The following is a 144,179-nucleotide window of genomic DNA, read 5'->3' on the forward strand; positions in this document are numbered from 1 at the left end:
TCAGGAACTCATCTAAGATTAAAACCCACCAAAATAGAACTACCATATGACCCAGCAATCCCACTACTGGGCATATACCCTGAGAAAACCAAAATTCAAAAAGAGTCATGTACCAAAATGTTCATTGCAGCTCTATTTACAATAGCCCGGAGATGGAAACAACCTAAGTGCCCATCATCGGATGAATGGATAAAGAAGATGTGGCACATATATACAATGGAATATTACTCAGCCATAAAAAGAAACGAAATTGGGTCATTTGCAGAGACGTGGATGGACCTAGAGTCTGTCATACAGAGTGAAATATGTCAGAAAGAGAAAAACAATTATCGTATACTAATGCATATATGTGGAATCTAGAAAAATGGTACAGATGAACCTATTTGCAGGGCAGGAATAGAAAAACAGGCATAGAGAACGGATGTGTGGACACAGGAGGGGAAGGGGAGGGTGGGATGAATTGGAAGATTAGGTTTGACATAAATACACCACCATGTGTAAAATAGATAGGTAGTGGGAACCTGCGGTATAGCACAGGGAGTACAGCTTGGTGCTCTGTGATGACCTACATGGGTGGGATGAGGGGGCAGAAGGAGGTCCAAGAAGGAGGGACTCGTATATGTGTACATATAGCTGATTCACTTCATTGTACAGCAGAAACTAACACAACATTGTAAAGCAATTATACTCCAGTAAAAAAAAAGACACCAACAATTTATAGGAAGAAGAGGAAATCCCACCAGTTTATAATGATCAATTTTCAATATCTATTTCAATTTTCCATGTCAATTCATAAATGTCAATGTTCTCCATCAAATAGCATGTCTCAAATATGGTTAGTGTAGGAAAGTGTTGGTTTTCTACTGTATTCTTCTGGCAGGTCAAACTCCCGTTAACTGAGAGGTTAGTGAAGATTCTTACTAACATTCTTACTGGTTTTCTTCTCATAGACATTTTTCCTGCTTTAGTATGAGTCCTCCCATTGCTTCCTTGATGAGGAAAGCCTTTCCACCTTGACCCTTCTTTTAAACCTGTTATTTCAGGGAGCCGTGGGACTTCACTTGATTTTCTACCCCTCTTCAAAAGGGAGTGCTGTGCTCTTTATAATCAGAAGTCTGGGTTCAAGAGGGTAATGCTGGAAGACTCTCTCAGCTTTTTGAGACTCAGCTCTCTCCAGTGTTCAGTGATGGTGTCTCTCACCCCTTTCTCATGTGGCAATTGGGAGAATAATACCAGTGGTGGATCTTAAAGTGTTTTGTAAACTCTTAGGCAGGGTTTCTCAATCTTATCACTATTGGCTGGATAATTCTTGTGCATTATAGGATGTTTAGCAGTGAAAGGGAGCAGAACATGCCACCCCAAAATGACTGTCAGAGTTTGGGACATGCCACCCCAAAACATGCCACTTGGGTATCATGATCATTTTGAGCTGTAGGCCCTTGCAAAACAGCAAATACAGGGAGACGCTTTCTTGGAACTCCCTCTACTGCCTAAAGACAGATTCTCCAGAAGAAACTCAATTATCATAAATTCCCTTCCAGGGAGTTTCATGGACCAGGGAATATTGGCTCATCACAGTAGCGGAGATTAGAAGTTGATACCACACCCAGACGCACTTTGCCATAAACTAGCATAACTCCCATCTTTTCTTGAAAGGGCTCATTTATCCATCCTAAGAATCACTTACTCTCCCCTAAGAGGCCAAAACCCACCTCCCCTTTCCCCGTTAAGATTGTGTTTGTTCCTGAATTCAAAAACTTCTTTTTGTGTTACTCGTTTCTCTAGGTATTTCCCATGTATATATGTTAATCAGCTTCTGGTGGTTTTTCTCTTGTTAGTCCATCTTTTATTACAGAGCTCAGAGGAGCTCAGAGGGGGTGGGGCCCATTACTCCCCCTCCTCCACAGCAGCATCCCCAGTCTCTACCCACTGGATGTCATTAGCAGTACCCACCTCCTTCACGTGTGAAAAACAAAAATGTCTCTAGACATTGCCAGATGTTCCCTTGGGGCAAAATTATCCCTGTTGAGAACCATTGCTCTAAGAGGATCCATTCTTACCACCCTCCTAGTACCCCTGCCTGGCTTTAAAGTATAGAACATTTGCCCTCCTGGTTTTTTGGTGAGATAACACTTACCTTCCTTCAGCCCTCCTCAGAGATTGAGCAGGGGAACAGAGCATGCTCAAACCCAGTCCCTTCTGAGCATTTTATTCTTGGGTTACTGAAAACTGAGCAGAATGTTCCATTCAAGGCCCCTGCTCCAAGAGACTTGACCAAACTCTAATAGGGCCTCTAATAGCTTACGGTTGCATCCCTAGGGCAACCCAGCCAAGCCCCCTTTTGAGTTTTTGTCTGGACAAGTGCAGGGCTGTCAGAAGAATTGACTGTTCTAGCTAACACCTGAGCTACACCCCTGTTCTCCTTTCCTTAGAGCATTTATGAAAAGGGCTTACAACTGTGAATCCTTTTTCTGTATATGCAGCTCTTACAACTCAGGAGTGTCTTTTTCAAGAACCCAAAAGCCATTTCTTTGAAATGCAATCATCCAGAAGCACAGAGCCTCTGTCTCCCAGGGTCCTGGGGAGGATAGTCTAACTTCCATTAGTCATCAGCTGAAAGACACAGCTGGCTCAGTTGGCATTTACACTGACCGACCCTCAGTAATTTTTCAGTTCCCTGACTCTGCTCAAGCTTGTGCCATTCCCCCTCTCTTACTCCTTCACTCTTCTTTAAAATGCCAGTCATCTCTAAACAAATCCAAGTTGAGTTTAGTTCAAGCTGGACCCTCTTCCCGACTGCAACAGTATATTACTGATTGCTATCTGTCCTTAACATTTCAGTGTCTGGCTTTGTTTCTCTTGGGTACCACACTGTCCAAGAGAACAGGACATCCCCTCCACTCTTACTTGTTTGAACTCCAGAGCAGTTCGGGAGTGGGTAAGTAGAATCCTGGGGTAAAGTACTCGGAAGTACATTTGGCTGCTGGTCAAAGCTGCATCCTCAACCCAATTTTGTAGAATTAGTTCTTCATCAGTGTGAATCTATTTCTTATTTGGTCTCAAATTCAGGAAAGAAGTGCGATTTAATTATCCCTCCCCAGCCCCAACAAAAACTATAAAACCTTACACACATGTCTATTTATGTCATCACTGACTTACTCTACCTAATCTTTTTTGGTGCTAACGGTGTGTATGCCTCAGTGCATTACAAATGTCTCAAGGATGTTTAACTTTTAAAGAGATTATGCTGAGTTCTTAATATTTTTAACTCAAAGAATGACCTTCTCTGGTAGGAAATTTAAGCCATGTAACAGTCTAAAGGGAAAGAGGATCGAAGAGGGTGTGGGGCATTTAAGAAGTTGTTAATAAGTCTCCTCAACCCTTCCCACTGTTGTATCTACTTTATTGACTCTGATTTTTTATCTGGGTAAGAAATGCTATTTCCAAGGGACTCCTGATTTGCTTTTAAGAGAAGTAAAATTTTTATCAGGCTAAAACTTTTGCCAAAATATTTGGCTAATAAGTACTATTGTTTCGGGACACGGTTGCTGTTATTTTTTTTCTTTCATAGTATATAATCAACAGAAGTTATATTAAAATAGGATTATCTGAACATCAGAAAATATGTCTAAACCAGTGTAATTCTGAAGACTTTGTATTTTAATTTAATTGTCTAAGAATTTGCAGGCAACATATATACGGTCAAAAACAAAAAACAAAGGTGCCACCAACTGTTTTGATTGTAAATTACAATTTAGGGACTTTATCATGTATTAGCATAGGCCATTAAATGTTACCATATTCTTCACTGCTCTCAAGTACGGGTGTTCTAGGAAACCAATTTCAACCATTTGCTCCTGGTTTCTAGTAAATTTCCAGGCTTAGTAGAATGAAATCCATGTTTCATTTTGGTTATTGTAAGTTTCTTCCTCAGTGATGGCCAACAAGTAACATGATACTCATTTAAGAGTTACATGTTTTGGGCTTCTCTGGTGGCGCAGTGGTTGAGAGTCTGCCTGCCAATGCAGGGGACACAGGTTCGTACCCCGCTCCGGGAGGATCCCATATGCCGCGTGAGTGGCTGGGCCCATGAGCCATGGCTGCTGAGCCCGCGCGTCCGGAGCCTGTGCTCCGCAACGGGAGAGGCCACAACAGTGAGAGGCCCAAGTACCGCAAAAAAAAAAAAAAATTACATGTTTTGGAATATATATTTAAGGAATACTTGACACCATTTCTTAAGGAATTTATTAACAAGGAAGAAAAGAAACAGATATATGAGTCACAAAACTATATATATTGAGTTAAGTGGAATAGCACAGATTATACCTGTAGCTTAAAAATAACTAAAATTCATCAATAAAATGCTTCTGCAAAGTGTGAATTTTGGCCTGAAATTCAGAGGCAAGAAAAGATGCATACATGTGCTTTATCCTGGGCCAGCCAGTGGGTGAGTTTGAGGACAGCATTCAGAAGTATACATTTACGCTGAGGGCAACAAGGAGGGTAGGAATTGCAGAAATGAAAACAATGAATGTCTAGCTAAAATGGCATTAGCTAGAGGAAATAATTCTATCAGTTTAGAATGCTATGTCTGAGAAGAAAGGAACAAAGAAGACTGGACATGAACCATTTTCATGTCCACAAAGAACTTTCTATTGGATGTCAGGAACCTTTCTGATGGATCCAAGATTATCAGCTAAGGGTAAGAAAAAAAAATCATTATTTCTTTCAAACAGTGTTGCAAAAACAATTCTCTGCTGTGTTAACTACTGTACTTAGCTGATAAAAATCAATTAATTTTTAAAACTAATCCCTTTAGGAGCAAAAACATATTTCATAATAAAAAATAATTGGTCTCTGTGACACCACAGCCCTGTTTAAATGTTTAACTTGTTAACCAAGTTCATAGATAGACTGGGAATCTTATCTAAAGTGAGATATGTTTTGAGTCATTTGTTTGATTCAGTAAATCATTGCCATGAAGCAAGTGCATTTTCATTTTAACAACAGCTTTTTATTTCCCCAGACATATTAGTATCTTGATAAGCTTGTTCTGTACCAAATATTTAATATATATAGTAGCACAGCTGCTTTAGAGCTAACCTCTGTAAATAATAAATCCAAAACTATTAAATTTTGCTTACTCTGGTTGTATGAAACACATCAACTGTTGAATGTATCAATTTAAGTTCAAAGAATTCTAGGATTAATTCTTAATTACTTTGTAATTATTTATTATTTTGTACAGCTGAAACTAATGTTATATGTGAATTATGCCACAATGAAAAAAAAAGAATCAAACAATAAAAAAGCTTCGTCTTAAATGATAGAAAAGTAATACACAATATTCAAAATAAAATGCTGTTTCCAAGCCTGTTAACTGCATACTTCCTGACCTTTTAATAAAAAAGTGGATTGAAAGCACATCTGATGTAAATAAATTAAAATTTCATTTGCCCAGAACTTTGTATATTACATTAATAGGATTTACCCAAAACACTATGGTTAGTTTAATACATATTAAAGAGAAAAACAAACAACAAACACACAACGATTTAGACATTTACAAGATCATTTTATTGGAACCCTTGCATAATTCTTTACTTAATTTTGTTTATGGCCGTATATTTTTCTCATTTTGACAGTGAGGTATTTCACAATATTTTTAAAATAATAGTTTCTTTGGATCCCTGAATATTAAAATTTGCTGGTGGACTAAGGAGATACTAAGTTAGATGTAACTCAAAATCCCATTGAAGACAAATTATCTTGTAGAATTACTTTTGAAGCTTTTATGTTTGAGGAAAAAGATATAGTTCAATCTGAAACATTTGTGTAGAAGAGTAAAAAGATGATTGGAGACTATGGAAGGATTCTTTTTTTTTAATTAATTAATTTATTTATTTTTGGCTGTGTTGGGTCTTCATTGCTGCACGCAGGCTTTCTCTAGTTGCAGGGAGAGGGGGCTACTCTTCGTTGCAGTGCTCAGGCTTCTCATTGCGATGGTTTCTCTTGTTGTAGAGCACAGGCTCTAGGCGGGCGGGCTTTAGTTGTGGTGCTTGGGCTTAGTAGTTGTGGCTCGCGGGCTCTAGAGTGCAGGCTCAGTAGTTGTGGCACACGGGCTTAGTTGCTCTGCGGGATCTTCCCGGACCAGGGCTCGAACCCGTGTCCTCTGTATTGACAGGCGGATTCTTAACCATTGCGCCCCCAGGGAAGTCCCCTATGGAAGGATTCTATGTTGTGTTTTGTAGAGAAGAATGATATAATATGTGGTACAAAGAAGGCAGACTTAGTTGGCTAGATTTTGAGATAAAACAATTTTTTAAAGATTTAACACCAATAAAAAGTAGCTTGGAAGTGCAGATAAACTCATTTGTTAGCAGCAGTAGGAAAAAGCCCCCAAGAAGGAGAGAACACATGATATAGAAGAATACAAATAGTATTAATATAAAAAGTCATTATCTAGTGATTTTTCAGGAGTAGGGAAGGATATACTGGGTTGTAGTTTTATATACAAAGAACCAGATATAAATTTGGAGTTAGGTTGATATTTCTGATTTTTATCAGAAAACAACAGTTATAATTTTAGTAATTCTGTGTTAGATATATAGTATATAATACAATATATAATATTATTTACTGTATATAATGTTATATCTATAATTCATGATTGTCTATAAAAAACTGATTTTACAAAATAATTTTGACATCTTCAAAGATTTTGGAGATATTGCCTTCAGGTATTAGGAAACTTAAAATAGTATACTCTGAAAATGATGCATATTTTTTCTTGATTTTGTGAAGTATATCAAAACCCCTAATAGTTGTCAGTTTGCGTACTTTATTGATGTGTCTTGAAATGTACCAGATGAAGACGTTAGCTTAAGAAAAGGGAACAAAATCTTTTATAGGACTATAATTATGCTAGTAAGCTTTTTGCTAAATGTAACAGTTTAGCATAGAGGAGCATGAGAAAAAGTGCAATTAAATAGGTGTAACTACAGTCTAGATTTAAGAAGTCCTTGTTTTCAGTGTTTTTCACTTAAATTGCCAATTCCTGGGAACCATAACAACTGGGAGCTTTCCATTTTTAAACTAAATTCGAAGGAAGGTTAAATATTAGATCTAGCAGAGCCTCTCCTACCCAAGTCTCAAATATTCAATCTGTACATAAAAAAGGAAATAAAAAACAAATCATGAGAGTGACTTGCATCACAGTTACTGATTCTTCTTTCTGATTAGAAGACTTGTTATCTTCTTTAGTTAGAATTATTTTGTGCATCATCCTTTATACCAAATCTTAGTTCATCCAAAGAATTGATTAAAGCTTACTTTTTTTTTTCTTTCTTTTTTTTTTGCGATACGCGGGCCTCTCCCTGTTGTGGCCTCTCCCGTTGTGGAGCACAGGCTCCGGACACGCAGGCTTAGCAGCCACGGCTCACGAGCCCGGCCGCTCCGCGGCATGTGGGATCCTGCTGGACCGGGGCGCGAACCCGTGTCCCCTGCATCGGCAGGCGGACTCTCAACCACTGCGCCACCAGGGAAGCCCCAGCTTACTTCTGAATATCTAAAATTCCCATTACCTACAATACTCTTAGTCCTTTTACTTTAGATACAAAGACCCTCCTCTCTTCCACAGATGAAGAGGAGCTGTAATATATTTACGTGGTAGATACAAAATCCTAGCTACATGAGTACACACTTGTGAAAGTTACACTGGCTTTACATTCTGAGTAGCTCATTTGGGGACCGCCAAGGGCAAGGGTTTGGTGTTGCAGGTCTGGGTGTGGTCCACCTCTTTCCTCAGGTACCTGATAGGTGTCTCTGCTCTGTTTGGAAGTCAACATTTTGAATAATTAAATACGGAGATGTGTCCAAAGATATATCTGTTGCCTGTAAGAGAAAAGAGTAAATTTGGTTGGCATCAAAATAAAAATATATATATTTATAGTCATGACATTTATCTTTGCCTTTAACAGTCTGTTGGTATTAAAAGAAGTTAAATTTGCTCCAGCCTACTCCTAATTGAGCCCCTAATAATTGATTCAAGTTAATTTCTATTTCAATAGGGCTGGATTTTTGCTGGTTTTGATTTGTAATTGAGTCACAAATACCATTGTTGTCATTCTTGCCTTGAGCAGTTTCTCTCAGTTAAAACACTCTCCATTCTTTTTGCACTTAAGTTTTCAAAGCACTCACTTCTGTGAGGCCCCGCTGAATACATGAGCCGCCATTGACTTCTCTTCCCTCCCAGGTTTTACGGTGCACACCATGACATTTGGCTTTGGGTCACATTTACGTATCTTCTTTTAGCTTCTGGTTGTCACTGACCATGCTTTCTCCCCTATGATTCTTGGCAACCCCTCAAAAATGCTCTATAAATACAACTGGTTAAGTGATAGAAGTGCAAGGACAGATGGCTTCCCCTCATTTATGAGCACAATAACACGGGGAATCATTATCACCTCAATGTTCCATGAAGATCAAAGAATTAAGAGGAGAACATCCTCAGATTCACTACACAAAGAACCTACCCTTATAGCTCTAGAAAATAGAGGCACAGTATTCCACAGGTTTAATTAATTTTAGGTATAATTAATGTAAATATTTAAACCTTTGAAATAAATCAACATAAATATATTTTTAAATGACATCCAGTGCTAAAGCCATTGTTTCTTCTTTGATTCTTCTTTTCATGGCTTTAGCTCCCATTTTAAAATTATGTTTAAGACTTCCCTGGTGGCGCAGTGGTTAAGAATCCACCTGCCAATGCAGGGGACACAGATTCGAGCCCTGGTCCGGGAAGATCCCACGTGGCGCAGAGCAACTAAGCCCATGTGCCACAACCTGAATTCTAGACCTGTGAGCCACAACTACTGAACCCGTGTGCCACAACTACTGAAGTCCGCGTACCTAAAGCCCGTGCTCCTCAACAAGAAAAGCCACTGCAATGAGAAGCCCGTGCACTGCAACAAAGAGTAGACCACGCTCGCTGCAGCCTGCACACAGCAATGCAGACCCAATGCAGCCAAAAAACAAATTTATTTAAGGGGCTTCCCTGGTGGCGCAGTGGTTGAGAGTCCGCCTGCCAATGCGGGGGACACGGGTTCGTGCCCTGGTCCGGGAGGATCCCACATGCCGCGGAGCAGCTGGGCCTGTGGGCCACGGCCGCTGGGCCTGTGCGTCCGGAGCCTGTGCTCTGCAATGGGAGAGGCCACAACAGTGAGAGGGCCCGCGTACCGCAAAAAAAAAAATTGTATTTAAAAAAAACCAAAACTATGTTTAGCATGTCGTTTTTATTAAACCTGAAGTTATTGCTTTTTCCGTTTTGTTCAATGAATAGTCAAAAGAAAACATCGGAAAATTATAAAAATCTCACTATTTATGCAACACTTTTTTTTAGGTCTTGTTGTTTGATTAATTATTAGATAACTATTACCTCCTTCCTAAGAGTCCATACTTCCTACTGTATCAGAAATTCTGAGACTTGACACAAATTTATTTGCAGAGAAAAAAGTTGTGTTTATTTTGGGAACGTGTGTGCATATATTTTTTTAGGATAGAATTTGATAGATGAATTGAACTTTGGACTTGGGGAGCAGAGACTTAAAACCTATTACCTACTACTTATAATTGAACAAACTTCCTTTTTTTTTTTTTTAATCCTTAGTACATTTTTTGACTCTTTTGGGTTTTGTTTCCCCTGTTTTATTTAATAGAGCCGATTAGAATCACACTTTATTTTTATAGTAGGGATATCAATTTTGAACCTTTAACTTGGGAATCCTGGTGACCCAGAATAGGCTACAGACCTTGTCACTGCACAAAGACATAAGGTAGGCTATGATGCTCACTGTCAAAAACCCCGGGATTAAAAATCTCAAACCATGAGACAAAAGAAAACGAACACTCTCATTAGCGCAGAGGTGAGGAATCTGGGTGGGTAGACAGCTTACCCTGAAGTTAGAGATGTTGATATTTCTATTGATATGTTCTGTGATGGACCACTGGCTGATGTTTCATACAGAGGAAGACATTTGGTCTTATTTTTATGTGAATCAGCCCAAAGGAAACTTGTGTAATGTAAATGAGTTGGGGCTCAGTTCTGCACTATTTCCCCATTGTAGACTCTTCCTCCCAACACTCTCACTCTCACTTATACCCATAGTTTCATATAGAATCCACAAGCAGAGGTCTCATTCATTTATATTTCTAGCTCAGATTTCTTCCCTTAGCATCCATCCATTACACTGGCCCAGCTACTTAATACATATCTTCTTGAATATCTCAAAGGCATTTCAAACTCAACATGTCAAAATCAACTTAGGATCTTACAGTCTTCCTGTAGCATCCTCTCACTCAGTAAATGCCACTATCCAGTTGCATAAGTTGCATAAGAAACCCAAGGGCTACCTCTCCTTCAACCCAATATCCAAATTTTTCATCAAACTCAGTAATTTTTATCTTATAAATATCCTGTGAAGCCATATCCTTATCTCTATCTCATCCTCACCACCCTATCCCAAACTACTATCATCCACAAACCTAAAATTATTTGTAATGTTCTATGTGGCCTTCTGGCCTCCACTTTGTATCTCTCCAACCCTTCCACTACAGAGCACACAGAGTGGTTTATTTTGTTAGGAAAAATCTGATCATAGTACCACCCACATTTAAAAATCATTTGTAACAGGATAATATTTTCATATTCTGCATTCTGCCCCTTGGTCCTTGACCTTTTGGATCATTTGGGACATTATAACTTGATGTCTCTAGGCTGGGTACACAGGTGATGATGGCACGTGTGGGTTAATGATGAAGAAAAATAGAGCAAGACTCATTTCCCTGGATGCAGTTGATGAGAGAGGACCCCTAAGAAATAGATGCAACTCTCAGGATGGGTTGTAAGAAAGTGTTATATTGACTGAGAAACCTTAAATTGATACAATTTACCGTGAATTGATAGTGATTAAGTATTTTCCATCTGGGGGATCAAGAACAAGATGGTGGAGTAGGAGGGTGCGGAACTCACCCCTGCCCCAAACACATAAAAATGCATCTACATATGGAACAATCCTCACTAACTGGAAACTGGCAGAAAGACTCTAGTACAACCAACAGAGATCCCCAGGGAATCAAGTAGGAAGGGGAGAGGAGTATGTATTTACTATCCAGTGGAATGGGCTTGAAATAGAAATTAAGGTGAAATGTTGAAAACTATGGTAATAACATGTTTCTTTACAACTCGGTTTTGCACCTGAATTCCTGTTTGCTCTACCTTTTGGTGGTTCCCCATTGTTAGGGGAAAAAGAGGAAATTCCTAAGCAGGGCCAATGAAGAGCCCTTTCTCGATCTGGCTTCCCTCCAGCTTCATCTTCCCCCAACATCCCCGTTACTTCTCTGCTCCAAACACATTGGACTTCTTTTAATCACCCGGGTCCAGCTTTCACCACCGAAGGACACATGCATTTGTCTTCTCTGCCCTAAATTAATCCTTATCCTTTCGGCACGTCTTTGCTAAAGCAACCATTCCCCAGGGCTGCCTCCCCTGTCTTCTTTAACAAGATCAAATCCCCTTATGATATTATATTATAACAGAGAATGGCTCTTATGTTATGATATACCTCTCGTTGGCAGCAGTGGTTCCAGTGGTTGCATTTTACATTTTTGTTCACTTGAATTTTTAAATAATATCTGTCTCCCACAAAGATTCAAAGCTCCATGGCTGCGTGGATCGTGTCTGTTTCCCTTCCACTTTTGCCTTCAGCTCAAGCATTGGCCTGGCACATAGGGGCTCCTCACCGAATGTCTGTTGACTGGATTAGTGAAAGGGGTCATAGGAACTTATGAAAAGAAAACCATAGTCTTAAGGGCATAATGAAAGCTCTTCCACTAGTGGGGAGAGTCAGATGCTGGACTGCAATGGATCAAGCATGTAAAGGGAGGATGAACGCAACCCTGGTATGTGAGTATGCGAGATACCTTTATTCTTCAAAGGTAGCCCAGTCATTTATACCAGTTTTCCAGAAGATTCCAACTCTGTCCTCACCTTCATGATACCTTGGCTCTTGGATTTTGCTTTCAAACTGCTCTCAGACTCTTAGCCTGCTCAGATCTGGGTGACAGACATTGCGCCTGGGCTCGGGCTCTGGCTCTGTGGGCTTCCCAGGTTAAGCTTCGAAGGCCCCCTGTACTCTGGCTCTCCCTGGCTCTGGTGTCACCTTCCCACTTCCATCCCAGTGCTGCTGCCACTTCTTTCCTGAGAGAAGTTGGGACCACAGATGTCTGTGAAGTCTTACGGCAATTTTTCTAGGGAGAAAGTAAGAATGGGTTTGAGTTCCATTGTAACACTTGTGGGACAAGTGGCGGTCAGCACTGTGTTTTCACATGGAGACTTTCCAGCTGACGTTCATGCAAATTTCAAGTCAGACTGACAAGTGCAGAGGGCCTTGAAGTTTGTCCAAACTCCTCAACAGAAATAACCACACTAAAGAAACTGTCCATATCAGGTAGAATAAAATGGCTTATTATTGTAATATTCAACGGTTAATGTTGTTTCTGATGCCTTTGTTATGAAATATTTTGAAATATTAAGCATAAACTGGAAATAAAGCGTAAGTAAGAAGTCGATGACGGATGTCATTGGAGAGAAGAAGGGAAACGATTATGGGAAAAATGGACAAGGGCGATGATGTGAACACATGACTAACTAGTACATGGCCTCTAATTAGCAGGATTGTGACAATTAAGACTTTCTAAATTTGATTTAAGCTCAAATTTCTAAAAATACTCTGGTAATTTGGAGAGAGACCTCTGAAGAGAACCCAAGTGGAGCAGGAAGTACGACACTTCTGTTATCTAATTTCTTCTGATAAGGATCCTCTGAATGACAACTGAAGTGTCATGGAATTCCCCAGCCCCCCTCCCCCAATACAACCTGAAGTTTCAGGGGTTTTTTGTTTTGTTTTGGTTTGGGTTTTTTTGTGGTTTTTTTGCAGTACACGAGCCTCTCACTGCTGTGGCCTCTCCCGTTGCGGAGCACAGGCTCCAGACACGCAGGCTCAGTGGCCATGGCTCACGGGCCCAGCCGCTCCGCGGCATGTGGGATCTTCCCGGACCGGGGTACGAACCCGTGTCCCCTGCGTCGGCAGGCGGACTCTCAACCACTGCGCCACCAGGGAAGCCCTCAGGTTTTTTTAAAAGGCAAATGAAGAGATCAAGATCATCTTCGGTCAGAAACAATAGATGAGGGAAATACAGCCTCAAACAGGGAAGCAAATGAGACCAGCAGAGGCTCAATTGGATCTCATTTATCATTCACTGATGAGGTTCCAGAGGAAGGCGGAACCACTTGCTGCCACTTCTTTTCTGAGGGTACATTGCGCTTCTTTGCAAGGGTGGCTGTCACAAGAGCCCGCAACTGGGCCAACACAAACCCTCTGTCAAAATTTTATCTTCACTCTTCTTCAGCCAGTCCCTCATTTCAGAAGTCCTATTGTTTAGGAAGTAAGTGAGGTCTTGGGCATCAACAAAACCAATCTTGCAGTTACTGATGTCGTTAAAGTACTCTCCTATATATAAAATAGATAACTAATGAGGACCTACTGTATAGCACAGGGAACTCTACTCAGTACTCTGTAATGGCCTATATGGGAAAAGAATCTAAGAAAGAGTGGATATATGTATAGGTATAATTGATTCACTTTGCTGTACACCTGAAACTAACACAACATTGTAAACCAACTGTACTCCAATAAAAATTTTTTTAAAAAGGTACTCCCCTGATAGTTCTAAGTACTTGAATTAAAAGCCCTATGCCTTTTAACACATGCTCAGTATTGCAAATAATATAGTTTAGCTTGTTTTAGGCCAGTTTCTTGGCCTGGGAACCACCTAGGACTCTTCCTGCCTCCATTCTCTTTTACTGCCCAAAATTTCATTCTCTGTGTAGAGGCCGGTATCTCAGCACGCTGTCAGTGGACATCTCGTTGAATCTGGGCCTGATGGAGAGAAAGGCAGCCTCTACCAGTGTTATCTAAGAAAATTTCAAAGACTTTCTTACCTATTTGGGGCCTTCAGAGTCATTGACTTTCTCCTCTTGGTCAGAGGAGAGGAGCTTTGTGGACAGGCGGCTAAAGAATGTGTGTGGGAAGTCACAGCCCTGCATAGAGCTTTTCATACCACTATGAAAAGCTCTTTCTGCTAAACGGCCTCATACCCACATTTCTGCATCTCACTGTTATCGTTGATTTCCCTTTCTTAACTTCCCTATTTCTTACACCCTCATTTCTCCATTTAACTTATACCAGATCTGTGATAGCAAAGAAAAGTTAGAAATAAAACATGCGAATTATAAGAGAAATGTTGAAGGCAGTATCAAGGACATGGGATTAAGAGAAATATGCTATTGTCGCCACTGCCATGACCTTGTGTTTGCAGGGTTTCTTTGCTTTTAAAAAGCACTTAATAGATCTCATCACTTTAAACTTCCAGATCAGCTCTAAAAGCCTATAGCCCACTAAGAATTGTATTTTACTTAACACTTTGCACTTTCTCTCTTAGTGGTCTTACTACTTTATTCCTTACATATATGCAAACACATCATAGTATAGCAAATTGCATCGTAGTTTAAAAATTATGTGAATGAATGGGTCGTTTTTAAAAGAAGATTATAATCTCACGATTGTCTCCCCAGAGGCTGTGGTCCAGAGCTGGGCACTAAGTTACTACCCATACATATATGGTGACCTTCACCAGAGCACAAAGCTAGTTAATGTGCATTAACTAACACTCGTTATGACATAATGGGAACCAAATTCTCCACTGAGCGCAAACTACAGAAGATATTTTGAGACATTTCATGGTGAGGTTGATGAGTCCAAAAAGCCGTCTGTGAGAAAGCTATACACTTTTCAACATTTTCAGCCTCTAGGCACCCAGCAGTAGGTTGAATCTGCTCACTGAGATGGTCAAAGGCTTTATTAACTCTCTGTCTCCCATCCACCTTGATTGATCACAAGCTCTTGTTCTTCTCATCCCCAAGGCACATTGTATTTCTCTTTTGTTTTATGAAGTTGTCCAAGCACAGGTGTGGTGTGGTGACTAAAGCCTCCTGGAGATGTTTCCTCTATGGAAGATGCTGAAAAACATCTCCATGCACTGAGTTTTCTTGGCCTGCTTTATAGAACTGGGCAGACCAGGTACCTTTGAAAGGACAATACTTTAGCTATTCCTCTTCTGCACACAGGATTACTTATTTTTCTTTATTTAAGCCATGATTTACATCATTTTTGTTGGAATAGTCATTTGTTAATCCCCCCAAATCACGTGCCTTGTTGTGGGTTTGTATATTTAATGCTTAGAATAGTTCCTGCACAATCAGTACCCAAGAACTATTTGTACACTTCCGGACTGAATCGGACTAAGCTGGAGGATTGATGGTGGTATCGACAGGGAAAAGCAGATTGCGCTGGTGGTGAAAGAGAGAGCGTGTGGTGTAGTGGATTGGGACGTGATCATTCTAATGCTCGTATAGGACATCCTTGTGGAAAGATTTAGTAGGCAGTTTGTGATGTGAGCCTAGAGCTTGAAAGGTCCATGTCACTGACACAGGGACCATCGTCTGAGAGCCACACGGAAGTGTGTAAAACCACTCCGGGGTGGGGAAGGATGTGGACCGCTGGCTCTTTTCAGGAGCTTGCAGGGAGACCTGGCTCTAGTAACAGTTTCCAGAGTCTACAGTTAGCACTGCAATCAAACAGGTGTGGAAGTACGGAGAATTTTCCAGTGACGTGTGGGGTTTGAGCTGTTTTCCTGGTTAAAGCAATAATTAATTCTATCTGTAGTAGCTGTAAGCTCATTTCCTGGTTCAAAGCACAGATGAAAGGGCTTGAGGAAACCAGCAAGAAAAATATTGAGGAGGGAGAGGGACATTAAGTTCAGTGTCAAGAGTTTGGCAGGAAAATTCTGCGTCAGAATCTTAGCAATGTTGTTGACAAGATCTCTCCTGACGACCAAAAAAAAAAAAAAATACAAATTATAATATTACAACTTCTTTGATTCATAATAGAATGACTGCACCGAAAAGACTGATGTCAAAGAGTGGTTCTTAGTAGCGTACCACAGAGCTCTATTTTCAGCTATCCTGCTCAATGATTTCTATCCGGAATTCAAATGAAGAAGTTGCACACTTAACCCACTCACTGGTGACATCAGCCTTAGTAGCAGAGATAGTACAGTGAATGACAAAATTAAAACTCAAAATTTTCTTTTTTGTTTTTTTTAGAAACCAACATTATGTGTTGCATATTGAAAGCACTTAAGAAGTGGGTTGTTTTTTGTTTTTTTTTTGAAGTATAGTTGATGTACAATGTTGTGTTAGTTTCTGGTGTACAGCAAAGTGTCTCAGTTATTAGAATTCTCCTCCATTATAGGTTATTACAAGGTACTGTGCAATACAACAGGACCTTTTTGTTTATCTATTTTATATATAGTAGTGTGCATCTGTTAATTCCAAACTCCTAATTTGTCCTTCCGCCCACCCTTTCCCCTTTGGAAACCATACGTTCGTTTTCTATGTCTGTGAGTCTGTTTCTGTTGTGTAAATAAGTTCATTTGTATCATTTTTTTTAGATTCCACATATAAGTGATATCATATGATATTTGTCTTTCTCTGTCTGACTTACTTCACTTAGTACGATAATCTCTAGGTCCATGCATGTTGCTGCAAATGGCATTATTTCATTATTTTTAATGGCTGAGTAATATTCCACTGTGTGTGTGTGTGCACACACACACCCCACAACTTCTTTATCCATTCATCTGTTGATGGACAGTTAGGTTACTTCCATGTCTTGGCTATAGTAAATAGTGCTACTGTGAATATTCGGGTGCATGTATCTTTTTGAATTAGGCTTTTCGTCTTTTCTAGATATATGCCTAGAAGTGGGATTGCTGGATCATTTGGTAACTTTATTTTTAGTTTTCTAAGGATCCTCCACACTGCACCAATTTACATTCCCACCAACGGTGTAAGATGGTTCCCTTTTCTCCATACTCTCTCCAGCATTTGTTATTTGTAGACTTTTTGATTTTGGTCATTTTGACTGGTATGAGGTGATACCTCATAGTAGTTTTGATTGGCGTTTCTCTAATTAATAGTTACCAAGGAAGAGTCAAATTAAGAAGAAAACCAAACACTCCCTCTCCACATTAACTGAAATCTTTTTTGTTTCCCAAGGAGCACAAATATTGCTTTTTATTCAATAATCACATCGATAATTACTCATGATCATTATTAAATAGACATACTAGATAAACACTTGAAGAGACACTGCTGAAATCTTTTTTAAATTTTTTTATTTTTTGCCATTTGTATATAAGCAGACCTGTGTTTTGGTTTGTTTTATGTTTTACTTTAATGCAAGTCTTTGGGTCCATATTAAGTTTTGGTTCCTCAAGCAACTTTACCAGTCCTAGAAAGCTTATCCCCTAACCCCCTTTTTTTTTTTTTTTTTTTTTTTTTTTTGCGCTACACGGGCCTCTCACTGTTGTGGCCTCTCCCGTTGCGGAGCACAGGCTCCGGACGCGCAGGCTCAGTGGCCATGGCTCACGGGCCCAGCCGCTCCGCGGCACGTGGGATCTTCCTGGACCGGGGCACGAACCCGTGTCCCCTGCATTGGCAGGCGGACTCTCAACCACTGCACCACCAGGGAAGCCCTCAAACCCCTTTTTAAAAGAAAAATAAACTCTTTTTTTCAAACTCCTGTGATTGGATTTTATGTCATATGTGCCGATTCCTAATTGAGAGATAAGATCTAGGTCATTTAATGTTTATAGCAACCCAAAGAGGTAGGTTTTATTACAAATCTCATTTTTAAGCCAGGAAAATTAAATTTTAGAGGTTAAGTATGTAACATGCCTTAAGTCATATAGAAAGTAAATGGAAAAAAACCGCATTTGGACTCAGCTCTGCCTGTTTCCAGAGCTCGTGCCTGCCCTTCACTGCCAGGGAGTGATGTCCGCAGGAGTTGCGGAGTCAGGACATAGCCAGCTCCACCACCGACTAGTTGTGTGACCTGTTCCCTCCATTCTACGGTGCAGCTCCTGATAACGCAGCTGCTAAACATGCATGGATCCGTCATTTAATGAGTGTCCACTGTGTATTCGGAACCAAGCTAGGCAAAGGGGAGACAGGAGCAAACAAAATGTTAGAGTTCTGCTTTCATAGAACTTCATAGAACATATATTCACTGGAAAGTGATGAGTAAGCAGTATATTAGATAATGAGAAGCATCATGGAGAATTAAAGCTGGGAAAGGTAGGAGAGTGCTGAGCAGTGCAGGTGTGATCTCCACTTTAAAATATTGTTGTCAGGAAATTCCTCTCCAAGAAAGAGACATTTGAGCAAAGACCAGGTAGGGATGGGAGAGTGAGCCTGGCAGATATTTGAAGGAAGGGGTGTCTACGGCAGAGACCTTAGAAAGGACAAAGCCTTAAGGCAGGCATGTCCCAAGAACAAGTAGGGTGATAGGGCTGCAGTGCTGTAGGCAGGAGAGAGAGAAGTAGGGGATGAGGCAGAGAGAGGGCATGAGAGATCTTGTCAGTCTTGTAGACCATTTCCCAAACTTAGTTTGACTGTGAGTGAGGACCCTGGAGTGTTCTGAGCAGAGGAGCTAGGTGATCTTTCCTATCTAAGAGAAAAACAGGCTACTCCGTTGGGATAAACTGTAGGGTTAGCAAAGATAGAAAAAGGTACAAGGCTAAGAGGTCGTTGTAATCATCTATTTGAGAGAAGGTAGTGGCATGGCCCAGCGTGGTGGCAACAGAGGTGGAAAGTGATAAATTCTGCATGTATTTCCAAGGTAGCATCAACAGGATACACTGGTATATTGGATGAGAGGTATGAGAGAAAGAAAGGAGTCAGTGATGGCTCCAAGTTTCCTGGGCTTAAGCGTTTAAAAGGATGAGTTGCTATCAACTGAGTTGGGGGAGGCTAACGTTTGCGGGGGCGTCATGGGCTCGGTTTTGGACAAGCTGAGATTGAGATGCTCATTAGGCATTTAGGAGAAAACATTAAGTGAGGGTTGGATATAGGAATCTGGAGGTCACGGTTGAAGTCTGTGCTGCAGGTATGAAAAATTGGGAGTCCTCAGTGTATGGATGGTGTTTACAGATAGGAGACTAGCTGAAATCACCAAGAGAGTGAGTGCAGACAGGAAAGAGAGAATGCTCTGGAACCAAGTGAGCTGAGTGTTGCAAGGAGGGAGGGATCATCAGTATGAAGTGTTGGTAGGACGAGTGAGATGATCATTGAGAATCGGCTAAAGGGTTTTGGCGACTAGGAGGCACTGGTGACTTGACAAGAGCGGTTTGGGTGGAGTTGTAGAGGTGAAAGACTTTGTCAGATGTGTTACCCCTCCCCCCACCCCTCAGAGAAAAAGAGAGGGAACCAAAGCACTGGAATCAACAAGTAGCTATAAATAATTTTCTAGAAATTTGATATCAGGGAAAGCTGAGACATAAAGCAGTAGCTAGAGGAATCTATGGTCAAAAGAGGTTCTTTTGTTTGCTTTTAAATGAGAGAAATTAAAGAATATTAGTATGCTGCTGAGAATAATTTAGAAGGGGGAAACAGGCTTCCCTGGTGACGCTGTGGTTAAGAATCTGCCTGCCGGTCTTCCCTGGTGGCGCAGTGGTTGAGAGTCCGCCTGCCGATGCAGGGGACACGGGTTCGTGCCCCGGTCCGAGAAGATCCCACATGCCGCGGAGCGGCTGGGCCTGTGAGCCATGGCCGCTGAGCCTGCGCGTCCGGAGCCTGTTGCTTCTGCCTGCCAATGCTAGGGACAAAGGTTCAATCCCTGGTCCGGGAAGATCCCACATGCCGCGGAGCAGCTAAGCCCGTGCTTCACAACTACTGAGCCTGCCCTCTAGAGCCTGTGAGCCACAACTACTGAGCCCGTGTGCTACAACTACTGAAGCCTGCGTGCCTAGAGCCTGTGCTCTGCAACAAGAGAAGCTACTGCAGTGAGAAGCCTGCACACCGCAACTAGAGAAAGCCCGCACGCAGCAATGAAGACCCAACGCAGCCAAAAATTAATAAATTTATATATAAAAAAAAGAAGTGGGGTGAAAGTTTAAGATTTAGTTCTGAGAGTTCACTCTGTTAATATATATAAATCACTTAACACATAAAATACTCCATAGATACTAGGTATTAGTGTTATTCTCTATTATTATCTTCCCTAAACCGTTATAGCATAGTTGTTTATGGTGTTGTGTTGAAACTATCTTTATGGATTCCTTTGTTTCTTATTTATTATAGCCTATTTATTTTTTATTCAGTATACTTAAGATTGCTTATTAAAAATGCTTTATCTGTTGCTTAACTTACTTTGCATTTTTTCGTTTAGATCCATCCCTTCCACAAAATATAATAATTCCCCATCCCCAGCCCAGTCATTTCATGGTATATACTATAGCTATACATCTGCAGGTGAATTCTTTCAGATTGTTAAATCTCATCATTTTTTTTTTTTCCGATATGCGGGCCTCTCACTCTTGTGGCCTCTCCGGTTGCGGAGCACAGGCTCCGGACGCGCAGGCTCCGGACGCGCAGGCTCCGGACGCGCAGGCTCAGCGGCCATGGCTCACGGGCCCAGCCGCTCCACGGCATGTGGGATCTTCCCAGACCGGGGGCACGAACCCGTGTCCCCTGCATCGTCAGGCGGACTCTCAACCACTGCGCCACCAGGGAAGCCCTAAATCTCATCATTTTGATTAGCTGATGGTCACCTTGAAACTGTGTCAGCTGCAAGCCTGGGACCCACAGATTCTGATTGAAATGCTCTATATGAGCTGGGGTGACATGGGGAGCAAAGGAAATATAGATCATCGGAACACTGTGCTAACACTATTTGTTGTAGGGTAGAACTTTCTACATTGGGGCTTGTATAAAGCAGATTCATTTTGTACTACAGGAAAGGTGTGTCAATTATTATAGTATCTAATGTACTTTCTTATGAGGAAGCTTCATCTGAAAGAATTTCACAATATGTACCTTAGAAAATGGAATGTATTATGAATCTAATTCTGTTTGTCAGATCTAAGAATGCAGCACAGTTGAGTGTTCTCAAAGTAATAAAAACCAGTGAAGAACTAGTATTTCCAGATTCTTCCCTGATTTAGTTATTCATTGTTGCATTACAGATTTCCTCAAAACTTAGCAGTGTAAAAGAATAACAAGTATTGATTATCCCACACAGTTTCTGTGGGTCAGAATCCAGGAGTGGCTTTGCTCGGTGCTTTTGGTTTTGATCCCTCATGAATTTACAGTGGTCTGAAGGCTTGACTGGGCCTGGAGGCCTTTGTTTCCAAGCTGGCTCACTCATATTCCTGTCAAGTGAGTACTAGTTATTGGCCAGAGGCCTCAGTTCCTTGCCATGAGAATTTATCTATAGGGTTGCATGAACGTCCTCATCACATGGCATGTGACAGGCTATAGAGTGAGTAGTCTAAGAGAACGAGCAATGACTCAGCCTCTGATGTCACCCTCTGCCATTTCTATCTGTTAAACAGATCAGCCTGCTTAGTTAGGGAGGGGAGCATTAAATACCAGGACACAAAAATCTTGGAGGCTGGCTACCAAGTTGCTCCTCAGAGGGCTGTAAGGACCATGGCGATTCAAATCAGTTGAAGTTTAGTCATGGTTGAAGTTTCTATGCTCATGAATATTTTATCTGCCTCTATTTTTATTATTACAGTTAATGCCCAGAAATTGACATAGACTTACAATCATCAGTTTTCTTGAGTATGCGGACGGCATGCATATAGATGTTGGAAGTATCAAGCAAGGGTGGATGTATCATGATTATATGTCTTCCTTTGAAAGAAGAAATAACAAATAATGTAAGAGAGAACACTGCACACGGGTTTGAGTCTTTGCTCTGCAGACTGTTAGTTGTGTTGATTTAGGGCAAGCAGTCCTAATGTCTAAAACAGGAATGATGATAATGATAATAATAAAAATACCAATGCCATAGTAGTATTGTGAGAATTACATGTATGTGTTGGGCTGGCCAAAAAGTTCATTCCAGTTTTCCAGAAGATGTTACGGAAAAACTGAATGCACTTTTTGGCCAACCCAATATATGTAAGAAAGCACTATAAAACCATAAGGCATGGGCTTCCCTGGTGGCGCAGTGGTTGAGAGTCCGCCTGCCGATGCAGGGGATGCGGGTTCGTGCCCCGGTCCGGGAAGATCCCACGTGCCGTGGAGCGGCTGGGCCCGTGATCCATGGCCGCTGAGCCTGCATGTCCGGAGCCTGTTGCTCCGCAACGGGAGAGGCCACAACAGTGAGAGGCCCGTGTAGCGCAAAAAAAAAAAAAAAAAAAAAAAAACCCATAAGGCATGGTGAATATTGCCAAATCAGAGTCCTTTTTGATAAGTGGTGCTTTATATCACATCTCCTTAGCCCAAGTCTGGTTTTAGCTGCACGGGCAACAATGGCAGCTATTAACTATTACTACTACTACAAATAATACATTTTTTTTTTTTACAAGTGAATGATACAGTCCTTTATTACCATAAAAATGGTAGCATTTCCCAAAGTTGACCATGATTAAAAGTAGTTCCATGGTTGAAAACACTACTCCACCATACAGATATTAGAACAGAGAGACAGCAAGGGGAAAACAAAGACACATACCGAAAGGGAGGTCAGGGGAAAAGTTAGTAAAAACAGGATGCTACAGATTGGTGGGAGATAACAATGGAATTGCTTTTAGAAGCGGCTGATGTGAGTAAATGAAGGGGTGCAGTAACCTGGCAGCCTCATATTCTACAAATAATACATTTTAAAAAAAGAAGAAGAAAAAAAAAGGAATGCATCAGATGAAGCAGAGGGTAGGAGTGAAACAATGAGAGGAGTCTACCCAGGACACAGGCAATAATGGGCTGCAGGATCTGCAGAGACTACAGAAACAGTAATAAGTCAGACAAAAAGTCAAAGTGTTTTTCAAGACTACTACGCACCAGCAGTTCTCAGTAACGTCGATGGTAAAATGCTCTTCCCTACAGAGCAGGTTGATCCTACCACCCCCTTCCGATTGCCGATGCTACTTTTCAAATCCAGTCACAGTCTGTAAGCTGGATGTGTCGTGTTGGTAGTTTGAGCATTTAGATGTGGGTGGGTGTGGGGTAGGCAGCTGTGTCAGGTCTCAGTTTCAATAAACAGGACGTAAGAGACGTAAGTGACTTGGAGAAATAAATGATCACTCTTTACATCAAGCACGCTAGAGGTTCTCTGTGTACTCCCAAACAGAGCAGCTTTGAGAGAGAGAGAAGCAAATTCTTGGGGTCCACTAAGATTCTAAATATTCCTTTAAAGTTTTTAGGTATTTCAGAATCCTTGTGGTAAATAATGTACGAGTCAGTGCATTTATATCCAAGAGTGTAATTGACTTGCCCAAAAAGCAGAGCTGTAGTTGATACGAGGGAATCTCAGAGCAATTGTCTGAGGTATGGAGTTTCACTGGGCATTATCAATTTCTCATCTGAGTAAAATTAGCTGTAGCATTATATACATTCTATTGTCTTCTCTATTTTAGCCTAATTCATTGCGGTTTTGAGAGGAATCAATAGCTCTACTCACCTCTTTCACATAGCATTCTTTCCTGGATATCTAGGAGTTTGAAAATGGACATTGATTCACAGTCTTTTCAATATTCACTCTTTGATACAAATGAAAGCATTGAAGTGTTTGGCCATTTGTTCTCAAATGTAATTAATCACTGACTGCAGCATAAGTCTCCCAGGAAAGTATGGTAGTACTAATTAGTGTTTTTCTCCTCTGTGCCAAGGAAAAAAGAAAGAACGTATATGAACTGATCATATAAAATGTGTTTTCACAACTCTTCCTGTCAAAGAAGGCATGACTAAGTCTGGTGGATTTTTCCCCCACTCTAGTCTATGTTGAAAATGTCATTGCCAATAAATTTAGGTGTATTTATTATAATGTATTTCAAGCTCACAAAGCAGTTAATGTGCTGGATCTTTTTCCAAACATTAGTGATTTTTTTTTTTGCTTTGTTACATATATATATATATATATATATATACACACACACACATACATATATATTTTTTTGTATGGGCTAGGCCTAATCTTATAATAATTTATTTGCTGTTGTTGAAGTCCCTTATTTTCTTTAAGATACTTTTTTTTGTATTACTATACCAAATAGGTAATTGACTTATTAAATTTGTGGTTATATATGCCATCTAAGAGAATCAGCCTCATTACCAATCGAGATAACCTTTTGCTTAATAAAATATTTGAAAATAAAGAGACTATAAAATTCATTTTAATAGAAGAATAATTTCTTCACAATAGTAATTTTCGTAGTTGTGTGTGTTGGGTTTGGATGGGTGGGTGAGAAGGATAAGGCCTAAAGAGGTCCACAGAGTGAGAAGAGTTATAGGTTATCAGAAAACAATTTAGAGGTATAAACTTTGGGAGTATATCAGAATACATGCTAGGATGACAACTTATAACCTCAAAATTAAAGTAGAATTGGAATCTGTCCTTGGGATGCAGAGACAACTATGAAAAAACATTTCACCTGAGAATCTGAGACGTGAATGTTTTTTGAGATTATCAAGTCCTTTCATACTTGTTGAATGTTTGCTGTAGGGTCGCATTTGAAGGCCATCCCCCATACAGTGTAAACAGTTCTCCACTGTAGGCCACACTTTCTAGTGACAGGCTTAGGCATGAACTCATAGACTCAGTTTAGAGTGGCATTCTTTTAGGTCCGTTTAAAGGGAAAAACTTTTCTGTGTTTCTCCTTTCCTCTCACACTATGCTAACAGCGTTATTTCACTTCTGGTCACTGAATGTGTGGGTTTTTTCCTACACCAAGCATTTCTGTGACACCAGCTCAGTGTCCCACAAGTTCATCTCAGTTCGGACACTATCCACCTGGAGAGAGCGTGGGATCCCCCAGGGGAAGGGCTCAGTGCTACAAGACTACCTCCCTCCACTCAGATGCCAATCACAGGTTTGGGTTGTTACCCGTGCTTCTGAATGAAAAGCTACGGAGGTTCCCACGACTCCCTCCTTGGATTTAATTTGCTAGAGCAGCTCATAAAGCTCAGAAAAATATTTTACTTACTAGATAACTTGTAAAATTATCATTAAAATTTTCTTACTTTATCAAGGAAATGTAATGTGCCTGAATCATCCTGAAACCATCCGCAACCCTCTGGTCCATGGAAAAATTGTCTTCCACGAAACCCATCCCTGGTGCCAAAAAGGTTGGGGACCACTGCTCTAAAGCCTCCAGAAGGAATACAATCCTGCCCACACCTGGATTTTACTCCATGAGATCCATTTTGGACTTCTGACCTCCAACATCACAAAAGTATAAATTTGTAATGTTTAAAGCCACTAAGTGGCAGGAATTTAGCAGAGCAGTAATAAGAAACTAACATAAGTGCCCATTTTATAGGAAATACTCACCATGAGCAAAACTCTATCTTTCTTCTTACTAATCAGTTTAATTTCTGATTCAAAGCTCCTAATCAGTCTGATAAAGAAAAGATAATCTAGTTATTTTTGTAAAGATAAATGAGAAATGTTAAATTTTAGAACACCTTCATAAACATCTCCATACTAGCAATTATAAACTTCATGCCCCTGGCTCCGTTTTGGAATAGCTATTACTGTTTCATGATACAAATATTTACTGAATTTCCTACTGCGATCCCAGCATCCTACTTGGTTCTGAATCCATGTGGGCATTCACGACCCCTATCCTTACACAGCCACAGAGCATTAGAATTTCTGCTCTATTTTGTTAGTAAATATTAACATTTGACTATTAATGAAGTTTTGCTGATGTTTAAACTACTTTATAAAAACAGTAAATTGTCAAGAACCTCTTAACTGCTCCCTGGAGGAAAAGGCTTTCTATAAAAACGATCCAAGACTGGACAGATATAAAATATTTTTATTGAGATATGGCATTCAAATACAGATAAAATGTTGTTATGATTTTGAAGACAGTATTTAGAAAATTAGAAATTCATGATAAGCTGACATCTTATTCTTGAGACTCATTCACCTTTAATGTGAGATGTAAAACGTTTTTCTCAAATTTGTAGTCAATATGAACATGAAATTACAGTGAAATTTTGTAATGTTTAAATCAGTCCATTCTTTCTGGAAACATTCTAGGCCGCAAATTTTCTAGGTTGTAATATATCGGTGATAAGTTACAATTACTAAATATAATTTTTAAAAGTATCACAAAGCAATAGATGCACATATGTTTACAAATCAGGTACTTGCACATAATCTATACATAAGCTCTCTTTATTTTAAAAGGGTTTTAGTTATGTTTCACATGCAGATTTTACCTTGGGTAAATTTTATTTTTAAGAGATAGCGTGTAATTTCAATACCTGTTAAAATTGAACTAATTTGTTTCACTTGTGCATAATATGCATAATATTAAATAAATTCTGAGGGTTAGGATGGTGTAGCAATATAATTTCTACATTGCTATAAGGTGCTTAATGAATATCTTCTAAAAATAAAATTAGTTTTAGTTTTGGAAATAATAGCAATTCGAACTTAATTTCAAATGCAAATAACAATTCAAAAGAGAATAAGGAAGTGAAAATCATTTCTAATCCTTCTACCCAAAGAATATCAATGGTTAACATTTTGGTACATAACATTCCAAAGTTTTCAGTTAAGTATAGCTTTGATTTTTTTTAAGTATATAATTTCTTGCATATCTAAGTCTGTCTTCATGTTCCTTTTTTTTTATTATTATTGGAGTATAATTGCTTTACAATGTTGTGTTAGTTGCTGCTGTACAACAAAATGAATCAGCTGTTCGTATACATATATCCCCTTCCCTCTTGCACCTCCCTCTGCCCCTCCCATCCCTCCCATCTAGGTCATCACAGAGCACTGAGCTGAACTCCCTGTGCTATACCACAGTTCCCACTAGCTATCTATTTCACACATGGTAGTGTATTTATGTCAAGCTTAATCTCCCAATTCATCCCACCCTCCCCTCCCCCTCTGTGTCCACACATCCATTCTCTATGTCTGCATCTGTATTCCTGCCCTGCAAATAGGTTCCTCTGTACCATTTTTCTAGATCCCACATATATGTGTTAATATATGATATTTGTTTTTCTCTTTCTGACTTAACTTCACTCTGTGTGAGACTCTAGGTCCATCCACATCTCTACAAATGACCCAATTTCATTCCTTTTTATGGCTGAGTAATATTTCATTGTATATATGTACCACATCTTCTTTATCCATTCATCTGTCAGTATAGCAATATTGAAAAGCAATTTGGCTGGATATAGAAATCTGTTTTTGCAAAATTTATTCTCTCAGAACTCTACAGACATTTCATCATCACCGGAAGGTGATGAAGTACTGATGAAAGAAACATCCCCTACTGATCCCCTTGTTGAAGGTAATCTGTTTTATTTTTCTCTGCATCAGTTCTTTCAGGATGTAAAAAAATAGTATATCCTGGAAATCAAACAAATAAACATGATGGGCTATATTTATATGTATGTCTTTTCTCATTATTTGGCCTACAATTTCTAAGTGCTTTCAATAAGTAGACTTTTCAGTGAGTAAACATTTTCTTCAGTGCAGTAAAGTTTTCTTCATTTGTATCATTGATTGTTGCACGTCTTCTGGTTTCTTTCTCCAGAATCCCCATAGATCTCTCTCATCTTTCTTTCCTTTTCATCTCTTGCTTCTCTTTCTCTATATTCTAAGATATTCTTAATTCTGTGCTTTCTATTACTGATTCAGTATTCTGTGGCATTACTGCTTTTTCTTAATTCTAGAATGGACTTGTGTATTGATATTTTAAGGCTTTCTTGCATTCTTGTCTCATTTAAAAGTCTCTTGGAACTCTGGCTTCACATTAAACAGTCACTTCCGTCAATCTCCCTCAGTTTCATGCTCTTACACATCTTTTTGGATGTATCTAGCAATTCTCAAATTTCCTTTTCCTTTTAAAAACTCCTTCTCTGTGCTATTTTGTTAGTTTTTAGATGGACAGTATTTTTTTCTCATCATAGTTTTAAAAATTGTATTCAATTTGGATTTTTCCCAGTTTACTCATGAAAGTTTAGATTACCAAAGTTAGACTCACAACGTTAATTCAAAAATTATACCTAACTTCTCTTGATTAGTAATATTCATTCTAGCTCTTGGCAGATAAACAATGAAATTTTTAATTTTTGTCAGACTTCTGAGTTGGACATAATATCACTTATAGGTTTTAAATATTTATAATTAGAAGATGTGCTATTAATACTTGAGAAGTATTTTGATTTTCTCACACAAAACAGACTATGTAAATACCAATTGTAATGAATATATAGGAAAGGCTGATAATCATCAGACCAGTATAGTCATGCAAGCTGTTAAACATATTGAATTTACTGTATTTTATCAAGTCTAAGAAGAACATTTTTTTCCATATTTGAGCATCTCTGAAATAGGTTGTATTGTATAATTACTGGGGAGAGTCGTGATGTGGTTGTCACTCACTACTTGTTTTTACACATCTTGAAAAAGAGCTAGCAGAATATTGCGTTGGAGAAAAATAGCAGAGATAACAGTGCGATACTCTCATAGAAATGTTGTATTACTTATGCTCTGGGTGACACAGATGATGATGTGTGAGAAAATATGAAAATTGATGGCATGTTGAAAGTGATTCAGAAGACTGACATTCTTAATACAAATTCATGAGTATGCCTCAACCAATTAATTTCATTTTTTTATGTATGCAAAAAAGTGACATATAAGTTAAACATCTAAATTTCCACATGTCTAGAGATCTCTTTCAATGGGGTAACATAAAATTCTAAATAATAAGGAAGCCCTGTGAATTTAATTGGTGGCATTTTTCTTTTTTTTAGTGATACATAAAATAATGGTTCTTTTTACCATTGATGACTTCTTAGATTGGATGAAATGTAGTATACTTCCACATTGGTTGGTAGTTCTCATCTAAGCCCACTCAGCGAGGTCTTCTTTCCTACCACAGCTACTCAGACCTCTCAGCTCAGATCTTTCCACAGTGCAGCAGTGGGCCCCCAAAACCCTGCTCTAGCATGATTGCCTTTTCTGACTAGTTGAAGCCATTTGCTCCTGTGAATGAACCTGAGACTTTTGACAAGGAACATTGAAATGTCTAACATCTGTGATGTTTGAAAAGTAACTACTGGATGGGGATACAAAAGCAGAGCTTTCCAAAAAGCGTGCTGGGAAAGGGTTTTAGCTGTATGAAGGAGTGATTCTTCAGCCTTCAGATCTGTGTGGCAGCAGAGACCCTGAAACTTATTCAGCACTGAAACTAGGTACAAAAATAATAACACATTGTTCTCCCCCAAATATTTCAAATGAAATGAAAATTCATTTAGGTATTCTGTTTTAAACTCAATAGCTTAAACTTAACATAAGCTCAATGAAACATCCCTTCAAAAAGAAGTTTGCATAAGGGATTTGAGGTACTAGGGAATTCTTAATCTGTAAGTCCTTATTCAGTGAAACCAAAAATTTAATACACACATTTGCACACACAGGCAAATACTACAACAACAATAACAAAAACACCACGCAAAAACATCCAGGAAAAAAATGTCCTTCCACTGGGACACAAAGAGACCGAGACGTGATGAAAGTATAGTCTAATGAGAATAGGAAATTGAGTATAGAGCACAAATTTGATAGGAAAGTAAAATTTTCCAGCAAGAGAAATCAACACTTTAATCTAGAATTTCCCATTCAAAATTGAGAAAAAGAACATTTCAGAGGGACTGATCCAATCAAATAATGTTTACTATGTAGGAAGCACTGATAAAAACAAATTGTTTAGCTGTTTCCATAACCCTGGTGTCAGAAATCAGCCTTTATAAATCCACAGAAGGAATCTGGAAAAGTTGTATGAAAAGCTGATAAAACCCAGCTTTATCCTCAGACTTGATGAGGAGAGCAAAGTTAATTTGGGCATTGGCAAATCCATGAAGCAAATCACGGCTGTAAGTTACCTGGCATTAAAGAAAATATGACCTAGCTTTTCTCATGACTATTGTGTTTTCCCTAAGCACATGGAGTAACTGCATAACAAAGGAATATGTGTCCCAGTTCATTATTTGGCAGCCAAATTGATTTTAAATTCATGTAAATTGAGATATGAAGAATAATAACAAAAAATATAATATAAAGAAACCATTGCCTGATGGATGGCATGCCATAGAGCAGCTGCCTCTTATCACAGAAGAGATACCAGGAGCACAATCACGTTAGTATCTCTGTCAACAGCTAAACCTCACTAGCAAATATGGTCAAATTTAAAAATCTGACCTTTAGGTACACAGTAGTGTGCAATTGGCATGCAATGGCACATGCAAGTAAGAGAAAATATTTAATTATTCTGTACAATTAAATAATTGCAAATCTGCAGACCCAAACCCTGTACTTACAATTGGATTCTCAGTTAAACATGGAAATACAATTTTAGGGAAAAAACACATGAAAAGGTTTTTATTATCATTATGCCCCTCTAATCAGTTTCTTTCTGTTCATTACTTCATGTACTCGAAGTATATTTCAGTCTACGGAGAGGCTGCCATAAAACCATGCTCCATCCTATTTCCTTTCTGCTGACAAAGGCCATCTGAAGTCTGTAGAGGAGAGGTAGAGAAAGGCAACACTGACTCATTCATTGAACATTTACTAGGAGTCTGATTAAGGCAAAGCATTTACATTTTCTCTAAATTATTGTTGGCAAAGCTGGTGATGTAATTTTGTACTTTATAAGCAGTAGTAATGGAAACTTCACTTTGATATTAAATTAGAATATGAGATCCTAAGGACTGAATACTTTCTGCAATAAACTCTACATAAATCCTTTTAATTTATTTTACTTTATTAATGATATCTGTCTACCTCTTCCTTCTAATAGTGTATATTATTGCATCATATGTCACGTGAACAGCCGTGTATATACATCTTCAGACAAAATCTAAAGAGTAGCTAAGAATAAATTCCTTAAAAAAATCTTTCCTCTTATTTATATTTATTTTAAAATATTAAATTTATTTCTTAATGGTTCATACTTACACATGGTTCAAAAATCATAATTACACAAAACGTATTCATTAAGAAGTCTCGTGCTTACCCCTGATCCATTATCCTAAATCTTTCAGCCCTCTCGTAGGTAAAAACTTTAAAAAATTTTGGAAATAATTTCAGAATTTTAAAAGAGTTGTAAAAATATTACATTGAATACCTACATCCCCTCACCCAGTTTCCCTTATGTTAACATCTAACATAATCATGGAACATTTACCAAAACTGAGAAATTATGTGACATGTCTCCTTTGTCTCCTACACTTTATGACACTTATTTTATTTTATTTTTAAGTTATTTATTGAAGTATCGTTGATTTACAATGTGTTAATTTCTGCTGAACAGAAAAGTAATTCAGTTATACATATATGTATATACTTTTTCATATTCTTTTCCACTATGGTTTATCACAGGATATTAACTATAGTTCCCTGTGCTATACAGTAGGACCTTGTTGTTTATCCATTCTATATATAATAGTTTGCATCTGCTAATCCCAAACTCCCAGTCCATCCCTCCCCCCCCCCTTCCCCCCTGGCAACCACAAGTCTGTTCTCTATGTCTGTATGTCTATTTCTGTTCCATAGATAAGTTCGTTTGTGTCATGTTTTAGATTCCACATATAAGTGATATCACATGGTTTTTTTCTTTCTCTTTCTGACTTTCTTCACTTAGTATGATAATCTCTAAGTCCATCCATGTTGCTGCAAATGGCATTATTTCGTTCTTTTTTGTGACTGAGTAGTGGTACATTGCATATATGTACATCTTTTTTATCCATTCATCTGTCGGTGGACATTCAAGTTGTTTCCATGTCTTGGCTATTGTAAATAGTGCTGCTATGAACATTGGGGTGCATGTGTCTTTTCGAATTGTAGTTTCGTCTGGATATATGCCCAGGAGTGGGATTGCTGGATCATACGGCAACTCTATTTTTAGTTTTTTGAGGAACCTTCATACTGTTTTCATAGTGGTTGCGCCAATTTACATTCCCACCAACAACGTAAGGGGGTTTCCTTTTCTCCACACCCTCTTATGACAGTTTAAAAAAGTCCTTTCCTGCTAACTCTAATATCTGGATTGTGTATGGATTTACTTCTGCTGTCTTGATTTTCTAGTTATTATTACTTGTCACATTTTTATTACCTCTGTGCATGTATCATTTTTAAATTGCAATCAGATATTGTATATAAATGGACTCTAGAGGCCCCAAATGGTATGATTTTGTCCAGAGAGCATTCACCCTTTCCTACGTTAGGCAGAATGCATGTAGAACTGACTACATTGACCGGTTAGACATCAAGCTGTGTCCAGGCTGATTTACAACTAGACTCAGGCCGTCTGTGATGTATCCTCTTCTCTGGGCTTTGCCATCCTGGCCTTTTGATTGAGAGCCTGGAAGGTCTCTGTCTCTCTGCATCTTCAGTCTATGTTTAATGTAGGCCTCCTTCTCCCTAGAGAGAGTTTTTCTTCTAAGCACTCCAAAACTGGGGGATTTCAATTTGCCTGTTAGAATTTTCCTACCCACTTCCTTGGTCTCCTGTTTTGCTGCAACACATAGCAAATGTCCACAAAGAAAACTGGCCATGCATTTGGGGCACTTCTAGATTCAAAATTGTCACACTGGTCCTAATGACTATCAGAAGCTTTGCTTCTCTTTTCCCAGTAGAATCCCTCTGCCGGGACCAAGTTTAATCCACAGACTGTGTCCAGAACTAGCAAATGCCTCAAGGAAATAAAACAGGCAGCAATCATCAGCTCCTCAAGGAAATACATTTCCTTCTCTGGGATTTTAGTTTGTCTAATTCTTCTTGCTTCCACAGTTTTTCAGCCTTTCTAGTTGTTACTTTCAGAATGTTGACCTGTCATGGTCTACATTTTATTCAGAAGCAGAACCCATTTCTCGGAAGTTCTGAACTTGGAACGGATTCAAATTAGTTTCTACAAGATGATTGAAGCTTTAAAATGTAATCCTCAAAAGGTATTAATGATTGTGTTTTCAACAATGTGGAGAAAGCCTGTCTACAGTGAAATAGATGAAAAAAGTCAACACACAGACAAGAACCAACAGAAAAAGGAGAGTCGTGATGGTGTCCGTAGTGAGGATGGTTCCTAAGGCTTGGCTGCATTCCTTCCTGGTCCAAGGTGGCTGGTGGCTCAATTCCTCTCTTGATTTTTTTGTTTTGTTTTGGTTTGGTTTTTTTGCAGTATGTGGGCCTCTCACTGTTGTGGCCTCTGCCATTGTGGAGCACAGGCTCCGGACGCGCAGGCCCAGCGGCCATGGCCCATGGGCCCAGCCGCTCCACGGCATGTGGGATCCTCCCGTACCGGGGCACAAACCCGCGTCCCCTGCATCGGCAGGCGGACCCCCAACCACTGTGCCACCAGGGGAGCCCTCCTCTTTTGATTTTGAGGGGTCCAGCTCTCCTTGAAGCAAATTCTCTTTTGTTTTTAGGTATGATTAAATTGGTTTTCCATCACTTGTAATAAATGTCTGAGTTAATACTATACTTCATGCTATTAAATGTGTTAAGGACTTCCCTGGTGGTCCAGCGGATAAGACTTTGCCTTCGAATGCCGGGGGAGTGGGTTTTGATCCGCTGGTTGGGGAGCTAAGATCCCACATGCCTTGGGGACAAAAAAACCAAACATAAAACAGAAACAATATTGTAACAAGTTCAATAAAGACTTTAAAAAAACAAATGTGTTAATACAAGTAATAATATTATTGTCATTATTTTAGGTTTTTATTTTTTAAAGTTTACCCTGGATTCTCCCAACTATTTTGCAATAATGATAACAGCTGTGACATTGTCATGCATTCAATATGTTTACCTGACATAATTTCTCATCCGTTTCTAAGGTGATGCTTCTGATCTTCAGGGGCCTTGGAAATCACATAGCCAAACATGTTAGAGGTGTATGTAAAGCAAGAAGAAGTAAGATCTGATGTAGAAAACAAACTTATGGTTACCAGGGGGGAAGGTAGAGAGGGATAATTTGGGAGATTGGGATTGACATATACACACACTTCTATATATAAAATAGATAACTAATGAGGACCTACTGTAGAGCACAGGGAACTCTACTCAATACTCTGTAATAACCTATATGGGAAGAGAATCTGGAAAAGAATGGATATATGTATAACGGATTCATTTTGCTGTACACATTGTACATTACTAGCACAACATTGTAAATCAACTATATTCCAATAAAAATTTTAAAAATAAAAAAATTTAAAAAATACAAATAAGATCTGAGTGGGGCTGGGAGGAACTCTTTCATGCATAAAGGGCAAAAATTTTAGTACATAGGAATCTAGATTCATTTTGTTTATATTCCTGGTTTTGGCAAGTTGTTAGTAGATGAACTTGCCAAACTGCTGATATCTGGTTGATAAGATGTCCTTTAAAGAACTTTGATCTGAATAATTTCCTTTCAAGGAAAAGCCCTCTTTTTTTTTTTTTTTTTTTTTTTTTTTGGTTAAGTCACTGACTGACCCACTGGTGGGAAAAAAGTTAATTACATTCAACAGACTTAGCAGTTCAATTTTTTTAGTTTTTTTTTTAACTGATATTTACATTAACATAGTTAAAAATGGAGAACAGGGAGTGTCACTGTATTTAACGTATTCCAAACAAACTGTAAAAGGTTTAATTTATTGTTTTGTTTTTTATTTAATGCATATGTGTGTCAGGCTTAGGGGGAAGTGATTAAGGATGAGAAGACAGAGAAGGATAATGAAGAGGAGAAAAAAAAAACGGTAGATGAGATAGAAAAGAAAAAAAAGTGAACCCTGAAGGTAACTGAATGGGACCAGGAAAGGAAGTCAAACTGTTTGGGCTGTGGACTTCAGAATATGTGGTATGTGGTATGTGATCACCCAACCGTGCTACTTAGGAAGTGATGATTAACTGGCTAAACATAATCATGGTGCACAATTCTCTACCTGAATTTTACCGTTACCACCGCCCCCCCCCCCCCCCCCCCCGCCCCAGAAAAAGATGTATAGGCACCTAACCAAAGACTACTCTGGAGATTTAAATAGCTATCAGCATTGATGCCACTTCACAAGTGAGATGAAATAAAGCCACCGGCAGGATGGTTAAAAGGGCTGCCAGTGCTGAGTTGCCTGGCTGACTGGGTGTAGACTGTTGGTAAAGAGAAGGACCTTGACATTAGAGAGGCTAGTTCTATCATTCTCCAGCTGTCGGCAGACTTACTTAAATTCTCTAATCTTCAGCTTCCTCATCCAGAAAATGAAGATGATCATGACACTGCTAGTGCTGTTATAGGAATTAAGTGGGAGAATGTACGTGGAACATGCAGGTATAGCTAGCACACAGCCCTCAATAAAAGACGGTGCTTATTACTCGTTATTTACAGATGAAGAAGCAGTAAAATAGCTTGGCTTGGTTTTTTGCAAAACTGGAAAGAATCACACAGTGATGCAATTTTTCCTAGTCTGAAAATAAGGCAAAACCCAATTTCTGTTGCTTCTTTCCTTAAGCCAGTGGACAGTTTCACTATTAAATTCTTGGATTTCATTCTTTAGGAGAGACTTCATCCTGCACAGAACTGCCTGCTGGTGGCAGCAAGCTGTTCTCAACTTTGGTGGATTTGCTGGCATTGTTTTCCTATTCAGTGATTTCTTATTATTGCCAAAACCTGCTCTTTGTAAAAAAAAAAAAAATCAGTGCTCTTCTCCCCCACGCAACCTTGCTTATGTTACTATAAGCTTTAGGTTAGATATTATCTTCTAAAACCTAGGTCTTCAGTGAGGTAATACATGACTGAGATCTGAGTTGGGAGCTGACTCTTTTTCTAGTTGGAACTGGGCTAGCTTTGAACCAGCGGTAACCTACCTGTTGTGGGTATCTGTTGGAAGTAGCAAAGTGGCTGTTACTACAGACACAGGCATTAGAACATGTCTAAGTTATATATACGTGCTCTAATTTTTGTCTGCATTCTTCTTTAAATGCAGATATAGCTTATACAATATTTGTATTCATACACAGTCATGTAGCAGAGTTACTAATTCTCAGGCATTAATTTATGCCAGCCTGGCACTTAGAGAATAAAGCACCCATTTTTATTATTTGGCTTAAAGACCCCTTGAGGAGCACAGAACACATAAGTACAGTGACACGGATACCAAGTCAAAAGCCCAGTGTTGGGTCAATAATATGGAGAGGGATCTGAGCCTCAGAAGGTCTGGTAAACCCCAGAGGTTGTCTGCAAAAATTGTATGTATACATCTGTATGTATGTAAACGTTCATTTATCGGAACATCTCCATAGTTTCAAGCAAGACATAAGTAAGAGGTAACTTTCATTACTACCAGTATTCTTCTTAAGGAATCGTTACTGGAAGAAATATAAGAGAAACCTAAAAACAGGCTACCACCGTGCATGAGGATGTACAGAGCTCACGGTCACCTCCTGCTGCCCATTTCCTGGGTGGAGGTTAAAAAAAAAAAAAAAAAGCAAGCAAACAAAAAAGAACATGGCCATAGATAGAGGAAGCAGAATCTGCAAGAAGTAGCTTGCCAGGTCCTCACACTTTGTGGTTAGGGACTGCTTGTGGATTTTTCAACTGGTGGGGATGCAGAGTGTGAAGTTGCACTTTGCTTTATCAAAAGAGCAAAGCGACGAGAGCGTGAGTGTTCCAGGTTTGTTTTTTTTTTTCTTCTTCTTCTTTCTGCAAAGCAAAGATAAAATTCACAAGGAAGTTCTTTGCTCCTGTGCCCTGGAGTTAAAGTCTCTTTCTGGGAGATGCAGGAAAGAGTCTAGGGATGTTGCAAGCGCACAGACCAGAGGGCTGGCTGGCTTCCAGCCAAGCCAGAGCTGAGCTGCAGCACGTTCTACCGGGTGTCTGTTGGGGCTGCGTGGAGGTGGAAGGGGCTTGTCTTCACTGCGTCGGGTCTCGTTAGCGCTGCGCTGCAACCCCGGAGGACCGCGCCTCGTGTTTCGCGGCAGCAGCGGTAGCGTTTCCTTCTAGCATAGGCTCGGTCTCTTGGAGGGGCGATTCTTCTGTGGTCCCTCTGCAGAGCACCTTCTCAGGTTTCGTGTCTAATCACAGGCGTCGCTGCAGTTGCAGCGTTATCCCCCACCTCCCCAGTTTCTGCTGCAAGGCCACCCCGCTTGCTTGGAGCTGATGAGGGGAGCACATTAATTCGCAGTTTCAGTGCCCGGTAGTCAAGCAGAAGCTCAGTACCCCACCTCGGTTCCCTCTTTGCCCCTCCAGCTGAGTCTGTGTCGGCTGAATTTCCTGCAGACTTGAAGGGACGTTGCCCAGCGCGGCTGCGGACTGCAGAGCGGCCAAGGGACCCTCCTCCGCAGGGGCGACCCTGGCAGAGGCGACTTTAAAGATTTCCTGGTCTCTGGAGTGTTTCACAAACATGCACTCATGTGCAAATATCTATATTTTATATGTTTTTAAGTGCAAAAAAAAAGTGAGTGAAACAAGGGAGCCAAGTTAATGAAGGACGGTTCTCCACTAAATTCTGCCAAAATCCCATCCGTGTGATGGCTGGGTGTGTTCACGCAAATTCTTAACCAAAGGAGGAAAAATCAAACTCCTCCCAGTGGTGGTAGATTGCACTCAGGGTCCGGGACTCGCGAAGCAGCGAAGGCGTGGCTGGAGAAATCCACAGGTTCCCCACTTCGCTAAAGCCAAGCCCGAGGAGGAGCAATTAAATTGCAAAAGGAAAGGCTGCTTGCAGCCTCTAGCATTCCTCTTTGCCTTCCTCTTCCCCGCATCCCTTCAGCAGTTCTCTCTAACCTTGCCCCGCTCCCCTAAGGTAGCGGGAAAACAGTTTCCTGCCCGTTCCCCTCACGCCGCCTGCCCCCAGCGCCCACACCCACTTTTGCTCCGTCCTGACTAACGCCTCCGCCTAGTGGTTTAGGCTCGCCTGCTTCGCTTTCCTTTGCTGCGGTTTCTAAGAGAGCTCTGCAGTTTGCAAAATAAGTTAACTCGCCAGCGGCCTGATGTAGGTGGGTGGGGTGGAAGGATGGGCAGGACCCCTTAAGATGCGGTGCAAATGACGCTTAAATTTACCGGAGCGATGCTGGGCACTAGGGAAGGCAGGAGAGGCCAGAGAGGGTGGTGCCTTTATACCCAGCTTGGCTGCTGCAGCCCAGACTGCAGCCAGAGGACGATTTTGGAGAATTTCCACCTAAAGAAGGACCCTCACTCTCAAGACATGAATGTGTTTTATTTTCTTCATAACACTTAACGCTATATGAAAGTATGCTAATTATTTACCTGTTCATGTTATTATTGCATGCCTGCCTCTTCTAGAATGTAAACTGCTTGAAAACTGGGTCTGGGTCTACCCCATTGGCCTTTACAACCCAGGTGCCTAGAAGAATTCCCAGCATAGAGCAGGCACTAGATTTTTTGCCCGTCTGGTTGGCTTAGAGACGCGGGAATCAAGGGAACTGGGGTTAGGGTTGTGTCACCTTGGGTAAAAAGCTCTTCTTTCGAAGGATCTCAATGACTCTTCTAAACTGAACGGGCAAGATAATCTCCGGCCCCAAACTGAATAATTCTCTTTAAAATGTGCTTACACTTATCCTGATAAGTGCAATTATAAGGTCGTTTTTATTGAATGCACTCTAGCTGCCAAACACGGAGCTAGACGCTTGGAACTCGCAGTTGGGATCACTTAGCTCTCACGGTTGAAAATACGGTGTCCTTTCCTGGTACTTTTCTTTAAATGTTCTCTGACTTGTACTTCTACTCTACATGTGTTTCTGTTAGGGATGGAGGAGGAACGGGTACAGAGCACCTGCTCCGGGGTCATGGGACCGAGGTACTGGTATTGCTTGGAGCCGCGTATGGGTGATACCCCGATGTATTTGTTGAAGCCGAAGGAGGCGCACGGATGGTGCTGGTGGTCGTGGTCCCAGAGCCCGTTTGTTTCTTGAATTCTGATGACCTCTCTAGACGGGCTGTAGGAGCGAGCGCGCTCACTGCAAACTGTTTTCCTGAGACACTGAACTGCTGAGAGGCTGAAGTGGGAGGGTGGAGCGGACGGTTTAATTTCACAGTGTGCTTGTGTTTGTGATACTTGTACATTTTTGCAGTTTTTTTTTCTCTCTCTCTTCTTTCCTGTCGACTCACAGTTAAAGGGGAGGGATTAAATGGAAAGCACAGATTCCTAAAATCAGATATGAAAAATTAGTTTGTATTGTACCGAGAGTTTATGACTTGAATCCCGAAGTATAAAATGCAGTATTGGCCATTTCCTTCTAAGGCGATATTACTGGCGCCTCCTTCTAACTTGGGTGTGGCCCGCAGGGCTGGATAAAATTCCAGAGTGGAGAGGTCAGAGACTGCGGCTGGCTCCACCTAGCGCTGGCCGGGCCTACTGGGGTCGGGGTGGGGTGGGGTGGGGGGGACGGTACTTAGGAGCCTAGTAAGGGACCTAGTAAGGAGCCTAGTGAGGCTGTGCACGTGCCCGCGGCTGAGGGTGCGAGTGTAACTGGAGGGGCGTGCAGCAAGCTCGGAAGAAGATAGAAGCATGGACAGGACGCCCTCAACCCCATTCCGGCCAGAACCGCGGCTCCTGGGTGTTCGGATTGGGAGAGGGGCCAGGGGATGGGACCTGGAGAAGACGGCGATAGGACCCGGCGGGAGCTTCCTTGGCGGGGAGGAGAACCGGGCGGGAGGATAGGAGGGAGGGAGAGAGGAAAAGGGAAGGTGTTGGGGAGCCGGCGTTGGCACTCGCCGCACGGCAAGAGTTGCACGGCTCCGGCGGACCGGACCTGGACTCTATAAAAGGAGCCCGACCGCTCCGCCACTCACACGCTCCTCCCGGACCGGCGTATGCCGCGTCCCTGCAGCTCCCCCAGACACCTGCCCCTTCCCCGCCCGCTGCGCCAGGTCCCCCAGACCCGTGCGCCCAGCGGCATGGCTCCGAGCGGCGCCCGTGGGACCGAGGTGGCGGCGGCGACGCGGCGCGAGCAGCCGCAGCCCCAGCCCCCGAGTCCCACCTCTTGCGGCCCCTTCTCCGCGGGGCAGCTCGCCGGAGTGGCCAGCGCGTGAAAAGAAGGGCGGTCAGAGCTCCGGCGCGAGGCGCGGCGCAGCGCGGCTCCCAGATTTCACCCCGCCCAGCTCTGGCGACCGCGGCCGCCGCAGGAAAACTGCCCCAGCCTGGGGAGGAGGGCGGGAATGCAAGATCAGGACCTCTCGCTGGCCTGCAAGATTTGGTCTCGACAGCTAGGAAACTCGTGCGGGCCGAGTCTGCAGATCCCGGAGCGCCCGGTTTAGGAGACGCTTAGCCCCGAGCAACTGGGGTAAGACCTCCCACCTGGCCGATGCTCCCTCCTCAAACAAAACCACAGCCTCCTCCTCTAGACGCCCCGGTGGGAGCCGGAGCGCAGCGGGGCTCTGTGGACCAGCCCTTAGCAACCCGGGGCTAAGACGGGGCGTAGAGAGGAACAGCCAGAAACGCGGCGGCAGCGACGGGCGCCCCGAAGTGCAGGGGACGCGCCCGCCGGCCTCGTCTGCCTCGCCCTTGACCTCTAGGTTCACCTGGGAACCTGGGTGGAGGAGTAATTGAGGAACCCACGGATCCGACTAGCCACCAGGGGACAAGACTCTGGTCCCTTCAGCGGTCCTTTCCTCGTCCTCGTCCTCTCCATGCCCGAGAGCTGCGCTTGGAGAGACATGGAGGAAGCGGGCGCTCAGTGTGCCCCGCCGCTGTCCGTGAGCTCCCAGACGGGGCTTTCGCAAGCCAACGTCTCTGCTGCTCCCTCCCACAACTGCAGCGCCGAGAGCTACATTTACCAGGACTCCATAGCCCTGCCCTGGAAAGTAGTACTGGTCGTGCTGCTGGCGCTCTTCACCTTGGCCACCACGCTCTCCAATGCGTTTGTGATCGCCACTGTGTACCGGACGCGGAAGCTGCATACCCCCGCCAACTACCTGATCGCCTCCCTGGCGGTCACCGACCTGCTGGTATCCATCCTGGTCATGCCCGTCAGCACCATGTACACGGTCACGGGACGCTGGACGCTGGGCCAGGTGGTGTGCGACTTCTGGCTGTCATCGGACATCACCTGTTGCACTGCTTCCATTTTGCACCTCTGTGTCATCGCCCTGGACCGCTACTGGGCGATCACGGACGCCGTGGAGTACTCGGCTAAAAGGACTCCCAAGAGGGCGGCGGTCATGATCGCGCTCGTGTGGGTCTTCTCCATCTCCATCTCGCTGCCGCCCTTCCTCTGGCGTCAGGCCAAAGCCGAGGAGGAGGTGTCGAACTGCGTGGTGAACACAGATCACATCCTCTACACTGTCTACTCCACGGTGGGCGCTTTCTACTTCCCCACCCTGCTGCTCATCGCCCTCTATGGCCGCATCTACGTGGAAGCCCGCTCCCGGATTTTGAAACAGACGCCCAACAGAACCGGCAAGCGTCTGACCCGAGCCCAGCTGGTTACTGACTCGCCCGGGTCCACGTCTTCCGTCACCTCCATTAATTCGCGGGCTGCAGACTTACCCAGCGAATCGGGGTCTCCTGTGCACGTGAACCAAGTCAAAGTGCGAGTCTCCGACGCCCTGCTGGAGAAGAAGAAACTCATGGCCGCTAGGGAGCGCAAAGCCACCAAGACCCTGGGAATCATTTTGGGAGCGTTCATCGTGTGTTGGCTGCCCTTCTTCATCATCTCCCTGGTGATGCCTATCTGCAAGGATGCCTGCTGGTTCCACCAGGCCATCTTTGACTTCTTCACGTGGCTGGGCTATGTCAACTCCCTCATCAACCCCATCATCTATACCATGTCCAACGAGGACTTCAAACAAGCGCTCCATAAACTGATACGCTTTAAGTGCACAAGCTGACTTGTCCATTGCAGTGGGGTCGCCTAAGCGGCCTTTGGGGGACCATGCTGTGTCTGGTTCCACAGGTAGGTCGACTCTTTGACTGTTACTGGGTCGGAGTGAGGCTCTCTTCTGAGCAAGGGCAATGGATCCTGAGAAGCCAGGACAGCCCTGCGAGAGCTCTAAAGGAGAACTGTTCAAACAGCTGAGGAGGGGGCTCACTTTCTCCCCTCCAACCCCAGTTTCAGCACCGACCCTGCCACAGCCCATCGCAAGGGGGGTTGCAACTTTCAGAAAATCGATGATAGAAAAGGGATCCCTGCCCTGCTTTGGTATCACAGATGATGCCCCCTAGAACCAGAAGTACTTGTCGTTCTTGTCTGGAGCCTGTCTGAGACATGATCTACATACAGCCTGGCAGTACTTGAACTAGACACTAATACCCTGTGTTTGGGGGAGAACTTTGTGTTACAGCTTCGCTTAAGAACAGTTACTTTGGCACCCTTCAGTCTTCATTCAGTTTTTGTTCATTTAAACTTGATTGGAGAAACTTGTGGATTTGGTGCTTCAAACCCTACGTGTGGCTTGAAGAGTTAACAGCAAAATTCTGATGTTAAGATCTCTATTTTTATTATAATTGAAACTATATGGGGTGGGGGGTGGATGGGGGCATTAAGCTGAAAACCAATGCCTATGATTGTTTGTTGTCTGCAGATCTCTAATTTTGTAATTCCTGTGTAGTGATTGTCAAACCTCATTCCTTAACAACTCAAACAAAATGTTACGTGTGCTAGTGCCAAAGTCTGCAGATTGCTTTTTCCTCCTAATTTCATGTACCTGTCATTTTACACCATGAAATCCCCAGAAATGGGGGCTATGATGGGTGACTCAACCCAAGCTGCTGCTATATTTCTTATTAACGCCACTGATGAAACTGATGGGTACAAGATATATAAGTTCCTTTGCAAGAAAAGTATTTTTAATCCCAATTGAGTGAGCAATGAAGGAGACAGATGAGATGGAAATGGTTCTTATACAACTAAGGAATGGGTGGCAACAGGAGGATGTATATTTCGACTTGTAAAAAATCTTAAATGCATGAGACTTTTTTCTGACAGTCATTTGCACTCTCCTTCCCATCTGTAATTCCTTTGTGTGCTAACATGTAAAGTAACCAATAGAACTAGCTCCTTTCTCCAAAAATCTTCAAAATAGTAAAACCTCTAAAAACCATGTTAAAGATAAAAACCTGTTTCTTTTCCCTTGCTATTGAAGTTTGAGTAGGAACAAAGATTATTAGAAAAGGACATGCAAGGACTTTCAAAAAGCTTAGAGAAGCTAACGTTGAGCCTGTTTTCCTGTAACTCACGGAACCAAACCTCAGACTTACTGGGCAACCAGGGAACTAACAAGCTTTTGAACCTTGGAAATTTGTCATTGACCTGACACTTCAATGAAAATACATACTATCAGTAATACTTTACATTTATCTCTTTTTTTTTTCAAATTCTAAAAATACTTAGTTGTTATCTCAAATTCACTCTGAGGACTCCCCGACACAGGGCAAGATCACACACTAATAGATGAAATACGCATGATCTGAATAAAATGGAGTAGCCCCCAAGGATTACCTGCATGAAAAATGAATGTCTGTGGAACATTTATTATGCCAAAGAAGATTCACACTCCGTTCTTTAGAGAGCTTTCTGCAGGTGATACCTTTTGTCTGCAGAAACAAGTTGTCTTTGTAAAATGGATTCACTCCCTGCTTGAAGCTCCCCAGTCCAGACTGTCAGACAATAGATGTATTGAGCTGAAGTACACTGCTTCCCTGCTGTGCAGCCCTTTACTCTGGCGTAATGACTCTTGAAAATATCCTGTTCCAAGATTCACACGTAAACTAAGTACAAAAGAAAATTTTGATCAACATTGACACCTGTCACTGGAGTAAGAGAAAATTGTAGGCATTAGGTAATCCTAAATTTCTGCTGTATCCCCACGTCTGTCTGTTCATTTTTTGTGACATTTCTCCCATGGAGAAATCTAGCTTACTACCGAGAAGACTGTGCACAGAGCGTGATATTTATTTTTATGTTATTAATATGTTTGTCTTTTTGTTAAGGCTTTTTCTTGGGCCTAAGAAGCAATTAAGCCAACTTCTAGGAGCCTAAGAGGGCAAAATTAATTGAAACCAATAGCCATTTACAAGTAATTTCTGTATAGGGCACCTGCAATGATTGTGTCCTCCTATTAACAAAACATGGTCAATTTAGTCAAACGGGTTGTTTGCCACTTATAGATGACCTACCTAAATTTTTGCTTGACTATTTGGCTGGATTGGGGTCATACTGTATGAAGTAGAAGCTTGTAAACCCTTGTAGTTATAAGAGATCCAGACTTCTCATCCACCATCGCACATGATTATGCAAAGTGTATTTTTCATCCTAGGGGTATGTAGTTAAGACTGTTAAGCGCCTTTTCAGTTACTGCTGCCTATAGCATAGTATGGCTTTTTTGCAGAACATTATATGGGAGATGGAAATATTTAACCGTCATAGAAATGAAAGTATATTTTCATTGGCTGTGGTAACAAATAACATTTTCCATACTGTTGAACTGCACAAAATTTCACACAAATATATGAATGTGTGTTCATCCCCAAATACCAATATTGTCTTGTGTTTCTAGGAATTTTAGAGTTTCCTTTCTAAGAATGGACACTGCACCTATGAATGAACAGTTATTGACTTCAACACATTTTCTACAGACCAATCTTCTTCATTCTTCCTCTCTATTATCTTAGTATTATCTTCTTGCGTCAGGAAACCCTGAGTGGACTGTAATTCACTGAAGCAGCAAAAACTCAGATTATGTGTATTTGATGGAGTTAATGTGACTGCAGATTGCCTTTTCCACCTTTCAAAACATGTGTAATTCAAAATGAAGTTTAGGAAAATAATGAAATAAAAGTCCTTTTTTGTGTCCTAAAAAGCATTGGGTGGTAATTCTATTATTATGGAAAGACTGGTTCACTGGATTCTGGGTTGCAATTAGGAGTTTGAACCTTCAAGAGAGAAAAGCTGATGACAAATGATACTCTGGTACAAGTACTGCCACAATTTGAGGGATTTAGTTTATATCCGGAGGAAGATTTTAAAAGGAATTAGACACAGTCTGCAAAGAGGGCAAGTCAGTTCCACTATCCCAGGGGTTTTCCAGATCAGCATTCTTAGAAGGAATGTTTAGTCTCTAGGCTGGGGAATTAGATTCCAAGGTACTACATGGTGCTTGAAATACAGAAAAAGGAAAGGGAGGACCTGAGTTAGAAGCAGGCCTGGGGGAGACCTAAGAGGAGGAGACCAACCTATCTGAGCACTGGAGAAGTAGACAGAAAACATAGCTTTTGGAATCGGGAAGTTCTAGGTTTGAGCTGCACATAGAGCTTGTTATCGCTGTGTGGTTTGCGCTTTGTTGCAAAGGCTTAGAGCCTGTACACGTAAAGCGCTTATCAAGATTTCTAAGCTCTCAGCAGAGGATGCTTCCTCTTTAGCCATGATTTTGTCACGGCCTTCTTTGTGGGTGCAGGGCACCTGTAGCTGAGAAAACCTTAAGGGCTATTTGAGAAAGCTTGCACTGGGGAAGACCAAACTAGCCCAAATGGGAGAAACATGGCTAAGCTAGAAGCAACTGAGGCTTGGAGCCTTTCAGACTTACCCCCTGGGCTGGCGACACACAGCCAAGAGGCCGAAAGGGAGCAGAAGAGACGGTTTGCTGTGGTTCTGCTGGCCCAGAGGGAACTGCCGAACATTTCATTTCCTGGAGCACCTCATTTCCTGGAGCACCCTCTCTGTCATTTTTTTTTTTTTTTTAAAGGGCTTCAAATGCTTGACTTTTTAATTTATTTATTTATTTTTGGCTGTGTTGGGTCTTCGTTTCTGTGTGAGGACTTTCTCTAGTTGCGGCGAGCGGGGGCCACTCTTCATCGCGGTGCGCGGCCCTCTCACTATCGCGGCCTCTGTTGTTGCGGAGCACAGGCTCCAGACGCGCAGGCTCAGTAGTTGTGGCGCATGGGCCTAGTTGCTCCGTGGCATGTGGGATCTTCCCAGACCAGAGCTCGAACCCGTGTCCCTTGCATTAGCAGGCGGATTCTCAACTACTGCGCCGCCAGGGAAGCCCCTCTCAGTCATTTTAAAACTCTCTTTTCTCTTTATTGTCCAGAGATTTCCAGTTGTTTCCCAGACTCCAAAGGCCCTCACCGCTTCCACGTCTCTCCTCAGTGTCTCATTTTCCACTTCTCTGCTTTTTTCTTACCTATGGAAAGCCATGATAACCAACGATAACACGTTGATCTCATATAGTTCTTATTTTAGCCGTGCAGGGCTGATTAGGTAGCCGAGGGTTTTTATTATTATATCAAAGGAAATTTTTAACCGAAACGAATGGGCAAAAGCTTTCAACTTGGGGCTTCTACTGGAGTTTTCAGATGAGAAGAGGCCAGTAGGAGAAGGGGGCGGGAAATGAGGCTTCCAAACCCTTTCTCAAAGCCTATGCTTGAACAGTCCACCAGGGGGCAGAGCGCCTCTGAATTGCGCAGAGGACGCAGGTGCTCACTGCTCATAATCTGATTCCCTCTTCCTGGACCCTGCAAATGGTATCAACTTCTCTAGACTCAGTGAACATGAAGCTCCATGAGCCAAGATATAAGGGGTTTATCATTTATTTAAAATAGCAGCTTTTTCAGAACTGCACATTCAGGCAGAGGATCCCTAAAATAAAACTAAAGTTTTTCTTCATATTTGCAAACTTAGTTATTTTCTTATTCTTCTCTTATCCTGAAGTAATGCTAAAATCTTAGTGCTTTAAAACATTGTGACCTTTGATTAATGTGACATTGAGTGAAGTCAGACATTAGCATACACAGAATTTATATGCAAAATAGAACAAATTATTAAACTCTTTCAGCATTATGATTTTTCTCATCACTGTGTTTTCTTTTCAGAATTTCATTGGCTTGAAGTTAATATATCCATAGTTCAAAGGTAGAACACTGCCATCTCCCATTTAAAGAGAGGGTTGCTTCCCCCCCCCCCCCCCGCCGCCCCACAGAAGTAATGTGTGTTATATGTCAGTTTTTCCCAGAAGGCAGACTTTCCAGTCTGTGTAATTTTGACATTTACTTTAAAAACAGGTGTTTATAAATGTGAGTACAATCTTACGTATCACAAAAATAAATTTCTGTGTTAGAAAAGGATCATATATAATGAGAAAATAAGTGAGGTTATATCATTGTCATTCTCCTTAACTGTTACTCCCCAGCATTTTTACTGTCCCCAATGGGGAGTTTTCTATGTGCCATTTCACACACCTGTCAGTTAAATTAGACTTTCAAAGTCAACATCCACATTTTAGGATTACACTAGGATTTTCAAGGCTCCCTGAGAGAGACTCAGTCCCTGGAGTTGGGCCAGCTGACAGAGAGATTGTCTTAACACCATTGCAAGTATAGTTTGTAAAAGAAAATGCCCATTTCTTCTTACTTATTTGCACATTTCTCAAAAGATAGGAGAAATGCTTTTCAAAACTGCAAACTGGAAATCTATGTAACAAGAATGATCTTATAATATTTCTTGTACCTAAAGTGAACAGATGGTGATATAAGGAGCCATTTATGGCAAATGCTTAAAAGAATCTACACATGCCTTGTTTAAATGATGCGTGAAGTCATGACTCACATCCTCCCTGACTCTGTAGGAACATTCCACACATTAGCCTCTGACTGGTCATCCCATGTTGGTATAATCAGTTGAAATTTCAGGCTATCTTTTGCTCGCACGTGTGTTGATGGGACTGCAGTGATAGAGCAGCCCACAAAGGGTAGGTTACTTGGTCCAGAGGCTGTGCCCAGGGTACTTTTTTTTTTTAAACATCTTTATTGGAGTAAAATTGCTTTACAATGGTGTGTTAGTTTCTGCTTTATAACAAAGTGAATCAGCTATACATATATCCCCATATCTCCTCCCTCTTGCGCCTCCCTCCCTCCCACCCTCCCTATCCCACCCCTCTAGGTGGTCACAAAGCACCGAGCTGATCTCCCTGTGCTATGTGGCTTCTTCCTACTAGCTATCTGTTTTACATTTGATAGTGTATATATGTCCATGCCACTCTCTCACTTTGTCCCAGCTTATCCTTCCCCCTCCACGTGTCCTCAAGTCCATTCTCTAGTAGGTCTGCGTCTTTATTCCTTTATAAAATAAGGTTCTTCATGACCTTTTTTTTTTTTTAGATTCCATATATATGTGTTAGTATACTGTATTTGTTTTTCTCTTTCTGACTTACTTCACTCTTTATGACAGACTCTAGGTCCACCCACCTCACTACAAATAACTCAATTTTGTTTCTTTTTACGGCTGAGTAATATTCCATTGTATGTATGTGCCACATCTTCTTTATCCATTCATCTGTTGATGGACACTTAGGTTGCTTCCATGTCCTGGCTATTGTAAATAGAGCTGCAATGAACATTGTGGTACGTGACTCTTTTCAAATTATGGTTTTCTCAGGGTATATACCCAGTAGTGGGATTGCTGGGTCATATGGTAATTCTATTTTTAGTTTTTTAAGGAACCTCCATACTGCTCTCCACAGTGGCTGTATCAATTTACATTCCCACCAACAGTGCAAGAGGGTTCCCTTTTCCCCACACCCTCTCCAGCGTTTATGTTTGTAGATTTTTTGCTGATGGCCATTCTGACTGGTGTGAGATGATATCTCATTGTAGTTTTGATTTGCATTTCTCTAATGATTAGTGATGTTGAGCATCCTTTCATGTGTTTGCCAGGGTACTTTTGTAAACACACCTGGTTGTCTCTTGTAAACTCATGTGCTAATCGAATTTGGGATCGTGTGTGTAGATCCACACCTCCCCCCTGTGACTCACCAGCCCATTCTTGGTCTGTTGAATACTCTCAATGGGTTCAGCACCGGGCCGGGCTGTTTTTGTGGAGAAGCAGTTGTATGGTTCTTCATCTTTCTATCCTAGCCTTGCCCAACCTTAAGGTCCCAGAGTCCACTCTCTTTTCTCCTCTCTCTCAGAGACTTTCCAACAGAGTATAGCAAGTTGGGATAATCACACATGGGGAGCTTGCAATCGGATGGCATGAAGGTCCCCAACACTTTGGTAGATTTAAACGGCAAGCGTGAGCGTTCGAAATCAGAAAGACGAGTTTAAATGCATGTTTTGCAACCATGAGCAAGCTCCTCTGCAAATGTAATCATACGCACCTTTATGTTTGCAGGTAAAAATTAAATGGGATAATGCAATTGGTTCCAACCTTGACTGCATATTTGATCTATCAGGAGAGCTTAAAAAGACCTTTGCTCAGACCCTGTCTCAGACTAATTAAATTATGTTATCTGGAGTAGGGCCTGATAATCTTGTTTAAAAAATTCTCTCTGGGCAATTCTAATATGTGACCAGGGTGAGATACACTGAGAATAATTATATGAAACTCTAAGAACAATGCTTGGCACGTGCAGGATCCTTGGGTGTGAAAGGGGTCCCTGAATGCTATAGAAAGTCAAGTGCAATTGTTTTTTCACAGTTGTGCTTCTTGAAATTTAATGAGCCTGAGTCACCTGGGTTAAAATGCAGATTCTGATTCAGTAGGTCTAGGGTGGGGCCTGAGATTATGCATTTCTGACAGGCTCTCAGGAAACACCAATGATGCTCACCCATGGACCACACTCTGAGTATAACAGCTTAGTTATAGAGCATCTGTCATTTCCTAAGGAGATGTATATATCTATACCTCCAAAACAAAAGCAACATAAAACTTGCAGATGAGAAAATGTGCTTTTTAATGTACAATACATTGTTTTCCTGACTTGTTTACATGGTATTCATGGCTCAGCTTCAGAAGATATTGAATGCTTCCCCTTACATGCTTTTACCCAGATGCTTCAAATCCTGTCTACCCTAAAACAAACAGCTTACTTCTGGATCTTGGTCAGCAAAGCGTGACTCTCCGATTCAGTCCTTTGTTTTTACATCACTTCCAAATAAGGGCTTTGTCTTCTGTTTAAAAAAAAAAAAAGAATTAATTAAAAATACAAAACAAATGATAAAACAACAAATAAAAGAAATAACAATTGTGAGCATACGGCAAATGGCATGCTTTCCTTGTAATCTATTTCACTTAGTAAGCCCGGTTGGATTCCGTCTGTTAACAGACACGTACACACTTACATATTATGTAGAGTTCATCTTTTGTAAACACAAGTAACTATATAATCAAAGGTGAAAGCTCTGCGCTTTCCATCTATTATATTTTATTCTTATTACAGTTTAGAGACTTAATATCCTAGAGCAGTGATCTAGCAGCCTTTTGATTCCAGAGAAAACCTTTCCCCATGTTTTATTCCCAAAATACTTTGTGATTTTTTTTTGTTTTCAGTGGCAGTAATTTAAACTATTTGTGAGAAATGTTTGTCAATTTCTTGGTACCCACCCATTCAGCTGGAGACACTGTTGAGTTTCCTAAGCCTAGGTTGGGAACAAGAATCAAAGGATGCTCCACAAAGGATCCTGTCTTTTGTTTATTTATTTATTTATTTATTTATTTCTTGAGTGTTTAAAATGAAACGAATAGTGTCAGTATCCAACTAGGTTTTCATTCTACATTACAGAACATAGTTCACAGTCTTTCATCTCTTCCATGTGTAATCCTGATGCTTAGAGTTGGATTCCAGACATGTTGCTGGGAATTTAACTGCTTCACTTTAAAAGAGATTGGGGAGGAAGTAGCATTATTGAGGACTTACTCTGTGCCACATACTTTAAATAACCGCCCTCCCCCATTAGACCTTATGACACTATCGTGAATTGGGTATTATTTTTTTATGTTATCATCATCACAGTCATTATCATGAACAAGGTATTACAACAATTTCATCCAGTTCTGTGATTTAGAGAATTACGGCAGCAGCCCCAGTTGAATAATTTGTATCATTATACTTGGAAAGGAGATGTATTATCAGGTCTGTTTCGGTTAGTCTTTGAGAAGAGCATTTTCTAAATGCTAATCTGAAACAGTAAAGTAGAATAGAACTTTAAGGGTTTATCTATAAGTTCAGTGTTGTGTCTAGGGAACACAGGTTTCCTTATTGGTCTCCTCCCAAACTCTTGTCCCTCTCTGTCTGACTACAACCTTGACCATCCAGGGAACACATCATGGCCCCTGACCTCTTCCAAGGGAGTTGGTATGGATAAAAAGGTACATTTAAACTGCTGGATTTGGCAGTATTAAATATAAATGCTTTGGCTGTGATGAGTAATGCATGGCAGGAGGTATTTCCCTTTTATGGAAAGTTACTGAGCGATATACATATGTCAAAAACTTGGGTACTTGAGACATATGCCTATTTTTACATGGAGTCAAATTTCTGAGTGAAAAGTAAATTCAGGCAAGTAACAGGATATTTTCAGGTATTAGGGTTGTTTTCTCATTATATAGATAAAAACTTTTAAATTAATGCTCTTTTTTCTCTGTTTTTAAATTGTGTGTATTATTATCATAGCCCCTCTTTGCCAAGAGCTTTCCCTTTCGTTATTTTCCTCTCCCCTCTGTATCTTTCCCCAGAATTCTAAAACACTACCACTAACAACAAAAGCAGTAAATCTTGGAGACAAAAACTTATCAGTATTCACTAAACTGACATAAAACCAAAACACTTAGACTAGACATAAAAGAAAAAATTTGCTTCCATCAAGGAGCAAACATTACAATAGTGGGTATGGGCTGTGGAATCTCCTCTGTTTTGGATAAAAGAGATATATAAATTGGAGACAATTCTGCCCCCAATACTTTTTGCCCTGTGTCTTTGAGTATCATCACCCATTTTTAGTTGAAACAAAAAATACACAGCATAGAAACTTTGGTAAATTTGGAATTAGAATCTAGACCTAGGCTGACCTTGGCTCCAATTCCAGATTTACCACTTGCCAGTTCTGTGACCTTTACCACACTGAGCATCCGTTTCTTCAGGTGTTAATGTGGACCAAATAGTGTCTTATCCACAGATTTGTGATGAGGATTAAGCAAGCTGCCATGTGGCAGTGCTCAGTCCAGAGAGTGCTTAAAACATGGTAGCTGTTGATTGGATTCCCTCTGTTCAGACAGAATAAGCCAGGTGTCTATCCAGAGACCATGGAATTTTGAGTCAGAAAAACTGTTTAAACTTCTGTTTTTTCTCCTTATTAGTATGCAATTTGGAACATGCTATTTAATCCCTGTAAATGTCAGTTTTCCTATACCTAAAATAGGGCTACTATGTCCCTCTTGAAAAGACTTTAAGATTGCATTATATAATAAGTGCAGACACCTGAGACAGTTCTTGGAGCAATGTGATTGCTCAGTAGAACTTAGTATTCTATTCTGTCAGCTTCCTTTCCTGTCTTTAGGAGCAAGGGTCTGATATTATATGCTATGCTTCCATGTTAGTAACATCCCTTTTATTGTTTTTCTTTTTCCTAAAGAGGAAAAAATATTTTATTACAAGTTCTTCAAATGGAAGACTCTTTAAGCCTGATGCAATCAATCTCATAGACACTAGACGTACAACAGCATATATAAGTTACATGTAAGATCTCGGGTCACTCAGACATCCAAGGAAGGAAGTTGCCAACATCTGTAGTTCTGCTGGAAACAGTGAATGTTTTGGACCATTCATCACTGTGATCCCTTTTATTGTTGAGAGTGAGAACTGTACAGACATATGATTTGGAACCAGTTTTATTGATGCTATTGCAAATCAATTATATGCTGGGATTTAAGAGATTCTAGAAAACTTACCCTGTTTCCTGCCTGATGTTTATTAATTAAGGATTCATTTCCTTTGTTTTAAAATATAAATACTTCTTGAAGTTTTATTACATCCCATTAGCCATCAGTCCTTTACACCTTAATGTAAATGAGTTTCTGAGTGCTGTAGATTGTCGGAGCCCAGAACATTAAAATAATCTGATTTTTTTTTTTGCAGTAAAGTAAAACTTACAGGATAACATGGCAACAGAGTAGCAGAAAATAATATCGGTAAAAATACACTGCAACTTATTAAGCTTTTATGTTGCATTATGCACAGTGCTTAGTGTCTATATATTATATCATTTAATCCTCAAAACAATCCTAGGAGGAGGTGTAATCTCAATCTAAATAATAGGAATTCGGTTGAGAGAGAGTAATCTGTTCAAAGGTAGATCAAATACACATTAGAATCAGAATTCTCTTGTGCTCTTAACCATTGCATACCTAAAGCTATCATATCCCAAGAGCATTCATGGAGAACGTTCAACCACTTGCCATATATATATATATATATATATATATATATATATATATATATATATATATATATTTTTTTTTTTTTTTTTGGTACGCGTGTCTCTCACTGTTGTGGCCTCTCCCGTTGCAGAGCACAGGCTCCGGATGCGCAGGCTCAGCGGCCATGGCTCACGGGCCCAGCCGCTCCGCGGCATGTGGGATCTTCCCAGACCGGGGCACGAACCCGTGTCCCCTGCATCGGCAGGTGGACTCTCAACCACTGCGCCACCAGGGGAGCCCTAATATAATCTGATTTTTGAATATTAGGGGATAAGAAAGGACTGGTTTTGAGCTATAACTCAAATACTTCTAGATAGACGAGAAAGAGTAGCAGCATGTCACAAGCAGTCATGTGAGGGCCCCAGGGGAAGAGTGAAATTTAAGAGATTATTGAAAACAAAACTTACCTTCTTTATAGTTTTAGTTAACAGTATGGTTGCATTTTGTACTGTATATTTCTGTAAGATTTTTGATTATTTTAGATACCATGAGCATTCAAGTTTGCCAGAAGAAAACATAATTTGGGATGGTAAATATATCACTGTATTCAGCTAGAAAAACAGAACTGAGCACATATAAGCTGTCTTGCTGTGCTTCTTAATGTTCACTGTGGGTTTCTCCATATTAAAGGTGGCTGGCTGGTGTGTATTTCTAAGGGGAAAGACTCTGGCAGACACATGGAGGGGGCTTTCCTGGCCTCATGTAGATGCAGCCCCAAGTACCACAAGTATCTACTGAGTAGCTATTTGTCCACAATAACCCAAACCACTGTCCAGAAGCAATGAAATAATTTTAAAGGTCACTTAGTCTGCATTTAATCAAGTCTGTTTTCATCTTTGACTCCTAGTGTTACTTGGTGATGTTCATAAAACACAGATATTTGCTATAGCAACTGCCGCAGTCTAACACAGCAGGGCGGATGGACTGGCCAGATTATTTTCATTCACGAAGGAGTTCCCTCCCCTACCTTTAAGAAATGATACCTATGACCTATTTTAGATCAAAAGAAGGAACCGAAACAAGACAGGTAGGAGGGGCAAAGACAAGGTATAACCAAGATTCACACTTCCACAAACAACAGGATAATCACAATTACAGAAATTCTCCCCAAAGAGTGAGGGGTATGAGCCCCACATCAGGGTCCCCAGCCCAGGGGTCCTGTACCAGGAGGACAAAACCCCAGAATGTCTGGCTTTGAAAGCCAGCAGGGCTTGCATATGGGAGATCCAGAAGTCTGTAGGACACAGAGACTCCACTTTAAAGGGCAAACACAAAATCTCACATGTTCTGAGTTCCAGTGCAGAGGCAGCAATTTGAAAGAAGCCTGGGTCAGATACATCTGTTGATCTTGGACCGGAAGGAAGCCACTGGGATACCCCTTGGAGACATAGATGCCGACAGCAGCAATTTTTAGGGTACTCATTCTACCACAAGGACACTCCATTTCAGTGTCCTTTCTCTAGCTGGTTAGCACCAGGGGGTTACCTTCCTACCAGCAAGCCAACAAGAGTCCTGGGAAACCTGGGCCAAGCAGCCAATCATGCCAGAACCTGGACCCATCCTCCGGCAGGCTGGCATCAGCTCCAGGACCCACCAGTCCCCCAGGAAGCTGCCTCAGGACACAATCCTGCCTGCCAGTGGGCTGACAGCAGCCCCAGCCCTCGCCCTCCACCCCCAGGCCCTTTACCAGCCATGCCAGGACACAGGCCCACCTACTAGTGGGTCAGCAGCCATTGAATGAGGCGGGGCCTGGCAGCCAACTAGCCAAGGGCCAGCCCCACCTACCAGCACATGCATAGTGGTTGGCTCTGCCACTATAGAAAGGTGCATACAGTCCACATAGGGGGAACCCCTAGAGCATATAACTCTAGTGGCCAGAGGGAAGTGAGCTGCTGGGCCCATAGGACATCTCCTACATAAGGTCACTTCTCCAAGATTAGGAAATGTAACCTATCTACCAAATACACAGAAATAGACACAGAGAATTACAGAAAATGAGGTGGGAGAAGAATATGTTCCAAGCAAAAGAACAAGACAGAACTTCAGAAGAACTAAGCAAAGTGGAGATAAGCAATCCATCCAATAAAGAGTTCAAGGTAGTGATCATAAAGATGCACAGTGAACTCAGGGGAGAATCGATGAACACAGTGAAAAGTTTAACAGAGATTTAGAAACTATGGAGAAGAACCATACAGAGCTGAGGAATACCTTAACTGAAATAAAAAATACACTAGAAGGCATCAACAGGAAATTAGATGATGCAGAGGAATGGGTCAGTAAGCTAGAAGACAGAGTAGTGGAAACCACCCAAGCAGAAAAGAAAAAAGACTTTTTAAAAAATGAAGATAATTTTAGGGCTTCCCTGGTGGCGCAGTGGTTGAGAGTTCGCCTGCTGATGCAGGGGATACGGGTTCGTGCCCCAGTCCGGGAAGATCCCACATGCTGCGGAGCGGCTGGGCCCGTGAGCCATGGCTGCTGAGCCTGTGCATCCGGAGCCTGTGCTCCGCAACGGGAGAGGCCACAACAGTGAGAGGCCCGCATACCGCAAAAAAAAAAAAAAAAAAATGAAGATAATTTTAGAGACTTTGGGGACAATATCAAGTGTACTAACATTCACATTCTAGATGTCCCAGTAGAAGAGAGAGAGAAAGAGGTGGAGAACTTATTGGAAGAAATAATAGTTGAAAACATCCATAATCTGAGAAAAGAAACAGACATCCAGGCCTGAGAAGAACAGAGAGTCCCAAGCAAGATGAACCCAAAGAGTCCACACCAAGATACATTATAAATAAAATGGCAAAAATTAAAGATAAAGGGAGAATTCTCAAAGGATTGAGAGAAAAGCAGCTAATTAAGTACAAGGGAATTCCCATAAGACAGTCAGCAAACTCTTAAGGAGAAATTCTGCATGCCAGAATAGTGTGGCACAAAATATTGAAAGTGGTAAAAGACAAAAACCCCTACAAACAAGAATATTCTATCCAGCAAGGCTGTCATTCAGATTGGAAATACAGATAAATAATTTTACACACAAGCAAAATATACAAGAGTTCAGCACCACTAAGCTGGCATTATAAGAAATGTTCAAAGAATTTCTCTAAGCTGAAAAGAAAAGACCATAACTAGAAATACAAAAATTACAAAAAAAAGATCTCATAGGTAAAGGCAAAGATACAGTAAATGTAGTAGATCAACAACTCATAAAACTAATACGGAGGTTATAAGACAAAAATAGTAAAATCATCTATATATCCACAATAAGTAAAGGGATACACCAAACAAAAAATGTAAAATATGATGTTGAAAACATTGAACATGGGGAGAGTAAGTATGAAGGGTAGTTAGAATGTTTTTGAACTTAAGGGACCATTAACTTAAAATAATTATATATATACACAGGTTATTATATACGAACCTCATGGTAACCACCAACCAAAGCTATATAACAAAACTGTGTAACAACAACACAACAAAAAGAAAGGAATCCAAACGTAAGACTAACTATAGTCATCAAATCACAAGGGGAGTGAGCAGGGGAGAGAGCAGCAGAAGAAGAAAAGAACAAAGAATAACTCCAAAATCAAGCAGAAAACAATGAACAAAATGGCAATAAGTACATACCTATCAATAATTACCTTAAATGTAAATGAACTAATGCTCCAAGCAAAAGACATGGAGTGGCTGAGTGGATAAAAAATCAAGACATATATATGCTGCCTACAAGAGGCTCACTGCAGATCTAAAGACACACACAGACTGAAAGTGAGAATATGGAAAAGGTATTCCATGCAAATAGAAATGAAAAGAAATCTGGGGTAGTGATACTTATATCAGATAAAATAGACTTTATTTATTTTCAAGATTAGAACACTTGTTTTATTGGGAAAAGTTCATATTGAAAACTACAATTGCTCACTCTTACAACTTATAAAATAATAATTTGATATATAAAATGAATTGTTTTCACTATGTAAGTACAAAGGGTAAAAAAAATCCATATGGTGTATCATATATTTGCCATTCAGATAAATCTCACATCCCTGAATTCTCCTGTTGTATGTTTTGCATCAGATTTTAAAAATCTCTTTGTCAAGGAAAACCAGGTTTTTAACTAGATTAAGTTTTTGCTTATAGTTGCAATCTATTAGAAGCTGTGTCTATATGATTAGAGCCCAGTCAAAACTAAGATAAAAAACTCAAGCCATTTCTTGTCTTTAGCCTTTTTTAATGTTACTTTTGTTATAGGAACCAACTGCTGATGCTTTACTGAACAGCCTAATCCTATCCATCAGTCATGACCAGTCCATCTTTCAGTCTCATCTATTCTGGTACTAAATACACACATACACACACACACACACACACACACACACACACACACACACACACAAAACAGTACAGATTTATTAGTATAGCATTTTCCCACACTCCAACCCTATAAACCACTTTAAATGAGAAAATTTTATCTTAAAATTTTACTACTTAAGGAGGCCTTGCTACTGCAACAGGCTATGGCCATGAAAAAATACTTTCCTCAATGCCATATCAAGTTAACATGAAGCTTAGAAAGAAGTCACTTGTTAAGGTTATTAATTAGAAATTCTCACAAATAATACATATTTAAGAAATATTTTTGCTTTAAATAGCTGGAGGCTTGAAAAATATTTATTTATTGTACTTCTTTTAGAATATTGGGTCAGTAACAATTTTTACTAATATCTCCCTCTTTTCCTTAGTGCTTAATAGACCTAGTCCATTCCATCCGGGAAAAACAAAAACTTGATTAGGTTACTCAAATTGCTGAAGCCTTCTTATTTTTACCTTATAAAGTGGTATGTTTAATATTCACATTCTTTTACAAATGCAGTATAAATGGTATAGATAGTTATAAGAAAATATTGGCATCTTATAGATAATTAGTTGAAAGAGTAAGTCTTGTTTAACTCTACAAGACACATGTAAAATATGAATATAAAACTATAACACCATTTAAGAAACATTTTCTCCCAAATTATTTTAGCACTTTGCCTAGTTTAACTCTATGAACATTGCCATAAAAATAAGTTCAAATTATTCTGAGGAAAACAGTTTCTTTGTAGTCCATCTCAGTAGCAGTGATTTTCTTCTGCTCATTTCCCAACTTAGGTGGATGTGTACAAATACCTGGGCTTGGCATTTCCCTGAAGGCCATCTTCATAGTTGGGAAGGAAACAGAAGAAAGCACAGCCATCAGGATGATTGTGGCTGCCCATCTGAAGACTTAGGCCCAGTTATAGATGTAGTGACAGGAGGGTTGGTATGAGGTTGAAAGTCTAGGTGTACTTCACATGGTAAATTACAAGGGAGATGATCTGGAACACAGCAGCCAGGGCCAGGAAGCCACCATTCAGTCTCAGAAGGACAAGCATTTGGGATCCACAGAGGGCAAAGGAGAGGATGAAACAGATCACCAGGATGATAAAGCTGCAGAAGGGGTTGGTGGCAGCTCCCCTTCCCCACACGTACATCATGACGATCTGGCAGCCATCCTTGTAAGTCCTGCTGTAGCCACCCTTGTGAAAATATCACCATCACAGTGAGAATGTGTGGATATTGTCACTCGACTTAAGCCAGCTGTGGCTGGCCATCACGATGATGTCAAAGGCGATGGTGCTTAGCAGAAGCAGGTGCTGGCTAGGCTGCAGGACAGCATCATGTCAGTGCCAGTGTGAAGGAAAGGAGTACATGGGGATCAGACACCACTGGAGAGTGGCCCATGAGTGTGGGCAGCACAACAAAAATGCCAGAATAGACTTTAAAACAAAGTCTGTAACAAGAGACAAAGAAGGACATCACATAATGATAAAGGGATCAATCCAACAAGAAAATATAACAATTGTAAATATATATGTACCCAACATAGAAGCACATAAATACATAAAGCAAATATTAACAAACATAAAGGGAGAAATTGAAAGTAACAGAATAATTGTAAGAGACTTTAACTCTCACATACATCAATGGACAGACCATCCAGATAAAAATGCAATAAGGATATATTGGCCTTAAATGACACATTAGATCAGATGGAATATATATAGAGCATATATATATATATATATATAAAACATTGCATTCCAAAGCAGTAGAGTATATATATATATATATATATATATATATATATATATATATATATATATATATATATGAAACATTCCATTCCAAAGCAGCAGAATACACATTCTTTTCAAATGCACATAGGGCATTCTCTGGGATAGATCACATGATAGGCCACAAAACATATCTCAGTAAATTTAAGAAGACTGAAATCATAGCAAGCATCCTTTCTGACTGCAAGTGCATAAGACCAGATATCAACTACAAAAAAAAGTGGAAAAAACAAACGTGGAATCAAAACAATCTGCTACTAAGCAACCAGTGGGGTCATTGAAAAGTCAAAGAGAAAATAAAGAAATACCTTGAGTTAAATAAAAATGGAAACACAACATTCCAAAATGTATGGGATTTAGCAAAAGCAGTTCAAAGAGGAAAATTAGAGTGAAACAAGCCTACCTCAGGAAATAAGAAAAATCTTAAATAAGTGACTTAACCTTACACCTAAAAAAACAAGAAAAGGAAGAACAAAATATCCCCAAAGTTAGTAGAAGGAAGAAAATTATATTGATCAGAGTAGAAATAAAGAGACTAAATAAACAAGAGAAAGGATCAATGAAACTAAGAGGTGGTTCTTTGAAAAGATGAACAAAGTTAATAAAGCTTTAGACCAACTAATTAAAAAAAGAGGACCCAAATAAATAAAGTCAGAAATGAGAGAGAAGTTACAACTGACACCACAGAAATGCAAAGGATCAAAGATACTACTACGAACAATTCTATGCCTACAAATTGGAGCAACTAGAAAAATGGATGAATTCCTGGAAACATACAATCTCCCAAGACTGAATTAAGAAGAAATAAAGAATATGAATAGAATGATTACCAGTAGTGACATTGAATCAGTAATCAAAAAACTCCTAACAAACAAAAGTCCAGGAACAGAGGGCTTCACAGGTAAATTCTGTCAAACATTTAAAGAAGAGTTAACACTTATCCTTATCAAACTTTTCAAGAAAATTGAAGAGGAAGAATCACCTCCAAACTCATTCTATAAGGCCAGCATCACCCTGATAATGAAACCAGATAAAGACACCACACACACACACAAAAATACAGGCCAATATCACTGATGAATATAAATGCAAAAATCCTCAACAAAATATTAGCAAACCAAATTTAACAACACATGAAAAAGCTCATACACCATGATCAAGTGGGATTTATCTCAGAGATCCAAGGATAATTCAATATCCACAAATCAATCAATTCAGTACACCACATTAACAAAAGGAAGGATAAAAATTTCATGATCATCTCAATAGATGCAGAAAAAGCTTTTGGCAGAATTCAACATCCATTTATAATAAAAATCTCAAAAAACTGGGTAGTAAGGGAACATACCTCAATATAGTAAAGGCCACATATGACTAACCCACAGCCAACATCATGCTCAATGGTGAAAAGCTGAAAGCATTTTCTCTAAGATCAGGAATAAGAAAAGGCTGCCCATTCTCACCACTTGTTTTCAACATAGTACTGGATATTCTAGCCACAGTAATCAAACAAGAAAAAAAAATGTAAGAAATCCAAATTGGAAAGGAATACATAAAATGTCACTGTTTGCAGATGACGTGATACTATATATAGAAATCTTAAAGGCACCAACAAAAAACTATTAGAAACAATATTTCAGTAAAGTTTCAGGATACAAAATTAATATACAGAAATTGATTTTATATATATATATTTTTGGTTATATTTCTTTACAGTAACAATGAATTAGCAGAAAGAGAAATTAAGAAAACAATCCCACTTATAATTGCATCAAAAGAATAAAATACCTAAGAGTAAATTTAACCAAGGAGGTGAGAGACCTGTGCTTTGAAAACCATAAGATGTCAAAACAAGTTGAAATTGACACAAACATATGGAAACATATACCATGCTCATGAATTAGAAGAATTAATATTATTAAAAAGGGGCATTGGCAATCTACAGATTCAATACAATCCCTATCATAATACCAATGACTTTTTTCAAAGAACTAGAACAAATAATTCTAAAATTTGTATGGGAACACAAAAGATCCTGAATGGTCAAACAATCTTGTGAAAGAAGAACAAAACTAGAGGTACCCTGATCCCTGATTTCAAACTATACTCCAAAGCTACAGTAATTAAAACAGTATGGTGCTGGCACAAAACAAACACATAAATTAATGGAACATATTAAAGAGACCAGAAATAAACCCACACATATATGGGCAATTAATCTATGGCAAAGAATGCAAGAATACACAATGGGGAAAAGACAGGCTCTTATATAAATGATGTTGGGAAAACTAGGCAGCTACATGCAAATGAATCAAACTGGACTACTTTCTCACACTATATGCAAAAATAAACTATAAATGGACTAACAACTAAAATGTAAGACCTAAATCCATAAAACTCCTAGAAGAAAACATTGGCAGTATGCTCTTTGATATTTATCTTAGCAATAGTTTTTTGGATATGTCTCTTCTGGTAAGGGAAACAAAAACAAAAATACATAAATAGTTTTCACCTAACTAAAAAACATTTGCACAGCAAAGGAAATTATCAACAAAACAACAAGGCCACTGACTGAATGGAAGAAGATATTAACAAGTGATATATCTGATAAGGGATTAATATCCAAAATATACAAAGAACACTTACAACTCAATATCAAAAAATCAGGGGCTTCCCTGGTGGCACAGTGGTTGAGAGTCCACCTGCCGATGCAGGGGACACAGGTTTGTGCCCCAGTACGGGAAGATCGCACATGCCGCGGAGTGGCTGGGCCCGTGAGCCGTGGCCTCTGAGCCTGCGCGTCTGGAGCCTGTGCTCCACAAACGGGAGAGGCCACAACAGTGAGGCCCGCGTACCGGAAAAAAAAAAAAAATCAAACAACCCCATTAAAAAACAGGCTGAGATGCAAGAGGGAAGAGATAGGGGAACATATGTATAACTGATTCACTTTGTTATAAAGCAAAAACTAACACACCACTGTAAAGCAATTGTACTCCAATAAAGATGAAAAAAAAAAAAAAAAAAAGGCTGAGGACCCGAAGAGACATTCTTACTAAGAAGACATACAGATGGCCAACAGGCACATGAAAAGATGCTCAACATTACTTATCATCAGGGAAATGCAAATCAAAGTCACAATGAACTACAACCTCACAAAAAGACATCAGATGATTAACAACAAAAAGATAAGAAATAACAAGTATTGGTAAAGGTGTGGAGAAAAGAGTACCCTTGTGCACCGTTAATCGAAATGTAAATTGGTACAGACACAATGGAAAACAGTATGGAGGTTACTGAAAAAAGTAAAACTACCATACAATCCAGCAATTCCACTTTTGGGTATCTTTCTGAAGAAAACAAAAACACTAATTTGAGAAGATATATTCACCATTATGTTCATTGCAGCCTTATTTACAACAGTCAAGATATGGAAGCAACCTGTGTCCATTGATAAAGAAGAGGTTGTGTGTGTGCGTGTGTGTGTGCGTGTACAGGTATATGGATATACAAATATATTAACATTTTTTATTAGATTCTTTACGGGGATCCCCAGAAAGTTAAGAATAATTGTTAACAGAGAGCAAGAAAATGTAGGGTTATTGAAAAATGTGGTTGAAATGCTAAACCCCTCCTCTTCCTCATTCTTTAAGTCCCGGTCACCTTTGAGAATCTTTTCGGATTCTTCCAGATGGAGGTATTTGTCTTGCATTTATGCTGTGTTTGCAGTCTTTCTACCACATGCTGCGTGGATGGTAATGCTGCAGGTGTACAGATGGGTTTTCGGGAGTGTTCAACAGTATCTTAAGAGAATATAAGGTGCACTTGGCCCGCACATTCTTCCTTTCTTAGAGGTTTTAATGTTCTTCACCATTGCATTCCAGAGCCTGGCACAGTGCTTTGCACTTTGTAGGAACTACTTAAGTGCTCAGTAAATGAATGCATGAAGAATGAATGAATGAATGTTTCACCTTGCAAGATAATGCTTAGTAAAATATTTTTCAACCACATAGTTTTGTAAAAGTCTTTTAGTTAAAAGCGTACAAGTGAAAGAAAAATGTGTTACCTTAAAAGAGAAACTGCCTATCTGTTCTTAACAAACTACTGCAAGATGCTGAATCGTCAAAAAAGGCTAAGTGATATTACTTACTCAGGATGAAAAGTGCACTAATACATTCTAAGAAGATTTTCAACAGGAAAGTTCACAATTTAAGGTCATGGTACTTTAAGAGCCAAATACCTCTCAGCACCAGAAAGCAAAGTTAAATGGGCAACCTCATTTTCTATGCTTTCTGCACAATTGTACTTCCATTGTCATTAATGTTTTAAATACAAATTTCCATACACTGGTCCTTCATGGGATCACATTTTCCTTCTAGAAATGCCTACTGTACTTTTGCACAGGATGGTGAAGGAAGATTTTTCTGAAGGGATGAGGTTATGATGAACTAAATGAGTCGTATGGAGGGAAGCCTAAAGCAGGAGGGAAGCTTGGCAGGAGCTAGGGTGGGAAGGCCATGCCCCCCAGAAGGAAGGCATTGTTCTGGCTCTTGTGTCCTTCCCACTGAGTCCCTGCTATTCAATGGGAATTGTGGTGAGGAAGAGCCTGGTGCAGCCATGTGGGTTGGCAGTTCATAGGTCCAGAGGTAGAGACAGTAGACTTTTATGGGCATAAGACCTCAGTCTGGCCCAAAAGATAAAGGTTTCTGATCCCTGTTCTATGTAATAAAGCCCTTACATCCTTTCAGACAAACATAACTAGCCCAAGTATCTCCCTTTACTCATTTGCAAAATAAACAATTCTTCAATTAGAATACAAAATCATTCTTTTTTTTGTTAGGCACATTTATGTCCACAAAGGCCAAGCTTTCATGTAAGGTTAGGATAATTTTTTTCAAATAATTTAGGCATTAATACAATAACAATAACAACAACAGATTTTGATAGCCCGAATAACTAAATTTGCAGTTTGCATTGATTGAATTCACTGGATAAGTGCACATTTCTCTTCTTTCTCCTCTCGTGGACCCGCAGCAGAGTCTTTGAACAAATGTTAAATGATGGAAAACTTTTGTTTATTGTGTAATTCAATAGCCCAGCATTAGAGCTGCTCATTAGGAGGTTGTAAGATGCAGTGACAAGGAAAATTACAACTTTCTTGTGCTGACTGGCACAAACAGTGAAATTAATTCCTGTTGTCCCTCAGTCATACAGAAGTATGAAGTTGCCATGCAAGGATCAAACTGAAGATTTTTTTAGGGGGAAACAATAGAAAAGGGGAAAAAGATTGTGACAGAAGATTACGTTTATTGTGACAAGCTTTATCGCTCCAATATCAAGTTCGCTCCTTGGGGCTGAGTGAAGAGAAGAAAGAAGTACGGAGGCGAGAACCAATAAGAAAAGCCGTGTGATGGGAGCAGCAATATTTCCAATCATTTATCATTGACACTCCCAAATGAGTGTTTGGGAATTAAATTATCTTGTCATTTCCCTAAGGATTGAAGTCATGAGTAATGAAAAAAGAAATCAAACTCACACCCTCTTCTCTGTAAAATCAGCCTGTTATTCAAGCAAGTGAAGTCCATATCACGGCTGGTTCTAAATACAGGATTGCTTCATTACTTCTTAAACTCCCTGTCACGTATATCGGTTCTTGCTGAAAACATCAGATAAGATGGCTATCTGGATTCCCTGGTTTTGAATACTGCTCTGTGTAAATAATATGCTTGCCATTTCTAAACACATGGGGACCCCAATAAAGAATTTTATTTGATAAACAGTGGATTTATTTTTATACCAAGAGACATTTTTTCTTTTGGAATTGTGGATATATAAAAATCTCGATTCCATTCCAAGTGCCAGCAATTATTCAGTGCATAGTGAGGCACTATGCTGATGGTTTTACATGCATCATCTCACTGAATCTTCTTAAGGATATTTAGGTGGTATTGCTATGCTCTTTGACAGTCCCATCTCCAGCTGTACCTTCTCAATGTACCTGACGCCCAGACATATTAAATGTCCTAGTCCTTGAAATACACATATCATTTCCCAGCTTCATATATTTGCTACTCCCTCTTGCTATTGGACCTGGGAATGTCTACTTATCTTCCAAGATGCAGCTCAAACTGCAGTTCTTCTGTTTGATGCTCCTAGGCAGAACTGGTTACTGATTCCCTTTGCTCTCCTAACAACTTACAAAAGCCTCTGATTCCATTATATTGTATTTTTACTTATATGTCTATATCTTGAAGTGGATTTAACACTTTTAAGGACGTGGATTATTATTTATTTATCTTTATAACTCCATGGCCTTAGCAGAGGTTCTGACCTATAAAAGATACTCTATAAATGTTTAGTAAATTGTTAAATAGTTGCAGTTAGTTTCATTGATTTATTAATGTCCTTGCATTAGCATCTAAATTTATCCTGAAAGGTGACACTTTTTTTTTGTTTCCATATTATTCTTAATTATAAGTATACTTGAATATTTTTCTGTGTTTCTGGAAAAAGGTTTTTGCTTGTGCACATGAAGGAGGAATTATATAACAAACTAATTAAAAAAGTACGTGCTCTTTTTAGGTGGACACTTACTCTTCACAATGCTCCATTTCCACAAAGACTTGATGAGAATTTCCAGATTTAAAGTAATTCATAGTATCAAAATGAGAAGCTGCGTGATATGCTGGAAAAAACATAGAATTTAGAACTCAGAGATATGACTTTGAGTCATAAAATTTCCCCCTGATCAAATGGGTAACTTTGGGGAACCCAGTTATTTTTAGCATCCGTTTACTTACAGAATCATTGTGAGGTTTAAGTAGAAGGACTTACTGAGTTATTGCTTTTCCAGATACTGGGTACATAGAATTGAATCAAACTGTCCAATCCCTGTCCTTATGGAGCTGACGTTCCTGAGGGGGACTGAGACAATAACCAAGTAAATATAAAATAGGCAGTGGTGATAATGCTGGGAAGAAAACTGTGAGTGATACACAGTGGTGTGCTCTTTTAGTGAGGAGTACCAAGGGAGGCCTCTTTAATAAGGGGACATTTGAGCAGAAAGGGTAGAGGAGTGAGAGCGTGGGCCAAACTGGTATGGGTGAAAGTTGACCAGGCCAGAGGAGTCAGCTGTTATCATTCTTTGAATACTTGCTTTGAATGTCCCCAAACTTGGAAGACATGCTAGTGATGACAGTGGTCTCAATGGAAGAAAGTGTGTACAGAGGGAGACTCTGTTCCCAGACATGTTCCCTCTTCAGAGCACCCTTCCTGTAGACCCTCTGGCCTCACTGGGTTGCTGCCATTGAAATTCAAGACCTTTGCCTTTCCCCAATAATGATAGATTGTCCAATTGCTAACACATTTGTGTGTTCCCATGTGTACTTAAAAAAAACAACAACGTGAATTTAGAGCTCTTAAATTTGCTTTCATAGTTTCTTAAAGTCTGTTCCTTTCTCCTGTAAATATTGGCTAAACTGATCACTGCTTCGTACGTATATTGAAAGAAGCAATGAGAAAAGTAAATGCATAGACAGCTACTATTAAAATTAGCTTTGGGAACTCCCTGGCGGTCCAGTGGTTAAGACGCTGCGCTTTCACTGCGGAGGGCGCGGGTTCAATCCCTCGTCAGGGAGCTAAGACCCCACAAGCCCTGTGGTGTGGCTAAATAAATAAAATTAGCTTTGATACATAAAGCTTCGATACCTAGAAAAATGGCCCTTTAACTTAGCAGGTAATTGCAGTTTTGAATGTGAATAACCTCAGAGTATCTTTAATATTTTATTGGCCTAAGTTACCAACTTTCACTTTTCTCTGTTGTAGCAGATAAATAAACAAGCAGAGCTTTCCATCATAGCAGCACTGTGCCCATTGACATTTATTGATTTCCATCAGTATCTGAGGTGGCTGGCGTTTTACTTTTATATGCTGCATTAATAAATTGTGCTTAGAGGCTGCCTGTGCATTTTTTATTGAGGCCCCTCATTTGCTCTTGACTGTTTCCAAAAATTCTTTTGAGTTTTGAAATTTGCTTTTCTCTTGTTCTTTGTTTTCTTTTTTGGGAAATGTACAACTAGTACCACATAAGTCTATTTCCCAAGGAACACTAAAGCACAGAGAGGCATATTCTATTTCAATTTGTGGAGGTTATTTAAAGGATCTCTTTGTTTTTCCTGTTTCTAAAGTCCAAAAGAACAATGCTCTGCATATGCTGAAAGCACAGTACTGCAAATCAAAAAGAGATTCATTTTGGCACCTGGGTAACATTGGTGTGGATGAATGCAGTGTTTTCTGAGTGTTATTTTCAAGACCAGCCCTGACCAGTGGTCAAGTTTCCTTAAATCCACAGAAATAAGAGTAATAATAATGAAGTAAAATTTTAATAAAGTAATAGTAATTAAATTTGAATACCTGACCTAAATCCAAGGTTATGTCATTCAAATATTTTGGTGTTGTGTTCTTTTATGAATGATGGTCATTATAATTATTTTTATGCCTAGAATAATAATTATTTACTTTTTAAAATAAGAAGTATGGCTTCCCTGGTGGCACAGTCGTTGAGAGTCCGCCTACCAATGCAGGGGACACGGGTTCGTGCCCCGGTCCGGGAAGATCCCACATGCCGCGGAGCAGCTGGGCCCGTGAGCCATGGCCGCTGAGCCTGTGCGTCTGGAGGCTGTGCTCCGCAACGGCAGAGGCCACAACAGTGAGAGGCCCGCGTACCACAAAAAAAAAAAAAAAGAAAAGAAAAGAAATAGATTAACATGGTTCAAAATGTAAAAATATATATATATATATATATGTCTTTCTACATCTGTCTCCTATTTGATACAGTTCCCCCAACCTACAAACACTCAGGTAATCACTGTCATTAGTATACTTTTGGAGTTCCTTTATGGATACGTAAGCAAAAACAAATATATGTTATTTCCCCTCTACCTTTTTCCACAAAACAATAGCATATTATACACATAATTCTTCACATTGCCATTTTGAAACGATTTTGATAAATATATATAAAATAATATATGAAATGTATTTGTATTCATATAAAAATATATAAATGATTACCGATGCACTGAAAGTAGCAAAAAATGTATAGGATGGTCCCTTGTACCATTCATCCAGTTTACCCAGTGGTAACATGTTGCACAGCTTTAACACAATATTGAAGCCAGGAAATTGACATTGGTACAATCTCCAGGGCATATTTAGATTTCACCAGTTTTACATGTATTTGTGTAAAATTAGTGAAATCTGGCCATCATTAATCTGTTCTCCATCTTTAAAATTTCATTTTGAAAATGTTATATACGTAGAAACTTACATATATACCTTTTGAGACAGGCTTTTTCACTCAGCATTATCACCTTCAGATTCATCCAAGTGGCTGCATGTATCAACAGTTAGTTCCTTCTGACTGCTCTAGTTTTCACCATAAAGATGTCCCTTGGTTTGTTTAACCATTCTTCTATTGAAGGACATTGGGTTGTTTCTAACTTTTGGCTATTACAAATGTAAAGCTGCTATGAACATTTATGAACATTATGAACATTTATGTGAACGTAAGTTTTCATTTCTCTGGGATAATACCCAAGAGTAAAAGTGCTAGGTGAAGTGACATAGGCATGTTTAGGTTTATGAGGAACTGCCAAACTGTTTTCCAGAGTGGATGTACCATTTCACATCCCCACCACAGCATACGAGTGCGAGCATTTGGTGTTACCACTGTGTCTTTTAGCTACTCTGATAGATGTGTAGTAATATCTCATTGTGGTTTTAATTTGAATTTTCTTTATGGCTAGTGATGTTAGCATGTAATTATTTGCCATGTGTATGTTATTTCCAAAGACATGTCTGTTCATGTCTTTGCCCATTTAATATTTGGACTTGGGGAGTTTACTATCGAATATTAAGAATTTTTTACATGTTCTAGATATAAAACATCTGTCTGATATATATAGCTTGCAAATATTTTCTCCCAATCTGCAGTGGGTCTTTTGACCCTCTTCACATAGGCTTTCAAAAAGTTTTAAATTCTGATTAGATCTAATTTATCAATTTTTTCTTTCATGGATTGGGTTTTTGTGTCAAGGCTAAAATCTCTTTTATTGCTAGATCTTAAATATTTTCTTCTGATCATTTTCTTTCTAAAAGTTTTATATTGTTTCATATTTAATCCCACGTCCCAAACTGAGTTAATTTTTGCTTAAAGTGTGAGTTTTAGGTTGAGATTATTATTATTTTTTTTGTCTATGGGTGCCTAATTGTTCAAACACCATTAGTTGAAAATACTATCTTTCCTCCATTGAATCACTGTGTACCTTTTTTTTTTAATATCTTTATTGGGGTATAATTGCTTTACAATGGTGTGTTAATTTCTGCTTTATAACAAAGTGAATCAGTTATACATATACATATGTTCCCATATCTCTTCCCTCTTGCGTCTCCCTCCCTCCCACCCTCCCTATCCCACCCCTGCAGGTGGTCACAAAGCACGGAGCTGATCTCCCTGTGCTATGCGGCTGCTTCCCACTAGCTATCTACCTTACGTTTGGTAGTGTATATATGTCCATGACTCTCTCTCGCTTTGTCACAGCTCACCCTTCCCCCTCCCCATATCCTCAAGTCCGTTCTCTGGTAGGCCTTTACCCTGTCTTACCCCTAGGTTCTTCATAACATTTTTTTTCTTAAATTCCATATATATGTGTTAGCATACGGTATTTGGTTTTCTCTTTCTGACTTACTTCACTCTGTATGACAGACTCTAGGTCTATCCACCTCATTACAAATAGCTCAGTTTCGTTTATTTTTATGGCTGAGTAATATTCCATTGTATATATGTGCCACATCTTCTTTATCCATTCATCCGATGATGGGCACTTAGGTTGTTTCCATCTCCGGGCTATTGTAAATAGAGCTGCAATGAACATTTTGGTACATGACTCTTTTTGAATTATGGTTTTCTCAGGGTATATGCCCAGTAGTGGGATTGCTGGGTCGTATGGTAGTTCCATTTGTAGTTTTTTAAGGAACCTCCATACTGTTCTCCATAGTGGCTGTACCAATTCACATTCCCACCAGCAGTGCAAGAGTGTTCCCTTTTCTCCACACCCTCTCCAGCATTTATTGTTTCTAGATTTTTGATGGTGGCCATTCTGACTGGTGTGAGATGATATCTCATTGTAGTTTTGATTTGCATTTCTCTAATGATTAATGATGTTGAGCATTCTTTCATGTGTTTGTTGGCAGTCTGTATATCTTCTTTGGAGAAATGTCTATTTAGGTCTTCTGCCCATTTTTGGATTGGGTTGTTTGTTTTTTTGTTATTGAGCTGCATGAGCTGCTTGTAAACTTTGGAGATAAATCCTTTGTCAGTTGCTTCATTTGCAAATATTTTCTCCCATTCTGAGGGTTGTCTTTTGGTCTTGTTTATGGTTTCCTTTGCTGTGCACTGTGTACCTTTATTAAAAATCCGTTGACTGTATTTCTATCTGGGTTCTCTAGTCTGTTTGTTGATACATGTATTAACACCTTTGCCACTACTGTAGCTGGAATACTGTAGCTTTATAGTTCTGTACCTTTATAGTAAGCCTTGAATACTGAATACTTTATAGTAAAAATTGAATACTGTAGCGTTATAGTAAGACTTAACTTTAGGTATAGTAATTTCTCCCACTTTATTCTGCTTTATCAAAATAGTCTTAGCTTGTTTAGGTTCCTGGCTTTTCCACATAAATTTTAGAATAAGCTTGTGTATGTCTATGAAATACCTTCCAATTTTGATAGCAATTGCGTTAAATCTACAGATCAATGTGGGGAGAATTGTATGTTAACTATGTTGAATCTCCAAACCATAAACATGGTATGTCTCTTAATTTGTTTAGATCCTCTTTCTCTCACCAGCATTTTGTAAGTTATAACATATAAATTCTGTATGTTTTGTTAGCTTTATACCTAAGTATTTCATTTTCTTTCGAGTGAGTATTGCACATACTTTTTTTCTTTTATCTTAGTAAGATATCATTAAAAATGTCACAGTTTATCGAGAGATTCCGCATTTCTTTTTACAGTTTCATTATATGGCATTATGAAGTACCATACTTTAATTAAGTAATGGTCTACAGATGGATACTTGGATCATTTCTAATTTATGGCTATATTAAAAATAATTATACATATTTGTGGTAAATTTATGTGTATCTGCATGACACATCCCCAGGAGTGAGATGATCAAATCAGAGAGTATGTGATTTGTAATTTTGATATTTGACTATTGCCTTCCACAGAAACTCTGCCTGTTTGTACTCCTACCAACAATGTATGAGAGCAACTGTTTCCACACAGCCTCCTCAACAGAGTTTGAGGGCAAACTTTCTGACACTTCTACACAGTAAGTTTTAATTTAATTTTATCTTACATGTGAGTCAGTTTAAGCAAGCTTTCATTTGCTTAGGGGCTGTTTGTGTTTATTTGTTTGCTTTTGGTTGGTGTGGAGATGGGCTGCCATTTCATGTTTTTATCCATTTTCCTATTGTGTTATGGGGATTTTTCTTGACAATTTACAGAAATCTCACTATATGTAAGGGAGGTCAACCCTTACTCCGTGCCAGGAGTCAACACTTTTCCCGTTGTGTCATTTGCCTTTTGCCTTTGATTATGATGTGTTCGGCATGGTATAACAAACAATGTCACAATGTCACAATGAACAAACAATGTCACAATGTCACATGGTATAACAAACAATGTCACAATGAATAGTCATGTACTTAAAACATTTCATACATGTGCACCACATCTGTAGGATAAATTCTTAGCAGTTCAAAGTTTATATACATTTGCAACAATATTCTGAAGACAGAGCTTTCAGAATATGTTGTTTTTTCTAAGTTATTTTGTAACTTAACACAATGGCTATGAAATCCCCATGAAGCATGTTTTTTAACTGGACAAACTGCAGTTAATACGGAAAAATAAACAAATGAATTTTTGGAAAATTCTCCAAAATATAAAAAGTCTGAGAAGACTAGTTCTACCAGACATGAAAACATAGTAAAAATGTCCTGTGTAATTATAATAAGATGATGTTGGCAAATGAATAGACAAAACAATGAAATGAAATAGGAAGTTCAATAATAGATACAGCAACATGTAGAAATTTGGTATATGATATACCTTGTATCTTAAATTACTGAAGAGAAAATGGGGTCAGCTACATTAGGATACCATTTTTTACTTTTCAGCTCAGCAAATTTCAAAAGTTTTATAATTCTGTAAGGCTGTGGGAAAATAGGTCCTAATATATTGCCGGTAGGTGTCTAGGTGGCTACAACACCTGTGAAAGACCATTTGGCCATACTTTTTCTTGCTTGGCAGTGTGTATTTCTGATCTTTGACAAGGATTTTGCTCTTGTTTTAGTGATTATAAGTTTACAAAATTGTCCTCACCTTGTACTGTGTACTTTGTACACAGATCTATAAATTTGCTACTCTGTACCATGATCTATCTCATGTGTCTTATTCTTCCTCTTCCCTCACCCTTTCTTTTCCTCTATACCCCAGTGTTATTCACCATAAGTATTTTTTGAGTATGTCTTTGTACCTCTGCATCATAGCTTTTCCTTGACCTCCCCATACATACTTTCCATCTAATTCCACCCTGATCTATGTCCCAGAGGCTACTGACAGGTACGGACCAACAGGTAGGTCCTTTGCCACGTGGTCTCCAGTTAGGTTCAGGAGACCCGAAGGAGGGAGGAGAATGAAGTCAGGGACCTTCTGAGAGGTTACCTCAGACTGCTGTGCTCTTTGATCTTTCAAGGTAGCCTTCTTTATAGAACTTTCTCCTTCAGGTTCTAACACCTGCTCCTTATGGTCATATTTTTGCGTCCTAGGGTGGTAACAGCTCTGCTGTTAATATCATCACAGTGCCCACACCTTTGAAAATATTCTCTTTATAAGCCTTCCTTGAAAGACCCTAATTTGAGTGTGAAGCTTGTTTCATGCCGAGTACCTGAATAATTCAGCTGTTACATATGTGTATTTAGATCCACCATGTCTTATCTTCAATTCTGATATATAAAAAGTTCTAAAAAGTAAATTTTGGGGGGTGGGGTAAATTTGTTACAAATTTTCTTCTTGGCAAAATCTGAGCAAAACTCTTTACAGTCTTTTTTTCTATGATGTAGAATGAATAGTCATGTGTTCCATTGCAGACATATTTTTTAAAGCTGGTTTAGCTGTCTTCTTACTATGGAGAATTCTGTATATACACAAAAGTAGGAGAATATAATAAACCCCCATGCATCTATTTAACCAGTCCCAGCAACTATCTATTCATGACCAATCTGGTCCCATTTATACCAGCATTCATTCTTTCCCAGGGCCCAATCAGGCAACAGAAACCACACAGTAATTAAAACTATAATTAGAATTAGAATTACTATAAGACGACACTGGAATAATCAGAGATTGGATAGTAAAAAGTAAACATTTTGTAGTATTAAAGGGAAGGGGAGGGTTAGAGCACGTTTTAAGATTTTACACTCTAGAGAATACATTTTTTGTTATAATAGAGACAACAAACATGGCCCTGAAAATATGGCTCTGGCCAAACTATGCAATTTTTATGCAACTCCCCAATTTTTGTTTCTCTGAATTAATTAGTGTGGAGAAAGGTTTCTGCAAACAGTTCTGGTAACCCCAATTCCTATATCTGCTGTTAAGTAGGCAATGTAATTATTTCAGGGTGAGCCTCTCACCTACAGGAAGTGAATTTTTGCTGGTGTTTCTGAGTTTTCTTGGTACTTCATCCTCATGTGTTTCTATTCTTCTTTTCACTTTCTGCTTAACATCAGCATTTATATTTAATTTGGCATCTGCAGATTATAGATTACACTTATCTCTTTATTTTGCAGAAAATGAAGTTTGGGTTTTTGTACTTTTTCCTCCCTGCTGCTTTTCTATAATTTTTCGGCATAAGCAGAGAAGAAAATTACTCATTTGATTTTTAATGTCCACACTCAGTAAAGGAAAAATTTGGCAATCTTATATTTCTAATTCTCTCTCTCTCTCTCTCTTTTGAAACTTGAGTAATAGAAATGTAAAGACTGGAGAACCAGTAACACTGTGAATAAATACAAATTTTGGAGATACAGAAATCTGAATTACAATCTTGCTTTCCTACTTACTGTTTGTGCAACTTACTGTGTTGAGCAATTTATTATTACTGAGCCACAGCTTCCTCAGATATAAAATATGGATAATAATAACCATTTTATAGGATAGTTGTAAAGACTACATGAGGAAAGCTATGCCCAACATTTGCCCTCTTAGATGTTCAACATTTATTAGTGTTCCCCTGCTTTCAAGGACCCTACTGAACTTTTTAGCATGTGCGTAAGTAGTATAAAAAACCTTTTTTTAAAACGATGTATTTATTTGTTTGTTTATTGGCTGCGCAGCATGTGGGATCTTAGTTCCCTGACCAGGGATCGAACCTGCATTCCCTACGTTGGAAGCGTGGAGTCTTAACCACTGGACTGCCAGGGAAGTCCATAAAAAATCTTTTTTTAAAAAAAAAACTAAATTCATCTAAGTAATTCACTTTAATATCTTAAACAGTTGTGCCTCTTGGTAAGGAGGGAGATCAATACATGATCAGTATGTAAATGGATGTAAATTGTTATAATCTTTGGAAAAGTAGAAAGTCTGATTTTTAAGGGAAACATAGGCATGAAACGGAAGTTTATTCTTGTGTCAAAAATCACACCAAAATGCAAATTTATGCTTAAAAAAATAGATTGCCTAGGTGCCTTCAAAAACGTGATTGGGATTGCACTGCCTTCACTTAAGAGTTCTATAAACATGAGATCACGTAAAAAAAATATATCACTATCTTCTTCCCTTCTTTTATTTGTGAAAAATACAAGTCATCTCCACAGATTGCTGAGAAAATTTTCTGATGCTTCTAGATGATTCTAACTTTACGTATTCTATTTATGTAGTGCTCAATGGCTTCTGAGAATGTAAAGTATAATATAGAAAATTTTCTGACAGTTCATTTTATGAAACTGTAGTTTTCATATTTCAAGGAAGGAATGAAAGGAAATGAATGAGACAAGAAACAAGAATGTTTAAAGGAGGGATGGTTGATAATAAGGTCAGCAGTTTCCTGGAAGCTTGCACAGAATATATTTCTGTCTCATTTCCCTTTTCACCACACGCATATACACATACATTCGATACTGTACACTAACAAAGATGCGAGAAAGGACAATAGAGGTGCATTTTCCCATTTTTGAAATATTAAATTCATATACGTACAAAGAGTACTGTTCTTGTTTTCCTTGTGCTCTAAATACATACATTGCCTGTCTACTGATAATCCAGTGCAGCGTGAAGCAAACATTTTTATTTACTTTTAGGACACACAAGTCTCTTCTACATGTCTCATTTATATTTCAATTATAAAAAGGCATTTGAAAGATAATGTGGTTTTTCTGAAGGAACTCTGTGTAGTTTCTCACAAATAACTGGAAAAAACGTCCAGCTACAATACTTTATTAACTTCAGAGAACAACCTTCTTTCATGTCAAATGGTGTGTATTTTCACTTTGCTATGACTTAAAAAAATTCACAGATCACATTATTTCTCTTCAAAATTAAAATATATCTCTACTTAGAACCCATAAGTAAGTATCAAAACATGAAAACATGAGAACCTTAATTCTATGGATAGATTTGAGCTATGAATCATTATGACAATGATGCTTGGTTTTTGTAAGAGTATATTTTTGAAAGTGTTTTATGAAAGTGTCACTTTTCGTCTGTAAAAATCTCATTTATCATGTAGAAAGAAAACATGGTAATTAAAATGAAAATGTCTTGCTTATAAAGACTCATTAAACGATAATTCCAGAAAAGGAATTTTGAAAATAATTCTAATTCAAAGTGGAATTTAGTAATTTACACATATAAGTTAAATTCAAATTATATACTTATTTTTGAAAATTAACTTTTGAAGTCTAGTGATACATTTTACATTATATATCTTTAAAGTATCCTTTGTGGGCTTCCCTGCTGGTACAGTGGTTAAGAATCCACCTGCCAATGCAGGGGACACGGGTTCGAGCCCTAGTCTGGGAAGATCCCACATGCCATGGAGCAACTAAGCCCGTGAGCCACAACTACTGAGCCCGTGTGCCGCAACTACTGAAGCCTGCGTGCCTAGAGCCTGTGCTCCACAACAAGAGAAGCCACCGCAATGAGAAGCTTGCGCACAGCAATGAAGAGTAGCCCCCACTGGCCACAACTAGAGAAAAACCTGCCTGCAGCAACGAAGACCCAACACAGACAAAAATAAAATAAAGTATCCCTTGCTTTCCTGAAAGAAAACACTTGGGGTTTTTTTTGGAACAACATTGAATATTCAAATAGAAAATTTTGTTTTTGTTTTTGTTTTGTTTTTTTTTGCAGTACACGGGCCTCTCACTGTTGTGGCCTATCCCTCCGCGGAGCAACAGGCTCTGGACGCGCAGGCTCAGCGGCCATGGCTCACGGGCCCAACCGCTCCGCGGCACGCGGGATCCTCCCGGACTGGGGCTCGAACCCGTGTCCCCTGCATCGGCAGGCGGACTCTCAACCACTGCGCCACCAGGGAAGCCCAGAAAATTTTATCCCAACTCTGATGTTAAATCACTTTAAACTTCAGTTGTCTACTATGCACACTACAGATGTTACTGCCACAGTATAGATGTTGATTTCCTGCTTTTACTTTGTTGACTGAAAAAAAAATGCACAACGTGAGAGCTGTGAGTTAAGTTTTATGTGGGGCAAAATGAGGACTATAGCCCAGGAGACAGCATCTCAGAGAGCTCTGAGGAACTGTTCTGAAGAGGTAGCAGGGGAGTCAGTGTATATGTGACTGGTGAAGGGGGATACATGCAATCAAGCACATATATTTTGCAGAAGGTTTCTGCTAGTGACGAGGAGCAGATGTTTCCATTAATCATTTTAGTGCTTTTCTAGGTATGAGAAGATGCAAAAATTTGGGCTCATAAAAATTCCTGAAAGTATCGAGCTATCCAAAGACCTGTTCTGTCAGTTTTTCCCAGAACACAGAGTATGTCATTCCTGATCTCCACCCTGAACTCCCTTCTAAGTGTGTTGAAAGTCAGCGGCTGCAGTGGCTAGTGACTAAATAAGACCCCAGGAGAATAGTGACTGCCCTGAATTCTCCAGCTATTAGTACTGTGATTTCTCTATGGGATAACTCATAATAAAACTTCAGAATAATAGAACTAGTAGTTTCCCCACTGATCGAGACTCTCATTCTTGTTAAGTCAAATGGGAAGGAAGCTGATGAGTTGGCATAATTTTATTTCAACCCTTTGGTCTTCTTAAAGCAATTTTGACCTTTTTTCATATTTCTTACATTGAGTGAAAAGAAAGGAGAAGTTATATTTATTCTTGAAATCCCATTTATTACCCAGAAGAAAGTTTTGCACTGCATACATTCTAAGACTAGAATTCTTTGTCCTTTTCTTCTGTAGTACACTTCCCAAACTTTTGAAGCTTTTCCTGCCATGTTGTATTTCACTTTAGGGACCTGCTGCCTCTTGAAAATATTTGAATACCACTTGACCATATACAATGTTCTTTCACAGTCATCTTACTTGATATCTGAAACAACGCTGTGAAATAGATACTACTGAACTGTAGAGAAACCCGACTTACCCGATTATAAAATTAATAGAACTTAATTACAAATCCTATGGACTTCAGACATTACACTCAATTCCAACACACTCTACAGACTCTTAGAGAAAAATCCCTGTGTAACTTATGCCAAAGAAACCACCTACAGTTTCTTAGTTGGAGATGAGAAAGGGAGGAAAAGGACATAAGGGACAATAAATGTTAGATTTGTTTAAGGAATTAAGAGCTCTTTCCTTAATTGACAAACTTACACAAAGACTAAAAAAAATGGAAGGCTGCTAAGATAATTTGAAGCCACTAAAAATCGCTAAGCAGAGAATGAAGAAAACCAGTATTTACGGTGTACTTTCATGTGTTGGTCTCTTTGAAAAGTGCTTGTAAATACTAATGCATCGAAGATCTATTGCTTTCTGTGTCTGAACTTTCTCCTTTGGAAATGATCCGTCCCTTCCTTTCAGACAATCTGTCCCCCACTCCTTTCTCCCTCTGGCAAAAACTTTATACATATTATTGCAGATGTTGCAACCATATTATCAACTGACCCAACTTCTGGTCACTCTTGATTCATTCAGGAGGTGGGCACCAATTGGGACAATGAATCTCTTCTTATTTTGAACTTGGAAGTAAGAGTCAAGTAGTAAAGCAACAACACTCAAGAAATGTACAAAACCATGTTTTCTGCCGTGGGGACCAGGAAAAGTGTGTAAGATTCATATGAAGAGAGGATATGTTAATCAAGTAAAGACGGAAAGTAGAATAAATTAATATAGTTATGATATAATCACACATCTCCCTCTCTATAGTACAAGTCTCTTAGTCAGATCAGGTTGCTATAACAGAATACCATAGACTGGGTGGCTTAAACAACAGAAATTTATTTCTCACATAAAAAATTATGGGGGTTGGAGAGTCCAAAATCAGGGTATCAGCAGACCAAGACATATAATTAAAATGGCAAAAGTTAAAGATAAGGAGAGACTTCTGAAGGCAGCAAGAGAAAAAGAGAAAGTCATATCCAAAGAAATCCCATAAAGTTATCAGGTGATTTTTCTGCAGAAACTTTGCAGGCCTGAAGGGGGTGGCATTATATAATTAAAGTGATGAAACAGAAAAACCTGCATCCCAGGATACTCTACCCAACAAAATTATCATTTAGAATTGAAGGAGAGATAACAAACTTCTCAGACAAGCAAAAACTAAGAGTTCATCAGTACTAAACCTACCATATAAGAAATGTTAAAGGCTCTTCTCTAAATGGAAAAGAAAAAGCTATAAAAAGAAGTAAAAATCTATAGGAAAGGAAAAATCCCTCTAGGGAAGACAAATATATACTGAAGGCTGAGGAACAAACAGTTAAATAAGCTAGTACGAAGATTAAAAGGCAAAAAATTGTAAAATCAATTATAACTACAATAAACAGTGAAGGGATAAATGTGAAGGTACAAAATATGACATCAAAACACAAAATGTGGGGGACGAGAGTTAAAAAAATATAGCTCTTTTAGAATGTGCTTGAAGTTAAATGACTACCAGTTTAAAACAAGTAGATATAGTTATAGGTCAACGTATATGAATTCCATGCTAACCACAAATCAAAAATCTGCAGCAGGTACACAAGACCTAGAAAGAAAGGAACACAAGCATACCACAAAAGAAAATCATCAAACCACAAAGAAGAAACTAAAAGAAGAAAGAACAGAGAACAATTACAAAAACAACCAGAAAACAAGTAATAAAATGGCAATAAGTAAATACCTATCAATAATCACTTTAAATGTCAATGGACTAAGTGCTCAAATCAAAAGACACAGGGTGGCTGGGACTTCCCTGGTGGTGCAGTGGTTAAGGATCCGCCTGCCAGTGCAGGGAACACGGGTTCAAGCCCTGGTCCAGGAAGATCCCACATGCCTCAGAGCAACTAAGCCTGTGTGCCACAACTACTGAAGCCCACACACGTAGAGCCTGTGCTCTGCAACAAGAGAAGCCACCACAATGAGAAGCCTGTGCACTGCAATCGCAATGAAGAGGAGCCCTCACTCGTTGCAACTAGAGGATGCTCATGCACAGCAACGAAGACCCAACGCAGCCAAAAAAGAAAGAAAAGACACACGGTGGCTGATTGGATTAAAAAGAAAATCTATATGCTGCTTATAAGAAGACTCACTTCGGAGCTAAAGACACACAACGACTGAAAGTGGGAGGATGGAAAAAGATATTTTATGAAAATGGAAATGACAGGAAGGATCAGCTCCTTGTGTGTACTCCTGAGAGTAGCAGTGGGAGTGAGCTCAAGTAGACAGGGAACGTGTACAGAAAACAGTCCAAGGTCTGTGGGCAAGGGAGGAACTTGCCCACAATCTTGAGCTGTAGTGCCACCTTTGGGAAAACTAAATAGAAGTTTCCAGCAGCCAGCCAGCCAGCCTGGTGCATTGTAAGATCAAGAGGAAACATACAAGTTTAAGATTTATGCCACAAGAGGGAGAAAGAGGCATGGAGCGGGTACATCTGGAGGTACATGTAGCAGGTACATGGAGCAGTATACAAGGCTGAAGAAGAAAGTCACACCTTATATAGCAGGACTAATGAAAAGTAACTCTTACCTGAAGGTAGCTGGTAAAGATTGGAGGAGGTGACTGCTACTTCAAATGTGACATCATCAATGCAAGACTCCAAGGAACATGAAAAATCAAGGAAATATTGACATCACCAAAAGATCATAATATTCCTCTTAAACAAACCCAATGACATGGAGATCTGTAATTTACCCAATAAAGAATTAAAAATAGCTGTTTTGTGGAAACTCAATTATACAAGAAAACACAGAAAGACAACTCAGCAAAATCAGGAAAACAGTACAAGAACAAAATGAGAAATTTAATAAAGAGATAGAAAAGATAAAAAATACCAAATAGAAATTCTGGAGCTGAAGACTTCAGTGAATGAAATAAAGAATACAGCAGAGAGCATCAACAGCAGAATGTTTAAGTTCATGAAGGTAATGGATTATCTCATTATTTCAAACCAAAATAATCTTCTCCAAGACACATTGTAATGAAAGTGTCAAAATTCAAAGACCAAGTGAGAATCCTTGGGCTTCCCTGGTGGCGCAGTGGTTGAGAGTCCACCTGCCGATGCAGGGGACATGGCTTCGTGCCCTGGTCTGGGAAGATCCCACATGCCGTGGAGTAGCCGGGCCCGTGAGCCATGGCTGCTGAGCCTGCGCATCCGGAGCCTGTGCTCCGCAACGGGAGAGGCCACAACAGTGAGAGGCCCATGTACCGCAAAAAAAAAAAAAAAAAAAAAAGAATCCTAAAAGCAGCAAAAGAATAACAGTTTGTAAGCCACAAAGGAACCCCCATTAAGGTATCAGCAGATTTCTCGGCAGAAACCTTACTGGTTGAGAGAATGGGATGGTATATTCAAATCGCAGGAAAAAGAAAAAACAAAAAGCCAGCCAAGGATACTCTATCTGGCAAAATTATCCTTCAGATATAAAGGAGAAATACAGACTTTCCTAAACAAATAAAAGCCAAGGGAATTCTTTATCACTAGACCTGTCTTATGAGAAATTGTAAAAGAAGTTCTTTGAGCTGATATAAAAAGATACTAATTAGTAACATTAAAACATATGGAAGTATACAATACACTGGTAAAGGTAAATATACAGTATGACATAGAAAACTCTAATCTGTAATGTGATGATGTGTTAACCTCTTAACTATAGCATAAAGGTTAAAGGAAAAGAGTACTAAAGTTAACTATAGCTCTTATAATTTGCTAATAAATACACAATATAAAAAGAGGTAAACTGTGTCATTAAAAATATGAAAGCGGTTGTAATAGGGCTGAGTTTTTGTATATGATGAAAGTTAAGATTCTATAAGCATAAAATAGATATAGATATAAATAAATAAAATATGTATCTATATATCTATATATATAGATATAACAGTATCTAAAAAAAATTTATGTATGCCTCATGGTAACCATAAGGCAAAAACCTATAATACATTCACAAAAGATAAAGGAAGCAGAGTATACTACCACAGAAAATCACCCCTCCACAAATGTAGGCAGCAGGAGAGAAAAAAAGGAACAATGGAACTATAAAACAACCAGAAAGCAATTAATAGTTGACATTATTAAGCTTTTACATATCAATAATTACTTGAGATGTAAATGGATTGAAGTCTTCAATCAAAAGACATAGAATGGCTGGGTGGAATAAAAAAGCAAGACCCAAATATATTCTACTTACAAGAGACTCACTCCAGCTTTAAGGACACACATAGGTTCAAAGTGAAGTGATGGAAAAACATATTCCAAGCAATTGGAAACCAAAAAAAAGTGGAATAGCTACACTTATATCAAACAAAGTAGACTTTAAGATGAAAAAGGTAACAAGCGACAAGAAGGTCATTGTATAACAAAAAAGGGATCAACTCATTAAGAAGATATAACAATTCCAAATACATAAGCACCTAACGTCAGATCATCTAAATATATTAAGCAAATACTAACATATCTGAAAGGAGATATAAACAAAAACACAGTAACATTGGACTTGAACCACACTTCAGGGCAAATGGACCTAACAGACATATATAGAACATTCCATGCAATAGCAGCAGAATACATATCTCCTCAAGTCCACAAAGAACATTCTCTAGGATAGATCATATTATGGGCCACAAAACAAGTCTTAGTAAATTTAATAAGATTAAACTTACACTAAGTATTTTTTCTGACCACAATGGTATGAAACTAGAATCAACAAGAGAAAAGCTGGAAAACTTACAAATATGTAGGGATTAAACAACATGCTCCTGAACCATAAATTGGTCAAAGAAGAAATTAAAAAGGAAATAATATCTGGAAATAAATGAAGATGCAAACACAACATATAAAAACCTATGAGATTCTACAAAAGTAGTTCTTAGATGAAAGTTTACAAGTGATAAATGCATATATTAAGAAAATAGAAAGATCTTAAATAACCACAATTTACTATGCGAGGAACCAGAAAAAGAAGAACAATCTAAGCTCAAAGTTAAGAGAAGCAAGACAATAACAAAGGTAAGAGAGGAAATAAAAATATATATGACAAGAAAACAGTAGAAAAGATCAATGAAACAAAGAGCAAGATTTTGTGAAAAGATATACAAAATTGACAACCATTTAGCGAGCCTAAGAAAAGAGAAGTCTCAATAAATAAAATCAGAAATTAAAGATGAGACATTACAACTGATACTAACATAAGTATATTGGATCATAAGCTTCTACCCTGAACATTTACATGCCAAAAAGTTGGATAATCTAGAAGAAATAGATAAATACCTAGAAACACAACTTACCAAGACTGAATCAGGAAGAAATAGAAAAATCTGAATAGACAAATGACTAGTAAGCAGATTTAATCAGTATCATAACCTCCCCAAAAGAAAAGTCCAGAACCAGGGAATTTTACCAAATATTTGAAGTATTAATGCCAATTCTTCCCAAACCCTGCCAAAAAATTGAAGAAGAGGGAACACCCCTAAACTCATTTTACAAGGCTCATATTACCAGGATACCAAAGCCAGATAAGGACACTACAAGAAAAGTAAACTACAGACTTAAATTTCTGATAAACATAGATGCAAAATCTGTCAATGAAATATTGCCAAACCAAATTCAAGAGCAAAATATTGCCAAACCAAATTCAAAATCTCTCAATGAAATATTGCCAAACCAAAATCAATAAATGTGATACATCACATTAATAAAATAAAAATCATTGATCATCAATAGGTACAGAAAAAACATTTGACAAAATACAGCATCCTTTTATAATAAAAATCCTCAACAAATTGGTACAGAAGGAACATACCTCAACATAATAAAGGCCATATGAAAAACCCACAGCGAACATCACTCAATGTGAAAGTTTTAAAGCTCTTCCTCTAAGATCAGGAACAAGGCAAGGTTGCCTACTCTCAAAACTTGTATTCAACATAGTCCTGGAATTCCTAACCAGAGTAATCAGGCAAGACAAAGAAATAAAAGGAGAAATCAGAAAGGAATACGTAAAATTATCTTTACAGATGATGTGATCTTATATAAAAGAATCCTAAGGACTTCACCAAAAAAACACTATTGAAACTAATCAATAAATTTAGTAAAATTGCAAGATATAAAATCAACATACCAAAATCAGTTACATTTGCATACATTAGCAACAATATATCTGAAAAAATAAAAAGAACAATACCATTCATAAGAGCATCAAAATCAATATAATATTTAGGAATAAATTTAACCAAGGAAGTGAGAAATCTGAACATTGAAAAGTACAAGACTTTGATGAAAAAAACTGGATAAGACAGACAAATGGGAAGATATGATGTGTCTGTGGATCAGAAGAATTTATATTGCTAAAATATCCATACTACCCAAAGCCATGAACAGATTCAATACAATCCTTATAAAAATTCAAATGGCATCTTTCACATAAATAGAAAAAAAATCCTAAAGTTTGTATGGAATCCAAAAGACCCTAAATAGCCAAAAGCAATCATGAAAAAAAGAAAAAGAACAAATCTGGAGTCATCACACATCCTGATTTCAAGTTATATTACAAAGCTATAGTAGTCATAACAGTATGGTACTGGCATAAAAATAGACACATACCAATAGAACAGAATTGAGAGTCCAGATATAAACCCTTGCATATATGGTCACCTATTATTTGACAAAGAAGACAAAAATATTCAGTGGAGAAAGAATAATCTCTTCAATAAATGGTGTTGAGAAAATTGGATTACCATATGCAGAAAAGTGAAACTAGACTCTTATACCACTCACAAAAATCAATTCAAAGTGAATTAAAGACTTAAATATAAGATTTAAAATCATAAAAAACCCTAGGAAAAAAATGTAAGGAAAATGCTCATGATACTAGTCTTGTCCATGATTTTTTTAATATGACACCAAAAGCACAAGCAATGAAAGCAAAAATCAAAAAGTGGGACTATATCAAAGAAAAAGCTTCTGCACAGCCGATAAAAAAAATAGAAGAAACCTATATAATGGGAGAAAACATTTGCAAGCTATATATCTGAAAAAGTGTTAATATATAAAATACATAAGGGACTCATATAATTCAACAACGAAAACAAACAGTCCAAGTGAAAAATGGACAGAGGAACTGAATAATCATTTTTCAAAAAAAGACTTCCAAATGACCAACAGGTACATGAAAGGTGCTCAACAGCACTAATTACCAGGGAAATACAAACCAAGACCACAATGAGCTATCATGTCACATCTACTAGAATGGCTAGCACCCCCAAAACAAGAAATAACAAGTGTTGGTGAGGATGTGGAGAGAAGGGAAATTTGTGCACTGTTGGTGGGAATGTAAATTGGTTTATTCACTTTGGAAAACAGTATGGCAGTTCCTAAAAAAATTAAAAATAGAGCTACTTACTTTACTTACTTGGGTAGTTCAGACACATGGAGGAGTCTGTGTACTTCAGTCAAATGGAGGGCACCACCAGATTTGCAATTCCTATGGAAAAAATCTAAGAACAATAGTAATATTTGTGGACACTTTTGTAAGCATAATCATAATTTGTACTTATTGTGTTTTTGTTGTTGTGGAGATAATAGTAAAAGTGGAAACCATGGCAAACTTGAGAACCTCTACTCAAAAGAACAGCTCCAACTTTACCCTGATGGTTGCCATTTGGGTTGGTAGGTCTAATATCACTAGATATTTCACATTTTCAATAAAAGCGGGAAATTGAAATTGGTTTGTGAAATCTATACATTGAAAAATAATTCCAAATATGAAAAGAAAAACATTCTGTGGGCCAAATACTGTACTGTCTGCCAAAAGAAACATGTCAGCCTGTTTACAAAATGTATGTAAGTGTGTCATGACTTTGTTTTCTAACTTATTCCATTACCTCACTGTGATCCCCATACTTTAAAAATACCTATCTCTAGGGTATGACTCAAGAGTTAATAACACTAAGAAAACATTTATGAAATGGTTATTAGATGCCAGGCCCTATGCTAGGTGCTGAGTACCTTATCCCATTTAATCTTCACAACTACACAGCTATCATTGACCTTGCTTCAGTGAGGAAATTGAAGATTGGTGTTAAATAATACACCCAGGTTAACCAAACTAGAAAAGGTAGCTGAGTGAAGCATCCAACAAAGGAAGGACACTCAGTAGTAGTAATCCTTATGCTATGACTTGTAACAAAGTAGTCCTGGTGACACAGATATTGTGTCTTCACCGCAAATCACCCAGGTGGTTAGTACCATATTTCTTCCCCTCCAAACTAGGCCTTTCTTATCAATCAGGATTGCCTTGAGTTTTAAAGTCCCTTGTCTCTGAATTCAGTTATTTTAGTGAGTTGTTTAAAAGTAATAAGGCATTTATTTTTGTCTCCTTCCATCTTTATATAATCAATTTATCAGCCGTGCATGAAGCAATTTTTTCAAGAAAGTGGATGGAAGAAATTCTGCAGTCACATGCTTCTCAGGAGATCCTTTCTTTATAAAACAATTTCATGAGCACATATTTTTCTCACATATTTCTTAAATCTTCTGCTTATACTAAATAGGTATATTTCTTTCTTGTGCTTCAAAGATTTAAGAGGGAAGTATTGGTTTACTCATATATTTCCCGAAGGACTTCACCAAATATCTCCCAAATCTTAGAGAATGTATCTCTAGGGCTTTATCAAGGAATATAACTTCTTTACCAGAGAATGGTTAGACAAAATTTCGGAGTCTCTTGATAATAATATGTGAAGAATCATGATTTGTTTTAAAGTTAAACGCCTCCTATTTCAGTCTTTTTTTCTTGACTATTTCCCTCTTAAAAATGTTAAGACATCACTTCTAAAGCCACTTATCTCTTCATATTGTGCATCTTGAGACGTGATTTAATATTTCTTTATTATAAAGCCATAAATAGTAATGTTCACCCAAGGGCTCTGGACTTTTAACTTGGTTGTTCCAGCATCCACATGTGGAAATCAGATTTAATGGTGTGACAACTGGAACTCTATGTTGTCACACAATTCGTGAGTGTGAGATTTCATGTCACTCACTTTACTAGTGTTTATATAGCATTTATTGTTGCTCTGTATGGTGCCAGATTTCGAGTCCCGAATGTTCCAGACTCACATTTTTTGTCGTTGGCGTAGTTGTTAATACTTCAGGCTATATGGCTATTCATAATTATAGGTATAATTACTTTTCTCAAAATACCTAATTTTTAAAATGAAGGCAAATACATTTTGGCTATAGAATGTAAGCCATATAAATGGAGTTGTCTTTTATAATTCATCATATAAATTTCTTTTAAGAATTGTTTGGAGAGACACACATTCTGTTTGCACATTGAGACAATATTACCATTTTTATGTTTTTAAAAGTGAGAGCTGTCTTTGTAGAAACAACCACGCATCTCTGAATAGTTTTCTGTGTAAAAGACAATATCAAAGAAAATTATATCTTCCTAAATAGAAATAGGCCACAGTTGTCAGGAATTATGTACCAGAGCCTTAGTTACCACCAATATGTCTTGGGTAATAAATACGCCCCCATTTAAAGATGAGATTTTTTAGTTGAGTTACTTGGAACGCTGTTTTATGAAATCCAAGCAATATATTTGAATCTTGGGTGACTCAATTAATACTTTTAAATTAAAATGTTACAGGTTTTGGTCTTAATTCAGGCCAAATATAATTTATCATCTGCAAATAGGATTGAGTAAAATCGTAGGGTCAAATGGGTGAAAATATACCAGTAATTTTTGCCATAAACGCATAGAATTACAGAAAAGAATTGGAAGTCATCTAACTCAATCTCACAGACCTTAAGGCATTTCCTCTTTAACACTCTTGGCTAATGCTCACCAAGGTCCTCATCAACTCTTCCATAATGGGGTGGTCCCTTCTCACAGGAAGTATGTCCAATTATTGAGAGGCTATAGCCTTTAAGAATCCTTCCTGATATTGAACCTAACAGTGTTTCTCTACCATGTCATTATAAGTTCAACTCCTCTAGTATTTTCCCCTTCATTTACATTACTGCCCTTCAAGTATTTAAAGACAGCTAGCCCTCACGCACCAGTGAGAACACACCAGCACCAGGACCTCCTGCACACCGCCCACCCACCAGCCTGCCGGCACCAGTTCTGGGATATCTGGGCCAGGCAGCCAGAGAACACAGGACCTGGCTCCACCCACGGGGGCAGAAACTAAACCCAGGACCTGGCTTTACCCACCAGTGGGTGGACACAAGCCCTGAGATCCCCTGGGCCCCAGCCCTACCCACCAGCATGTGGACACTAGCCCCAGGACCACCATAGCCCCACAGTCTGCCATGTCAGGACCAAGCCCACCTACCAGCAGGTCAGCAACAGCCTCAGGACCCCTGACCCTGGCCCCATACACCAGAGGGCAGACATACCAACTCTGGGACCCCCAGGAATGTACAGCCAGAGACCCTGGGACCCAGTTCTTCCCACCAGTTAGCCTGCACTAGCCTTGAGACCCCCAGAGTCCTGCAGCCAAGAGACCCTGGGACCCAGCTCCACCCACAAGTGGGCTGGCCCTAAGCCCAGGACCAGCCTCACTCACCAGTGAGTAGGCATCAGCTCCAGGACTCCTGCCTCCTGGACCTTCCCACCAGGTGGCCAGAACATTAACTGTGGAACCCCCAGACCCTGCAACCAGAGACCCAGGGACCTGGTTCTACCCAACAGTGAGCTAGAACTAGCCTCAGGATGGCCCTGGGCCTTGGACCCACCACCAGGGGCTGAAGAAAGCTTTAAGAACCCTAGGCCTTGGCTTTACCCACCAATAGGCACGCTTCAGCCCTGGAACATCCTGGACTCCAATCCCACCCACCAGAAGGACAGCCCCAAGGCTGAGACCCCTTGAGCTTAAGTCCTGCCCACCAGCAGCCCAACATTAGCTTTGAGACACCTTGGGGCCCTCAGCCAATCACGCTGGGATCCAACCACACCCACCAATGGATAGAAAACAGCTTTAGGACACCCCAGACCCCAAAGCCAGCCATGTTAGGAACTGGACCTGACCACCAGTAGGCTGACACTAGTTCTGGGATCCCCAGCCCCTGCAGCTAGTAGAGTCATGACCTGGTCCCACACACCAGTGGCTGGCAGTCTCCACACAAGGTAGGGCCCACAAGGTCACCCACAACAGAAGGACCTTCTGTCACAACAGAAGGACCAATGTAGCACAAATATGGGACACCCCTAGAGTATATAGCTCTGGTGACCAGAGCGAATTGTGCTGTTGGGATGCATAGGACATCTCCTATAAAAGGCCACTTCTCCAAGGTCATGAAACATAACCTACCAATCAAACACATAGAAATAAAAACAGCATATTAGGCAAAGTGAGGGGACAGAGAGGAAAATGTTCCAAACGAAGGAACAGGATAAAATCCCAGAAGAGGAACTAAGTGAAATGGATACAGGCAATTTACCCAATAAAGAGTTCAAGGTAATGAACTGTAAAGATGTTCAAAGAACTCAGGAGAAGAATGGATAAACAGACTGAGAAGTTAGAAGTTTTTAACAAAGAGAAAATATAAAGAAAAACTAAACAGAGGTGTAGGATACGATAACTAAAATAAAAATACACTAGAAAAAAATCAACAGTAGAAGAAAGTGAAAAACCAACAACCACGAATACTCTACCCAGCAGGGCTGTCATTCAGGTTTGATGGAGAGATCAAAAGTTTTACAGGGCTTCCCCGGTGGCGCAGTGGTTGAGAGTCCGCCTGCCGATGCAGGGGACACGGGTTCGTGCCCCGGTCCGGGAAGATCCCACATGCCGTGGAGCAGCCGGGCCCGTGAGCCGTGGCCGCTGAGCCTGCGCGTCCGGAGCCTGTGCTCCGCAGCGGGAGAGGCCACAACAGTGAGAGGCCCGCGTACCGGAAAAAAAAAAACAAAAGTTTTACAGATAAGCAAAAGCTAAAAGAGTTCAGCACCACCAAACCGGCTTTACAAGAAATGTTAAAGGGACTTCTCTAAGCAAAAACAAAAAGACTACAACTAATAACATGAAAATTATGAAAGGAAAAAGCTCCTTGGTAAGGGCAAATATACAGTAAATGTAGAAAATCAACCGTATATATAGGTAGTAAGAAGGTTAAATGACAAAAGCAGTAAAATCATTTACATACACAATAAGTAGTTAAGGTATACACAAAACAAAAGATGTAAAATACAGTGTCAAAAAACAGTAAACCTCAGGAGGGAGTAAAATGTGGGATCATTAAAACGGGTTTGAACTTGAGATCATCAACTTAAAATTTATATATATATTTATATATATATATATATATAATTATTTTTCTACACACACAGAAAAAATAAAGGAGTCCAAACTACTACTCCAAACTACTCTGTCAATCTCTGCCTTACAATTTGTGCTTTTGAGCCCATACACTGAACTTTTTATTTCAGTTGTATTTTTGGTTTTAACATTTTCATTTTGGTCTCTTTATATCTTCTATTTATTTCGAGACTCTTTCTTGCCAAAGCTTGCTCTTTCTTTCTCTCTTCCTTCCTTCCTTCCCTCCCTCCCTCCCTCCTTTCATTCTTTTCTTTCTTTCTCTTTCTTTCTTCTTTCTTTCTTTCTTTCTTTCTTTCCTTCTTTCTTTTTCTTTCACTTGTTTCAAGCATCATTTTTGGCATCTTGCTCTTGGCACCTTTTTATTATTTTTTAATTCAGTTTAAGTACTTTCTGTTTCTTGGCATGATGAATGATTTTTTTTTTCTTTACTGAAACCTGGACATTTTCATATTATGAGACACTGGAACTTATTTAAAACTTTTGTTTTAGCTAGCTTTCTTTGGTACCACTCCAGCAGGGGAAAGGGAGAGCAGTACTACCTCATTATTAGCAGATGGAGGTTAAAGTTTAGGTTTCCTAGTGGCCTCAATTGACACCCAGAAGAAAGAGGATGCTCCTCTTTATCACCAGGTAGGAGTGGGAGTTCTGGCTTATCAATTGTTCTCCATTGATACCACCATGGTAGGTGGTCTTTTTAACATTGGGTGATGTTGCAAGTCCGTTTTCCACTAGGTCTCCTCAGACACTAGCCCAGCAGAGAGGAGCTATCACATGATGCTGAAAACCAGGCCTCCCATGTGGCCTTTACTGATAGGTGGTCAGGGAAGGATGAGAAGGTGAGGAATATAAGTTCCACCTTCCTACATGGCCTTCTCTACATAACTCAGTGGAAAAGTTTTAGTACATCCTCACAGATTCACAAGGGTGGTAGTCTAGGATCATTACTCACCCTTTGTTTTTATGTATGCAGGTGGGGCCACATTTCTTACATTTCTTTTGTGGTGTTTGTCTGAGTAGAGTGATTATGGTCTAAAAGTTTTTCTGACTTGCTAGGCTGCTCCTTTCCCTGTTCCTTGATTAAAGGTTTTTGTTGGTGCCCTTTTTGTCTTTACTTGTTGGTATGTCTGGTTTGCAGTTTTCTTCAGCTCCAAAGTTGTGATATGTGAGGCAAAAATCAAACCTAGAGAAGTCACCACCTTATTGTTCCTCAAAGGTCCCTAGACAATCTGTCTTCTCTTCACCTTTCAGAATCTTTTTGTGTTTGTCTTACATATAATGTCCAAGGTCTTTAGTAATACTTAGTAGGTGGAATTGGACAAAATACAACTACTGTGTCTTCTCAGAAGTAGAAATCCTGGAGGTAGTTTCCTACACAATATCTATTTTCTCTTTACTAGCGTGACTCATTTTTATTTGGGGAGGCAATGTGCCAAATTTAAAATATTCACCTTCCTTGCCTTTGAGGGTGGCCATGTGATCAAGTTTTGGTCCATAATAGAACAGCTAAAGTCTACTGTATAGGACTTCTAGAAGTGCTATTGTTCTAGTAAAAATGGACAGATGGAGAGGCACTTTTTTTTCCCTTCATCTTTCTCCCTTTCTTTCTGACTAAAATGCAGACATGATACCTGAAGTTAGAACAGTCATCTTATGCCCAAGAGAACCAAAGCTACTCAGTATGATTGGCAAAGAAAGAAGCTAAAAGGAGCCTGAATCCTTCACCAACTGCTTGAGCAGTTGCACCAACCTTAAGTTTCCTACTCAAGGAGTATTTATTATGGAAAAATATTCCTATCGATTTAAGCTGTGCTAGTTGACTTTCTGTTTTGCTCACTAAACACAGTCCTAACAGTTATCCATTCTGTCCCCTCCCACACAATTTGGAATCAAGCTATATTTTACTTCATCTTCAAAATTCTGCTCAGGGCTACTTCCACTAAGATGACTTCCATGTTCTTACCCTAAAACAGATGTTCTGCTCAGTTGAGCCAGCACCAGGTACCACCCTCTTTTATGCTTCATACAATTGTATTTTTAAAAACTTTATGATCCTTCCAACTTTACTAGGTAACTTCTTGAGAGCAGGAATTATGCCTGCCTGTTATTTTCTAGCTATTCAGTAAATAGTTGTCAAAAAGGCAGACGAACAAAGTTTTTTAGATACCATTTGTGTCATTGCAATTTGTTGTTATTTGCAACTATTTTCCAAGTAATTCACTTCATAGAGTATGGCTGTTTTGGCATATTTCACTTTTCTCAACACTTCTGGAGAGAGCTGAGACCCTGGACAGGAATTATTGCCACAGTTACACTGCATACATTTAATTAAAGTAAAACTACATTAATTCATCTGTTCTTTATGAAGTTGGCAAGCCCACTTCCTTTATGGTGCCAGTTTTTGGATATATATGTATTTTGGATCTAAAAAATAGTTCAAAAAACCTGAGGATGTGGGGGAGCTTCCTTTACAGATTTTCCCAATTTTCTGCCTCCCTAATGTTGTCATGTGATAAATTGAATTGTCCTTCTGGGATCCATCTTGGAATCACTATGTGCTTGCTGTTTGCTTGCCTTGGGTGATGCTAGGATGCCTTTATGACCACCCCAAATCCACACTGATTTTGCCTGAAAAGGAATGAACTACTTTTCCTTTCTGTTGAAGTCATCATCTTCCACTAGTGAAGTCTACTTCTCATCTCTCTCCTTTCTTAAATTCTGGCTGAGTTCTTCTGAGAAGATAAAATGAGTCCAAAGGAAATCTCAAATCTGGCAGCTCCCTAAAGGTAGAACCAAAAACTCTGAGTGCCAATGTCTTAGTATATGCTGAGGATAGGGTGAAAGGTGTGGGAGTCTTCTGAAGTGAAGCATGGAAGGGCTGAAGGAAAGGTCAGTTGGCTAATGTTTGCCTCCTATTTTCTTGATTTTCACACGTGGATCCTTTCGGTGTTTGCATTTTTTTTTAAGATGCATGGTACATTCTAATACATTGAAGAACTCTCTAGAGTAAATATATATTCATGCACTTTTTCTCAACAAAGTAGAAGTAAAATTATAAATGCATAAATAGTATATATATATATTAAATATATACATATTTCCTACATACAATTATATAACAAGGAAATTGCCTTTCACAGTGACATCAATGGATATATTGAGTACACGGTGTTATATTTGAAATTTCAAAAATGTCAGATAATAAAACACAATACCTTGACTGTCAAAATGGGACTTCATCTAGACATTACAAATAAAATAAAATATTATATCCAGGAGAAAGCATGGTGTGAAAAGAAGTGCACTATGCTAATGTTAGAAGATTGGTTCTAAGAAAAACATAATTCTGAGTATTTACTTAATTCATGAACCTCAATTTCTTAATCTTTACAATAGAATGAATATTTAATATTAATAATTAATGTGTATATTTAATGAATATTCTGCCTTCATTACAGTTGTTGAAGGATAACTAACATCAGATAAGTTGAAATGCTTTAATATTTCCAAAGTGCTACAAATGTAGGTTTTCCTTAATATAATAAATAAAAATATATACCAACCATAATTAGCACTAGAAAAAAGTGGGAATCAAGAAGTTTCAATTTGTTAGGTTGATGGTGGGGTAAACTAACATTCTACATGTTAAAAGCTTAGCTTTCTGTGTTTAACAAAACATTGCAACAGTGTTTTTTTTCCAAAAGATTATCTGAAATTCAATTATGATGAAGCCAATAGATGCAGGAAATATTCTATATGGTGAAAAAAAATATAAGCACACTATTAAAATAAATCCAATAGTAACAGAAAGTTAATAATGAGAAAGAGCTGTTCCCATTCTAGTCTCATTCCTCAAGCAAAGTTTTGACTCAGCTGTTTCTTTGATATTTTTCCAAATAATTTTTTTCTAAGAGTATTTCTCAGTTGATGATTTTTAGATTCTACCTTTTGACTTTCTATAGTAAAGATGAAGAGTTAGCTCTTTGAAATCTCCCCACCACTCCCCCATTTCTCCCAAATTTATCCCTCCAAACATTGAAATTAAATCAATGATCATTGGGGCTTCCCTAGTGGCGCAGTGGTAGAGAATCCACCTGCCAATGCAGGGGACATGGGTTTGAGCCCTGGTTCAGGAAGCTCCCACATGCCACGGAGCAACTAAGCCCGTGCACCACAACTGCTGAGCTGGCGCTCTAGAGCCCGTGAACCACAACTACTGAGCCCATGTGCCACAACTACTGAAGCCCACGCACCTAGAGCCCGTGCTCCACAACAAGAGAAGACACCACAATGAGAAGCCCGTGCACCGCAACGAGGAGTACCCCCCCGCTCACCACAACTGGAGAAAGCCCATGCGCAGCAACGAAGACTCAACACAGCCAAAAAAAAAAAAAAATCAATGATCATTGCCTTCCTCATTACATTTATGCAAATACTTCTTCCAGAGCCAAAGTAATGCACAATGTGTGGGTATTGTATTGTAAATAACTGCCCCACTTTTCACATGCCCAATTTTCTGTCTCAATATTTTTAATTTATACATTTAGCTTTGTATCTCTCCATTAGCTTTCTATAATCTAGACTTCTTGATTTGATCCCATATTCCCTGAATCCCATCTTTCCCTTTCTTGATTTATTCATGAATTTGCTGAAGAATGTTTTTCAGGACCTCTCAAAATAATGTCATGGGAGGTAAGTGTTCAGAACCCTGGCAGACATGAAAATTCCTTGATGCTTTTCTAGCCTGACATGCGATGATGGTTTAGCTGGGTGAAGTTTTAGTTTGAAAAGCATTTTCCCTCAGACTTTTAAAGTACTTACTCCAATGGCTTTTAACAGTTGGTGCTGCTGGTGAGAAATATCGGTCTTGTTTCTTTATTCATGACTTGTTTCTTTTAAATCTCTAGAGACTTTAGGATTTCCTCTCTATTTCCTATACTAAAATCGTATAATGATGTGCTCTGCTGTAGATCTGTTTTTGTTCTTTGGCTGGGTACTGTAGACCTATTCTATTAGAAATGTATATACTTTATTTCAGGAAAATTCTCGTTTAATTTCTTTAACTTTCTTCCTCTGAATTTTTTCTATTCCTTATAGAACTCCAATTTGTTGAATGCTGAATTTTCTAGACAATTTCCCTAAGTTTCTTGATTTTTTACTCATGGTTTTGTTTTCTCTCTCTTTCTCTCATCTCTGTTTCTTTCTCTCTCTGCAGATTCTATTTCCATATCATTATCTTTCAAAACTTCTATTGCAATTTGTTCAGCAATTATATTTTGTTATAAATAATTATTTCCTGTTTTCTGATTTTTTTTTTCTTTTCCAATGGGTGGTAGGCAGGTTTCTAAGATGGTTTCCAAGCTTCTTGGCCTCTCATATACACACCTTTTCTTGAGTGTGGGAGGAAACTATAAATATGATGGTATGTTGTTTCCTTCACTATATCACATCATGTGAAAGAAAGGATTTTGCAAATGTAATTAAGGTCACTAATCAGTAGACTTTGAGTTAATTGAAAGGGGGATTATAGTGGGTGGTCTTGAGATAAATTAGTTGAGCTCTTCAAATGGGGGCTCAATGGACAGTGATAGAAGAAGTCAGAGAGTTGTACTCCTTGCTGCAGGCAAGTAACATTCATGCTTCTGGGGGCCACCCTGGCAAGGAACTGATAGGTGGTCTCTAGGAAACGAGAGTACTGGGTTACAGCTAGCAAAAAGTAGGATCTCAGTCCTCTAACCAAGAAAGAGTTGAACTCTTTCACCAAAACAAGTTGGCTTGAAAGAGGACCTTGAGCCTCAGATGAGGGTGACTGCAGTCATATAAGACTCTGAACAGAGATGCTGAGAAATAATAAATTTGTGGTGCTTTAAGCACACTAAATCATGTAATTTATTACACAACAATAGAAACCTAACAACTTGTTCTTGTTTTGTGGATGGAATATCTTTCTCACCCTGCTCTGAGGATACTAATAGCAGTTTTCTTTTGTTCCCTCCTGTACTTTTGTTTGTTCTTTCATTATTTTAGACATTTTCTTGAGCTAAAATCCCATCTTCCCCTTTCTTGATTTATTCATGAATGTGCTGAAAAATGTTTTTCAGGATCTCTCAAAAAAGGGTTACTCCTACTGTTTCTTATGTTTAAATGTGAGACACTAAGAAAGGGATCAGGCACCTGGGTGAAGCCCTGTGACACGATTTCATTTACATAGACATGACCAGATACATGGAGATCTTTTCACTGTTCTTATTTCCTTTCTCCAACGGGGAAACATCTGATATTCTGGCTAAGTCCTTAACTCCTGGTTGTTAGAATTCTGCTTGTGAGATGCGTGAGGAAGTCTTGAGTGTTTGATAGATTTATAGGCTGTCAATTCCTATTTTCAGTCCTAAGCCACTTTCTATTACACTGTGACCACCTGCAGTTTAAAAAGTCCAGAGAAAATGCCTCAGATTCATCCTTCCTAGGGGGTAAATGTTTGGATGCCACTGTTCTATGTCTGTATGGTCACCTTAAATATTGACTTGTGACAAATCTCCTTTGCAATGTGACTTCTCAAAGCTGTCATCCACTGTACATGTGGCTGGCCTCTGAGAACTTCTCCGGTCTGAAGCATACAGCGGTTGTCTTCAACATCAATTGAACAATTACCATTTTTTTTTTTTTTTTTTTTTTTTTGCGGTACGCGGGCCTCTCACTGTTGTGGCCTCTCCCGTTGCAGAGCACAGGCTCCAGACGCACAGGCTCAGCGGCCATGGCTCACGGGCCCAGCCGCTCCGTGGCATGTGGGATCTTCCCGGACCGGAGCACAAACCCATGTCCCCTGCATCGGCAGGCAGACTCTCAACCACTGCACCACCAGGGAAGCCCAACAATTACCATTTTTAAGGATGGAAATTAAGAAAGAACATACTATTAAATACAGCTTACTATGCTGCAGAACTTTACTAAGATTATTATTATGCTCATGGATGTTTAAACTAATGTTTACATTACAGAAGTATTTGAATTGTGAGGGAGTAGTGATATAACTGATTTTTTTATGTGGTTTGAAATACAGATTTGAAAATATGGATTATTTTATACATGTTTTGAGGGAAGCTGAAAAAATAATGACTGGCATTGGGGAGAATCGGTTGTCATAACCGCTCTCCCCTTCAGCTGTTGTCTGGCTGAAGGCACCTGAGTATTTACCTTACGGCTCCTTCACCAGCAGCAGCTGATATTTGTCACCAACTATTTCAGTGGTTCCACTGCTCGTCACCCCCACCTGCCCAAATGGCAGCATTTCTGATGCAACAGCAGTGAAGCTGCTCTGCTATGGAAACTCTCCTATCAAGTCAGATAAACATCTCCAGGTAGGCAGCTCAGATTAATCAGCTCCCAGGTAGGGTTAGGGAGATGCTTAGTTATTAAGGAAACGTTAGGTATGGTTTCCGCCTTCTAGGTGAGTCAGAGGAAGAACAAAAAAAGTTAAAGTCCTAGAAGTGTTCTAATTATTTGTAAAGAATCTATGGCTCTATGTTAAGAAATCATAAATACATAAATAGAATTCATGGGAGCTATTTTTAAGAAAGATATAAATATCAGAGGTATGAAAGACTTTTCATGCCCTTAACACCAAGTTCTAATAAAATCTAAGCATATGCAATATAAGCATATGCAATATAAGCATAAGTAATATAAGCATATGCATATAAGCATATATAGGCTAAACTATTACTAGTATTATACAAATAAATTGCTAGAGTTATATAAATGAGCAATGAGGTTTTAAAATGGAAAGATTCCCTGTGAAGGGTGGAATTGGAGCAGAGTTTAATAATGTGCAATGAGTTACAAATATAGCATACTATTGCCATGTTCCTTGTGTGTGAAGATAATTATATCTTCAGAACAGCAAACAAAGAGAAGGATTTGGATTTATATCCAAAAATTCTGGAGAATAAGGAAAAAACTGAAAATGATTGTTTCATAATTGACACATAACTCATTCTTATTTCCAAAGAGCTTCTAGACATTGAGGAAAGATTCATCAAAATAATATTTGAATTGTTCACTTATTTCAACTCTGTTTCTGGATTTTTGAAAATATGATACAGCATTCATATTATTATTGCTTTTTTGTAGTGAGGGAGAAAGCAATTATTATTAGTAGTAATAACAGCAGTTGTGATTGCAGGGAGTAAGTTCAGTAAAAGCAGCAAAAGTAAGAGTTATATTTTATTTATTCATCTGACTTCTTAGTATATACCTATTGCAACATCTTGTAGGCACTTAAATAATATAAAAGTAAAAAACACTAATTATAATTATAGATTAAAGTATAAATGCAATGAGGCACAACAAATATGAGAAGACAAAAATATGCTAGGGCTTCCCAGGTGGTGCAGTGGTTGAGGGTCCGCCTGCCCATGAGGGGGACGCAGGTTCGTGCCCCGGTCCGGGAGGATCCTACATGCCGCGGAGCGGCTGGGCCCGTGAGCCATGGCCGCTGAGCCTGCGCGTCCGGAGCCTGTGCTCCACAACGGGAGAGGCCACAACAGTGAGAGGCCTGCGTACCGCAAAAAAAAAAAAAAAAAAAAAAAAAAAAAGCTAAATGCCCAAAGGTACTAAGATAACCAGATTGGTTGGTGGCTGATCATATATGATTTTTAAAGCATATTACTCAAGCTTTTACTCTTCCCAAGGAAGAAAAACCTAAGCTCTTTCTCCCTGTACAGGTGATTTTGTATTTTTCTTTTAAAAATATACTTAGAGGTATTCCAATAGGTTATTTTGAGCATATAAATAGAATGTGATAATACCATATCTTTTTCATGTGCTGATAATCACCTACTAAAAAAAAAAAGTAAAGCAGCAGATATAGTAACTAAATTTTTTTTTAGTGAAATGATGAAAAAACTATTGTTTGAAATAAAATATTCATGTAGGTGAGGTAAATTATCTCTTCTAAGCAGCTTTAAGTATGTTTATTCTCTCAGTGCCCTGAATAACAATATTCAGACACCTTAAGAGAACAGATTAACTGCATATGGGATGACAGTTTATTTCAGAACAACATAGTTTTACTTGTGAGGTTGAAACTCTTCACATGCTTGGACAACTTCGCCAGTGACTTGACGAGCCTTAAATTAATGACAGCAATAGATTCTTATACATTTTGCCTTTGCTTTTCTTCTTTTTATCTTTTTCTTTAATCACTTACTGGTATTGTCTTAAAGACCTAGACACTTCAAACAGATCTGTAGTCGACACTAAAAAATTTAGAAATTCTTTATGGGGTCAAATGTACTTATGTCTATCTAACTTTTGCTTTTCTCTCGTTTTATAAGTGCTCTCGTACAGAACACAGCATTGGAACATGAAATAATGAAAAATAATTGTAACAGAATTCCTTTTACATGGAACTTTTCTTTTGGGATATATATGATTCTTTTTGTCAAAATAATAACACCGATTGAAAATTAAATAGTTACTTCCTCAACAATCATTAAGGTTTTGGAATGCAAGTGAAATAAACAGTTTTTTAAGCCACATGCCCAGGAAATCAGGGATTTTATCCCTGTGTATCTCCCATTAAAGATCAGCAACATTATTTTTGTATATAAAACAGATTTTGCATTAATGATCTGGTTTACAATGTATATGAACTGTGACTTGTTAGAAATTAATTTGCCCACATATTACTGGTTAATTAGCTTTTCGTTTTATCTTATTTACTGTATTTGGCACTAATAGGACTATTTACTTAAGTGTGGTTGCTGTTTTATAAAATATTCTATAACAAAGAATTTTTACAAAGTCAAACTTGGCAATAACTCCATTATTCCAAATCGATGAGTTTTTAAATTGATTTCATTAATTCTAAAGTAGATATTGGGCTCTTCGTGTTCACCAGATGCTGTGCATATCTGCCTAGTGGATCTCAGTCCTTTCCTTCAGAGGAGTTCTCATGTGGATTGGGAGATACAGCTAAGTAGCAGTGCAATAAATGCATTTATGATGCGGCATGCAAAGTTCAGTGATGTCCAGAGGCTGGAAGGTCAAGAATGTATCCACAGAGGGAGCATCTTCTCTGTTGAAAGTCAGAGGTTGACTGATTTACTGTGTAAAACAACTGTTAGAAGAACATTCTATTCAAAGAAGTCAATATGCAAAGGCATTAGGGAATCAAAATACAATTCAGAAGAAACTTAATAAAATGATTAAAATCACTGATGAAGTCAGCCTAGAAATAATATTGTTTAGTTAACCCAGAACTTAAGGGTTAAATGGAGGTGAGATTGAGGTCAGAGTTTGGTAGATATAATGATGAAAGTCTTCTAAACGCAGGGTTTCCAAAAGACCAAAAGGATATCAAAACTTCAGGTGAGCTTGAAATAGTTCATAATTTCAAGGAAAGGTCAAAATGGCCACAGAAAGGGAATAGGATGTTTCAAATATATAATCAGTCTGGGGAGTGGGAAACTGCCCTAATTTTAAAGCCAAAACAGTTAACGGAAGTGAAACTTACAAGAAGCCTGTATTTAAGGAAATGGGGTTACCAGGAAGAGAAGAGCAGTCTTCTACATTCTGGTTAACTGAAAATGAATCATTCATTCTTTTGTTTTGGGAAATCTGTGCTTAATTTTAGATGATTTCATCAGTGGCATGCGTTTGGCTTGCATTTCTTAGTACTGTGAGAAAGCTCTAGCATTCAGCATAAGTCAGCTCAGTGGTGGCAGTACTCTGCCCATTGGAACTGTTTATGAAGTGAGTTACTATGGCAGTAATGTGTGGGAGGAACTAGGTGGAGAACTTATCGTGCAATTCAGATCTATTCCCAGGTTTTCCAGGTGACCTTGGGAAGGTCCCCAACCCTCTTCAGGCCTGAGTTTCTTCTCTCTGACGCATAGAAAATTTTGTTCCTGATTTATAGAAAATGACCGAAACTCATGTCCTTTGCAGAAATAATCCCAGGATAACGGAGGATTTGAGAGGGCTTTGAAGTCTTTATATAGTATTTTAAAATTTTCAGTATAAAGTGTATCATTCAATCAAGAAAGGATTAAGAGTTATACTGACATAGAACTAATTTTATTGGATTGAAATTTTATAGTTTAATATCTTGACATTTTTAATGTGGCATTTTGTGGTCCCACAGAAGTGGCCTTGCAATCCTATACAGTTTATTGTAGTGGTAAAAATTCAGTCTCTATAGCTAGATTCTCTAGGGTTCAAATCGCAGCTCTACCACTTGACCTTGGACAAGTTATTTAACTTCTCTCTGCCTCAGTTTGCTCATCTGTAAAATGGGAATGACACTAATAATCCCTATCTCACAGGATTGTTGTGAAGGGAAAAATGTCAATGAATGTAAGGTACATAGAACATTGCCTGTCACACAGTAAAAACAAAATGCTTTATATTCAAGAATTTACCTAACCTCTTAGAGTTTCTATTTCATTACCTGAAAGAATAGATTATACCTCATAGGTTGTTCAAAGAATCAAATTAAAAATCTAAGAGTAAACAGTAAGCAGCATCCAAAGTGAGTGGTTTTATTTGCCTTCTTCTGTAGCTACTTCCAAATATTGGTGCATTAGCAGACAAACTGGTGGGACACACTGCCCTGGTAACAAAAGAGGCCCTAACTCAATGCTCATCCTGTCCTACTAATGCATTATTTCCTTAAAGGTAGTCTGGAAATCTCCTTTTATAGATATATTTGAGAGTAGCTGTCCAAATCAACTTCTACATCAAAAATAATTATCTCCTCTCCCTTTTCCCTTTATATTCTAGGAAGTTATTCTATATAAGGAAGCCAGATAACTTTATTTAGATTTTTTTTTTTTTTTTACCAAGCTTCAATTTTTAGTTTTAGTGTGACATGCATAAGAATTTGTACTTGAGAGTAAAGGCTTTCTTCGGTTCAATTCCTGACTACCACTGATTGTGTGGTGATGGGCAAGTTACCTATGTTTTGGTTTCTACATTTGTAAAAAAGGATACTGAGAATAACTTAACCTATTGAATTGCTCTTTTAAAAGACTCATTATATATATGTATAACTGATTCACTTTGCTGTACACCTGAAACTAACACAACATTATAAATCAATTGTAATCCAATAAAATTTTTTTAAAAAGACTCATTATATATAAAAATGTTTACAACTATGAATGGTACATACTAAGACCTTGATAAATATTAGCTATTGTGGTAATTACTATTGTTCTTAGTTTTTAGTTGTGGAGTAGATCCCAGCAATAGAGTAAGCTGAAGTTTGTGTAATTTGATGTTGTGCATAAAAACGTTATAAAACAAAACAAATCTAAACTAAATAAAAAATGTTAGCAAACATAGTAGAATGAGGACCTCTGAATAGTCTCCCCTCCATAAAAATGAACAATGCAAAAATTGTCAGATTTTTTTTCAGAACTCTATAAATTAACCAAAAGCTTTACAGAATCTGTATAAACAGCTGAATTTCAGTAAAAGAGGTAAGTGTTGTGGCATTTTAACTTTCCCTATTCCCATGCCCTCCTGCCAAGCTCAGTGGTAGCTTTAAAAACAAATAGCCCATAATCATGGTGAAAACCAGAAGCGTGGCAGCATTTGGAAGTGCACAATGGTGCTGGAGCAGCTCCGAAGACCCATCCTCAGAGGACTGTCATTGGTTTGTCTGATGGTTCTTGCTGGCAGGGCTGTTTTTACTTGACCTGACTTGGAGTTCACCTAGTGAGAACAGCCTTTTCTCTGGGGGCATCCAAAAACAATCAGAGGCAATTGTTAAATATTCTGTTTGCCTGAGATGGTGGTTAAAGGTTGGAGCAAACAACAGGCTAACCAAAACATTTAGGAAAATCTGGGGAATGAGCTGACCCTAAGGCTGACATATTTATGAGGATCTAGAAGGCTGCATGAATACATAGGGTCGTTCATATGCCCAGGGCTGTATACATGTTAAGAAAAAACCTGAGAAGGGTCTAAACCCTTATATCAGTTTGTTTGGGCTATTATAACAAAAATACCATAAACTGAATGGCTTATAAACAACAAACATTTATTTCTCACAGTTCTAGAAGCTTGGAAGTCCAAGATCATGGCATCAGATTTTTCTGATGAAGGCCTACTTCCTCATAGATGACACCTTCTTGCCATGTCCTCACATGGTGGAAGGTGCAAGGGATCTCTTTTAGGCCTTCTTTATAAGGGTACTAATACCATTCACAAGGGCTCTGTCCTCATGACCTAATCACCTCCCCAAAGCCTCACATCTTAATAACATCACTTGGGAGGTTAGGATTTCAACATGTAAATTTGGGGGATACACAAACCTTTAGACCATAGGTTCTCTGTGAGCAGGAAGTAAAGGCAAGGATAGAATTGTCAGTTACCTTTTGAGTGTTGAATACACACACAGCCTCTTAGCACCAAATACACATAGCCCTTCAGCAAAGATTGGGAAACTTAATATTTCCATGCATTTAAGGAAATCTCTGCTCAATTAGTAGCTGACTACTAAGATAACTGAGCAGAAACTTCAGTGACATGACAAAGAACACACACTTTACAGATTAGTTCCAAAAAGTCAATAATAAACAACCACAACAAATAGACACAACAGCAAAGATCAGGGACAGAGGAGAATCTGATCTCCTGAGTTGTCACAATATATTGTTTAAAATATCCACGTTTCAAAACAAATGCTATGAGATATGCAAAGAAATATGAAACTATGGCCCATACACTGGAAAAAATTCAATAGAGTGGTCCTTGTGGAAGCATAGATGTTCAACTTACTAGACAAAAACTTTAAATCAGCTTTTTAAAACATGCTTAAGTAACTAAAGAAAGCTTTTCTAAAGAATTAATGAAAAGTTTGAGAATGATGTCTCAGTAGAGAATATCAGTAAGAAGGTAGAACTTATTTTAAGAAAGAATAAAATAGAACATCTGGAATTGAAATGTACAATAGATGAAATAAAAAATTCACTAGAGAAGCTCAACAGCAGATTTGAGCCAGCAGAAGAAACAGTCAGCAAATTTGAAAGTAAACCAATTGAGATTATCCAGTCTTAGGAACAGAAAAGCAAAAGAATGAAGTAAAATAAAAAGAGCCTCAGACTTGTGGGACACCATCAAGCACATTAACATATATATAATGGCATTCCTAGATGTAGCGGAGAGAAAAGGGCAGAAAGAATATTTGAAGAAATTGTGGATAAAAACTTTTCAAATTTGATGAAAAAGATTCATTGACACATCCAAGAAGCTCAAAGAGATCCATACCTAGACACATCATGATCAAACTGTCAAAAGCCAAAGACTAAGAGAGAACAGAGAGTATCGAGAGAGAAGCAACTCATCAGGTGCAAGAGATTCCTAATAAGATTAATAACCAATTTTTCATCAGAAACAATGGATGCCACAGGCAATATGAGAATATATTCAAGGTGCTGAAAGAAAAAGACTGTTAAACAATAATTCTATTTCTAGCAAAATTATCCTTCAAAGATAGAGGAGAAATTAAGACATTTGTAGATAAACCATACTGAGAGTATTCATTGCTAGCAGACCTCCCCATAAGAGACCATAAAGGGAATCCTTCAGTATCAAATGAAAGGACACTAGATAGTAATTCAAATCCAAATGATGAAATAAAGAAAACTGGTAGGGGTAACTACATAGGTAAATATTTGTAAAAAGTGTGAATGTATTTTTGTTGGGATTTTTCTTTCATAACCAATTTAAAATAAAACTGCATAAAGCAAAAATTGTAAATCTGTATTGATAGTAATATATAAAGATGTAATTTGTATATGAGCACAAAGGAGGGGGAAGCAAATGGATTGTATAGAAGTGAAGTCTTTGTATAATATTGTAATTAAGTTGGCATTAATCTCAACTAGATTTTTATAAGTTAAAATGTTAATCTTAATTCCCAGGACAACCACTAAGAAAATGATTACAAATATATAGTAAAAGAAAAAACAAGGAAAAAAATTTGTACACTAGAAAATACCCACTTAACCCTAAAAAAAAGGTGGTATTGGAGGAATAGAAAAACAGTAAAGAAATAAATAACAAAATGGAAGAGTTAAATCCTATCTTATTTGTAATTACATTAAGTGAAAATGGATTAAATATTACAACTGAGAAGAAGAGACTGGCATAGTAGATATTTTAAAAAATCGTCCAACGTTATGTTGTGTACAAGAGACACCATTTTAGATTCAGACACAAATATGTAAAAATAAGAATGAAAATATACATACTCCACAAACATTAACCAAAAAGGAGCTGGAATGGCTATACTAATAGCAGACAAATTACACTCTAAGACAAAAATTGTTACTAGCGACAAAGAAGAACATTTTTACAATGGCGAAATGGCAACCCATCAAGAAGGAAAACAACTAAAACATACAACATCAGAGCCTGAGGTATATGAAGCAAAACTGACAGAATTGAAGAGGGAACTGGACCATTCAACAATAATAATTGGAGACTCTAATACCCCATTTTCACTAAGGGATAAAACAACTAAACAAAAGGCCAACAAAGAAATAGAAGTCCTGAACAACACCGTACATGAACTAGACCTAGCAGATATCTATGGAACATTCTATCCAACAACAGAATACACATTCTTGTCAAGTGCACATAGAATATTCTCCAGAATAGACCATATCTCAATAAATGTAAAAGGACTGAAGTAATACAAAGTATGTTCACTGATATGATGGAATGAAATTCGAACTCAGTAACAGAAGGAAATTCAGAAATCCACAAATATGCGGAAATTAAACAACATACTCCTAAATAATAGGTCAAAGAAGAAATCACAAGGGAAGTTAGAGAATACTCTGAGATAAATGGAAATGTAAATACAACATATTGAAATTTGTGGAGTGCAGATAAAATAGTGCTTGTGGGGAAATTTGTAGCTACAAATGCTTAAATTATAAAAGAAAAAAGATGTTAATTCCACAACCTTCTACCATCAGACATTAGAAAAAGAAAACTGAGCCTAAAACATACAGAAAGAAGGAAAAATGAATACTAGTGTGAAAATAAATGAAATAAATAAACAATAGAGAAAATCAATGAAACCATGAGTTGGTTCTTTGAAAGATCAATTAAATGAACAAACCTTTAGCTAGAATGACCAAGAATAAGGGAAAGGACTCAAATTAGTAAAACCAGAAATGAAAAGAGGGAATATTACTACTGGTATTCCAGACATTAAAAAACAAAGATTATAGAGGAATATTAGAATAATCGTATGTTAACCAATTAGATAAATTAAAGGAACAAATTCCTAGAAAGACACTCAAAGAACTGAAACTGACTGAAGAAGAAATTGAAATCATAATTAAACAAACTGAAAGAAAATAAAAGAAGGAAGAAAGAAAGAAAAGAAAGAGAGAAAGAAAAAGAAAGAAAAAAGAAAGAAAGAAAGAAAGAGAAAGAAAGAAAGGAAAAAGAAGGAAAAAGAAAGAAAAAGAAATGCAGAAAAAATACACGGAAAATGTGGTCTTCTTTTCTGTTCATTTGCTTATTTTCCTAAACTTGTTGTGTCCAACTTTTTAAAGAGGTCATCTTTGTTAACTGAGTATTCTGGTTTGTTTGTGTCCAGCTAATTTTTGAGATAAAACGTCTCCCTTTATTGCTGGCCTGCACCATATTGGTAACTATTCAAAGCACTGTCTATTGTTTTCCTAATGTCATCTGCTAACTAGAAAATAGAAAACATGCCCAGGTTTATGACTGGGAAAGGAATACCACCCTCATACTGGAGTCTTTCATTTTAAGGTAGCTTATCCTTAAAATGTGATATCCAAGATATCAACAATAAGCTCTTCTTTTCAGTTTTTACATGGTTTACAGGTATATGAAAACTGATAAAGTATGTCTTCACAGGAGTCATTCCTCGTAGCAGCAGGTGTGATTTTTATTGTGACATAAACTGGACATATACTTCTGATTTAAACAACTGATTAATATTTTATACTTGGCTCCCCATGGCATATTTGAAATTAATTCAAGAACCTGTGAAACTCTACTTAGCACAATCATTTATTCACTTTTCCTGCAAACAGAGGCCCAAGCATGGAATAACTATGATGTCTGGACTGAAAGTATACTCTTGATAAATACAGCTTTTAAGTAATATACCATTATTTTTAATGTGCTTTCAAAGACCATTTCACTTTCCTAGACTGAATAGCAACAATGATGAGAGAAATGCACTTGAGTATCAATTCAGAAAAGCAGATGTTTATCCTCCAGAAGAAGTTGCAGGTGTTTTTACCTCCTGTTTTTTGTTTCTATGGCCCTTTAGCTAACTGTAATTGCCACTTTAGTGCTTGGCCAGAAAGCTGTTATAGCAATCAATCAAACAAATAAATGGGTAAGTTAATTAATATTTCTTGCTGAGAACTATTTAAAAAAATTATAGCAAAGCAATTTTGATTTTCAACAGTCCTACTCACCACCTGCATTTAGCAAAACTCTTGATATCAGTCTGGGTTGCTAAGCAATAAAATATCTCTGCCATGACTCTAGAGTCTCCAGGATCATTCCATTATTTTGTCATTCAGGCATGTCACACAGCTTGATGTGGGCCTCCAGTTCCTACACACTCAGAAATGTAGGCCTGCTGCTCCTATATAAAGAGAATGGTGGAACAGAGAGATGATTAAAAGGTTAGGAGAGCAAGGCTACATAAACCTCAGAATTGGGGGGATGTACTTTTGAAATGAGAAATAAGTCATTATAAACTCAGCAGCTTCATCACTTTAAAAATGTAGATAATTCTCACACCCAACAGAAACTCACCACATTTAGGGGAAATTATGCTAACTTTGCTATCTTAGCCATACTTCTCAGATAAAATATGATAAGGTTGTAAAATCTTGTATAGTATTTTTTTATTTATCAAAGGGTTGTCCTGATCATTTGATCATCAGATATATTCAAGTCCTGACTTGTGAAGATAGGAAAGACTGGTGAGAGTCCTGTGCTAATTTAAAACTTTTTGGGCTTCCCTGGTGGCGCAGTGGTTGAGGGTCCGCCTGCCGATGCAGGGGACACGGGTTCATGCCCTGGTCCGGGAGGATTCCACATGCCGCGGAGCAGCTGGACCCGTGAGCCATGGCCGCTGAGCCTGCGCATCCGGAGCCTGTGTTCCGCAAGGGGAGAGGCCACAACAGTGAGAGGCCCGTGTACCGCAACAACAACAAAAAAAACCTTTTTGGTGGTAGGCTGACTAGTTTAAGAAGCCTCCAACTCTTAGAATCATATGTAATTATTTAAGAACAATTTTGTTTTTTTCTTTATACCTGTGTTAGATTCTGTGAAAATACTTCTCTTACTGACTTTATCTTGCAATATAGGTACAGGTATTTACTTCTACATTTTTTGACCTATAAAAAGGAAAATGTGTCCTTTCACACTGACTTACTGAGGTTTCTGAAAATGGGTAAGACTTTCTCTGAGTTATAGGAATAAAGAGTAAAGAATATGTGAAACGTAAATTTGAGTATCTTTTTCAAATTAGTAACAGTTCTTTTGAAGAATTAATTTATGCTACATAGCATAGATTGGTCTTGAAGAGATGAACTTAACCATATTAGATACAACTGAGATGAAAAAGAATACAGTTCCCCCAAACTCCTTGCCCTCACCTTCTGAGGTTAGTTTTCTAATATGTAAAATAGTAGGTTTGATGACGATAATCTCTTAAAACTTTCTCATCTGCAATATAGGAACTGAAGCAAAGAGTTAAAGTAGCTTTATTCAATATGGTAAATTCAGTCAAAGATAAAAATTCTGCTTCATGACTGTTTGATTACCTCTGTTTATACCATGTTTTAATTTGTCATCAAAAAATATGAAGGCATTCTATTTCAGACATTCTCAATATTCTGACAGTGTGCAGGCAGAGAGGTGAAGTGCATCCGTGGAGTGAAATGATCAAGAAGTAAAGTGACCTCCTCAAGATCATGGAGCCAGAAAGTATAAACCTAAGATTCAGACTGGCTCCTTCTGAAAGCCCGGCCAGAGGTTTTCACCGTATAACAGTCTTCATTATACAAGAAGATATATTCCAGTATCCTTATTCTTCAGCTAAAATAACTGAGCCTTAGAGTTGTAAAATGACTTACCCCAAGGATGACTACAGAATGAAGACTAGAATCTACACTACTGACTTCCATTCTGGAGCTCCTTCTGTTTACATCATCCAGATTTACAGCTAATCTTCACTCTTATTCTGTACATAGCATTTTGAAGGATAAACGTTATGGGGAAAAAGAAGTGAAAACATTGAGATTTAACAAGATCTTTGAACTAAAAATTTAGATAACTTTTTTGAATTACTCAACCTTGAGTTTTTTGTGGTTAACAAATTTTTTCCTCTTAAAAGATAACCCAGTAGATAAAATATCTACCGGTTTGCAGTTGCTGATTACAAAAAGCAGGACCTCAGCCTCACCTTCCTGCAGCTACTCTATGATGCTCCGTAAGGGCTAGAACTTCTGTATTCAAGGCCATTTTGTCAGCTAGCCACTGTAGATGATAATCTATTGAGCAGTTATTATGTGTGAGGAGTTATGCCATGCTTAGTATGGTAATTTAATTGTATCCTCACAACAACCACATACCATGGGTACTATTAACTCCCTCATTTGACAGGTGAGAAATCTGAAGCACTATGGGATCCCAGGTTTCTTAGCCATTTTTTAACCCAGGTAGGCTGCCCCTAGAGCTGATTCTCTTCCTGAAACTCCACAGCAAACATGTGCTTATACAGTTCCATGTGCTGCATATTCACATATATGGCAAAAGGAGTAGCTTGAAATAGCTGTGACGCTCCCTTTTAGGGGCTGCAGACTACAAGTGCTTGCCAAGTTTCCAGTTCTCAGCCAAACCTGGGTTATGTTCCATGACTGAGAGGCCTCCTCTCCAGCTCATGCTGCTGCATTTTGTGTCATAAACCCTAAAAGTAGCTAAGCATATATACAGTTTCACAAAGTGAACAGTTTTGATGTCTTCTCCCCCCTTATTCCTTACTCATAGGAGATCAAACGCAGTCCCAGAGGCCATAGGAAGATCAGATACTCCATTCTCCTCATCTTCTCTCTTTGTAGCTTCTCTTCCACAAAACCTTTCTCCCTCTCCTTCTCAGACAAAAACTTCTCTACATATCAGTGTGTGTGTGTGTGTGTGTGTGTGTGTGTGTGTCTATACACTCAGCTTCTGTAGCCAAATTAGTATCTTTTAACAAAAATAATATTAAATGTCATAACACTGAATCCAATTACCAATGAGCAACTATAATGAAATTCTGTCTATAACAATTTGTATATTTATTATTGTCAAAGGCAGTTATGTTCCTTGAAGAAGCTGCAGATATGCATGAAGATAGAAAAATCACAAATAATACCACTGCCAATTTAGAAATAATTATTGTTAACTCATTGACACACAGCAATCTAGAATCACACCATGGCTCATGATTAACGTGCACTTTTCTTTTTCTTTCTTTTCTTTTTGCGTTTCAGTTTGAGAACTTTCTATTGACCTGTCTTTAAGTTCATTGATCCTTTCCTCAGCCATGTCGAGTCTCCTGATGAGCCCATTGAGAGCATTCCTCATTCCTGTTACTGAGTTTTGATTTCTATTATCTCCTTTTGACTTAGAGTTTGTACCTCTTTACTCATATTATTCATCAGGTTTTTTTTTTTTTTTAGGTTTTTTCATATTATCTACTTTTTCCATTAGAATATCACTTTAAATTCTCTGATTATTCCACCATCTGTGTCATATCTGAGTCTAGGTCTGATGATTGCATTTTCTCCTCAAAGTGTTTTTTCTTGCCTTTTGACATGTCTTGGCTGGACCTATTGTTTCGGGTAGTAGGAGCTGGGGTAATAGGCATTGTGTGAGGATTGATGTTAATCTGGCTAGGAGTTGGGCTGTGTTTAATGTTTAATGTAGCTACAGGTATCATTGGCTTATATTCCTCAATTGTCTTTGTTATTGGGTCCCCTCTTGACTTTTGGCTTCCCTAGGTACTCCTACTCAGAAAGTCTATGTTTTATAACTTCTTTGGCTGTAAAACACTGTTGTTATCTTGGAATCCTGTTGGTATGGTGGTAGGGTATATGGAAGAGGTAGTGTTCTATAATCTTCTGATTAAATTTCAGGCTTTTAGGGGGCCCATCTGTTGGGACCTTCATAAGTCTAGTAATGTAGATTTTATCTCCCCTTCCTCCTATCCCCTTCCCTAGTTGCAATGTTCTCAATCTATTTCCTTGAAGCCCTGATCCCTGTTGACTATTTTTTTGTTCCTCTCTTAGGTGAGGGGTTGGAATGGAGAGGGATTCCCTCTTCCTGATGGGATAGAGTTTCAGAATTGAGCTTTGACAAAGTCCTTTACTGTGGAGAGTGAGCCTACATTATTGAAAAGACTCTTGGCTTATTTCACAATGGTTATTTTCCACTCTTCCTATGTCAGAGCCAAGAGAAGATCTTATCATATTCTCACTGTGAGGACCTGGTGGAGTTCTTGAAGGAAAATTCACAAAAGTGTGGTGGGGTCCCCTAAGACAGTGGCCCTAGGAGTTTCTCACTCTCAAAGCTAATCAACATTCAACATCCAGAAATTAATAAAAATTATCATGTAATTCTAAACAGTTTGTGGTCCCAGAAGCTTCTTTTCCAGATCTCCATTGCTGTATCTCTCTATATGCACCCAAATCTCCAAATTTAAGTTACCATTGTGTCTTATGACCACAGTTCCCTGATGGGTACAAACAAAAATCATTGATCTTCAGTTGTTCAGCATTTTCTTGTTGTAAGGACAGGAGTGGTAACTTTTAAGCTCTTTTCATTTGGAGCTCTATAGTGTGTATTTTTCACTTAAAAATATATCCTGAAGTTTTCCATGTCACCACATAACCTCCTACAACAACATATTTAATGACTATGTATCATTATATTGTGTAAATTTATATTGTTCATTAAACCATTCAGCTCTCTTGGGACATTTTTCACTATTCTAACGAGAACCATCATGAACATCTTTGAAGCTAACTGAATATGTTCACATTGATTATTTCCTCAAGATAATTTACTGTAAATAAGATTTATAAGCCAAAAATCTACATTTTCAGTCTATTTTTAAAAACTGCCAAATTGCTCTTAAGTTTGTTTATAACTGCTTGTACTCCTTCTAGTCATCAAGAGACTCTGATTTCTTGCATCCTTACCAGCATTGGATAAAGTGTTTTCTACATTTCCACTTTTGTGTATTTTTTTGTTTTTGTTTTTGTTTTTGCGGTATGTGGGCCTCTCACTGTTGTGATCTCTTCCGTTGCGGAGCACAGGCTCCGGATGTACAGGCTCAGTGGCCATGGCTCACAGGCCCAGCCGCTCCGCGGCATGTGGGATCTTCCCGGACTGGGGCACGAACCCATGTCCCCTGCATCAGCAGGCGGACTCTCAACCACTGCGCCACCAGGGAAGCCCTCCACTTTTGTGTTTTATGTTCTTATATCAATTTACATTTCTCTGATTATTTAGGAATTTGGGTATTTTAATTATATTTTAATATACTTTCTACTATTTTTTGTCTGAAATTGCCTGATTTAATTGTCCATTTATATAAGTTGCTCAATTTTTTTGACTACTCAGAATTTAAAATTTTTTCTTATTAAAACTGATCAATTCTTTTCTTTTAAATTTTCTTTGCATTTTTTTTCTTTAATACCTGAACATACCCTTTGAATTTGAAGTTAAAACAGAACACAGTTAATACACAGTGAATAGAATTTAAGAATATTTTGCTATGGGTTATGAAGTGTGCCTGTCTTAGGTTGGCAAAGATTACACGATAGACTCAGCTAAGCCTAGGAAAAGAGTAGCTCTCCTTACCCTAAATCTGAAATTATCCCTATTTTCTCATTATGTCCACATCATCCATAAGTCATTGTACAGTAGATAGCATGCCTTTTATTACAGGGCCTCTACTTTTCAATTTTAAAAGATTTGCTATCTAATAAATATCTGCAGCGTTCACTGTGTTGAGCCACTGAAAACATTGGGCCTTATACTAGTGCAGTAATAATACAGAATTAAACAACAAAAAGATACAGTGAAATGTGGTGGAAAGCAAATCAGGTTGGTGGTGGAAATTAAACATATATGCCATGCTTTTACTATTTTGTGAACAATTTAATCTGAAATGAAGTTTAAAGTCTCCCAATAGCTTAAATATAGGTCAGCTACAATAATAGATATTGATAACTGAAACTGGGGGTGGGCAATGTGTTTTGTATTATCTCTGGCAATAACTGATAAAGAATTAATAAATAAAATTTTATTTTGTTTTTATTTTGTTACTTAAATCAGGCCTGTTATTCTGTATATTAGATTTTGCTTATCAAGTGAGAAAGTGAATGAAAGAAGAATGTTCAGATGATGAATCTCCAAACATAGGCATAGGGTAGCAGCTTTGGTATGTATGAAATGGGCTTTTGTGCACTTGGAGTAGATTGTATTATTTGGTTAGGAGCCTATAAATTAAAGCAATAAGTCAATAACAGAGAAACGCAGACTCTTATTGAGGTTGTCTAAAAAAGATAATAGAGTTAAAAATATATAGTTGACAAGAGTGAAATAATAGTGATGAAATTTATTTCCTTAAATAAGGAATGAAACTTCATTTCAAATGTCAATGGGAAGAATGAGAAAAAATTATCATTATTTCTACTATACATGACAATATACATAGAAAATCAGATTATCAGTTGGAAAATGTTGGTGATTAATTAATATGAGTATTCAATAAAATGACTGGGTAAAAAGTGAACAATTGATTTTCATTATTCATGGTTTCAGCATTTGTGAATTCATCTACTCAATAAGATTTTTTTGTAATCTCAAATCAATAAATGCCATGTTTTTGTGGTCATTCGTGGATATGCAAAGAGTGGCAAAAAATTTGGGTCATCCAACATGCACATTCCCAGCTGAGGTTCAACAAGCTGATACTCTGCCTTTTTGTTTCAGTTCTCAAACTGTAAATGTGTCCTTTTTGTCATCTATTTAGTGTCATTTTTGGGGCGTTTTTGTACTTTTCTTTGATTAACTGTCTTTTCACTGTTTAAAATTATTCTGAAGCATAATGCAGAGCTGTTGCCTAATGTTCTTAAGTACAAGAAGACTGTGAAGTGTCTTATGGAGAAAATACATATGCTAGATAAGCTTTATTCAGGCATGAGTTATTAGTGCTATTAGCTGTGAATTCAATATTAGTGAATCAATAATATATGTTAAATAAAGTGTCTTTAAACAGAGACAAATAAAACAAGGCTAAGTGTTGATGGTTGACAAAAATGTCGTGACCAGAGACTTTCAGGAACCTTACCCTGTATTTCCACTGGGAGCAATTATTCAGTATTTGCTAATTCAGTGTTTGTGGTGAATTTATACAATATAACTACTGAATGAATAATGGGAATCATTTGTATACAAAAATGGATCTTATTAAATAACATGTTTGAAAGTGTAATATAAAAATATTCAACTGAAGATTCAACAAAACTGTACTAAAGTTAGTAATGAACTTTACTCACTTAGGTAATATGATGTTCTTTGTTCTTTTGTCCTTTAGAATTTAAGTTGCCTGGGGACAGATTATATCAGATTCTGTTCTACAACCCCAGCTCTAGAATAATGTTTGGCACCTATAAGGGACCTAATAAGTTGTTGTTATTGTTACTTTTCCATGGAGATGATTTTGCCTGCATTTATTTTATTTCTTTTTTATACTGACTGCAGAATTACTGAAAAACTGAATGATAAGATTTAAAAATTGCACAAGAAAAGAGTAGTTATAAGAGCAATGGAAAAATTTTAATAAGAAATATAGATCAATTTAATACACACACATTCTATAAATTAAAATACAACAAAAATTAATACCAAAGAACAGTTTGCAAAGCAATAAATACAAATGCATGTGACTGAAAATGGGTTAAGTTTATTCATATACATAAAGCTTTTATGAATAAATGAGAAAACTGCAATCTCAATAAACAAATGGGAAAAAGTAGACTATTTACACAAAGGGAAATTCAAATAGATAAAAGTAGAAAATTTCAACTTCATTTATATGCTGAAAATTAGAATGGAAACATATCTCAACCTTACAAAGACCATAATGTGATAAACCCACATCCAGAATTACACTCAGTGACTCTAAATCAGGAACAAGACAAGGATGACCACTCTTGCCACTTTTATTCAATATACTACTGGAAGTCCTAGCTAGAGTAATTAGACAAGAAAAAGAAATAAAAGGCATCAAAACCAGAAAGGAAGAAGTAAAGTTGTTTCTGTTTGTGGATGACTTAATAAATACAGAAAATTCTAAAGATTTCACTAAAAAAACTGTTAGAGCTAATAAATGTATTCAGTAAAGTGGCAGGATAAAAAAGCATACAGAACTAACTTTATTTCTGTACACTAACATGAACTATCAGAAAGAGAAATTAAGAACACAATTCCATTTACAGTAGCATCAAAAACAGTAAAATACTTAAGAATAAATTTAACGAGGAGAAAATCTGATATACTGAAAAAATAAGACATTAATAAAGGAAATTGAAGATGACAGAAATAACTGAAGAGATATTCTATGTTCATAAATTGGCATAATTAATATTGTTAAAGTGCCCATACTACCCAAAGCAAACTATGAATTCAATGCAAATCCTGTAAAAATTCCAATGGTATTTTTCACAGCAATAGAAAAAACAATCCTAAAATTTGTATGGAACCACAAAAGAGCCTGGAAAGGCAAAGTATTCTTGAGAAAAATAAATAAAGCTGGAGGTACCATACTTTCTTATTTTAAACTATAATATATTGTACATATTACAAAGCTATTGTAATAAAAATAGTATAATATTGGCATAAAAGCAGACACATAGACCAGTGGAACAGAATTAAGAGATCAGAAATAAACCCATGCTTATATGGTCAGCTAATTTTTGACAAAGGAGTTGTGAATATACAATGGGAAATGAATAGTCTCATAAATAAATGGTGTCGGAAAAACTGGATAACCATAGGCAAAAGACTAAAATTGGACCCACATTTACACTATACACAAAAATCAACTCAAAATGGATTAAAGCTTGGACATAAGATCTTAAACCATTAAACTCCTAGAAGGAAAAAAAAAGGAATAAGCTCATCAGCATCGGTCTTTGCAATGATTTCTTGGGATTTGACACCAAAAGCAAATACAGCAAAAGTAGAAATAAACAAGTGAGACTACCTCAAACTTAAAAGCTTCTGCACAGCAAAGAAAACTATCAATGAAATGGAAAGCAAACTACCGCATAGGAGAAAATATTTGCAAATCAAAATATATAAGCACTCATACAACTCAATAGCAAGAAAACCTCAAACAATTGATTAAAAACTGGGCAGGGGTTCTGAAATTTCCCAAAAAGACATACAAATGAACAACAGGTACATGAAAAAATGCACATCATCACTCATTATCAGGGAAATGCAGATCGAAACCATAATGAGATGTCATCTCAAATCTGTTAGAATGCCTATTACTAAAAAGTCAAGAGATAAATGCTGGTGAGAATGTGAAGGAAAAGGAACCCTTGTGCACTGTTGGTGGGAATGTAAATTAGTACAGCCACTATGGAAAACAGTATGGAGTTTCCTGAAGAAATTTAAAAATGAACCACCATACGATCTGACAATCCCACTTTTGGGTATATATCCAAATGGAATGAAAGCATTATCTTGAAGAGATATCTGTACTCTCATGTTCATTGAAGTATTATTCAAAATAGCCATAGTATGGAAACAATCTTAAGTGCCCATCAATGAATGAATGAAGAAAATGTGGTTTTATATATAGACTGGCATGTTATTTAGCCTTAAGAAAAAAAAAAAATCCTGTCATTTGTGACAATATTTGCCTTCCACAAACTTGGAGGGCTTTATGCTAAGTGAAATAAGCCAGACAGAAAAGGCCAAATACTGCATGATATCATTTATATGTGGAATTAAAAAAAGTCAAACTTATAGTAACAGTAGAAAAGTGGTTGCCAGGGGCTGGAAATAGGGAGAGGCTGGTAATACTGTATTAAACTATAAAGTGAATAAGGTATGATGATCTAATGTATAGCATGGTGACTATAGTTGATACCACTGCATTGTAAAATTGCAATTTGCTAAGAGAGTAGAATTTAAGTGTTCTAACCAAAAAGAAAAAAGGAAAAAGGAAATATGTGCAGTGATAGATGCATTAATTAATGATGAGGGGAAACACTTTTACAATGTACGCAGGTATCAAATCATCACATTGGACCCTAAATATCTTACAGTTTTATTTGTCAATTATATCTCATAAAGCTGAAAAAAATTGCTTTCCAAAAGTTGAAAATACTGGCAAAGATATAAAAATAAAACATGGGGGCTTCCCTTGTGGCGCAGTGGTTGAGAATCTGCCTGCCGATGCAGGGGACACGGGTTCGAGCCCTGGTCTGGGAAGATCCCACATGCCATGGAGCAACTAGGCCCATGAGCCACAATTACTGAGTCTGCGCATCTGGAGCCTGTGCTCCGCAACAAGAGAGGCCGCGATAGTGAGAGGCCCGCGCACCGCGATGAAGAGTGTCCCCCGCTCGCCGCAACTAGAGAAAGCCCTCGCACAGAAATGAAGACCCAACACTGCCAAAAAAAAAAAAAAAAGACAACAGAACTGTGGTATTTATACACTAAATTCAAAAAATAAAAATAAAACATGCCCAACTGCTCTGTTTAAAGCAGAGATAGACAAGGAAAAAGGGTGAGACTGAAGCCCTGAATGTAGTTTCAAATAAATTGATTTTTCTCAGTTATTCTCAAAGTGTGCTGTGCAGACTTGCAGCATCAGCCTCACGTTCTCCAGCCCCACCCGGTAGGAGCTGAGTCAGACACCAGGGAGAGGAGCCTGCAGTAGGTGTTGTAACAAATCCTGATGCTAAAGTTTGAGAACCACTGAGGTAGAGCACTCCATGCTTTTCAAGGTGCACTTCCCCATATCCGCTCCTTGTATCTTTCTAACACTTCTGGGGGGGCAGTTTCTAAACCTGCTTTATAGTTAAGAAACCTGAGAGACCCAAGCAAAGTGATAACCAACATTCTGGTCTTCTCACCTTTGAATTGGACACATTTTTACAATACCATGCGGCCACGTGGTAAGTCTCCTTTATCATGGATATTCTGTATTTCAAATGCTGGGACATATTTTAAAGTGATACTTGGCAACCATTAATGCAAGGAGAACAAGAAATCCTTCTGTGAAACAGGAATAATCTGAAGGCAGAAGTGACACTTACCTTACGGGGCTGTAGGAGCATCGTATGAAGTCAAGCTCTGGCCTCTCTATGAAGGGACAGCAGTGTGCTGGGTGCATGTACGGATTTAGCTACTCCTATAAACCCACTTCTTATAAAGTAATCACCTATTCAGGGAATTGGTCACAGTGTAAAATGCCTCTATATTTAGTGACTTTCATTCTTGAGGTACCTTAGACTATAAGAATCATTTCAGTTGCTCCTTGTAAGACATACAAGAGTTTAAAGATAAGAGTATATTTCCTCCTCCCAAGAGACAAACCCCTTGATTATTTGTTCGGGGTCTCCTTAGCAGCGGGAGTAGCAGCTGCCACAGCAGACAGCTGCAGCGTGAAGGGCATCGTGTGCAGTGAGAGAGAGATTTGGTACCCAAGGAAATGAAAAAAAATATCAGAACAGTTATCTTCTGTACTTACAATAGAAGTACTGCAGGGCAGATAACAGCATTGGAAATTTTTTCTAAACTTATCTTGCGTTACATCTTCTGAACAAAACCAAGGTGTAGACAACTGAGGCTTGTTCTAATAACAAAATTGTTGCCTGAAATGAAATTTTTGACATACCAATCATTCTCTGTAGCCAAATCATTTTTCTTTTCATATAAAACATGTTTGGGGAACACTTTAATGAATGTTTTGCACTTAGTCATCCACTTTATTTTCTTTGCTAAGAGGTCCTTCAGTGGCCACTAAAGAACACATCTCTCCTGGGAGGTATATTTCCTGGCATGTTATTAGCAAAATGTCCTCCTAGCTAGTTAAGAAGAAAGTGACAATGATTGGGAACAAACATGACTTTTCCTCTGCAATTAAAAGGAGTGAATGAGAAATTTTGTGATTGCTGTTTTTGATACTGTAGCTGCAATTTCGAGTTAAAGTGTTCTAAGGGCATGGCCTGATAGATCTCAGAAAGGGCAAATACTTACTTAACTATTAACTGATGGAGAAAAGCCATTCCGGGTTAAGGCCGTGGTCCTTTGAGTTTGAGGTGAAGGCCAAGAGACACAATTTAGGGGAGAAGGGAGTGATCCTGGGCTTAGTCCAGATAAATCAGCGTTGCATGTGTGCTGTAATTTCCCTTGAGCAAAACACTCTCCCTACCTCATCCTGAACCTCACTAACCTAACACTTGAACTTTTCATCCCATAGTTAGAAGTAATAATTCACATGAGCTACCCTTGAGGAGAGTAACACTTTGCTTATTTTTAACACTAAGATCAGTATCAGCTTCTTTTCTGAGAGGAAATTTTGCAAACTAGGTGGAGAAGGAAACTCTAAGGGCAGTGGTGGTAAAGGGATAATATCTCCACTAAAGTCAAGTCTCTGAGGTCAAGGCCACACCTGCCCTTGCTCACCACAGAACTCTGGTGACCAGCGTGATGCCTGCAGCAGCTGATTCATTGTCTGAATAAAGGCACTTATGCAGGATGAAGGCTGAGAAATGTCACTGAGAGTGCAAAGGGAGTTCCAGGTGCCCCCAAACACACCTGACATCACAGTGTCTGAAGTTGAAGCTGATGTTTCACTTAGTAGCTGCCAGGCAGCTGCTCCCTCTGGGTTTTTAAAAGTAGCTACAAACATGGCTAGAAAAGCCATCTGATGTACTGAAGCAGTATTTCTCAAACTACCTGTGGTGAACGACCAGTTTTGTTTGGTTTTTTATTCGCATTCAGTTGCAGACCAATGCTTTAGTAAAATATAGTAAAAATGAATTAATAGAGCAAGGGAAAAGGCAAAAGAGGACACACAAAATACAAGGCCATTTGAAGAATTATTGTTACCGAATCCGAGTTCGTACTTCTCGCTGCACGACAGGCCAATAAATCAAAACATGAGGCTTTGGGGCAAGGAAAAGTGCTCCTTGTTGCAAACTTCTTGTTGCCAGCTAGACCCCGGCAGGCGTGTGATAATCCTCTGTTCTTACAGCTGTCCGTGTAGGTCTGGTCACGACGTTCCTGCAAACCTCCAACAAGACAGATGTTATTTTCCGTTCTGCAACTTTATCTCTGTAAGAATGTCAAAGTGTTATACATTTAAAGGTAAAGCCTGAGAGGCAGAGCCTTGAGAATGGGCGATCATGTATATTCCAGGCGATAGGCAACATTCCTTTACAAAGGTGCAAAGCCAGCATGGCTAAGCACAGGCAACAGAGCACAGAGGTTAGAGCTAAAGGAATAGATCCAATATGGAGTCAGGTTTGTTCTCTGTTACATTTTGAGTTTCCACAACCTACAATTACTCTGTAAGATAACTATAAGAATGGCTCTAAGCATTCCCTCCTTTGTTGCAACCCGGTAACAAGAGCTTCCTGGAGAGCACAGTTTTACAACACACATTGAGTTGTGCTGCCCAAACACTTGGCCCAGTATCCTTTATTTGAAGGGTGGGAGTGGAATGATTTGGGCACTTTCTAGAGATTAGTTATTCCAGTAAAGAACTGCAGGGTTAGTAGTGATTTAATGTGTCATAGCACTGAGTGCCAACCCTGCCTTCTGAAATATAGATAGAAAGAATTAAAGATGCAATCATCTTTCAACAGAATTACTTGCTGTAAAATAATGTCCAATAAACTTCAGACTAAACTGATAAGAAACAAAGACAATTGCTTTGCTCTTCTATTCTCCCTGTGCTCCTCCAATGGCACTGGCTACAGTTAGAGTGAGGGGGAGTACAGGTAAACCAAGGACTTGCTTACTACATAAATACTTTATTTACTTCCCTTAGAATGTAGGTTCTATAAAGTCAAATGCATTGATTCTTCTTTTTTTTTTTTTTTTTTTTGCGGTACACGGGCCTCTCACTGTTGTGGCCTCTCCCATTGTGGAGCACAGGCTCCAGACGCACAGGCTCAGCGGCCATGGCTCACGGGCCCAGCCGCTCCGCGGCATGTGGGATCTTCCCGGACCGGGGCATGAACCCACGTCCCCTGCGTCAGCAGGCAGACTGAACCACTGCGCCACCAGGGAAGCCCTATTGATTCTTCTTAATCAGACTTGCCAGGAGTTTTATAGTAATAGATTTTTCAACCCACTGAAAAATTGCAGGGGGAGAGTAAACTAACTTGTTTTTATTTATTTATATTTTAATAACTAATTTAAATCATAATTATTTCCTTACTGTGATGATATGGATAAAATTTATTGCTGATTATAGGTCTAATTTCTAGAATTTAAAACTTTGTTCATTGAAAGCATTTAGTATTTAATTTTTTCCATATATAATTTTGTTACACTCAAGAGATTTGATATATTGTACTTTTATTTCAGGCCTACATATTTTTTAATTTCTTTCTGATATCCACCTTAGGTTATATATTATTTTAAATTCAATTTTTAGCTTCCAAATATTATATTTTAATCAACATTTTGTTTTGAGTTCTAACTTCAGTGAATTCTAGTCAGTGAACATGGGACCTATGATATTGATTTTCAAAAAAATGTGAAGATTTCCTTTGTGGTCTAAAAAATATATAGTGCATATTTCATATCACACATTTCTTTTTTTTATTAATATATGTCTGTGAGTTTCTGTAAATAGCTTTTCCTTTGATTATATTTTGCCCAATGCAACTAACTTTTGGTTAGTACTTGGGCAATATAATTAATTCCACTCCTTTTTCTCACCAGCTCTCTATATTTTAATTTTAGTTGCATTATTTATAATCTAAAAGTTATATTTTAAAATATTTTTATATTTAAAAAAGTTATATATAATCTAGAATCTTCTGCTAACAAATATGATATTTTACATAATATATATGCTTTTGGCAAAACTTTAATTCATTCTATACATTTCATATCCTCCTGAACAAGACAAAAAGGAAATTTGGCTTAATATCAGGAAGATGACACTTGGGAAACAGGCCAGATATGATCTTGCTTCCTCTGAAACAGGATAATAAAGAGGAAGAGAAAAAAGAATAGGAAAAAGGGGGAAGAAAATTCTACAAGAGTATAGACAACCTGAAATGGCTTTGGGGTTAGAAGGAAAAAAATGGAGGTCTGTGACAGCTGACTAGATCACTATGCATATTATTGGTAGGAAGTAAATACATGTGATATCCATTCAGTTAGGGAATTCTGTGTTTAATTTTCTTATTAGTCATTGTTTGTAAACGCAGATCTCCACATATCAAAGGTAAACCTTCTTTAATACCATAACCAGAAGACTGCTTTTGCTGTGCTGAAGACACTTCATTAAAGGGATAATTTTAAGAAACAAAGGGAAAAGTTTGATGTCCCTAAAACATAGTCTTTGGGGACAAGAAATTCCATGTCCCTAAACTGACAGCAGAGGAGAAAAACTACTTGACAAGGATAATGGGGAAGCTTTTTAATAAGTGTGGCTACACATCTCCTGAATCAAGAAAAACATGCTCACGGGATCCAGGTGAGTCAGAATCCTTTGGGAACCTGAACACATTAAGGAGAGTCTGAAAATACCTCGATTCATATCCTCTCTTTCATTTTCCAAATGCCACTTAGAAAGCAGAAATAACATCTGAGGGGCTTTCTGTTTCTAAGCAGCAGTCTGGAAGGATTGTCTACTTCTGCTGGAAAATGAGATGTCACTTCCATTTTTCCTTCATTTCTTAGAGACAGGAAGAAGAGAAAGGTAGATATCAGGGACAACAGACAGTGGTGGTTTTTGTTGGTTTTTAGGGAGAAAGATAGAAGTATGAAGCAAGATGAAGAACCAAGAAAACACACCTCCATTGGAGGGGAAAATTTTGGTGTTGGCGTTACCGAACCAAACTTGTGTCCAGTCACCTGCACGCAGTGAAGCCAACGTACTGATACGGGATTGTGGTGAAGGAAAGTGCAGCATTTATAGCAAGTTGCCAAGCAAGGAGAACGGGTAGCTCATGCTCAAAAGACCCAAACACCCAGATGACTTTCAGGGAAGGGGTTTTATAGGCAGTGTGAGGGAGGGGGCTGCAGGGTGCATGACTGGCTCGTGCGCAATTCTTGGATTGGTTGGCATCAACGTGAAATTTCAAGCATCATCAACATTCTGCTTTCAACCAGTCTAGGGTCTATGCTCTTGCGGTCAGCTGTTTTCATCTGGTGGGGACTGCTTCCTGTAAAAACAACTTAGGAATGTGTGCCAGGCCTTTATCTATCTCTTGCATTGAACTGTGAGTTAGGTGATTCTGCTATGTGGTGGATTTATAGTCTAAATTGTTACCAGTTCCCCAGCCCAAGAGCTGTTCTTTGTTTCTACATCTTCACGTTTCCTAATCATTAACTATTGAGTCAGCCTTTTGAGACTCAAGAGATGCCTGGGAGACTACAGCAAAAGCCTTTTACTTCAAAGGACAGGGACACAGGGGCTGGTATATGGTTTCAATCCCCCCTTTCCTTTGATACCTCTCAATCTTGGTGGGGACACGTTCAGGAAAAGAAACGGAATAAAATTTTGGATAGTGAGGTTAATCATAAACTCAGCAGAGGAACTCAGTTTTAGGGGGACTCGGTTTCAGTGGTGTCAGTGTCTGTAATTTACCATGTCCAACTTTTCCTTGCTCTGACTTTGTCACTGATTCTTCTCCATTCCAGGTTTCCCCAAAGACTATGAAATAGGGGCAGGCTAAAATTTTTCTTTGTTTTAAAAATCTCCTAGGGTCCTTTTTGTGCTGTCCTTTACACTTCAGGGATGCTGGTAAGTTAGGAACCCAAATGCTGAACATCTTCACAGAATGAAGTGTTTCCAAGGATTCATATTCTTCCATACCTGGAGCCTGCTAATGTAGATTACTATATAGTAATGTACCTATCCAGAGAGGTTAACAGGAAGATGTGCCTTTTTATTTCAGAAATATTATTATTTCTTGTTTGCAAAAACAATAGTAAAATTTGTCCCAGTTCATATTAAGAAGGAAAAAAAAAAGAGATTTGTTGATATTTATCTCCTACTATGAAACCCGTTTTTAAGAAACTGGTTTCCTTCCAAGACAATTGTCTAAAATGTATAGATTGGGGACTTTTCTTCAATCTTCAATCAAATTGAGTAACAAGACCAGTAGATGACAGAAAAAACATACAAATGATATATTTCAAATTTCACAAGAATTCTGGTTTAGTTCCACATAAAAATTAAGGAAATTGTTTAGATCACATTCATATGCAGTACATCTAACCAGTTAAATCTGCCGTAATTACAGCTTTAGAGGTTCAGTGGTGTCCCAGGAGAAAAGAGATATAAACAATGTAAAGTTTTAAAAGAGATCTGTTGTGAGTCCAAAATAACTTAAGATATTTTTTTAATCATGTGTGTTATCAAACATTTTATTATCATACCCTTCATCAAATAAAATCTTCTGCAAAGTGTAATTAATGAAAAGTTATAAATGGATTGGTATTTGTATTCATTTATTTTCTAAGTTCAATTTCAGGAGAATTACTTCTTTTAGATAAATTGTGGTAACAACAAGAATGATTTAATCAGTCCAGCCATTTAAAAATGCATGGTTATGGATGATAATTTCAGAATCTTATTAGTTACATAGTTACATTCTACATTTTGGGGGAAGAGGGGTAAATAAAATTAGGAAAATACTGATTTACCCAGGGTATTTTTCACAAGTGGAAAAAAAATTAAAATAGGATACCTTACTATCTCAGGGTATTATTTACACAAAGTGACCTAAGATCAAATTTTTCTTTCAAAATTTAATTGCAGATTGATAAAGGAGCAAAAGCAAAACAGTGGGACTAAGACAGTCTTTTCAACAAATGGTGCTGAAGCAACTGGACATCCACATGCCAAAATATGAATCTAGACACAGACCTTACACCCTTCACAAATATTAACTCAAGATGAATCACAGATCTAAATGTAAAACACAAAATTAAAAAAAAAAACTTCTAAAAGATAACAGGAGAAAAATGAGATCACCTTGGATATGCCTTTTAGATATAACACCAAAAGCACAATCTATGAAAGAAATAATTGGTAAGTTGAACTTTATTAAAATTAAAAATTTCCACTCTGCAAAAGATAATGTCAATAGAATTAGAACACAAGCCACAGACTGGGAGAAAATATTTGCAAAATACACATCTTAAAGAGGACTGTTATCCAGAATATACAAAGAACTCTTAAAACTTAATAATAAGGAAATAAATAACTCAATTAAAAGATGGGCCAACCCTCTAGAATTTGTTGTTTAATTATATGGTGGAATTACTCAATTAAAAAATAAACTTCATGCCTCTCACCTCTCAAGAAAAACAAAACAAAAAAGAAGATGGGCCAAAGACTTTAACACCTCACAAGACATACAAATGACAAATAGCATATAAAAAGATGTTCCACATCATATGTCATCAGAAACAATGCAAAATTAGACACCAATGGGATATCACCACACACCTATTAGAATGGCCTAAACAGAAGACAGACAGCCCCAAGTGCTGACGAGGATGTGAGATAACAGGAACTCTCATTCATCACTGGTGATAATGGGAAATGGTAGAGCCATTTTGGAAGAGTTTGGAGATTTCTTACAGAGCTAATCATACTCTTACCATGCAACACAACAGAAATTGTACACCTTGGTATTTACCCAGAGGAATTGAAAACTTATGGCCACTCTAAACCTGCACTAGGATATTTATAGAAGCTTTATTCATAATTGCCAAAACTTTAAAACACCTGAGATGTCCTCAGTAGGTGAGTGTGTAGATAAACTGTGGTACATTAGGACAATGGAATATTATTCTACACTATGAAATGAGCTATCAAGTCAAGAAAACACATAGAAGAATCTTAAATAAATATTACTAAGTGAAAAGAGTCAATGTGAAAAGTCTACATACTGTATGATAACAACTATATGACATTCTGGAGAAAACAAAACTGTGGAGACAGTAAAAATGTCAGTGGTTGCCAGGGGGTGGGGTGTGGGCAGGGATGAGTAGGCAGAGCACAGAGGGTTTTTAGGGCAGAGAAGATACTCTGTGTGATACCATAGCCATGCATACATGTCATTATACATTTTTCTAAACTGATAGAATGCACAACACCAAGAGTGAATCCTAATGTAAACTATGGTTTTTAGGTGATTATCATGTGTCAATATAGGCTGGTCAATTGTAATATACATTCATCAAACGTAATACCACTTTCGTGAGGGTTGTTGATCATGGGTAAGGCTGTGCATGTGTAGGGGTGAGAGCTATATGGGAACTCTCTGTACTTTCCTTTTAATTTTGCTGTGAATCTTAAACTGCTCTAAAAAAATCTTAATAAAAAATTGAATCACGCCTATAGATTTCCTTAGTCTGTCAACTCAGACAAAGAAACAATGACACCCCAAAAGCAATGAACACACCTAGTTTCTAAGGGAGAGATCCTGGTTTCTAGCAGTGTCCTTCCCCCCCCAAAAAATCAGAAAATTGGCTTAGAAAAGTGGATGATTCTGGGTCTGGAGCATCTTGTACTGCCAGAAAGTACAGAATGCTAAAAAATGAAACCCACAATAATGGGTATGTCAGAGGTACATAGGAGCCAACTGAAATAGCTCCCAATGGTGGAACAATTTGAGCAAAAGATAATTGAACAAAAGAATAACCCAAGGTATAAAATAAATATCCATAACCCCATACTTACATGTATAAATTATTGAGTAAATAAATAACTGGGAGGGAATAGACATGTCTTGTGTGCAGAAGAATTCTAAATAATCTATGTTGACACTCTATGCTCAAGGAGGGGGAGTGTAAATCCCTGCTTCTTACATAATTGTCTTTCAAAGAGTATGCTATGGGAAGAGGGAAAAAAATTCTATAGAAAGGGGGCAAAAGAGTAACTGACAGTGGAAAAATCTGACCTGTAGTACCTCAGACTGGAGATCATGAATTACAATGGTAATTCATGTTGAGACGATATGGTGTGGAGAGATTAAAAAGATACTTGATCTCTCAATCTTCCTCCCTAAAACCAACAATCTGAGTCTAAATATGAGAAAAACATTAAACCCGTTCTAATAGAGGTGCATCCTAAAAACATCCAACCAATACTCCTCAAAGTCATCAAAACGAAATAAAATCTTAGAATATATAATAAAAGGGAAGGCCTCTTTTATGATAATAAAAATACTTAGAAATACATTTAACATAAAACACCTGATCAGGGCTTCCCTGGTGGCGCAGTGGTTAAGAATCCACCTTCCAATGCAGGGGCATGGGTTCGAGCCCTGGTCCTGGAGTAATCGCACATGCTACGGAGCAACTAAGCCCGTGCGCCACAATTATTGAGCCTGCGCTCTAGAGCCCACAAGCCACAACTACTGAGCCCGTGTGCTGCAACCACTGAAGCCCCTGCGCCTAGAGCTCGTGCTCCGCAACAAGAGAAGCCACTGCAATGAGAAACCAGCGCACCGCAACGAAGAGTAGCCCCCGCTCACTGCAACTAAAGAAAGCCCATGTGCAGCAACAAAGACCCAACGCAGCCCAAAATAAAATAAATTTATTTTTAAAAAAACCCTGAACATATGTGAAAGATATAAAATGCCCTGGGGGCTTCCCTGGTGGCGCAGTGGTTGAGAGTCCGCCTGCCGATGCAGGGAACACGGGTTTGTGACCCAGTCTGGGAAGATCCCACATGCCGCGGAGCAGCTGGGCCCGTGAGCCTTGGCCGCTGAGCCTGCGCGTTCGGAGCCTGTGCTCCTCAACGGGAGAGGCCACAACAGTGAGAGGCCCGTGTACCGCAAAAAAACAAAAACGGAAAAAAAAAAATGCCCTGAAATTTCAAAAAGTAGAATTGAACAAAAGTAGCTCTTTAGAACATTTCAACAGCATCAAGATATAAATTCTCCCTAAGTTAATTTATAAACAATGTGATAAAAGTAAAAGAATCATAGAGTTTTCTCTGGAGCTAGTTGAGTTAATGGGAAAAATAAACATGTAAAGATGGCTAGGACGCCACTGAAAATAGTTAGGAGGAAGTAGTTTTTTACACTATGTGAAACATACAACAAAGCCTCTATGATTAGAGTTTGTGTCACTGGCCCATGAATAAACAAATAGATGTACGGAATAGAATAGAAAGTTCAGCTATAAACCCAAGTACAAATAACAAAGAAATATCTCAAATCACCGCAGCAAAGATGGGCTTCTAAGTAAATGGTGTTGGAATAGTTTAATAGATAGTTTGAAAAATAAAACAGACTATTTTCTCAAAACATACACAGAGGAAACTCTAAATGAATCAGAGTTCTAATTGTGAAATATAAAACTGTCCAAGTATTAAAAAAATAACCTTCATGAATTCCTTTATGAATGTAGGGAAACTTTCTAAATATATGTAAAAATTAATATTCAATAAAATAAGATTATTTTAGACTTTATAGAGATTTATGTTCATATGATATATATAAATTCATATAAATATTCATAATAAATAGATTTATTAAAATTTGCATAGGAAAAATGCACATGAGAAAGAAAATCAAAAGGCAAATGACAAACTGGAAGAACATTTGCAGCATACATCACTGATACAAAGTAATATACTCAGTATATGAAGAAATTTTAATAAACGTGAGAAAAAACCTAAAGAAAATGGGAAATCATATATAGACATACACACACAAACAGTATAGACACACACATACATACGGATTCTTTAAATATTTAAATACATGAAGAGATGTTCATCTTTACTTATAAGTGAAATATTGAACAAAATTTGAAAGCTTAACAATATATCCTGTTGGCAATGCTGGCGAAGCTGTGGTCACTCTATGAAATAGTCCCTCATATATTGCTCAAAGAATGTACAACCACTATGAAAGGGAATGTCTAAAAGTCAATGTATGCATTTGCCTTTTGACTCAGCAATCTCTTTTCTAGAAATTAACTCTAAAGATACACCTCCAACAAAAATGGCTTTGCTCAAGGTTATTCATTAAAGCATTATTTGTAACTGCAAAATATTATAAACCACTTAAATGTCCAAATATAGTGGAATTGTTGAATGAACAAAAGGTTCTGTTCAGCTGTGAAAAAAATTGAGTAAAAACTGATTTACAAAATACATTGTAATAACCATAATATATAGGGAAATTGTTTATTCTTTATGTTCTTTATACATTTCATAATATGTAATATATTAAAAAAAGTAAAGTGCACATTTATATATAGCATTTTTCCATTTGTGTACAAAAGAGGGAGAAATATAACATACATGAATCTACATTTTTTGTTTTTTAACATCTTTATTGGAGTATAATTGCTTTACAGTGTTGTGTTAGTTTCTGCTAACAAAGTGAATCACTATATGCGTACATATATCCCCATATCCCTTCCCTCTTGCATCTCGCTCCTATCCTTTTTATCCCACCCCTCTAGGTGGTCGCAAAGCACGGAGCTGATCTCCCTGTGCTATGCAGCTGCTTCCCACTGGCTATCTATTTTACATTTGGTAGTGTATATATGTCCATGCCGCTCTCTCACTTCGTCCCAGCTTACCCTTCCCCCTCCCCGTGTCCTCAAGGCCATTCTCTATGTGTCTTTATTCCTGTCCTGCCCCTATGTTCATCAAAACCATTTTTATTTTAGATTCCGTATATACTGTATTTGTTAACATATGGTATTTGTTTTTCTCTTTACTTGTGGATGGACCTAGAGTCTGTCATACAGAGTGAATCTACTTATTTTTGTAAAAAATAGCACAAAATGGATAACTAGAACCCTGCAAGATTTGTTACCTATGTTATTAGGTTAAGGAGAAAAGAAAGAGAAAACAGAGGGAGTAACACTTTTCTGAGTATAATTTTTGAATAATTTGGGAATCATGTTCATATTCTAAACATTCAAAATTAAATTTAGAAGGATAGAAGGAATTCTAAGATGGAATGCAAACAGGGGCAAGTAAATCCAACTATATTATAAATGAGTAACATAGCCACATTGAATGGGTAGAGGGGGGAACTAATTCAAGTAACTATTGAACACAATGCTTCGGCTAAATAAACTCAGGTTAGAGAAACAAAGCAAAACAAAATCCCTGTAAATATATCTTACCTCTGTCCACTGAAATGACCTAGAAATAATGATGCCCTAATAGCAAAGAGTGTATCTAGCACCTGAATGTTGTTTTATAAGTACCATATCCCATCCTCGGGAACCAGATATTCCTGAAGAAATGGCTAATTCCAGGCCTGGGGTGGGGAAGGTCCAAGATGACCCTAGAATTTTTTGTTATGCCAGAAAATAAGCAGATTTTTTAAAAAGTAAAATAGAAACCTATGAGTCTGCAGTAGAAACTAGTTAGCTGGTTAGTTTAGACAAATGTCTCTTTTTACAATAGAATGCCGATGGGTAAATGTGGAGGAAGTGGCAGAGTTGGAAAGTTATTATTTTGAAATTATAAGTCCAAAGGTTTCAAGAATCATGCATGAGTATTAAGTCTAGGGGGCCAGCCAGTATGGTGGAGTGCTAGGGTAATCCTGTTTACAATAAATCACTTGAACGTTAAAAAAACAGGGACAAAGTTTGATGAAGATCAGAACAGCTGCCTAATCTCAGAGGGTCTTCCTATACATCGCTTATCAGAAAACAGAAATAATAACTATTCAGTGGGAAAATCAGAGGACACTCTGATTAGATGATCAAATTTAACATACCCAATAAAGAGCAGACAGACAACAGGTGCCTTCAAATGGGGCATCCTCTAAAGGTCGCAGTATAATTTATGTAGTATTCCAGCAGCTGGGAATGTGGACTTTAAATCTCGATCATGAAGCTATAGAGCGAAATCAAAGCACATTCTATAAAATAATTGTACTGTATACTTTAAACCTCCAATGTTATGAAATACAAAGAAAAGATAAGAAATTCTTCCAGATTACAGGAGATTAAAGAGATGTGACTAAACGTAACATGTGATCTTAAACTGATCTTGTACTCTAGGGAAAGTGATATAAAATATATCATTATGAAAATTAGAACGTGGACTGTAAGTTAGATAAAAGCATTTTATCGAAGTTAATTTTTCTGAATTGGTAACAGTACTGTGGTTATAAAAAGCACACTCTTGTTTTCAGCTTCCTTTACTCTCATGTTATAGTTTTTATATGTATTCATCTATACACATAGAAAATTACATCAATGTGGTATAATTTTCCTTTCATCCACAATACATATTTTAAATAAAATGAAAGAAAATATTTTCTTTATATTTTAAATGTATTTCTTTAAATATATTTCTTTATATTTTCCTTTGTGTTTACTATATTACTTGCCCTTTTTTCATTCCTAAAGCTCAAAAAGTTTACCTTTGGTATAATTGCCCTTCATCTTGAAGAACTTCTTTGAACGTATTTTCTAGAGCAGTTCTGCTGACAACAAATTCTTAGTTTTGCTTTATCTATAATGTATTTATTTCACCTTCATTGCTGGAAAACATTTTGATGGATAAAGAATTCTGGGTTACCTGTTTCTATTCCTTCAGTGTTTTAAAGATGCTGTTCCAACGTCTTCTAGCCTCCACTGTCTGTGGCAAGAAAGTCACAATTGTCTCAGTCACATCCTATTTTCCTTTACATGTAGTAAATTAAAATTTTTTCATTGCCTATGGTTTCCATGGCTTAACTGTGATGTGTCTGGGCATGGCATTCTTTGAGTTTGTCCTATTTGGGTTTAATGAACTTCTGAAATCTCTAAATTAGTACCTTTTAACAAATGTGGGAAGTTTTCAGATATTATTTAAATATTTCTTTCCCACACCAATCTTTTCTCCTCTCCTTCTAGGATCCCAATAATATGAATGATAAGACTTTTGTTACTGAACTTGTCTCAAGCCTTTGATATGTTTTAAAGCATTTTAACTATTATTCCTTGAATTAGATAATTTCTATTGCTCTATCTTCAAAATCAATGATTTTTTCCCTGTCACCACCATTCTATTATTAAGCCTGTTTATTGAATTTCCTATTTCAGCTAATATATTTTCTTTTTAAAACTTCCAGTTAGTTCTTTTTAGAGTTTTATTTGTCTGCTGAGAACTTATTGAGAACCGACAGTTCTCAATAAGTAAAAGAGAAAAAAAAGTGTAAACACCAATAAGTACATATGGTGTTTACACTTTGCTTCATGGAGCTTGGTTGTAAGAGATGCTTACAGTCTTTGAATAGTTTAAATATTTTATTCCACTCTCTTCTTGATTGAATAGTTTCTGAGGAGAAGCTGAATGTAATCTTAACGTTTATTTCTCAACACACAATTGTTTTTTCCCAGCTTCTTTCAGGAGTTTATCTTTGGATTTCTGTACTTTGAAGACCATACTCCTAGATGTAGTTTTTGGGCATTCGTCTTGGTGTTCTCTCAGCTCTCTGGAACTGTGGTCCGGTGACTGACTTTAGTGTGAGAAAATTCTCAGTCATTATTGTTTCAAACATTTCTTCTGTCCGTTTCTCATTTGAAGCTATGTTGGCCTTGTCAGAGCTTTCTTAATAAGAGCACGGGTTGTTGGTTCAATGAACTGGTACTGAAAGAGGACTTTTGGCTCCAATATCGTATATACTCTGTTACTGGAGATCTGGCCACTCACTGGATTAATTAAACAGGTGAAGCCCTGATGTGCAGGTAACACCATGGTAAAGCAGGTAGGCTCCATATCTAGACTGCCTGGATTCCCATATTGGCTCTCTCACAGCCCTGCTGAGTGATGTTGAGCAGCTTCTCCTAGAAATCTCAACTATTCTTAAACCTTAAGTTTCCTTCCCTATAAAATGGGAAACAATCACATTTCCCTCCTAAAGTTAGTCCAAGGTTGAAGTGAATTAGTGCATGCAAGATAGAACAGGGCCTGCCATATGTGTTACTTACTATTACAATTAAAGAGATAATTGATATGGTTAATAGTATTAACCTGTTAACTACTCCCTCCTTTTTAGGATGAGTGTGGCAAGGATTATGGCAACCCACAGGGCTTACAGACAGTGGAGACTCTGCCCCTCCAGGTCTGAAGGATGTGGTGGGATGATGCCACTAGTGCCAGCGAAGTGTGGATGGTACCCACTTGCCATGGCCACTCCTCCTCTCTGAGTACCTGCTTCAGCTTCAGTACAGATGAGTCACTGGCCCAAAGCCAGGCTACAGAAGCTACCAGGTACCCCTAGTGCATGACATAGAGACAAGTCTTGATTTTCTTCCGATGGAAGTCAAAGCATGGATTTGGTGAGCAGAGCTCAAATCTGGGCTATGGAAAGTGTGACTTTGCTCACTGGTGGGGTTGACATTCTGGAGGCGCCCACACATAAAGTGACCTGGCTTACTGCAGCACCAGCCTGGCATGATGCCTATTCCATACCCTTTCTGCCGGCAGAGTGTGATCACTTGCACTCCAGGACGTGATCTGCAGCCATTAAAATGTTCGTGAAAAGTGTATAATAACATGGGAACTTTATGTTATAAAGCCAAATGGAAGAAAACATGAAATTCGTTTTACAGTGTTATTTCTTTTTCTCCCACCCCATTAAAAAATTTGCCCTTCCTCTAAGCGCCTGTTTTCATCCCAATACAGATAAGTGCATTTTAAGACACATAACACCTTTTAATAAAGCATTTGTTTGCAATTGCATTTTTTTTTCTTTGATGTGGTCATCTCACAGTAATCGAAGTTGAAAAAGTCACTTTGGTTTCTCATAAATGGATATGCCAGGGCTGAGCTTATCAGAAAGAACTACATCTTATCATTAACGAACATGTTGTCTCAAGTTCTCTAGATACGTTTTATCAAAAGAAACTAGTAGGTAAAAGAATGAAACAGAATCCTATGGGGAAAATTCTTGACTTCATATTTTTGACAGATTTGGACTTCAGCTGTGACTTTGCCGAGGGGAGACAGGTGCTATGACAGCACCAACGCTGAGCCTAACCTCATTTCTTACCCTGTGCCTCCCTGAATTTCTAGATTTCTGCCCTTGTCTACAACCAACAATTTTTTTACCCTCTAATGCAATAGCATTTTGAATTAAAAATGAGCTCTTTAGGGTAAAGTTTCTTCATTTTTCTACCTCAGCCCCTAATACACTGCCTAGCACATAGCAATTATCCAATAAGAATTCACTGAAAGAATGAATCAACAAAAATCTTTGCCACTAGGCCAATTTAAAAATTAAGATACACTTTCATTTTTTGAATATTTTGAACACTCTTGTTAGAGGCACAGATGTGGCTTTAGTTTCTTTAAGTCCTCAGCGGTCCGCTGGTTTGTTTTTATGAGCCCACATAAATTAGACTAAATAACATCTATTTTTCTTTGGAGAAGTGATATTATTGCTCAGAATCATGGGTCTCTTTGACATTACATCACCAACCTACACACATTAAGCTCCTTAGCCTAACTTGGAAATTAATATTTCTTCTCCCCAATCATTTCTTTTGCCTGTCTATTGCACTCTTGCTAGGGTTATATTACCTCAGACACTACTATCAGATGCGGTGTCCCCAGAGCTTTGCAGAAAAAGGCTATTACTTTCCTAACGTATGATCAAATGTCTCTTTATACACAGCTTTGAGAATCACTGCCTGTTTGCGTACTGTGTTACACTGTGTGTGCAATTCTAATTTGTCCTCAGTTTTCAGCCATTTGTCTCCTTTGGTGATATTGATTTCTAGAGCGATTCTGCTCATTGATTTCAGATTATTTTCCTGAGGTCTATTCTTGTTTGTTCTTTTCAGCATTTATGGAGTACTTCAGAACTTAGCTTCAACTTCTTATATACACCCTTCAGGAAAGTCTTACAGTGTCTTTGAAGTAGTTCTTTGTCTTTTACAAATAGATATGAACAAGTTACGGGAAGGTAAAACAAACCTCTCTGGAAGGAGTGATTTTGGGCTCAAACAAGATTAGGAAAATGTATCAGGTAAGCTGGGGTGGGGATGGTGATTCCAAAAAAAAAAAAAAAAAGTTTCCTCATATGCCCTTGGATAAATCTTAAATCTTAGTTTACAAACAGTATAGAAGAAGGATAAGGAAATGCTTCTCCCTCCCTATCCACTACCTACCTTACAAAGTTGCTGTAAGCATCAACTGAGATAATGTATATAAATATTTCACAAAGGAGAGTTTAGCTCAGAATAAAGAAGCAGTGAGCATGTTTGATATATTCTAACTCAAATCTTAATAAGAAATGTTAACAATGAAATAATCACTAATGCTGATGGCCAGTTGAAAATTTTTTTACAGTTTTTTCAACTAAAAGAGTCAAGAATTCAAGCATGAAAATTCTCTGTGTGCTCAGTGAAAATGCATGAGATTCACAGATTTAAATAAAGCTCCTCTTAGATGTGTCCTACCTCCTAGAAATTAAAATGATCTATGAGGATTTAAAAGGACCAAATCAGACAGACCTGGTTTGAATCTCAGCACCACTGCTAACTATAGCAATCTAGGTACTCTTGGAAGAGTTACTCACCTTTAGCTTCCTTAACTATAGTGCAAGGCAAGGTGCCAGCATCTGTTTGAGGATGAAGTGAGAATGCAACCCAAGGACTGAAAGCAGGGTCTGGTTGGAATGAATACATGTTATTATTAGTTTTCCTTTCAGATACTTTTGACTTTGAGTATTCCTTTTTTAGTTAGGTATCACTTGAAAAATGGCCTCTGGTTCCTTTCTTCTCCTATTCTGCGGGTTTGTGCCTTAGGGGGTACAAAGATGGGTGAAATAGACTCTGAGCAATCACTAGCTAGGATGTGGACCTGTTCATTGGTGCACCTCCCTGAATAACACTGTATCTGCTACACAGTCCATACTCACTAATTTTTTAATTAAATGAGTTAATGTCTCTTAGTGCTTTAGGCTGAGCAGTGGAGATGACGATGTAAAAAGTTTTGCAAAGTGCACTGTAATAAGTGTTATAATTTAGGAGTCTACTGTCTCAATTTAATTTCATTTCATCATAATATTCCACTGTTGTTTAGTTGAATTTCATTTGTTTTATTTTCCTTTTTATGGCTACATTGCTATTGGTTCGTAGGCTTTTCCAACATTTGCAGTGCCTCCCAATTTTGTGTCATGTAAATATTTCATTAACTTTGTATTTATTCCCTCTGCCTGATGTTGAATAGAAATAATTTTACACAACCATTACTAACACCCACCTTCACTCTCTGGCCGCCTCCTCATAGCCTGTTAAATACTGCATTTATCATATGCTTTGATCTCTGGCCTTTGAGTGAGTTTGAATATTCACAACTATAATTTCATGAAGAGCAATTTCATAAGCATATTTTCCAATAATATATTTAGGAAGAAGCTTAGGAGACGTACATCAGAGCATGTGCATGCGCACGTACGTGTGTGTGTGTGTGTGTGTGTGTGTGTGTGTGTGTGTGTGTGTGTGTGTGTGTGAGAGAGAGAGAGAGAGAGAGAGAGAGAGAAATTCAGTCAGTTTAAATCCAAATTTGTTTAATAATAATCAGGTAATCAAATGATTTAGAAATTACTTTCTAAAGCAGAATATACAGTAGATCATGAATAAGGACATTAAGTCTCAGATAAAATAATATTAGCTAATGTTTTTCGAGTACTTACAGACTGTCAGGCACTGCTCTAAGTTTTTATGAATTAAATCAACATTTTTATGAGATAATTCTAGAATTTTCTTTCATCTACAGATGAGGAATATGAGGCACAGATCAGTTAAGTAACTTGACAAAAGTCACAGAGCCAGTGAACATGGCAGAGTTTGAACTCCAATCCCCACACACTGGCGCCAGGGCTCATTTTCCTCTGGAATAGGAGTTTTAGCTGTCACAACTTTGTCTGCCAAGAGTCCATTCCTCCTGTTTCTTTTTTCTTTTTTTTTTTTTTTTTTTTGCAGTACGCGGGCCTCTCACTGTTGTGGCCTCTCCCGTTGCGGAGCACAGGCTCCGGACGCGCAGGCTCAGCATCCATGGCTCACGGGCCCAGCCGCTCCGCAGCATGTGGGATCTTCCCGGACCGGGGCACGAACCCACGTCCCCTGCAACGGCAGGCGGACTCTCAACCACTGCGCCACCAGGGAAGCCCCTCCTGTTTCTTGTAACAGCCCTTTGATTTATCTTTGGGCACCATCCCAGACCCAATGAAGAAAGACTCAGTAGAACTGTTTATCAAGTTTCTTGACCTCTCTTTACGAAGAGAGATGCGCATGACTTGAGAGCCTCCAAACTTTTATCTTGATGGGAGGTCTAAAAAGACTGAAATGACTGGCGTCATTCAAGACGGCACACTGAAGAGACTCTATTACTTCCAGCTTTTGAAGTCTGGAAATTCTCTGATTTTTGTTCTTCCAAAGTCTGGTTTTTCATTTCTTTCAATTCTCCAAGGCTCTTGAATAAGGCCATGAATTATGACCGTACAGGTTATTCACTGCCCAACTATAGTTGGGTACCAGCAGTACCAGGCTGAAGTAAAGGCAGCTTTGTCCCTAACATCCACTCAGCACACTCCATTTTGTCTAAATTAATCACGGTCACTACCTGTTGCTTGTGATTAAAGAAGCCTAATGAAACTCCCTGGATACAATGGCTATTATGAACGGAATTGTAGTCCCCCAATGTCAATATATTGAAGCCCTAACCCCCAATGAGACTGTATTTGGAGGTAGGTTTTTTAGGGAGGGAAAACCTCATTTGAGGTTGAATGAGGTCATAAGAATAGGGTCATAATCTGATAGAAGCAATGTCTTTATAAGAAGAAGAGGGGCTTCCCTGGTGGCGCAGTGGTTGAGAGTCCGCCTGCCAATGCAGGGGACATGGGTTCAAGCCCTGGTCTGGGAAGATCCCACATGCCACAGAGAAACCGGGCCCGTGAGCCACAACTACTGAGCCTGCGCGTCTGGAGCCTGTGCTCTGCAACAAGAGAGGCCGCGATAGTGAGAGGCCCGTGCACTGCGATGAAGAGTGGCCCCCGCGTGCCGCAACTAGAGAAAGCCCTCGCACAGAAACGAAGACCCAACACAACCATAAATAAATAAATAAATAAAATTAAAAAAAAAAAAAAAAAAAGAGACACCAGAGACCTCTCTCTGAATATACATAGAGGGAAGGCCATGTGAGGGCACAGTGAGAAGGTGGCTGTCTACATGCCAGAAAGAGAGATCTCACTAGAAACCAACCCTGACAGCACCTTGATCTTGGACTTTTAGCCTCCAGAACTGTGAGAAAACAAATTTCTGTTGTTTAAGCCACCCAGTCTGAGGTATGTGGCTATAGCAGCCTAACAGACGAATATGATGACCTTGAACTCTTGCAGGTTTGGGGGAATGTGCTGTATCTCCTGCTATGGCTGTCCAGAGACTAGTACCCACCGCGTAAGGCTATTTTGGCTATCCCTCCCAGAGTAATCATTGTGTGCTGAGTGATGAGAAGGCAGAGGTGAACAAAGCAGATGCAGTGTCTGCCCTCATGGAGGTGGCTTGAAGTATGTAGTGTTAACTTCATGGGCAGCTCCTTTACATCCTTAAGATGTCTGCTAAAATGGGGCCTTCCTTGACCACCTACCCAAAGAGGCAATCTCTTAACTATGAGTTCTCCCTGTCCTTCCCTGGTATTTTCCTTCTATAACATTTCCTACCAGTTGACAGATTAGATATTAATGTCTTGATCTTCTCATTTCCGTTTCCCCATGAAAATGTAAACTCCATGAACTCGTGGGCCTGCTTTTCTTCACTGCTGCATCTGTTTCAGCTACACCGTGTTTGGCATCCAAAGAGAGTCAATATTATCTTTATTAACTTGAATTAATTGGGGAGTGAATAAATGAGGTACATAGCAAAGTGAAATTCTCAATTGCTATCAATTCAGAATTTCTCTAACTACTCTCTGTATGCTCTCCCAGTGTGTGAATGGCTTCTCTCTTCCAGGATGTGTTTCTTTCCAGCACCATTTGTCTGCTCTGCCTTTTCACTCTCTCCTTGCTTCTCTCTTTCTTCTTTTTTCATTTATCTTCAAACCTGCTTCCTCTGCTCACTCTCCCACTCAAACTTCTCCCTCTTACTAGTTATAACTTTAATAACAGATCATAATATAAGGTACAAAGCATATTTCAAATTACTTGATTAAGTGGTATATCCATTCTTGTTAATTAAAAAGCTAATGAAGGGCTTCCCTGGTGGCACAGTGGTTGAGGGTCCGCCTGCCGATGCAGGGGACACGGGTTCGTGCCCCGGTCCGGGAAGATCCCACATGCCGTGGAGCGGCTGGGCCCGTGAGCCATGGCCGCTGAGCCTGCACGTCCGGAGCCTGTGCTCCACAACGGGAGAGACCACAACAGTGAGAGGCCCGCGTAATGCATTAAAAAAAAAAAAAAAAAGCTAATGAAGTCATTTAGGTAAAATTCTGTCAGATAGAAAAGGGCAAGCCAAGTATATTTGATTTCCACCCTAACTGACTAGTGAACCATGAATTAAAAAAAAATGGTTCCTCAGTCCTATAACAAACCCACGGCTTCACGCTGAAACCACTGATATTCCCACTAACATGAATTTATAAAATTAGACTTGGTTGCCGATATTAAAACTTGTTTAATGCCATACTTAAAAGACTCTCAGAACCTGGGTTTTTGGATCTTCTTGAGAAACCACACCCTGAAGAGGCTCTTGTTGCTGTCCAACTGGCAGCTGCTCTGTGATCTACAGTTCTCCCCTTCTCTTCACCCAACGCTCTTTATTAGATTCCCTGCATCTGACTGCTTTTGTCCAATTGCATCTCATGGTTGGCCCCTTGAGGTACGTGACATCCTAACACTGATCTACCCAAGGGGATATTTTTATAGGATATTAATGGCTACTGAAATGAAGCTACTGCACTGAATGAAATCTTTCTAGATTATTTTAATTGAGTAAGTAGGATTTTACATTGAAATCAATTTGGATCAGTGTTAATTAATTCCCTGTCAAATTTATGGTCTTTTCCTGTCCTCTAAATGGCCATAGCAAGTGTCAAACAATCCCTCACTAAGACTTTCAGTGCTTCTTCAGTATCTGGGCCTAGTGTTATCTTTCCTCAGAATGGGCTCTCATCCAACATCTCAATCTTACAGCTAATTCTGCTCTTCCTTTCCATCCCAAGTCCCAAGAACTAGTATCTTGCATTGTTTCTGGTGCCAAGACCACAGCTTGCAGCTCCATTTAAGTAACAAGACTTTCTCTTCCTGGCTTTCTGCCTTTGCAATTTGATGGTCCACCTACTCTCACCAGTTCTTGTAGGGACTAGCTTCTTGAATTTGAACTCATATACATACACTTTATACACTCTTCCTTGGAAATTTACGAATCTTTTGTCCTCTGTGTTCTTTAACAAGGTGAGACGTTGATGCATAGTGCCAGATGAAAGCAAAGTACAGCATCGGTTCTATTTTGCGTAAAGTTGCTTTGGAGACTGTGGCTATGGTTTCATTAAAAAGGCGGCTTCCCTCTTTCCCCAAAGCTAGATCTTGAGGCATGTGTCCAGAAAGTGAGCATACAGAGATGACCTTTATACATGAAGAATCCACATGGCTTCATCAAATATACAGTCTCCTAAAGGATGGATAGTTTCAGAGAGAAAGGAAGAAAGGTACAGAACAAGGTAAGCCTCCAGCTAGGTCTTTAGAAGGTCTGTTTTGCTATCTGGGCCAACAAGATAAAAGCCTTCCTTAGTGATTAGGATAGCAGAAGGGAGGTGAGGCCCGGACCACTTCCTTTTTTTCTTTTAATGCAGTGACACTGCTCAGGGTTGATACGACAGTATATATCAGGTTTACCCCATGTTCAACTGACATGTTATTCTTCTTTGTACATTGATTAGCAAAGGAAAAAGTGTTAGAGAAGAGGTAGAAATATTCAAGACTGCCTTCTCTTAGGGCTACAGGGACCAAGCAAAATTGGTAACATAAGGATAGAACAATGCTTCCTCTGAAATCCATAACAAGTGAGTATACATACTGTGTCCATTTTACAGGTGAGGAAACTAAGGCTTAGAGATATTAAGCAAATTGCACTAGGGCATATGCCTAGCAGGTAGAAATACAGAACTTGACCTTAGCCTCTATTTCTTGTTAATAAACTACCCTGAATAGGAACGCCTGCCTGCCTAGCATTCCATTTTCACAACTGTGGATGGAACCAAGGTTCCTACCTCAAACTGATATGAAGAGCTATTCTGCAGGTTCTTCTTTACCTCCCAGTCATTCACACTGACACCTGTGTCTCAGTTCTGACCCTTTCAACAAACTAATGTGCTTTGGATACAACATAGGACATCAGAGAGAAAATGAGAGGAATAACATTAATGTTTCTGTTTAATTTCTAGAGTCCAGAATGAGAATAACATTCTTTGCTTAAAGGCATTAAATGTTTATTATGGGAGGTAGAATTGTGCAGAGAGATTGGACTGTTCTTTCTTAACAAGAGAAGTCGATGCCCTGGGACAGAGAAATGAGTTCACTTATTCATTCAGAGCAAAGGTATATTTGTAAATGATAAAATATTTTATTTATTTCACTACTTGTGAAGATAGCCCATAGAAAGGGATCACTTGTAATCTGTAAGCAAAACTGCCCTGTGGCTTTTGGATAGATCTATGATAGATCTAGATGATAAGAAATGGTGTAATGAGATTCGATTTAAAGGAGGTATTTTAAAGCTGGATGTAAATCTCCTGAGTGAATTTTGTCCATCTTGTTCACAGCTGTTACCCTAGCACTTAGACTATTGGAAGATACATTTTAGACACTTAAATGTTTCTTGAATAAATGAGTAAAATTTTGGGAAACTATTAAGTCATGGGGCATTGGGGCGTAAGTCGTTCACTAGAGTATGCGGATGAATAGTCTAGTCCTGTGATAGGATATTATTATTCAGAATTTATTTTACTTTTCGTTTTACTGCAGTTAGCTCCGAGCATGTCTCTGAATTAGCCAAAGCTTGCACTGGCCTCCAATGCAGTTGAGCCCCTTGAAGAATTCTCTTTCCACTTACATTAGGTGTCCATTTCCCTTATGGTCCATCCTTTCATTTTCACTTTATAGTTCCTGAATCTAAAATATGCTTTGAAGAAAGCATTTCCAACTTATATTAAATGTATACACATCATCAATGTTTACACTTTCGGTAGGGATGAACATATAAACCCGAGACAAAAGAAAAAAGAAAAAGAATTTTCCCTGGTTGATTTTCACATAAGGGAGAGCAAATATGGGTGTCTTGATGGACCACCAGGTACTTGCCGGCCCCTCTGTCACTGCAGGGCAAGCAGTTGCCTATTCAGTCTGCATATTTGACCAGTCTTGGGACTGAGTTTGTGATTGCTCAGACACATTTATTAATATTAATTTAAAATATTTAGTGCTACGTAGAGTGTCTCTCTGGACAATAATAACTACTCAACTCACAATGGTTGTGTTTTAGCCTTAAAGGATTATTTATGAAATGCAGCTGCTTTAATTACAGATTCATTAAGTTTCAAGGGAGAACCTTGAGAAAGGAGAACGAAAAGAGTCATCAGACTGTCAAGTTTCTTCACTGTCTGATAAATCTAACAAGATGGAAAGATTCATCATGCTGAGATAGCAGAAGTGATCATACAAAGCAAGGCAGAAGGAACAGAAATCCATTATCTAAAACACATAACTCCTTCAGAGATTTATAAACACTAGTGCATAACCTAAGGCAAGGTGAGTCATTGCTTTCAGTGTAGTTAGCCTGGTATTAACCCACTAAAGGAAGGAAACTAAAAGTTTATGAAGAGGTAGTAGAAATTGCAATATGGTCCTTATGCTATTTGGATGTCAGATTCTGTGCAGTTTCCAAATCGCCAAAATGGAGAGTATGGACAATATGTAACTATTTCCCTTGAAAAATATCATGTTATACATGCATCTTCAATTCTTTTAAGTCAAAATAGTCTATGGATATACCGCTTTCCTATCTTCTATGATACAGATTATAACAGCCGTCGTCCAGTAGGTGCTCAATAAATATAGACTTGAAGAATCAACAACCTTTTCCTACCACTCCATTTTTTCTCTATTTAGTTTTATATCTGAACATTAACATTATTAATATGGTAAAAAAAATAATTAAAAGTACTTCTAAGAGTCCCTTAAAATTTTTTC

General features: G+C 38.4%; 1 protein-coding gene and 1 pseudogene across 1 annotated transcript; one reads left to right on the forward strand and one right to left on the reverse strand.

Moving 5' to 3' along the window:
- Window positions 1–40,842: 40,842 nt before the first annotated feature.
- Window positions 40,843–42,042, forward strand: HTR1B (5-hydroxytryptamine receptor 1B). The gene has a single exon (XM_060030633.1). It carries the CDS (start codon window positions 40,843–40,845, stop codon window positions 42,040–42,042), a length of 1,200 nt encoding a protein of 399 aa, XP_059886616.1.
- Window positions 42,043–58,540: 16,498 nt separating this feature from the next.
- Window positions 58,541–120,667, reverse strand: LOC132437179 (p53 apoptosis effector related to PMP-22 pseudogene; annotated as a pseudogene).
- Window positions 120,668–144,179: the final 23,512 nt, after the last annotated feature.

Source organism: Delphinus delphis, chromosome 14 (assembly GCF_949987515.2).
Source record: "Delphinus delphis chromosome 14, mDelDel1.2, whole genome shotgun sequence".
Classification (NCBI taxonomy): Eukaryota; Metazoa; Chordata; class Mammalia; order Artiodactyla; family Delphinidae; genus Delphinus; species Delphinus delphis.

What these genes read in the sequence shown, in the direction of transcription:
- HTR1B (XM_060030633.1), top strand. Translation starts at nt 40,843, where the DNA reads ATGCCCGAGAGCTGCGCTTGGAGAGACATGGAGGAAGCGGGCGCTCAG.